General features: G+C 39.2%; 2 protein-coding genes across 2 annotated transcripts; one reads left to right on the top strand and one right to left on the bottom strand.

Moving 5' to 3' along the window:
* Positions 1-41,295: 41,295 nt before the first annotated feature.
* RpS3A (ribosomal protein S3A) lies at positions 41,296-79,892 on the bottom strand. Its single transcript, XM_067134823.2, has 6 exons — positions 79,746-79,892; positions 79,238-79,341; positions 62,893-63,089; positions 57,354-57,479; positions 55,436-55,597; positions 41,296-41,515 (listed from the first exon to the last, which is right to left on the bottom strand). The coding sequence occupies exons 1-6, from the start codon at positions 79,805-79,807 to the stop codon at positions 41,375-41,377; spliced, it is 792 nt and encodes a 263-aa protein (XP_066990924.1). The 5' UTR covers positions 79,808-79,892; the 3' UTR covers positions 41,296-41,374.
* A 190-nt stretch (positions 79,893-80,082) lies between these two features.
* On the top strand, positions 80,083-135,041 carry LOC136856740 (transmembrane protein 185B). Its single transcript, XM_067134822.2, has 6 exons — positions 80,083-80,246; positions 80,340-80,516; positions 105,168-105,375; positions 129,896-130,156; positions 132,855-132,978; positions 134,739-135,041. The coding sequence occupies exons 1-6, from the start codon at positions 80,209-80,211 to the stop codon at positions 134,981-134,983; spliced, it is 1,053 nt and encodes a 350-aa protein (XP_066990923.1). The 5' UTR covers positions 80,083-80,208; the 3' UTR covers positions 134,984-135,041.
* The last annotated feature ends 9,138 nt before the right edge of the window (positions 135,042-144,179 follow it).

Here is a 144,179-nt window from a genome sequence, read left to right as displayed (position 1 = left end):
TTGCATAGCGTTATTTTTATTGATTACAATATCGAAGAATTTTCTTCCGACAAAAATAGAGATCTCACAAATTAGTGGACAGCGAAACTGAAAAAGGGAAAAGAAAACCTGGAAATCGGGCACCTATTGATTCAAACGATAACTGAGAATTAATCCACACGATTCGTGGAAAATCTGACCTTCAACAAGCAGAATGCCGGGTTTACTCTTAATTAAGGTAATCCACCAGTCGAATACCCTTTCGGATACGGAAACACCCGCCGAATGGACCCTTAATCGAACCAAATTGACTATCAGTTGCTTTGGATAGGTTGCGAAATATTATTGGAAAGCATGGTGTTCACTACAAGTTAACAGCAGCATTCACAATTGAAACAAAATTCCACCATGTATTGTCCTTTCATGACACCCTTAAGTTATAAAATAATTCAGATTCTAAACGTGCATCACCCAAACAGCTGTTCAGAAGGAACCAACAACAACACAATCCGAGAGGATCTTACGTTACGTCGTTATGAAGAAACAAAACTGCGAAATGCAGGAAACACTTATTCATCGCGCATTTAGAAGAAATGCCAAACACTGAAGTTAATTAAAAAGTGGTAAATCACTTGAAAAAAGATTATTATAAAACCAACTTTCAGGTTATAAATGGTTACGTTACGCTTAATAAAATTATAAGTCCACATGGTAAAATAAACAAAACGTAGAATTCTTTCCCTTATAACAATGACTAACATCACAGATCCATCTATAGTAGTTTAGGGATATCTCGACACGCTAAGCAAAAACCTGTAATTTTGATCATGCTTTATTTTTAAAATATTTCAATTATTTCCCAGGTGATTTTGTACACAGTTAGTTTATGTTTTCTATTATTTATGGCAAAAAATAACGTTTCATAACATGTTAAATTATCAAATAAATAAAGGATGCAATAATGTCCACTTCTCCCGCACTTAGGGAGAACCTGACACTAGGTAGGACCTCCGAATAGTTACGCAACTATTGTACACAATGGGTACATATAAACTGCTCATCGTTTCCATTTTCCACACACATCTCGTGAAACCAATTCCTGCATTCCCCACTGCATTGGACCCATGCCTCATTACGGTTGTCGTCACATACTGCGCAGTAATTCACAGATCAAAGAAGACTGCTTGAGAAACTAGCTTCCCCGTTGCGCACGCCGAGTTCTCGTTGTTGTCCTTCTATTTGAAGGATTCTTTTCATTTTCGAGTTTCCTATTCTTTAAATTTTCCAGATAATCCTGCGAAGTCACCGTGGCGGATAAGGGGGGGGGGGAAGCAACACATCCCTATTCATACAGCTTATGCCTTATCAAGCACATCCGATCTTTGCAGTGCGTTGAGTGTCCGTCGATTATGAACCGAATCCGGCCCTGAGGTTTGTAACGGTTTAGGTGATCAAGGAATAATGATTCGGACATTTTAACAACTGATCCACTGGGCATTCCTTTTGAGTGTAACATTGCCTTACCCCTTTCATTATAACAAAGGGTGGGATAGCATATTCAATAGCATTACCACACACCATTACTGTTACCGCAGATCCCTTTTCTGCCGTGGTGCTGTGAAACACGTTTTACTTTCCTTTTTCACTGATAATCTTCCCTGCCTTAAATATGAGCTGAACACCAGTTTCATTGACATTCAAAATATTACCAGGCTCTTGAAAAACCCAGTCATATACAACCATTGCCTTTTGGATTTTAAATATGCTTCTTAACACCATTCCTCTGAGTGAACCTAAAAGCCAGTTCTCGTAAGTCGGTCACTGTTCGCCCAAACCCTTTAGAATCGAGATGATAAAGATGGTTGACTAACTGGTCCTCCATAGCTTTGTCAATTGTTGCTCCTTTTTCCAGTTTTCTATTGGTAGATATACCAGATGGTATTCTGGATCAGAGTGTATTCCTTGGAATACTGAAATACTTCGCAGCTGTTGCTAAAGCAGTTCCATTTTCTTTCAAGTCCTTAATAGCAGCAGCTATATCTTCTGCACTCCATCGTCCAAGCAGACCTTTGTACACATATTTCCGTGGCATCCTCCACCTACAACCATTTGGATGCAAAACTATTAATGCGAAACTTCTACTTTATCATCAGTCTCCAACCTTCGTAATTTGAGTTTAATTTAACACTACAAACATTATTATAAAAATATCGCATTACAAAAATATTATACATATCCTAATACACTACATTGTCATAAGTTATTACTCCTACTGAACTGTAGAATTAACGCACCATTAAACCATGTCCCCAAAAATGTATCCCGGTTTATAGATTCAGGGATATATCGACAGTGTCGAGATTTCCCAGCTTGTCGTGTCTGGATCTCCCCGAGTTTCATTGGCAGGCAAGAGTTCGCAACACTTACCAAGCTGAAGGTTTGGCGATTTGGAAATGGCATGACCGCTTCTCCGAAACTTGCTTAGTGCGCCTAACCTAAAACATTATCTTAAAATTATCGCATATCTACCTATTTCGTTACACAACCTACTCATCATATTATAGCAAGTTACTTTTAAATCACATATCACTTACTTACTCACCTTCAATTGTTCATATGCCTTGTATTTATAGTGATAATCTTCAGCTAACAAGGTGACCACGAGCACAAAACCATACGGCTCCAGTAAATGTAGTTGCAAGTTTGACCTGTGCAGTACTGTGGTTACCAGAGGCGTTAAGCTTAAAAGTGTCGAGTTCTCCCTCATGTCGGGTTCTCCCTAAGTTACCTTACTTATTGTTTGTCCCAACACACTACCTACAAAGTTATCAATTGACCACACTCAATTACGTATAAAAATGAAAGAACGACAAAAATTGAAAATAAACTATATTACCGGATGACGAATCGAACCCGCATTCGTAACTCAAGTCTCACCTATTACAAAGTGTCAACACGCACACTATCGAAGCAAAACGGACGTCAGAACGACAAAACAATTACGTCCGTAAAATAAAGTACTAAAGTTCATTGAACTCAAACACGCATAGCCAACTGCAGTAAATATTCAATCACCATTAACTCAGTACCCAATGTTGGACAACCCTCACATGCCATTAGTGGTTCCATAATCTTAGGTAAGCACCTTCCAGCTGGTAAAGGGCTGAGCGCAAGCTTGGCATCAATATTACTTAGCTAACACTCTTCGCATTGCATATACTACTGCAGACACTACCATCGCTCAAGTCACTTACCAAAAAACCTCTAATTTAAGACTTGAGTATATACAGCTAACATCCAAGACCTATCGTCGGCCTACTTAATGTCTGCACACCCTAACACTAACCTCTATGTACACGCACACCTTCCTAAACCTATCGTTGAGCGTGAACTAGGAAGTCTCATCATCAGTATACTCCTAGGATAACATGTGACGTCCTAAATCTATTGTCGAGCGGAAATTGGGTCGTATACGCTTCCTCTAGCATATCAGGCGAAATCGTAACTTCAAACACACTCTTAGATATTTCAGCTGTAAACCTTGTTGAAACTAATATCACACAATGAAACGAATCCTGCCACAGAATGAACGCAAGTCGGGAAATGCAACTAAGTCCCATCTTGTTACTAAAACATGAAATTGAAAATAAATAACGCGTGGTAAGCAATCCACAACTCAAACACGATCTCGGCATGCGCAATGCAGTTTGGAAAATAATACTGACTTCCAACACACGTCTAACATTGCGTGAACATCTCCAAAAACGGTAATCATCACCACCGCAAAAATCCACACTGTAATTTTAGGGTGAAGCCATCAAATCGCCTACCATCATTATTCCAAATATCCATATCCATGACTATCCAGTGAAGTGAAATTCAATGAATCTACACAGCCAAACTATCGCTCTAATAACGTCCAATATCTCATCCCACAATGTTTCCAATTTAATGATAAATTATCGTCTCGTAATTTTATGAATTTTTCTGAGGGGAAACTTGTCATTACAGTCAAATAACACCAACCGTGTATTCAGAATTCTCTTCTACCCTTGAGGTCATGTTATTATAATATTCATTATACTGACTTTACGTAACTAGTCACTTGGTCTTTAACTACCACGAGCTACAATCTTCACCAGAAATAGTTTTTCACTTGGGATCTTAAATTAAAATCTTAATACTCATCTCGAACCAATCTTCTCCTGGTCAGCTTGTTCCGGATTGTTAGCGGAATATACTACAGCCTGCCACATACAGCCTGTCTCAAAAATTCTTTGCCATCAACACATATATAGCCTGTCTCAAAAATTCATTCTCATCGCCTTCTCACGGCGGCATCGCGAAATACAGGCTTCCTTTGCCTTCAATATCTATACAACTCTTATCTCAATATATATAAATTCTTCGTCATCAATCCCTTTTCTTATATTTCAAGACTTTTCAACCCTCAATCTTCTCGTGACAAACAACTTTTATAAAAAATTTATAAAAAATTTTATGAATTTTTCTGAGGGGAAACTTGTCATTACAGTCAAATAACACCAACCGTGTATTCAGAATGCTCTTCTACCCTTGAGGTCATGTTATTATAATATTCATTATACTGACTTTACGTAACTAGTCACTTGGTCTTTAACTACCACGAGCTACAATCTTCACCAGAAATAGTTTTTCACTTGGGATCTTAACTTGAAATCTTAATACTCATCTCGAACCAATCTTCTCCTGGTCAGCTTGTTCCGGATTGTTAGCGGAATATACTACAGCCTGCCACATACAGCCTGTCTCAAAAATTCTTTGCCATCAACACATATATAGCCTGTCTCAAAAATTCATTCTCATCGCCTTCTCACGGCGGCATCGCGAAATACAGGATTCCTTTGCCTTCAATATCTATACAACTCTTATCTCAATATATATAAATTCTTCGTCATCAATCCCTTTTCTTATATTTCAAGACTTTTCAACCCTCAATCTTCTCGTGACAAACAACTTTTATAAAAAATTTATAAAAAATTTTATGAATTTTTCTGAGGGGAAACTTGTCATTACAGTCAAATAACACCAACCGTGTATTCAGAATGCTCTTCTACCCTTGAGGTCATGTTATTATAATATTCATTATACTGACTTTACGTAACTAGTCACTTGGTCTTTAACTACCACGAGCTACAATCTTCACCAGAAATTGTTTTTCACTTGGGATCTTAACTTGAAATCTTAATACTCATCTCGCACCAATCTTCTCCTGGTCAGCTTGTTCCGGATTGTTAGCGGAATATACTACAGCCTGCCACATACAGCATGTCTCAAAAATTCTTTGCCATCAACAAATATATAGCCTGTCTCAAAAACTCATTCTCATCGCCTTCTCACGGCGGCATCGCGAAATATAGGCTTCCTTTGCCTTCAATATCTATACAACTCTTATCTCAATATATATAAATTCTTCGTCATCAATCCCTTTTCTTATATTTCAAGACTTTTCAAACCTCAATCTTCTCGTGACAAACAACTTTTATAAAAAGTACCTTTATATTTTATTTTTACTACAACTTTCGGACCTCAAGAATACAACAACACACAATGATTTCCTATATCACCGACATACATGATGTAACGAAATTTTACTTCCCATGACTAAAACATAACTTTATCAAATTTCGCTGGATTTTGAGACACACGCAAACCTTATTGAACATAACTGTTAAATCCACTTTTAACATAGAAAAATTTTATCCCGCGGTAAACATTATTATCATTATTATTAATAATAATATTTTGACAAAAAATTCTGAATTCATACGATATTCGCAATTAAGACATTCATCGCGACTACATGATCGTTATCGCCTTCCGAATTTAACTCAATTCGAACAACTTCGGAAGAATATTAACACAACATTTAAACTTCGCATTTTATAGTTTCCTTGCGTGAATTTTACCGCACTGAAGAGTTTCACACGACAACCAGAAATGTAATACATTCGCCTGATCATTATTAAACATCAACCCGACACACGCCTTGAAAATTGGTTGGGACAAACAATATTCTAACTACAACATTGATACAAAGATATTTACAGACCTTTAATCGTAGACATCATCCTGGATTCTGGCTGCATCTAGCCAGCAGACTTTATGCCTAACCAGCCATGGTTATTTTTGACATCATCTTTTTATAGATATATAGCTTAAATTACACAACAATTTACACTCGGGGTCGATTGTCACCGCAAAAAACGCACTTTCAACACGTTTAACAGACGACGAGGACTTTTCTCAAATAGCAACGGCCACTGTGTTCGCAAGATTCTGCTTTCGTTCACCCTACTAAGGGCCAGGTGTTCCAAACAGATAAGAAACCAGACCTCGCAGCCAACTTCCAGACTTCTCTTTAACAAATATTAGACGCACACACTGAATACAGAGAGAAACTCAACTACTTATTTACCCAAATCTCTAAACTTTCAAAGTTTCCATCATTGGCAGCTCAGAAAATGTATATCATCTTCTACTTTATCATTATATTTGAACCACAGACACGAATATGAAACGAGTTACTTGGAGAACAAATCTCCGCCCTTTCCTGCTGACGAGTGACGTGAGCTTCGCCGTTCCGACAGCCAGATAGAATGTGTAAAATAGACGGAGGGAGATTTCTTTTATACCCTATGGGAGGACGCTACCCACGCCATGAAGCCTGGTTGTGCAATATACTAATTCCACATCAAATAGACCAATTTTCCTGAAATTTGTTCCATAACTTCGGACAGACTTACGATTCAGTACGGTGTTAATCTCATATTTTTCCCATACTCGCAACAGGCGAAATGAATTATTTCTGCCCGGGCGTTTCGCGGGTTTTTCGTCATCCATCGGCCTTGGCACGTGTCGCTGATCCGCGGTCCGGACGCAAATTCTTCTCTAGGCTTAACTGCGTTTATATTTACCCTGGGAGTTCTATCTTCACATATGGTTTATGAATAATTTAGATTCTTTATTTCTGGATTTACTATGTCGCCAAAATCTCTCGTTATGAAGAATTTCTTGAATTTGATAAATTGTTCAATATTCGAAGTCCACCGAAGTGTCCCGGTATTTCACGATCTTGCGGCTTGCTCGACACGGGAAGCTCGTTCCCATGAGACAGTCAGACTCTTGAAATAAAAACATGGCTGCTCTCAAAAGTAGTTTGTAGTTGAAATAAATATTGGGAAATAAAAATAATAATTTTCTCATCGTAGATTTATGGGTTCAATGCGTTTTTCAGAGCTAAGGTCTGACATCTAAAACAGATTTCAGTGTAAGCACAGCAATCAAATTTCCTTCTGTTTTCATTGTGTATCCTGTTCATAATCAGGAAAATGTCAAACGTAGGAAGCGTCCAGCTCCCAAAAATGATATATTGCCATCAAAATTTAGTAAAAGTCCCGATTCAGATAACGATGAACATACCATATCTTCTTCATACGTCAGCCACAAATGAAAAAGGAGTACAAGTTTCGTTTCTATATCAAGGAAAGTCTACGAGTATCTCTGTTCAATCTAAAAAATATACGGATGAGAAAATTAAATACCAGATTACAGAAAATAAATTGTAAATTGAGAAGTAGGATACGGGTAATGAAATCAGAAAAACGTTTTACGGTATCTGAACTTGACGAAAAGCAAACCAAATTGAAAGACATGCTAAAATTGGTCATTTAGGAGCTTTATTTCTGTTAGAACGAATTTAATTTTCTTGTTCTTTCTTCATCCGTTTACGCTCCAGGGTCGGTTTTTCCCTCGGACTCAACGAGGGATCCCACCTATACCGCTCAACAGTAGTGTCCTGGAGCACCAGACTTTGAGTTGGGAGATACAGTTGGGGAGGATGATCAGTACCTCGCCCAGGCAGCCTCACCTTCTATGCTGAACAGGGGCCTTGTGGACGAATGGGAAGATTGGAAAAGACAGGCAGTGAAGAGGGAAGGAAGCAGCCGTGGCCTTAATTTAGGTACTATCCTGGCATTTGCCTGGAGAAGTGGGAAACCACGGAAAACCACTTCGAGGATGGCTGAGGTGGGAATCGAACCAACCTCTACTCAGTTGACCTCCTGAGGCTGAGTGGACCCCGTTCCAGCCCACGTACCACTTTTCAAATTATAAGGCAGGGCCGGGAATCGAACCCGGACCTCCGGGGGTGACAGCTAATCACACTAACCACTACACCACAGAGGCGAACACAAATTTAATTTTACGGGAAGAAAAAAAAGAAATACGATGAAACGACGCTAAATATTTGCGTAACGGGCATAACATCGCTCACCAAACAGCGGCTTCAATACGAATGTCAAAATATCAGATGTGCGGAGGAAAAGATTGGATCGCTGATAATTGGTGAAAGGGCGATTAAACCCAAAGTTATTTATAACCGCAATCTCGATCCGCTTATCGGATACTCTGAGGCACAATTAAAGGAATCGGTAAGAAGTGACAAACTCGCTATCAGATTTCTCTGCTTCTTTCGTGAATTACTTACTTCATTTAAGCATATTTTAAGAAATACGTTGTAGAAAATAAGTCAGACAATTGCTCTTGGTCTATCTTTGATCTCATATCTGTTTGCTGCCTTCTGAAATTACTAGTTTTAATTAATTTGTATAGTTTTTCATATTCGAACGTGTTGCAAAGAGCGGGCAAGACAGATCAGTAAAGAGAACTCTAGCGGCACTTGCCGGAAGCATCTCGAGGACGAGTCTAGTTATTTCCCGGCCTTGTGTATCTCCTAGGCAACGGTGTGACACGGAGGATCTAGCTGATCTATGGTTTCGAGTTGGCCGAGTGCAGCAGCCTAGATTGGATGGCTGAGGAATCCTCGTGAACCGAAGAATGATAAGTTAAGTTTTCCTAAATTACAGTTCTTAATTAAATTGATGCAGAATAATGTTCAGAAATTATGGCCCAAGATAGGTAACTATAATATTAATATAATCAGTGAAGTGTACCTCAAAATCTAGCTCTCATGATTAAGATATATTAGGATCGATATACATCGACTGGAAGAATTGACAGTGTGTATTGGGGGGTGGGGGGGAGGTATTCCGACTTTCCGCGCATTTGGTGGCATACGAGTCAAGTCTAACGTGACGTCACTGGGAAGATACAGTGAGCTTTGAATTCGCCACTCGCTTTTAAGTCTTGGTTCTGTTAAGCTTGTGTGTGATAAATAGTGAGGTCTATGTTATAAAATCTAACTTACCGGTGTAAACACTTCGTTTCTCATTTAACAGGCGATTGGTTTCTTTAGTGTTATAAGTATTTAAGTTAAATGAGTAGAATTAGAACTAACTCTGCCGTTGCTCAGGACATAGTTTACCATCGATTCCCAAAGAATGGGGCACTTCAAAATACATGGGTAGCTCGGTGTAAGCGAATGGACAAGATAAATATTAATAATGCAAGGATATGTTCAGAACAATTTCTTCTGGATGATTATGAACGAAACTTGAAAAATGAACTACTGGGTCTCCTAGTATGGAACATATTGAAATCGTACGCTGTTCCTTCCTAGAAAATACCGAATTGGCATGGAAATAAAACCGAGGCTAGTGCCGTAAGTCACATTAACTTTCCTTAATCTCGGCTTTTATTTTGTTTTGTTTTTTTTAAATTTAAAATTACACTTCAGTCTTTAAATGCTTGTTATTAACAGTAACATGCTCAGAAACCAACAATACCGGTACCTTTTTTCTGTTTAGGTTATGACGGAGCGAGAACACCGCAGTGACACGAGATCAGTTAGGAAAAGGGCCGTAACGGCATAAGAACCTTATCTCCGAAGAAACTGAAACTAGACCAGTCAACCAACACAGAACCCACTCCTCATCCAGATATATTAATGAAAGACCAGGAAATTTCGGAGCTGAGGAAAAAATTAGTGATTCTGCGGAAGAAAAATACTCTCCTGGAGCAAAAAATTTTCATGATGATGAAATCACTTTGATAGATGGGACTACTGTGACACAGACTCTAATAGAAGATCTCCTAAGGCATCAGAAAAGTTACCTTTCAATCGTACACCATATATCAGAGGTTCACCTGAACGTTACTGGACGTCCTCGTCAAAATGTCAGAATGGCTGCACAGCTGTTTTCACGTCGCACTGCCCAAGCAATTAAATATATTCTACACAAACATAATGATGGGAATATTATTGAATTAATAAATGATGTATTCGATGTTTTGAAATCAAGGGTCCCTAACGACGAAAAAGTTCCCCTTAGAAGTGGTTATGGCCACAAACATCGAAGTCAAAAAAACACTTTAAAAATATTTTTTTGACATTTGCTCGAGTATGCGGCTAAGGAAAAGAAGCAGTCTTTTTCCGTTCCAGAAATGGTTTTTAAGACCCATAAACTCCCTTATTGGACTCTATAGAGATGGGAAAGGCATTGGGACAAAGTACATTTTTACTTCCAGCCCTGAAACAAGACTGTCTGGAAAATTATTTTTCTAGACTTCGGGGTCACGGTATATTTTATAACAATCCCACTCTTTTCGAATTGAAGAACAGAATGCGCCTCTTAATACTAACTGGGAACGCGAACGACATGACTCTATCTCGTGGAGTCTCTGTTGCTGAGGACAGAAGTCAACTTTCTACATTTTCTGACCCCCTGCCACCTGACGAAGGAACGGAAGAAGAATTCCAGAATTTCCTTTCCAGAGAACTTTGCGCCGAAGTGACTGACAACCGGTCCGATGTTTTGAGTTTTGATGGAAGTGATGAAAATTTGCTACTTGATACTGACCTGAGCAGTTTAACGATTCCCAGCGAAGATGTACCAGACAATGCTTTAAATACAATACTTGACAGGTTACGTCGCCTACAAGTGTAAAAGCATTGACAGTTCGTTGGGAACAAAAACGGATATATGTCGTCTTAATCCGAAACTATCCCCTGAACAAGACTAGATCAGTATTATTTCTAAAGGTGGCTTCACTTTTCCTTCCCCTGAGTGTTTGGCTACGACAATGGAGTTTGAAGTTAATTTTGCTTCCTTCCTCGGACACTGTATTTCAAGGTGGTACAAAGCAATGGAAATTTAAACATCGACTATACACTCGAAATTTCCCAAAGTAGATAGGAAAATCATTGTATTATGTGTAAGGACAAGGACTTTCATTCGCATCAGACATTTGAACAAAAAGGCCGAATGGGAAGCAATGAAGAAGAATGCAGTAAAGAAGAACCTACTCTGGGTTGTATCTCCTTAACAGCCATAGATTACATTTCCTGCCTTAACATAAAACATTAAGCTTTAGCCGATGACAATGTCGCTAACTTCACCTTTTGAAGGATATTTAAAATATACCGTGGCAAAAACAGCCCACTGAGCGCCGTGGCCTGCCAAGTCGTGGTAGCCTGCAGATAGTGGAAGGTGCGAAATCCACACCCGTCTTGTCTAATAAAGAAGAAAAATGTTAAAACAATTTTAAGAACTACTAATTCATTGTAATATGATTATTAACAAAACCCATGTCTAACTAATGCTTACGAGGCTGGAACATACATTATGCACTATAATTTGCCCTACGATAAATATTTTCTACTTTTCTCTTATTCATTAAACATTATCATGATTTAAACATATGTTCCAAGTCATAAAAGAAAACATTCCAATTTGAAAGCGCAAAAGAAACGATAAATATCACTTTGCAATCAACATTTAATGCAAGAGAATATAACAGACAGCAGATGTGTTCTTCCCGATGACGTCACAAGCCGCTGACCAATGGCAGCACACATGCCCGGAATGGCCTACCTGTTGAGTATTCTAAGTTCCTTGGTGTGTATTTACGATAATGTGATGCAATATATATCGTAATCTTTCTATTGATATCAGAAATCAGTAGAGTTTACTACTAAATAAAAAGATCATGTGATGAGAAGTGGATATCACAAATGAGTCGAGTAACCTAATGTAATGGTTAGGTAGATATATGCAACAAACATACGTTATATCTTGTCAATTCAGAAACGGAAAGGAGTATCATAGTATACTAGGAGGTTAGATATCGTCATGGGACAGTAATATGTGATCCAGTGAAGTGAAGATGATTTTAGTTCAATAAAATACGTCGTAGGAAATGAATTAAATGAAGAGATTATGATATTTAAGAGAAATGGCTACGATATGAAAGTAGGCATTTCTTTTAACTAAAGAAATGAGAAATCGTCGAAGGGAATTGATATGAAGAAAGCAAAGAAGAGATAGAATGAGTGTGAAATACATATATTTGACTGAATAGTGTACAGGAAGCATTGTCATGAAAAGAAATCTCATCGAGGGAGTAGATAAATATAACGTAGGTTGTCTAACCAAGACTGGTGAATATGAATTTAGATAATTCTTACTATAACCATATGTTGAAAATAAAGTTATTATGTTAGGAATTACCCTTAATAAACAGTTCATATATGCATGTCACCAGGTAATATGCAGATTACGATGTGGAAATGATCAATATTGATATCCATAGTTAAAAGTAAGCTGTCCAAGGAATCGTAAGAAGTGATCACATTTAAGAGGAGAATATTATTTCATTGGTAGTAGACACCTAGACTTAAATGAGAGCTGTAATTAATTAAGAACTGATATAATTAGAATTTAGTCATAGATATTGATTGCCTGAGCTTTTGAGATACGGTTGAAATAATTGAATGCAGTATGGTTAGACCAGTAGATGCCAGAATTGTATATGGCAGGGGAAACTAGAAAACTTAGCAAATCATTCAACTGTAACCAGAATAATTAACCGCACCAAAAGAACAATTTAGTGGTCAGAAATAATCTTTAAATGCTGGAAGATAGGAAATATATTCTAATTAAGAGGATTTCATCAGATGTCAGCATATTTGTGAACATGATTTGTAAGAAATGAATTCAGTTGTCAGAATAAAAAGTAGAAATACAAGGTTAGCTCATATCAAACAGCAGATGATCATGAGTGGAAAACAGAACTGTAAATAGAGATACTCGCATGTTATTTATTTGAATTTTACGAATTATGAAACGAAACATGAAGCTATTATTTTTCTCTTTCCTATACTTATTATTGTTTAATAAACCATTTAGTTAAGATGAATTATGTGTAATGTAATTATTTGTAGGTAGGAATGGGAGAAAAGTTTATTGATAAGTATAATGCGATTCTGATCTTTCCAAATCATTAAATCAGGTACATAGGGTGGAGACGTCCATCACAGGAAATATTAGATCACGATTTATAGAAGCTACTGCACCACGCTTCAGAATCCACGTTAAGCGAATAATTACTATAAAATATACCCTGAGATCATCTGAGTAATCGGAGAATTTTATTACTCCGTTATTGGATGCAGTAAGGGCGCAATAGGTACGTGTATTAAGGAGCATATTATATGAGTATGTTAATAATTTTACTGCATAATGAGTAATTCTTAAACGCATATTCTGATAATTTTTACATATATCCTGAATTTAAAGGCCTATTTGCCTGCCTATGTTAACAAAATTCAATGTCTGAACTTCCGGGCTGTAGATATAACTTATTTATCTGCAAAACTACAGATTTATGGCTAAATAATGTAACTGAAGTATGGGCCTTATGTTAATTATGGCTACATTTGATATCATAAAGAGCAGAACATTCTTTATACAGCCACTCAATAATTGTATTCGATTTATCCCTTTCGATTATCGGGAAAATAAGCAACACCGCAGGGGTCGAAAAGAACGAAGCACGATATACGAGAGTAAGACAAAAACTACATCTAACTCCATAGTCCCTCAAATAGTGTTAATTATATTTGCTTTACGTCCCACTAACTACTTTTACGGTTTTTGGTGACCCCAAGGTGTCGGAATTTAGTCGCGCAAGAGTTATTTTACGTGCCAGTAAATCCACCAACACGAGCCTGACGTATTTGAGTACCTTCAATATCACCGGAGTGAACCAGGATCGAACCTAACATACTCTCTCTTAAGGTAGACACACACCACAAAATAAATTAACAGAGGAAGAATAGAAATTATTCAGGGTCTCAGAGGAAAATTAGTAAGCATAAAAACCACATAAGCGCAAAACAAAGTGTTAATTGGCCTCCGATAATATTCCACGTCATCTAATACATCGATCTGGTACACATGAAGCCACAAATCTTAAACTATCCCAGCCGTGGTTTCTATGACCATAGTTTTGAGCCATGGCTTAAAATAAGTTCAAGAAACCTTGTTTAGGAAATAAACACTGTTTAAAGACTACCACTGCTGCAATTCCCATTTATAGAGTTAATTCCTAAAGACCAAGAACCCAGAAATGTAATTAAGTTCTTGGTTCTAGGTCTCACAAACTGCTTACGATTTTCGGAGATTATGAGACCCTGGATATTTTCCTGTAAGAGTTTCTCTGTGCCGGTAAATTAGCAGACTGGGACAGGTGTATTTGAACACCTTCAAATAACACTGCAATAAGCCAGGAGAACACTAATCAAGGAACAGAACGAAATGCTCTATAGTGAACAATGTTTCACTTCATCCAAATTGTAACATTGTTGAAACCTGGACAAACAATTTAGATCTAGACAGAACATAGTTTTGCAGCGTCAAACCGACAAGTAAACACAGAAAGTCACATTTTAATATCAATTTTCTTGTTCTGCATCAGTTTCTCCACATATAATTCCAGAACTACAACCAACGAACAAGTGGCGTATACTGAGGGTCACCAAAGCTATCGGTGAAGCCCAAACTTGAAACGCGAAAGATCGAAATCTAAATCACATTATAATGTAAGCATCTGACACATCATTCCATTTACAAAACTTAAAAGCAATGAGAAAAAATGTCTCTCGTATTTCCGAGTGCAAAACATCGGAGATTTATATCGCAGTCCAGGCACTGCGTCCCTCTTCCCTCGCCTCACCTCGCGCGACCCGTTGCTGAATATCCGAGAGATGCGGGGACCGAGGGGATAGGTGGACATGGCTTCGTTCCGTCAATTCACCACTGGCCCTCCCACTGTTAACGAGGGAGAGGGAACTCAGAGTTTTGAGCCCTTATTGAATTGCCCATATCATTGCTATACTATCATGCATTGAGAGTATAGTGAACATTCATTTTATTAAGTCTTGGCATATGTTTCACAATTCGACAGGATGTTTGGCACCGGTGGTCTATTGTCTCCTAGCTAAATTAAGGAAGAAGTGTTGCTACCTGACGTGCGCACGCCCTTCACGTGCATGCCTCAGAAGAAGGGAATGACAGAAGACGATGGAGTAGGTGACGGACTACATTTCGGAAGCCCGACACGAGGCTAGAATGTCATACGACATGAGTTTAAAATAAGCGTGGGTGACGCGATGATTTGAACCAATGGAAAGGTAGCAACATTTCAATATTAGCAAGACATTGGCTAATACGAGAGATGTGGCTTGAACGAGCGTAGGCCAACGACTATGGGGGCGAATTAATAAAAGTGACCAGCGCGTGGGTTAACTGTCGATTCTTGCGGGATTCTTCTAGGTGAGAAGTTGTCTGTTCGCACGGAAAGGAAGAAAAGAGAAAAGTGTATCCGCTTACCGCGTGGTCACAGAGAGAGAAAATATGGTATTTGAAAATTATGCCGTGTTCTAGGGCAACTTAAGATTAAACTCAAGTGATCAAACTTAGATACTTAAATATGTCAGTCTAATATAGCTCTGTATAAATTATCATAGGCATGGTGGCCTATAAAGACAACATCAGCACGTATAGATTGTTCCGTGGGCACTAATGGTTTCGGGCGGAGATGAATTTGTCGCAAATTTTAACGGTTAGAGACAGTGTAAACTTACGTGGGATGGACTACATTATGACTTAACATTTGCTTGTACATTTGGCTTCCTTATTCTAATTTCATAGCTGGCTGAGACCACTTTACTTTCAAGGGATACGAACACTGCAACATAGAACAATTTCCGGTCCAGTAGTAGGACTAAATGTTGTCTGTAGAGTTGCAAGATAACACTGGTGCAGCTTAGAGTGAGAGGGAAAGAAAACAAACAGTTCCCAAACAGTTTCTAATGTCAGATATACAGTGAGGTGTGTCGCGCTGATGAATAAAAACAGGTTTCTTGGTCATAGGTAACCACGCATGTGGTTTTCTTCGCCACGGATGGAGATGTAGGTGAGAGTTAATTTCTGAAGACATCATGGTGACAACGGATCGTCACTAAAAAGAATGGAAGACGGCTGGTCGACGACGCTCGCGGCAGAACCTTCAAAATAAGGTGAGTAACAGCTTTTTTATGAAATCATGAATGTGAGCACGTTTTAATGTAGACCAGGGGATAGGTTAGGTTTTGCTGCGTAAATTTATTAGACTTAGTGTATTTTGTTCTACCGGACTACGTCCTAAGTTTCAGTAAGATGTAGGACAGAGTTAACATTGATATGTAAATATTGTAAAGTACATGTTTGACTATATGCATGAAGTCACAGATTGCATTTTTATTATAATTGCATAGCTGAGTGGTTAAGCATTATGTATGAGAAAACTTTTTTTTTCTGTTTAATCGCTGTTTCGTACTTTCTTCTCTTGAAGTAGAGACGCAAGGAACGTCTTCGGTTAACTGTAACTTTAAAAGGGATTAAAATTCAATTCAATAAGGGATAGGTTTAGTTAGATGGCGCGTTTTCAAAGGGTATGTCTACATGCCGTCATATTTTCCAGGTAATTTGCATGAAGTATGAGAGTGCATGAATGCCGGTGGGGTTGTGACCCACGCCTCTGTTTAGTGTTATCTTTATGTTTGTTTGTGTGTAAATATATTAATTATTTTTGTGGCGTCAATTGCACGTTTTCATAAGTGTTGGAAATTTATTGGTGGGTTATTCGTTCTGCTATTGTAATCTCATTATCCAAGTTCAAATTATAGGAGTTCGGGTGTTTTTAAAATTGTATTATTATTATTATTATTATTATTATTATTATTATTATTATTATTATTATTATTATTATTATTAGTAGTAGTAGTAGTAGTAGTAGTAGTAGTAGTAGTAGTAGTAGTAGTAGTAGTAGTAGTAGCAGTAGTACAGCCTTTTCATCGAGTTGGAAGTGTATGTTATTTCAGTAACTTTCTGGCTTTCCGTTAACGAAGCATGTCAAGTTTGGATATATTTAAGTTTTCTACCGGTGTATCACAGCAGAGTTGGGCATTTTGTTTAAAGTGTAATGGGCGCGGGTGCGTTTGTGTTGATAACCAACGCTGCATGGTTTTAAAACTTGAAAGATAGGACGACGTCATCTGTTTTACACCTCGCATAGCTGATTATCGTGGGATTTTGATAGAAGGGACGCGTTTTCCACTTTTAAGGCCTGCATCTTGTTATTGTTGCGTAAATTGTCTCAGGTAGATTTGTGAGTAGCAAGTGATTAAGGGTTCGATCCCGTGTTGGATTTTGCTGCATTATTATTCTTGTTGGGATCCTGAGTCCATTTTTATGTTATTCCGCCGTATGATAGCCGAGGATGATTGTGTGTATCTACCGAGGACGGTTGATGAGGCGGCCAATCATTTATTGTGATCTTTGTTGCATGTCATCGCTGTATTTTGTTGCAGACTGGTTTGATATCGCGACGTGTATACTTTTGAGTGATCTCTTAAGTTATGGCAGCGCTGAGGATATATGTGTCAGACATTTCTTTTGTTTTAGAGACCGACGTGGAATGTTAGTTGAAGTGAAAGTCCACTCTGTTTTTATTTTTTATTTTGTGTCATGTAATTTATTCCAGCAACCATCCTTGAATTAACTCTAAGGTCCACTATGGTACTATTTATGCCATGCATTCTATGCCAGGAACCAACGTTGCATAGGTGTTGAATTGGTTTTTGAAGTGTAAATTAATTATTCTGATACCTTTCCATTGAGATTGCACGGGTGAGATCTTCTTGAATGTGGCATGGTTTTGATATGGAGAAGAAAAATATGACAACGTGTGATGCTCCTTTGATCAGTGTATATTTGTTGCTTTTATTGTGATTTATGGTATGTGAGCCGATCCACAGTTGAATTTGACATCTTGTTTGTTGCTCGTTCTCAAGTTGTAAATTGGTAGGATGTGTTACCACTCAGTGTATATTTTTGTGTACAACTTTACAGCTAGATTAGGTTATTTTCTCCCCGAAGCGCATTAGAACATGTATAACATTAGGGACCCCCACTGCGATGTTAAGTGCGCAAATAAGGGAATACTCATCTGAAGTGGAAAGAATTAACAAACCAGCCAGGCGCGTGGTGCGGGCACGCTCGCCAAATCACCTCTTAAGAAGTGTTTAAATTTACAACCAGTCTCTTGTGTAAAGTACGTGTGTCGGCGTACGATTGTTTATTTTTAAATGCATATTTCCTCAAGATGAACTCTATGCAAGATTGAGACAACCTTTGAATCATGTAAATTTTTGTCACACTTTGATTTGAGTGGCCTATTTCCATTTTTCTTGTTTATTTTAATAAATATGTGCCTCGACTTACATCATTTATAGCTATTAGTTGACCCCGTCTCGTCCATATTAGATATATGTTCTCCATCAAATCAATGGTGTAATTTTAAGTTATTTTCATAGTTTGAGTTGTTCGATCTGAGCACGTCTGGGAGCGGCTGACTAGTCTGGGGCAGATTACCTTGATGATAGAAAAAGGGGACAGGCTTCCGGAAGACTCCGAACAGACATGATTGACTCATGTATTGAGGTGTCACGTGTTTGCTGTTACAAGACATCTTACTGATTGTTTAAAGTTGAGAAAATTATTTTGTCTAAAGGATTACTGTTCTCAGAACAATTTTAGTTTATTTGAAGTTATGGTATATAACGTGACTGACCGTGTGGAGTTACTTTTGTATAAAGGCTGAATCGTATAAAACAGGTACTGAATAAACCATTCTCGCAACTGAAGTATGCAGACAAATTGCTGATAGTTTAAAATGGTAAGCCTACCTCACATCTTCCACGGAATCAACCTTCTCGTACTCTTTATTTCCCTGGCTTGGGTACTGAGTGTTTATGACGTCTTCGCAATTCATTTCATCCTTATTACGTCACCACTAAGCCGTTCCAGAAGATATGCATTATTATTTTTCTCGTTGTTACTATTAAATTAAATTTAAATTTTACAGCATTACCTGCGGTCGTACCCATCGTTCACTGGTTTATTATCTTCCTCGGTAGATCAGTTGTGGTGTCACGGGTTCTATTCCAATCAACCATGCCTTCCTCATCGAATATACTTCCTGAACTCATACTTCTGATTTACTTATACAGATAACAGAGTGCTGGTATTTCACTCCCGTCTACTTATACATCCTTGTAGGAAGATTATAGGAATAATATGGTTTTCATTTTATAGGTAGATCTACTAAAATGAAATGCGATCTTTTAGGGTTAGGCCTAGTGTTCTATTTTGTTGTTTGGAATCGAGCCCGTGATCATGGATCGGACACCACCACCGATCAACCGAGGAAACTAATAAACCGGTGAGCGGCGTGTACAACCGCAGATAATGCTGTAAAATTCTACATTTTAACTTAATAATAATACACTGACTGACAGAGCAAATGCAACACCAAGAAGGAGTGGTCAGAACTTTATGCCAATTGCAGGGTAGACTGACGTCACTGAGGTATGCTCATGATGAGAAATGCGCCGCTGTGCTGCGCACGTAGCGAACGATAAATGGGACACGGCGTTGGCGAATGGCCCACTTCGTACCGTGATTTCTCAGCCGACAGTCGTTGTAGAACGTGTTGTCGTGTGCCACAGGACACGTGTATAGCTAAGAATGCCAGGCCGCCGTTAACGGAGGCATTTCCAGCAGACAGACGACTTTACGAGGGGTATGGTGATCGGGCTGAGAAGGGCAGGTTGGTCGCTTCGTCAAATCGCAGCCGATACCCATAGGGATGTGTCCACGGTGCAGCGCCTGTGGCGAAGATGGTTGGCGGAGGGACATGTGGCACGTGCGAGGGGTCCAGGCGCAGCCCGAGTGACGTCAGCACGCGAGGATCGGCGCATCCGCCGCCAAGCGGTGGCAGCCCCGCACGCCACGTCAACCGCCATTCTTCAGCATGTGCAAGACACCCTGGCTGTTCCAATATCGACCAGAACAATTTCCCGTCGATTGGTTGAAGGAGGCCTGCACTCCCGGCGTCCGCTCCGAAGACTACCATTGACTCCACAGCATAGACGTGCACGCCTGGCATGGTGCCGGGCTAGAGCGACTTGGATGAGGGAATGGCGGAACGTCGTGTTCTCCGATGAGTCACGCTTCTGTTCTGTTCTGTCAGTGATAGTCACCGCAGACGAGTGTGGCGTCGGCGTGGAGAAAGGTCAAATCCGGCAGTAACTGTGGAGCGCCCTACCGCTAGACAACGCGGTATCATGGTTTGGGGCGCTATTGCGTATGATTCCAAGTCACCTCTAGTGCGTATTCAAGGCACGTTAAATGCCCACCGCTACGTGCAGCATGTGCTGCGGCCGGTGGCACTCCCGTACCTTCAGGGGCTGCCCAATGCTCTGTTTCAGCAGGATAATGCCCGCCCACACACTGCTCGCATCTCCCAACAGGCTCTACGAGGTGTACAGATGCTTCCGTGGCCAGCGTACTATCCGGATCTCTCACCAATCGAACACGTGTGGGATCTCATTGGACGCCGTTTGCAAACTCTGCCCCAGCCTCGTACGGACGACCAACTGTGGCAAATGGTTGACAGAGAATGGAGAACCATCCCTCAGGACACCATCCGCACTCTTATTGACTCTGTACCTCGACGTGTTTCTGCGTGCATCGCCGCTCGCGATGGTCCTACATCCTACTGAGTCGATGCCGTGCGCATTGTGTAACCTGCATATCGGTTTGAAATAAACATCAATTATTCGTCCGTGCCGTCTCTGTTTTTTTCCCCAACTTTCATCCCTTTCGAACCACTCCTTCTTGGTGTTGCATTTGCTCTGTCAGTCAGTGTAATAATAATAATAATAATAATAATAATAATAATAATAATAATAATAATAATAATAATGATGATGATGATGCGTAGCATCTGGAAAGACTTGCTGGCGACCCAATGAGGATGAAATGAATGGCGAAGACGTCATAAACATCAAATCCCTAAGTCAGGGGAATTAAGAGTACGAGGAGTTTGATCCCAAGAATTGAACCGGGGCTATCGGACCAAAGGACAGTATTCTATCCACTTAGCCACAAAGCCGGACTTTAATTTGCTAAACACTATGCTATAATTTCCACTGATTAGACGTTGAACATTAGCAGTGGCAGAGGTCTAGCAGTAGCTTGTGGAACAACCTTAACAACACAGCAGGCAACTCCGCCGGCTGAAAACGCTTAAGATTTGACGTTTGCCAAACCAACTGTCCAAAAAAAGGGGGGGGGGTTAACCTAAGTCTAGTGGTAGCCCACGCCTTGATCCTAGCATACGCCACTGTGCAACGAACAAGACTGGGAATATATACGATGAACAAATTGACAACTCAAACCAGTCGCGGCTCGTGCTGAATTATGTTGGTGGTTCTGCTCTGTGACGCCCAGTGTAATAGACAAATCTAAATTCGTATTGCATACGGGAAGTGCCACCTGAGCTCGTTGGCATCCGTTCTCCAACCTCGCAGGAACGTCTTGCTCCATGTCCTATCAGTTTTGAAGTTCCCGAAAATGTATACAAAAAAATACAGATTTAGGGTTAGTGTTCTCTTTTGTTGTTTGGAATCCAGCCCGTGATCATGGATTGGACACCACCACCGATCAACCGAGTAAACTAATAAACCACTGAACGTCATGTACAACCGCAGATAATGCTCAATTTGTAAGGCCCCAATTTTGAGGGACTTCGAGGATATATAGTAAAAAACTGACTTTTACAAGAAGCAAGAGTTAAAGGTTACAACATGAAGCCTTTCTTCCGCTTATCAAAAAATTATTGATCTGGTATCGACACACTCATATTTAGAGATTCCGAGACCTGCATACATCTTGGGAAGCCGGCTTCTTAATGGAGGGGGCACATCATCTGATGGTACTAAAGTTCCTGTTTTCATTTTCATGACCACCTAACTCCAAAGAATTTCCTACCATTACGGAGAAACATATTCATGACTATTTGTAGAATGTTCATTCATTTACTGATGCATTTAATTTTACGGCTTGTCACATCTTGCCAGCTGCATTGCGAAGAGTGAAAGACTATGTTTTAAAACCTTTGTCGAAAGGAGGTCAGTTTAAACCCTTGTAATAATTCTCACCCACAGCTAACCTAACCCCATAGCACCACAGCCCTGAAGGACCTTGGCCTATCAAGCGATCGCTGTTCAGTCCGAAGGCCTGTAGATTACGAGGTGTCGTGTGGTCAGTACGACGAATCCTCTTGGCTTTATAGACCGGGGCCACTATTTCACCGTCAGACAGTTCCTCAATTCTAATCACGTAGGCTGAGTGGACCTCGAACTAGCCCACAGATGGTTAAAGTCCCTGACCTGGTCGGGAATCGAACCCGGGGGCCTCCGGGTAACATGCAGGCATGCTACCCCTACACCACTGGGGCCGGCAATTCTCGGCCACAACGTTATCTAATAGCAAAGTGCCAACCCGGAGCAGTAACATTTCATTACAAATCATCAAGCCAGGTCTTTCACATCCAGCAAGACAAGATTGTCCCAAAGAAGGTGATAGTCCATGAGAGGAAAGAGTGTGATTACAGCCGCGCTTGGAGAGGAAAAGCTAAATAAAAACTCAATCTACTTATCTACAGTATATACACTGACTTAGCAAATGTCATGGGATAGTCACCTAATAGCGTGTGGGGCCTCCTCTGGCCCTGCGAACTGCAGTGAGACGCCGTGGAAGTGAGTCGACAAGTCCCTGGTAGTCCTCTGGATGCAGCTGACACCAAATCGTTTACAGACCGGCCGCCAATGCTGGTCTGTTCGTGGATACAGGATCCATGGCACGGAGCCTGCGTTCCAGGACATCCCAGATATGCTCGATAGGGTTCATATCGGGGCTCCTGGGTGGCCATGGCAGTCGTTGGACCTCCGCTGCATGTTTCTGGAACCATTTCTGGAGCGATGTGGCGGCGCGTTATCATCTTGAAACACCTCAGAACCGTCTGGGCGCTGGAAGGCCAAAAATGGGTGGAGATGGCCTCCGAGCAGCTCAACATACCGCATACAATTCAAAGTCTCTTCCAGAACAACTAGGGGGCCTATTCCATACCAGGAAAATGCACCCCAGACCATAACAGAGACACCAGCGGCCTGGACCACACCTTCGAGGCAGGCGGGATCCATCGTTTCATGTGGTCAGCGCCATACACGGTGCCTCCCATTGGCATGGTGCAGTTGAAATCGTGATTTGTCCGACCATATCACGTTACACCATTGTTCCAGTGTCCATCTCTGGTGACTGGCGACAAATGCGCGTCGTTGTGCCCGATGACGTTGGGTTAACAGTGGCACCCGTGTGCGGCGCCGGCTCCCATACCCCATAGGACCCATGTTCCTACGAATTGTCCACTGGGAGACGTGTCTAGCATGGCGTGTGTTGAACTGAGCTGTGATTTGCTGCACGGTTGCCCGTCTGTCACTATTGACAATCCGTCTCAGATGTCGCCGGTCACGGTCATCGAGGGTGGCTGGACGGCCGGTCGTTCGTCTGTTGTGGACGGTGACACCCGCATTCAACCATTCACGATACACCCTGGACACGGTTGATCGTGTGAAGCCGAACACCCGCACCACTTCCGAAATCGCACTTCCCATCCGTCGGGAGCCGACCACCATACCCCGTTCGAACGGTGTCAGCTCACGACGACGTTCCATGTTACACCTGTCACATGCATAGCCACCGCTCACAAGGTCTCCTATACAACTGCCGCTGGCACAGGGGGTGTGTGGTACGCAGACAACACACCTGCGCATCAGTGCTCCGCTCTCCCATGACATTTGCTCAGTTAGTGTATATAAAATTGGAAGTTGGTATATTTGAAATTAATAGACTCAAAAACTACTGGACTGATTTCGCTGACATTTTCACAGTTTGTTCCTATTACATCTGAGAGAGATTATGAAGTGGTTTGAACGAAATCTGATTGGTAGTTCGGGGGGAACATCGGCAATGGTTAAGCCACCGATTGCGATGCCACTTGCTAAACACATTGAGGTGCACGTAAAAAAGATGTCAGCATCAATTTTGGGTGCCGAAATTCATTAAGGCGTTAACTAAGGGACCTAAAAGTTGCGACATTTCAAGTTCTGCGCGATCAGCAATGAATACCTGCTGGCAATTGCTAAGCCGGCACACTGCCTGCCTGGAGACACACCTCTGCAGCTCCTCCCCACCCCCTCCAACTGGTTCGCCTGCGCTCCTTCCATTTCTCCCCACGCGTGCCGGCTGCTTAGCTGTTGAACGGGACAGGCTTCTTTCCGTACTATAATCCTTTAAATAACGTTCCATTTCACACATAATGATAATAAATAACCTAAACTAATATACCCATATGTCATTTAAATTTTATCTTTTCATTCCTGCTAATTCCGGTGAGTTGTCACATTCGTGGGTACAACCCCGATTTAAGCACCATCAGGCGTGGTCAAAAGTGGGATGGGGTACCGTATCCGGGCTATGCTTAAATTATTATTTACTTCTAAAACGCCTTAGAGCTGTGGGTAGTGTCCTTTAGAGTGGCCATGTATATGAAATTAATTAAAATAAATCACCCACCTTTAAACAACGTTATATATTTTTATTTAATGAAATTACGTGCCCGGGTAGCGGATCTCAATGAATATAATGAGATTCGGGGTTACATCGCGCATTCCTATCTACGAAATGTCACTGCAAAATTTGTCACAAATGGAACATAATAATTGCTTTTACTTAAATGAAGTGAAAAATCTGCGGTAAAATGAGAGATACCGTCGTTATTAGAGAAATATGAGTACATACTTAGAGCCTGTGTACAGGACACCTTTATGTCGTATTTCGCTGCTGGTGCCATCTTTTGTTACTTTCTTGAGATCCAGGGCTAGCACCGAGAAATGGAAGTGCTATGTCTGTGGACTCTCATTATCTTTGTCCATATTACTAGAGCGGCCAGTTGAAACAGCAAAATGGAGATCAATAGCTTTCACGATAAGAAAAATAGCATGATCCCTGGACCAATAAATACTTTTTTGTTCGAACGAAAATAGCATGATCCCTGGACCAATAAATCACTAGTCCACAGAATTCTTCTTATGTACATGGGCCATAGCTTTTTGTCGTCTATTAAATCTTGCATATCGCGATACAATTCAGGAAATGATGTCATTGACACCTGAAGCAATAAAACGAAAGCAAAGAACTTCAGTGAACACAGACATCACACACGAAAGTGTAAGACAAACAAAAGACATACGTGTGTTACTGTGACCGTAGCACCAAAAGTACTTGTAAATTAGTAAAGTAGGTATACATAATATTCACCAAATATAAAATATTTCTTAATTTACCGCAGATTTTAGACTTCAACTATGTAAGAGCATTTATTATGTTCCATTTGTGACAAATTTTAGTGACATATCGTAGATAGGAATGCGCGACGTAACCGCGATTCGGTATCTCGAGATATTAAAACCTGGTTACAGGTCCAGATCTTTTTATGTCGTCGTCGTCCCCCACCACCACCCACATTTTGTGTACGCTATCAGTTGTGTCATAGTCCGGGCGAGTTGGCCGTACGGTTAAGGGCGCGCAGCGGTGAGCTTGCATCAGGGAGATAGTGGGTTCGAACCCCACTGTCAGCAGCCCTGAAGATGGTTTTCCGTGGTTTCCTATTTTCACATGAGGCAAATGCTGGGGGCTGTATCTTAATTAAGGCCACGGCCGCTTTCTTCCCATTCCTAGGCCTTTCCTATCCCATCGTCGTCATAAGAACTACCGGAATCGGTGCGACGTAAAACAAATAGCAAAAAAAAGTTGTGTCATAAAGAAACGAAATCGCGAACAATTATAAACTCCAAGTTTGAAACTACTAATATTTTCCGTATTGCGTACTCCAGTATAAGGAATATAGGTAGAATGTTTTTATTTGTGCTTGTAATGAACGATGTATTTATGTTTTGCAGTGACAGACACAACACATTTCAATTGCAGCAGTGGTTGTCGAATATAAATCAATTTAATGCATAGGCAACTTTGATATGAGTATGATATGGAATGTTGTAAAGTTTGACGTAATAAGAAAAGCCTTGAAAAATAATTAAGATGCGCATTTATATACGCAAAGTGTAGCACCGGTTCTGTCCGACAGCTAAGTTGACGGGCAGGCGCGGGGAGAAAGGAAACGTGCGGTGGCGAGCCAGAAGGAGGGTTGGAGGGGAGGAGGTGCCGGTTAAGCATTGGCCAGCAGGTATTCATCCCTGTTCGCGCGGAACTTGAAATGTCGCAAATTTTTGGCCCCTTAGTTAACTCCCTAATGAATGTCGGCACCCAAAATTGATGCTGACATCTTTTTACGTGTACCTCAATGTGTTTTCCAAGTTTCATCGCGATCGGCGACTTAATAATAATAATGTTATTTGATTTACGTCCCACTAACTACTTTTTAAGGTATTCGGAGACGCCGAGGTGCCGGAATTTTGTCCCGCAGGAGTTCTTTTACGTGCCAGTAAATCTACCGACACGGGGCTGTTGTATTTGAGCACCTTCAAATACCACCGGACTGAGCCAGGATCGAACCTGCCAAGTTGGGGTTAGAAGGCCAGCGCCTTAACCGTCTGAGCCACTTAGCCCGGGATCGGCGACTTAACCATTGCCGATGTTCCCTTGTGAGTACATACCAAGCACAATCTTCATTCTTCTTAAAACCTCTATTTCAACACTGTTTCCACAATTAAAGTGTAAAACAGCATCCATGACACCCAGTTTGAGAGTGGGCAGCTCCACATAAGTAGCTTTTCTACACCTCTTCCATACCGTAGCGTTGAATGACTCATTGGTATTTTGAGTCAAACCATGAAGTCATTTCGATAACATTTTTGGATCACAGCCTTTCATACACAGGCTTCGTTTCATGTAGGACTTCTAGTGGTATTCCTGCTTTATGCTTATAATTGTCAAGTAGATTGCCAGCTTTGGCTCGTTGGTATGAACACCAACTGTCTGTTCCTATAGGGTACCTGTGATGGGAAGGCCTGTCCTTATGGACAGTCAAATGATACAATGTTGCCCATATAGCATTTGTCATATCTTTTATGGAACTGCAGTTGGAGTGCAACGCAATTCCAAAATAATTCTAACACTTGTCTATCAGTGCCCCAGTTAATTTGCTTCTACCACCCACCTTTATGTAATGTTGTACAATTTTTCTAAGAGCTGTTCCTAAACGCTTTTGGTAGTGTCCCAGATATTCCAGTTTGATTTCTTTACCATTGTATGGATTGCAGTCACACACTGCTTTGTAACTTTTGGAAACCACATCCCCATAGAAATCTACCTCATGCTATAAACAAGGCGTCTGTTTACCTCGGGAACGTCTTCCTGCCTTTTTGAAGAGCAAATTATCTTGCTTTCATAACCACACAATTCACATACCAAACCAAGAACTACAGCCCGTCCAAATCTTTGATTTTCGAAATTCTTAACCTTCAAGGAAGAGCACTGAAAGCAGCTAGGGAATGCTACAATATTTATTAAATTCTGAAGACAATCTGTGTCAATAATTATGTTAAAATTATCACCTGGTAAGTCACAATAAGATGAAACACTACTATCACCTGTAGGTCTCATCTTCGATTGTGATGCAGAACTTTGTTCAGTACTTACGACATTTACATTGTTTTCTTTTTGACTGGGTTTTGTATACCGGTTACCACGAAAACCACGTTGTTTCTTTTTAACGTTTCGATATTTAGAGCCCATGACAACGAATATACATCCAAAACACGCAATTAAGGAAACCATTACCACAGAGTATTACTGCCGAATACAAAGAAATACGCACGTGGAGCCACATGTGGAGAGCTATTCTGCAACAACGAGCACCAAAGTTGAATTGAAACATCTAAAGGAACCATGAAATTCTCCGTGCAGCAATGCCACGCCCACCTCAGACCGAGACACGGGTGCACTACTCCCTTTAAATCAATTTTCTGAGCATATTTATTTACGAAAACATGTAAGAACTATAAATTTTCTTAAAGTAGAAGAATTTAGCTTTCATCAGGAAACAAAAATGAAACTTCCGTCCAAATACTGTACGTCATTTCAAACGTATATGAATGCCTTAAGACGGAGAAAGATGTGCTTTGTTACATATACAACCACCATTACACATTAGTTGAACGTGTAATCAAAAATGCCCTAGTTTGCTATACAATATTCTTTCGACAGGGGTGATGGACAACGCTCTCGAGAGCGGTTCTCGTGTGCTGCGAGCTGTGCGACGTCCCAGTAACTACGAGTGTAAGCTTGACAGTGTATCATCAGTCCTCATATGGAAACGTATGTGACGATAAATTTTGTCAAAAGCCTAGGAAAGCGCTGCATGTTGAAGTATGTGCTCCTTAATATCATTAACGAAAGTGAAAACAGAATGTCAAAATCTTAAACTATTCACAAGTTATTTCAGGCGGACTTCTTGGCTGAATAACCCATATAATCTATCTATATATATATATATATAATAAGAGTTTTTTCCGTAAATTGCTCAGAATTTGAAAATAATGGTATTTCTATACCAGTCATGTCCACGGCAACAAGGACATGCACTTTTTACTTTTCCGTAATTTCTGTATGTATATATGTACACGCATCACGAGCAAACGGCTTAAGAGAATTTAATGACAATCGTTATGTAGAGTCATGGAATGAACCACTACAATCTAGGCTACAAACCATTTTATTCACGCTCAGTGAAATGGTAGTTTAGGGGAAGGCCTAAAATATGATTCTCAAATATTTATATTATTAGTGGTCCTATCGATAAATACTGCATAACTAAAGTTATATAGAATTAAATTTCCGACCACTTATGTCTTATATATTTTTACCGTACTGGCTATGATAACAGAGATATTCATAAATTTGTGCTGTTGTTGCCATGTTCATATAAACGCCGAGCCACAATAAAGTGGGTTAATAGAATTTAATGAACGGTATATAGAGTCGGGGAATAAGAAACTACAGTGAAAGCTATAAACAATTTTATTCACCCTGAATGAAATTGTAGTTTAGGGGAAGGCGCCTAAAATTTAATTTTTAAATATCTATGTTATTGGTCCTATCGAAAATTACCACATAAAAGTTATAGAGAATAAAATATCCGATCATTTATGTTTTATTCAGTTTTACCGTACCACCTATGATTTGAGTGGTATTTCAGAGTCGGAAGAAAACTAAATGTGAAGGTCTACAATATCGAAAGCGCTTAACATTGATCAATAATAACATTACATTGACCATTGTTGTGATGTTCTTTGTCTCTTATGCTGCCACTCAACTCCGATAGTTGGGATTACTGCTGTGTACCGAGTATAACAATCTGACTGAATATTGGCGGAAAATAGCTGGGGAGTTGGACAACTTTCTTCTTTAGCATGCCATTCCTCTGGTCCATACACTTTCTGATACTGCTGGTACGTAACACACTGGTTCATCATAGTATTCCAGCTATTCGATCTTACTCTGACGCGCTGTTTTGAATGAACAGTGTGCAAACTAAGGCAAAGGCTCACTTAGTAGTAGTAGTAGTAGCAGTAACAGCAGTAGTATGCTAGTGGTTTTACGTCGCATCGACACAGATAGGTCTCATGGCGACGATGGGATAGGAAAGGCCAGGAGTTGGAAGGAAGCGGGCGTGGCCTTAATTTGCCTGGTGTGAAAATGGAAAACCACCGAAAACCATCCTCAGGGCGGCTGACAGTGGGATTCGAACCCACTATCTCTCAGATGCAAGCTCACAGCCGCGTGCCTCTAACCGCACGGCCAACTCGCCCGGTAGCAGTAGTATGACCTGGTCTAGAATTACAATTAGGGCTATTCCAAATTGTAGCACCACAATTCACTAAATCACTCAAAATTCAACCCTGAAAAGACCCGTTTCTTAAGAAAAGCATCAACCTCTTCACTTTTATTAAAATCTACATTAATTTGATTCCAAATTAGGAGTGAAGTGTGGGATTTCTCCTCTGGCTTGGAGGAAAAATTTACCTCCAAATCAGATAGAATTTCCCGCCGCCAATTCATTACGAATTGAGATTTTCCGACTCATCGGGTACTCCTAGGAAACAGATTAGTAAACGGGCATAGTCTTTGCCCCGGGACTCTCCACTATTCGACACCACCCCCACCGAAAAAAGACGAAGAGTGTTCACGGATCACGGGTATCTGCGGCTTGGTCCTTCCAGGTCTGGAACTTTGGACTGTTAGATCGGCAGCGTAATGCTGTTCGTTAAAAGTACGAAAATGTGTGGTTTATCATTTGATCGAGTATTTCATATGAAAGCATTGCTTTTATTCACGCCATTCGTACTGACGTCGTTGTAATGACGTATGTTCATTTCAGTTTGGAAAAACACTTAAGACAGTCTTTCTTAGGATGTAAAAACCAGGTGGAAAGAGTGTGCCTGGAGTTGTAATGAAAACTCCCCAACCTGATTGTGACTGATGGTAGGCAAGTGGGCCTACCATTACATATGAGAAAAGACGTTTGGTGACTTCCCCGTCGCGTTTCTAGGGTAACGTTAAGAGCTATGCTAGTTAATACAATCTTGCTCACGTGTACACTAACTAACCTAAATTCTCTATACAGTGTAAAAGTCCGTACCTAAGCACGGCTACATCAGCTAGTTGGTTGAAAAAAAAATGAAATGGCGTATGGCTTTTAGTGCCAGGAGTGTCCGAGGACAAGTTCGGCTCGCCAGGTGCAGGTCTTTTGATTTGACTCCCGTGCCAGCGAAATTAACCAACGATGGTTAAAATTCCCGACCCTATCGGGAATCGAACCCGGGACCCCTCTGACCAAAGGCCAGCACGCTAACCATTTAGCCATGGAGACGGACAGCTAGTTGGTTAATAACAGTAGATAGGATGTACACCTACCTGGATACCTCGCAATTGTTGTCGACAGGGTAGCTTCTTGTGATGCAGACCGGGCCGGAAGTGTTCTGCGACGATCCCTCTTCTTTGATATTATGTGTCTTTTAAGTGCCGGGTCATCCCAGAAGTATTTCTGCCGACGTAGTTTACTTCTTTTGAACAAACACAGCAGGCTGTGCTATGTGGCATCTCTACACACACACACAAAAAATTACTATTTGCTTTACGTCGCACCGACACAGATCTTATGGCGACGAAGGGACAGAAAAAATCTGACAGTGGGAAGGAAGCGGCCGTGGCCTTAATTAATGATGATGATGCTTGTTGTTCAAAGGGGCCTAACATCACGGTCATCAGCCCCTAATGGTACGAAATGAGACGATATGTTATAACAGTCTAAAAATCCATAATTCTCCACTGACCAGAATTCGAAAACGTGAGGACGAAGAAAGAATGGATGGATATCAAGTTAAAACAACAGTGGATCCGACCCGCAATGCCCCACATTCCCAGAAACTAGCGTTAAACAACCGTATTACTGACCAAGGGACTGCTTCTAAAGCTCAATACTGAATCGATGATGCTTGTAGTCGAAACGGGTCCAAAATCCAGGTAATCGGCCCCTCATAATGGCACTTATCGCTAGGAAAGTAGAACCATGCTATTTGTCATGTTGCGGTACTAATCAAAAGTAGGGTAGTCTCGCGGTATTCCACACATTATGGTACTAATCACGGGTAATGTAATGCGCACATGTAACACAGAACTATGGTGTTTTGCACATTGCAGTGCTATTTACGGGCAACGCAAACCTATGGCGTGCCTCACATAAGTGGACTAACCACAGGACTCGCACTATCCCTCTCATAGTGGGTACTAAGCATAGGCAAGGCAGACCCATGGTGTCGCTCATATAGGGGTTCGAAACACAAAAAACCGGGCGAGTTGGCCGTGCGCGTAGAGGCGCACGGCTGTGAGCTTGCATCCGGGAGATAGTAGGTTCGAATCCCACTATCGGCAGCCCTGAAAATGGTTTTCCGTGGTTTCCCATTTTCACACCAGGCAAATGCTGGGGTTGTACCTTAATTAAGGCCACGGCCGCTTCCTTCCAACTCCCAGGCCTTTCCTATCCCATCGTCGCCATAAGACCTATCTGTGTCGGTGCGACGTAAAGCCCCTAGCAAAAAAAAGAAACACAAAAAAAAAGCAAAGCAAAGTCACCTCCGTATAGGCCACGAAGGCCCTTGGAGGAGTGGAAGGTAAAGGCTTCCACCATTGTTAACCTCGGCACGTGATGGGGTAGAGTGGTTAGCTCTACGCCCGGCCGCCTTTGCCCCCAGGAATTAGCCTGGTACTCATTTTTGGTATAGGCTGAGTGAACCTCAGGGCCATATGCACCTCTGGAAGTGGAGATCTCATTTCTTAATTTTTACGACTTCCTGACGGAGATTCGAAACACGGGTACTGTAAAATGCATCCTGAGCCACACACTGTCGCTACTAATCACAAACCTATTTTGTACCTAACATAGCGGTACTACGCGCAATTAAAAGCGACCCATGGTGCTCCCTGCCTGATGGTACTAATTACAAGTAGTCTCATGGTTCTAATTTGATCCCTTGGTCGCTCCTTACTACAGGCTGGGGATACCGTGGGTGTATTCTTCGTCTGCGTCCCCCACCCACAGGGGATTGTGTGTTTGGTCCGCGAGAGGTATTTTATTTCCCTCAAGTCCGCCGGCAAGCCGGTTAGGACACCTCCATCCGCCACCTGGGTGTATCACCTCCCCACCCTGCAACGCCAGCGCAGTAGGTTCGTGGGGCTTTAAGGTACAGCCCCAGCATTTGCTCGGTATGAAACTGGGAAACCACAGAAAAAATCTTCCGGGTTGCCGACGGTGGGGTTCGAACCCCTCTCCCAGATGCAAGCTCACAGCTGCGCAGCCAACTCGCCCGGTCTCTCTTCAAAATAACCGACATCCACGACTTACGTGTCGCGTACAACTAGACACAATTGCACATTGCACCACGATATACCAAACTACCTAATTATAACGCGAATAACAGTGTAATTACAGTACTTCCTTCGTCATCAAAATATCCATAAACACGAGCAGTGGTCATATGACATTGAATGTAGGGTCTGATAACGAGGTACACCTACCTCGAAAGAATTGGAGCAAACTCAAGCAATTTAGATTACACATTCCACTCATGCGTAATGACGGTTGCATATGCAGCAAGGCGCATCTTGCCTCGTCTCGAGTTTGAATAATGCACGCCTCTAGTATCCAGGTAGGGGTACCTACAGTAGCCGTCAGTTTCTGTACTTAGGCTATTCATTCTTGTACATACCAATGCATAACAATGCCAGAATGCCTATCCTTTGTAATTGTGTTATACGGCGTCAAAATAGACCTCGGCAGAAATGAACGCCTTATCGCTTGTTGACACACATTTTACGGAATGGAGAAGGCGCCTTGTTTGCTATACGCATATTCGGCACAAACAGCATTCAGCTCCGACTACCTGTTGGCTTACGACACGCTGCTCGCCACACAATGCGGGGACAACGCTCTCGAGATCTCTCGCGAGAAATAGCACCTGCGTTAGTCTCGAGAAATTTTGAGACCACGTCTCAGACTGCTTACACATTCCACTCGTGCGTATGCCTCGTCTCGAGTTCGAATAATGCACGCCCCTAGTATCCAGGTACCTGTACCTGCAGTAGCCGTTACGTTCTGTACAAAAACCACTCGTTCGTGTACCTACCAGTGCATACAATGCCGAAATGCTGTTATATTGCGTCAAAATAGACCTCTGTAGAAATGAACGCCCTAGTCGCTTGTTGACACGTATTTACGAAATTGAGAAGGCCCGTGGTTGGCTATTCGCATACTCGGCACAAACAACGGTCAGCTCCGACTGACTGTGGGCCTACAACACGCTGCTCGCCGCACAATGCGGGGACAACGCTCTCGAAATTTTCCGCGAGAAATAGTACCTGCGCTAGTCTCGAGACCTCGTCTCAGACTGCCCATCACTACTTCTTACTACCATTCATTATGAGAATCACAACTGGGTGGTGTGTGGCGATTTGAAAGTGTTGGGTATGCTTCTAGGACAACAGACCGGATATACCAAGTTTCCTTGTTTCAGCTGTGAATGGGACAGTTGTGCTCGTGACAAACATTGGGAGCAAAAGCAGTGGATCCGAAGGTTGGAATTGGTTCCAGGGGACAAAAATATAAAATGTGACCCTCTAGTGGGAAGAGACAGAATACTCTTGTCACCTCTGCACCTCAAACTGGGCATAATGAAGCAGTTTGTCGAAGCATTACCTAAGTGTGGCAACTGTTTCAAATATCTATGTAACAAGTTCTCCAACCTGTCATGTGATAGGCTGAAGGAGTGTTCAACGGTCCCGATATTCGGAAAGTAATGCTAGATGAAGGTTACCTTAATGAATGCTGTGGAGCGAGAAGCCTGTATTGCCTTGAAGTGTGTGGTTAAAAATTTCCTGGTAAACAATCGCAGCCCAGAGTATGTCGACATATTGGAGAATATGCTGACGAAGTTGAAAATGCTGGGATGCTCAATAAGTTTGAAGTTACACTTTTTACACTCTCACCTTGACTTTTTTCCTCCAAACCTGGGTGATGTGAGGAACAGGGTGAAAGGTTCCATCAGGATATAAAGGACATGGAACGACGATACCAGAGAACTTGGGTGATTACTGCTGGATGCCTCACCGTGAGCACACAGAAATGTCCCATAAGAGCAAAAGCAGGAGCCACACCATGACAACTAAACACGGAATGAATTACGTTAGTGCACGTTTTTACCACATTCTCTGTATGCATATTTCAATATGTTGTTGGTTTAAACTTTTATTCTAGTTCAGCACGATTCACGTGCCACATATATATATACTTCAATATGATATCACTATTAACAACGTACACGTTTTGTGCCAAAACTGTGGGTGATACAATATTCTCAGTGTCATTTTTAAATTCAGGAGGCAGAAATACATAAAGTACACCTACTTTTGTGAAAAAGTTTTTTCCGCTGTTGCATAGTGTAATTGGTTAATTTTGCTGACACGGGGACTGGGTGTATGTGTCGTCTGCATCATTTCATCCTCATCACGATGCTCAGGTCGCATACGGGCGTCAAATCAAAAGATCTGCATCCGGCGAGCCGAATTTGTCCTCGGACACTGAAAGCCACACACCATTATTACCACCATTCCACAACACTTCTTTAGATTCGCAAAAATTTTGTCTGCGTATCGCTGCACTTCCTTCCGCCATATTGAATCCGTTACTCGCTCATAGAAAGTTTATTAATTTTAATTACCATCTTTGTCAAATTCATCAATTCAATTACCTCTCCACTTTTGATTCGATCTACCCGCATCTATTCTTTCTCAGCTTGTTACTGTCCATACACGACTCTTACCAATTCCTAAATGAATATTCGAAGTAAGCAAATTTCTTTTCTTCCCTGCTTATTATATGTATTCCATACTTTTGCATTAATTACAGTCAAATGGAGTGAAGTGGGACAGTTTGAACTTGGTGCCGTTTTCCTGTGCTGCAGTCTATAAGTTAGGTTTGAAATATATTTAGATGCTCAACTGTTTGCTCAGACTGCGAAGGGAGGTTATGTGCATAGCCACAAGCGTGTTTGTATTGTAATCCTGTGTATATCAGAGTTCAAGAAGCTTTACAAGTGAGAGTGTTATTATATGTAAAGTGATTTGCTACAAAAATTAAATAGCCTCACTTCAACAGTTTTTCTTACACTTTTTTTTGTTCAGGCCCTGAAATTCACAGGGCGAAGTGGGACATGGTGCGAGTGTACAACAAAGTTTTTGGGAATAGTCAACTCTTCAAATACCATGAAAAGGACACGAATAGTGCTTTAAAAGAATGTAAAAGTACAGGTAAAATGTTGCAGGTTGCAGAAAAATCTGACGTACCAAAAACGATTTTACACAACAGATTGAAAGAAAATTTTGTGACGAAGCCTGGTGGTCAGTCTTGAATGGCGAAGATGAACACAGAATTATTGGTGGGATTTTACTTTGTGCTAACTGGAGATTTCCATCACAGACACATGACATCAGTGATACAGTGCAGGAACATTTAAACAGGCAAGGCCGTGTTGTGAAAAAATTCAAAGAAAACAGGCCCAGAATTGACTGGATCAGTAACCTCCTCCGTCACCACACAGCACTTACCCAATGTCTGTGCAAGAATGTGAAAAGGGCTCGAGCTGGTGTCACAAAACACACACTTCAAGCTTATTTCAATAATCTTAGCAAGACTTTGGAGCGCATATCACTTTCAAACACCATCAATTACGATTAAACCAACTTTATGGATGATCCTGGGGTATGCAAAGTTGTCGACATGTGGAAAGGATCATCGATCCCAGTAAGCAGTCCACAAGTGTAATGTTTGCTGCTTCTGCAAACGGTAATTTACTCCCGCCTTTTGTTGAATACAAGGCACTTGGTCCCAGTTCAGTGTCTGGTGTCTATCCTAGGTGGAAGGAAGGAGTATTTGGATCAGAGTATGGTATGAACAAGTTTGGTTGGTTTGATATGCAACTGTTTGGAGAATAGTTCATGAAGATAGCAATGCTTTATATGCGTAGATTACAAGGAAAGAAGGCTTTGATTAGAGATAATCTTCCAAGTCATGTTTCAGATCATGTGATCAGGGCATGCAGTGAGAATGATATTGAGTTTGTCCTCCTACCACCAAACTCTACTCACCTCATTCAGCCTCTTCATGTCTCTGTTTCGACCATTGAAGGAAGTTTAGAGGAAAGTGCTAATAGACTGTAAAAAAAACATTATGGATGTGTACCCCAAAGTGGAATTCCCTAATTTGCTGATGAGGTGTGTTGAAGCTGGAGCTAACATGGAGGCCAACATTCTCTCTGGCTTCAAAGCATGTAGGATTGTTCCACTAGATCCAGAAAAAGTTCTTTTAAAGATTCCAACTGAATGTCACGGATAAAAAAAAATGTGACAAGACGTGAATGGATGTTCTATCTGAAAAATGTGCTGTTGCCAGAACAAGTAGCCCAGCCAGAAGTAGGCGCAGGAACCATTTGGTGCCTCCTGGTACAAGCATCTCCGCAGAAGACATGCAGCCGAAGCAGTGTACAACCTCGGTCTCATTGACAAATCAAAGAAAGGATAAGAAGAAATCAAAATCTCGTAGAAAGTTTGCTTCCAATTTGCCAGAAGTGCCTCAAATCAATGAAAACTGGTATCCGGAATTGTTTTTCCAGGGGTCAAATCGTTGATAAGACCAGAAAGAGATTTTATAATTGTGAAATTTGTCACACAGGAAGATAGAAGTTTTCTGTGTGTGAAGTAGTGAGTGATGAATCTTCAAAGGATTTTACAACAGTAAATTTTTAAAGGAAAAAGGATGGCAAGAAAATCGTTCATTCCACTTTCCTAATGTTGTGGACCAGGGTGATGTCGCGTATGGAAATACGGAAATACAGTGGAACGTCGATTATCCGTTCCCGGAATATGCGTTCAAATTACGTGGTCCCGAGAGCATTGTAATTAAATCACGTTGTAAAAGTCCCGCATTATCCGTTCCTCGAAGAAACGATTTTCCGGATCAACCGTCCAGAAATTCCAGTCCCATCAACGCTAAATCCTCGATCAATCGTTTTTTAATAAACTGTATCTCACAAAAGGACGGCTATGGCATATTTATGGATCTTGGCGTTAACGCCCCGTCACTGCGATAATTAAAGCAAGTACTGTACCGGTACTGGAAAAGCGATCGGCGGTGAACTTGCATAAGGGACCATCTTAGCATCGCATTCGGGTGGTATTGTTTAGAAAATCTCGGAAAATCATAAAGCAGAGAATGGCAACAACAATTGCAAGGACACGGCGCATTTCGACAGCTCTGCTTGAAGACGGAACGAGTTTCGTCAAATGTTCGCACTTATAAAACGTCCATATTATGTCCAGGGTTAGATGTTTATATTTTTACTTTTTTCGATTGTACTGCCGAAGAGGTTTTTGGCACTTTGCTCAGGGCACTGCAGAGTAACTGGGCTTTCAGGCAGGAATCGAAACTGCTTCTTAACACAAATTCAGTATTTTTGATATTATCGTTCATGATTGTGTTAGCGAGACCAAAACACATGTTGCACCTAAATGTAATTTAAAAAAAAGAAAGCCATGGGAGGTCTTGGAATTGCCTATTACTGTTTAGGTCCTAATGTAAGATTGGGAATTTTACGTTTTCGTGTTAAAATACCAAAAACCGCAGTCGTTTTATCTGCGCACGTTACATTTTAAATGGTTGGTATAATTTCAAACTCTTACTGACATGTGCAGCCAGCGCGCTTTCCAGATCACGAATAACCGTAATTTCTGAAGTTTTGATATTTCTTTTATCTTTTCAATTTGATTGGATTTGTGACGCGCAGAACTGAATATAATGCATATAATGCATTCGAGAACTTTTCAGAAACGATACTTACATTCGAAACCATGTTTTCGAGTTTAACATAACCTTTAAAAGTCGACGTAGGCCTAATTTGCGCGGAACGAGATTTCCAGAAACTGACTACGAACAGTATACCGGAGACCAAATTACAATGAAAGATTAAGAAATGAACTGATTTCGCATTCATCTTGGGTGCTTTCGTATCTAATGTGCTTTATTTTATTAGACGAGAGAATTAAAAACTACTTGTGGTCGATTGTCGTTGGGCTTGGCGTTATTAGATTTTTCGAAGAGTTTGGCTAGCCTAATCAAAGCCGCTGAACTGAAAGAAGTTTTCACGGGAAACTGACGAAGATTCCCCTGTAAAACTGAATATAAAGTATCGAGATTTTGAACTCGCGTACCGGTAATTAATGCGGTTTCGTGGTCTAACATGTCCGCCTCACATCCAGAGGCACGGGTTCGACTGCGACCAGGTCAGACAATTTTACCTGGATATAAGTCTGGTTCCAGATCCACTCAGCCTACGTGATTACCTTTAATTGTTGAGCTATCTAATGGTGAGTAGGCGGCTCCGATCTACAGAGCCAGGAATATCGGCCGAGAGGATTCGTCGCACTGACCATGCGCACCTCGTAATCTGGAGTCCTTCGGGCTGAGCAGCGGTCGCTTGGCAGGCAAAGTCCCACTGGGGCTGTAGTTTGGTTTGGTTTAGGAGTTTTGTAAGATTATAATTATACATATTTCATTTTTGTGATGTTTAGCCAAATTGTTGATGGTTTTCATTCATTCCCGGATTTTCCGTTTTCCCGTATTGTACGTTTTATTTTCAGGGTCCCATGAAAAACGGAGAATCGAGGTTTCACTGTATTGTGGTATGCCTGATGAAATATACAGAAAGGATGGGTCGATACACCTTTCCAACTGTACATGATTATGCAGATGTGTCAAAAGTGTGGTAGAGAGTTCATATAGAGTAGCCTTATGAACAGAAAAATGGTGCCATACATTTTATGTTTGTTTTAAATTATTTTGTAGGTACCCCATTGGACAGTTGAAGAATTTTTTAAACAATACATTGTTTTATTCTTTCATATTACCTCATGATTACACAGTGAGGAAAGATGGGTAGGCCTAATGTGTATTTTACTTTGAATAAAATGAAAATGTATTGATATCATCATCAACCTCTTCACTGAAATCATTGCACATGCATTTCAGTGCCCCAGTTTACCCCAGATGAATATGAAATGGGACAAGATTATTTCCTTGAAGACAATTTCCTAATGTAATATATCCATAATCACCGGACTTCATTCAACTGCAATCCATTACCTTCATTTTGGATTTATTTCCATCTTGTACTCACCAAGACTGTCCATACTATTTAGTAATTTCTCCAGATACTCGGCACTCAAATTGAATAAAAGTATCATCAGTAAATCTCAATTTAGATTTCCTGTAAAAACCAACCCCCATGGCACTACAGCCCTTGGCCTACCAAGCGAGCACTGCTCAGCCCAAAGGCCTGCAGATTACGAGGTGTCGTGTGGTCAGCACGATGAATATTCTCGGCTTTCTAGACCAGGGCCACCATCTCGCTGTCAGATAGCTCCTCAATTCTAATCATGTAGACTGAGTGGACCTTGAACCAGCCCTCAGGTCCAGGTAAAAATCCCTGACCTGGCCGGGAATCGAACCGGGGGCCTCCGGGTAAGAGCCAGGCACGCTACCCCTACACCACGGGGCCGGCTTAATTTCCTTTACTTTTCCAAATTTCTATTTGATTTCCTTCATCACCTGTTCTAAGTAAAGACTGAAAAGGAAAGGGGACAAACTGGAGCCTTGTAACTATTTCTTGATTGCTGCTGCTATTTCATAGCCTGCGATTCTTTTTGTACAACTGTACACAAAGCATCTTCCTCAGCATCTAATCCCAATCACCTTCAGAATCATAATTTACTATTTTCATAATTTCCCAGTTTAAGTAGCTTTAACTTTGTTTTGGGCACTCCCACCTCTTGAGATAGAATAAAGATGTACATCACAACTTGCAAGTGTTGATCACGTGGAAGCACCTTTAGAATATCAAATAGTGTGGTCCAATCAACATTATCGAATGCCTTTTATAGATCCACAAATGCCACGTACATAGGCTTGTCTTTCTTAATTCAATCCTATGAGATCAGACAAGTTTTCAAGCTCAAGAGAAACATATGTGCAAAACTTTAAACAACCTTATTTTCAACTTGCATGCCTCTTTTCTTTAAATGAAAAATGAAAGTATGTAATAAAAACAAAAAAATGCCTTGATCTTACTCCGGTCAGTGTGCCCACCACATATCCCAAGTGCTATCTACACACCTATCTAGCCACCTATCCATGCACCACACCCGGTGCACATAGCCTTATGGAATTACACCTTACAGATCTTTGGTCTTAATTTGTTAATGACAAAAAAAAAAAAAAAAAAAGAAGAAGTAAAAAATAATATTCATAGGTAAGACGTGGCAAGGAATTAACCAGGTTAAAATATATACACACAAACACAAGTCAAAGGATACTGGGAACTAAAACAAGAAGAGAGTAAAGCATTTGCTAGAAGGCAAATATGAACTTAAAATACAAGAATACAATTCACAACAATGAGAAAAATTCAAAAAAGAACAAGCAGAGATTGATTCACCATCCCTGCAATGGAATTTTATTGCATATTCAAACGTATCTTACAATCTCACACAGATTCTTGCACAGGGGGTTCATAACCTTCAGGTCGATCAACTTTTGCACCAGGTTCGTCGGTGCCACCTTTGCCATCACCATGTAGCTCCAACAATTTGGAGAGCTCAAAGCGAGGCTTCTTCAATACTTTCACCTAAAAATAGAAAAAATTCATCTGACTTACACTGACATGAAAACTACGAAGGAACTCACAGAAGAAACAAAAGGGGGAAAATGAAAGGTCACTTGACATCTACTGAATAAGCGTCAATTTTACAAGGTATAAATCTAGCCGACGAACGGCAAGTAGCTTCATAAGCAAAGCAAGCAAGCCTGTAGTTTTATGTGACTTTGTAACATTGTAATCGTAGCCATGGGATCTCAAATAGGGCGAGACCTCTTATGTTAAGAATCCCACATACATTAGTCAGGATTCAAACTGGGTCCACGTCAGCGAGTATTGGGGTAGAAAAGATTTTTATTTAAAAAATCGAAGAGGTCCGATATAGCGAGTACTGCATATAACGAGAACCCCGTTATAACGACAGTTCTATTCTGTCCTTTCATAATTCCTATATTAAAGTGGGTATTTTCCTTCGGTTACGATAGCCCTATGACAGATGCATCCATTATTACGAACGATTAAGCGCGCACGATTTTTTCCATTACCGATATTTACGCACCCCAGCGCTTATGTTGCATACGATCAATCACCTTCAGTCCAGTCTCCTCACCATGTCCAATAGTGAGCTGTCTAGTCGATATTCGAATGCAATTTTGGAGTCTATTAGTAATACCCGTCAACGGCTGTTCCGTAAAGAAAATTCGTAAGGAAAGAGAACACATTTTCATAATAAATGCATAAATAATGTGTCCGATAACAATTGTTACTTGTTAAAAAATGAAGACTGAATAAATGATGGCTAAATTTTAACGCTAAATACTGCGATTAAGTAAGAATGTGATGCATCTCATGATATGGCAGAGCGCATTATTGATTTCAGAGGTTCGATTATATTTTCTTGTGTCTGGTTAAATATCAGTAAGGCTATTTCCACATAAATTTATACCGAGAAGGTTATCACTTATCTACTGATGCTTGGTATATGTTTTTATGGTGTGCGTGTGTGTGTGTGTATATATACCGTTAAACTGAAGCGTTTTCTCACTATGTGCACTTGCGAACTCTCGCATCAGCATTTGAAGGCGATGTCTGAGACGATTAGTGATACCCGTGAAGTGCTGTTCCAAAAAGAAAATTGGTAATGAAGGAGAACAAGTTTTCACACATGCCAACTTTACAAAACCAAAAATCAGGAGATTCTGATACAAAAACCAGGAGAAACAATTGGTCAAAACTGCTTATTCTACATGTCTTGTGCAATACAGGAGTACTATGGTATGTATTATAACGCTCATCTCAAAACCCGAATGTTGCTAAACGAGCATACCCGCCAACGTTTAAAAACCAAAAATAAGAAGATTTTTTAATTCTTGGATTTCATCACATATATTCCACCACGGTCTACGTGAAAAAAGGTCAGGATAAAAGGCATACTTATCTACAGTTACAATGCGAATTGACCATTAAATTTAAAATCTTAAAAGTAAGAAAACATAAAAATGGTTACAAGAAAATGTACCTAATCACTCTCATTTATGACACTTACATACGAATAATATTTGTCACACCGACACACGCAACAAAATGCATAATACTGTATTTTCTCCCGTTATTAACGCACTTTTTTGAAGAAAAATGCAGGCGAAAACTTTAGATGCGATTCAAGGAATTTGGATATTAACAAATTATTTACAATTCATTTACATTTAAAAGATACATCAAATATAATCCAAACACAATTGGTTCCCCCATTTGCAGTTGTCGTCATGTGGCATACAATTCCGGCGTGAGATTGTTTCTGAAAAGTCAAATAGGGTACATCAGATGAGTTAGACACGTGGGTTTGAAGTACCGACACTGGAAAATGTGCTACCCATTCATTACGGGCGGACAATACGACCTGAATGACATACCAGCAAAAAATGTCCAACACGAGAAGGGCCGAGCATTGAAGAAGGGACCCTGTTACATTACCCCAAACCGTTCGTATACAATCTTGTACGAGTGACGTGTCCATCCACCCTTTTTCTTGAATACGAACGTGGATCACTCGCGGAAATTTTGCTTTAGGCATTGGTTTTAGTTTTAGAACAATGTAAGGTGCAAGCTTTCTGCCATCAGCTGTTACAGCAAGCATTGCAGAACATTGTTGTTTTTTTGCTTCCGGTAGCGCATGCGATAACACTGTATGTTCCTTTCTTATCGATTGTTCGACTTTGTGGTATATGGAAACTGATTGGCGTCTGACCTGCGGTTCCTATAAGGGAGATAAAATATTCCTTCATTTTACGCTTCTCAATCACAAAGCGTTGAAAATGGTTGAAATCATTCATCACTTTTTGGCATAATGTTGTTCTTCGTCGAAGAGAAAGTCCATTCCTCTTCATAAAATTAATTCAGCCTCGGCTAACCTTCAAATACGAGACAATGATTCCACGTGCAGCAGCTATTTCTCATTCTTTAAAATGCAGCATTTTGTGAGAAACGGCTTATCCAACATTGCGTAACAAAATCATATAGTTAAGCAGATAATCCTGTACTTGCGGAAACTTGCCGCTTTTTGGTCCGCGAAATACTTTGCGAGACTTGTTGGCCGCTTGAAGTGCACTTTTGTTACCGCGGTAGCGCAAGTTTCATTTGGACACTGAAACTTGCTGCCCGCTGCTCTATTCCCGTATGTTTCGGCGTAACTGATCACTGCAAGTTCGTATTATGCGTATTAATCGAGTACTGTGGACTGACAAACAATTTTGAGATCACATAATGTCCCGTACGCGAAACACACGTAAAACTAGTGCAGTGGAATTTCTAGCCGGCTAATACAGCACGTTGCCCTGTGTTTGGAATGCCCGTTTTCGCAATAGGAAGCCTGCTACCTGAGTAGTTGGCATCTTTATTTCGAAACGCATCTGGAGCTGAGTGATGGATCTTCGAAGTTGTGGGTGCGTCAAATTCCACTTTGGACCCAAAAATATTGGGATGTGTAAATTATGCAAGGGCGTCGATTACGGTACGCGAGAAAATACGGTAGTTTCCTTTAATAGCCGGTAAAATGTACTTGGAGATAACGTTTGTCATATTTTTTGGCCATAACAAGAAAAGAAAATACCAGAAACTGTCATAGAAATGCAAGGAAAAACACGTGGCCCACAACTTCGACGAAACTACGCACAGAAATGATGTTAACAGCGCGCGAACAACACAATAACAAACTCATTCTTTCGTCCCAATTAACTGAGTCGTTAGCGCGCGCTAGCCTCTTGCTTGCAGGACGATTGCCGGCCCAAATCCCCAGCAGTATAAAGCGCACACCACACGCTGCTGTGGTGAGCGGGAAACAATACACGAAGGTGACGGACGAAACACTCACAAAATAAAGCATCAAATACGCTTGAAAATTAGGTTTTGTAAATTACACAAGCACATAGAATTTATCCTTTATTCTAGGGGAAGAGTATTGGCCGTTCTAGAGGTTATATTAGTCAAAAACCGGAAGTAAAAATAAATCGGAAAATCGCAAGACGAGTTAAAAACCGGAAAGTTTCCAGGTAAATCGGAAGAGTTGGCAGGTATGTACGAGGCCACAGGGCTAAATACAGTAGAACCTCTATAATTCGAAATCGGTTAATTCAAAATCCCGCCTAATTCGAAGAAGCTCTCGGTCCCGGAAACATGAGATACAGTTTTACATGTTACTCAAATTCGAAATACGGATAATTCGTAATTCGAAGTACAATGTCGGCCCCATTACCGAAATTCAGACTTTTAATTCGAAACTGCCTTTACATTTTAAAACAATAGCCTGTTGCAGAGTAATTTCAACTCTAAATTTATCCGTGTCATAAAAGAACGCATGTTCCAGAACTTGGAGGGGTAGATTTCCGCACTTACACTCACTTCGGTGGGTCTACAGCAGGGGGGCTCATTCCCAATTACCGCGTTTTGCTTCCAGCGTAGCATCGCCTCATGCTGACGTATCTTGATTTATCAGATTAACTGCTGACGTGACGTGGAGGTCTCCTATCAGCAGCTGTTGCGGTAAACGATACGGAACTCGCTTTCAGTATAGGTCTATTTTGCGGTACGGTACGCAGTCTTGTAAAATTTTCTGTATTGTGTTGATTGTTGTGTTACGATGAGTAAGGTTTCTAAATATAAAGTTAATTGTGCTATGGCACAATCTTCTAATTAGGGATCGAAAACAACTGGTGTCTTGTACCACAGATTTCCAAAACATGAGTTTAGGCGAGTGTGGGTCTTGCACTGTAAGCGAAGTGACAAATTTAATCCTGATAATGCCAAGGTATGTTCCATACATTTTCGTCAAGAGGATTATGAACGAGATTTGAGAAATGAACTACTGGGATTACCACAGAGAAAAATCTTGCGGGCAGATGCTGTTCCGTCTGTCAATTGCAAATTGGCATGGCGATAAAGCTTCGTGTTCAACCACTTAGCACCATTCCCAGCCAAACAGCAGAGCAGGTAGGCCTATCTGTCTACTAATTTTCATACAATATTTAATAAATCGTAATAAATTTGACCAGCTACGTGGAAGTATGAATAAACTGATTCTGTCATACTATGGTACTGTATACTCGCTAGGGTAGCTAACCTTCGTTTTAAAGGCTTGGGTTCAATTCCAGGTACTGGAACAATTTTTTGAATCTTTTTACTTTGTTCTGTTGTTTGCCAGCAGAACGTTTTATGTGAGAACACCGAGTTACGACAGTATATTAACTTACAACTCTTCACATACTTTGAACGTTAAGTAGTTAGGCTTATTTTACTTAACGATCGTAGTTTCGATTTTATATATGTTTAAAACGTGATCGCTCATAAAGGTTTATCTTCATTTTACAGATTTCCAGTGATAGAGATTTGCATCATGAAGTTAGGAGCGTGAAGAAGCGGGCGCGGCCAACATTAGAGACTTTGTCACCAAAGAAAAGGAAAGTTGACCAGGCAACTAGCACTGAATCGCTTCAAAATGAGGAGATCTTAAAACCCCGTAAGCGGGTGGAGATTCTGGAAAAGGAAAACGCGATTTTAAGACGAAGGGAGGCTGCTCTGAAGAAGCTCAAGGGACCTAGGTATCTAGTCTCAAAAAGACGACAACAACCGTCTCCGCCGAATGTAAAGAAGAGTGTACACAGAGAGGAAGTAGTTAAGATTCTGTCAAAATGTTTTACGCCAGGTCAGATACGATGTCTCTTAGGAGGCAATAAACGAATGAAATGGTCCTCGGAGGACATAGCAAATGCTTTGTCTTTGAGATGGCTTTCCAGAAAAGCATAAGATTAATTGAGGAACCGGAACATTCCTTTACCATGTCGGTCAACCTTACAAAAATGGATTCGGTGCTTTAAATGTAGACCCGGAATTTTAACAGAGGTGCGATATCTACTGAAAGCCAGAGCAGTAAATTACAAGGAGTCTGAAAAGATCGCGGTTTTGACATTTGATGAAATGAATATAGACGGACGCATTTCATACGATTCATCTGATGACCGCATACTAGGGCCTTACAGCAACATCCAGGTAGTGATGGTTCGAGGGCTCTTTGCTTTATGATTTTGACGTGACAATGACGTCAAGAGTTGTTAAGAAACCTAATTTGTAAACTTGAGGCATGTGACATTCATATTGTCGCAGTAACTTGTGACATGGGGGGCAAAAATGCCAAAACATGGAAGGAATTAAACGTACACAAGGTCAAGAGCTTTGTTACCAATCCAGTGGACAATAAAAGGAAGGTGTGGGTGATGTACCCCACCTCTTGAAATTATTGAGAAACCACTTTTTAGATGAAGGTTTGACGTTAGCTGATGGTTCAGAATTTCAGAAGACAATAGAACACCTATTACAAACTCAAACAGGGGATCTATCAACTACACATCATATTAATGAGGCTCATCTGAGTGTAACAGGCAGATCTCGTCAAAATGTGACAATGGCTGCGCCGTTATTTTCCAGGCGCACAGCTCTGGCAGTGCGGTATACTTTAATCAAGATTGCACGTTATAAATTTCATATTAGAGCCTGTATTGTCAAAGTATCAACTTGTGAAAGTTTAGATTTTGTAATTCCACCTTTACAATACTGTAATTGTCTTTATTACAAAGACTACATTAAGTTACACTCGTGAAACATGTTTTGTCCCCTTATAGGACATCTTCAGTCACAAATACAAATACATAACATTAAAAATAAGGCAAGGACACATTAAAATAAGTAAATGCAAAGTCTTTGTATACTGTGACGCGGTGTGATAGCGTCTTGTCAATCTTCAATGTTAAAATGGTGCGGTGTGGACATGATATGAAGCATGAAGTCCAATTAAAATCAAATGTAAAAAACTGTTGTTCAAAACAACTTGTCTATTATAAAACTCCGTAAGTGGCTATGCAAATAAAATTATGTGCATATTGTACATAAAACAGTGTTCTGGTGATGCCACATTGTAATAGATTACTTGATTAGGAGGTGGAGTTATACTGATGCAAGTTGAACCTGATTGTGTGTTGACAATAGGGGCCTAAAAAGAAAAAGATGTCCTATAAGAGGACAAAACATGTTTCACGTCACCTCACGCCCCTCCCCTTACGTCAAACTCCCCTCACAGTCAGTCATCAACGACCTTCGAGCACGTCACTCAGTTAGCCTTAGCACTTGAGGTGGAGTGGTCGATGTAGGACGGGCAAAGAGGTGAGTGACGGGATGGGCAGTTAGATCATATTTTAACGGCATTTCATTCTTCAGTTCATATTTTCTTTTTCTTTTTAGGCCCCTATTGTCAACACACAATCAGGTTCAACTTGCATCAGTATAACTCCACCTCCTAATCAAGAAATCTATTACAATGTGGCATCACCAGAACACTGTTTTATGTACAATATGCACATAATTTTATTTGCATAGCCACTTACGGAGTTTTATAATAGACAAGTTGTTTTGAACAACAGTTTTTTACATATGATTTTAATTGGACTTGATGCTTCATATCATGTTCACACCGCACCATTTTAACATTGAAGATTGACAAGACGCTATCACGCCGCGTCACAGTATACAAAGACTTTGCATTTACTTATTTTAATGTGTCCTTGCCTTATTTTTAATGTTATGTATTTGTATTTGTGACTGAAGATGTCCTATAAGAGGACGAAACATGTTTCACGAGTGTAATTTAATGTAGTCTTTGTAATAAAGACAATTACAGTATTGTAAAGGTGGAATTATAAAATCTAAACTTTCACAAGTGGATACTTTAATCAAGGACGCTGAAAGCAACTTCATCGAGCTAGTCAATGACACCTTCGACGCGTTGAACTCCAGGGCGCCTAAAGATGAAAAGACTCCCCTTAGGAGTGGATACGGCTTAAACTTAAGGAGTCAGGAAAATACTCTGAAGCGCTTTCTAGAGGTGATTACACAAGTGAGATTTGGTAAACAGAAAACTTTACTTCCGTTTCAGAAGGGGTTCATAATATCTATAAATTCTTTTAGGGCTTTTTGAAGACATGAAACATGCAAATATGTCATATTTTACCTGCCAGATTAAACCAAGACTGTTTGGAGAACTTTTTTCACGTGTCCACGGCCTAGGAGTTTTTTACATAAATCCGTCCCCTTTTGAAGTTCGTAACAGAATTCGACTTCTATTACTCACAGGGAGTAATGAAATCCCTCTCTCCTGTAGTGTGTCAGTGGAAGCTGAAAATAATTCATCGCCGAGTGATACGGGTATTTTTCATTCTGATGCTGATAATGAGGAAGATTTCTTGAGCTTCGTAAACAATGAACTATGTATAGATGTTTTTCAGGGGCCATTAACAACTGTACCCGTAGATGAACAGGAAGAAACATTGGAGTTAAGAATGGAAGACTTGAGCCAGGACTTCGAAACTGAAGACGTAATCCAGGATGCAATTAAATACCTTGCAGGCTACTTGGCATTCAAATGACACTCTGTTGATGACAGCTTGGGTGATAAAGGTGAAATGTTTGCCTTGCCACAGGAAGTGCCTCACGACTGGTTATCAATCATTTCAAAAGGAGGCCTTACCCCTCCAACCGAAGAATGGTATCATAAAGTTACGCAGAGGTACACTTTGGCAGTTTTCACAGTATTTATATTTCTAAATGTGAAAGAGTAATGCAGACTTTGACTTCTATAACTAAATCAAAATTTCCAGAACTTCACGAGAATATTGTATCACTGTATGTCAGAAGTAGGACTTTTATTAGAATACGTCACCTCAAAAAAAAAACCATCATATAGATGCTATGAAGAAGTATTCAGCGAAAAAGAGTCGACTGTGGGCAGCTTCAGCTTCTTCAACAACTTCCTAAGTCATCAAGACGTGAGTTTTAAATACAATTAAACCTATAACTATTCCAGTGTTTCTATGTATCTATTGTTCTTACAGCCGGCTTTTTAGATGTAATTACTCAGAGTTTCTTCTATTTTTCTAACAACAGTATTGTATCACTGATTGCAGGTGGTATGTAAAGTACGACTTTATTATAATAATGCCAACCTTTTGATTATTTATAAGAAATTGAACTTATTTCACCTAATTATCGAGGTTTATGCTGCATGCAGGCACACGCTTCTAGCCCTCCCGGCTACGTCAACCAATGAGAGCACTGTGAATGGGAATGGCCTACCCAATATACTCCATCTACCTTGGGTCTATAGCGCGCTTCATGATTGCTAAGTTGAAATCTGAATTCTTTTGTATTCAACCTTTTAAGGAACGCCGTAATATCACGCAACAGGCAGTGTGCGGAAAAACAGAATCCACGAACACTGGCGATGCCGACAGTTGACAAAAAAGCGTGGCTCACATAATCAATTCGTAGGCACCGAACAATATTGTCATTGCCGATGAAACTGCATTGCTTTATTTTGATGCAAGCACAAAATGGTCTTATGGTTTTAAAGAAGAAAGTGCCAGCCGGGCAAACGTACAGGGGTGGGGGGTCATTGTATTGTGTTGCAATGCACATGAAAGCGAGAAACTTTAAACCCTCGTCATAGGAAAGTTCGATAAGCCACAATCTTTTAAGGGTGTCGGGCAAATTCCATGCCAGAACAAAGCATCTAAAAATGCAAACAGTACAGAAATCCAAAAAATAATGCATTTGCACAGGGGAACCAGCATAAAACATAGTATTTAACAGAGTAATTACAAATCAAAATTTATCCGCGTAATGATAGAACGAGTCTTCTGGAACATGTTGTGGTAGCTTCCTGTACTTTCACTTCGGTGTGCCTACAGTGTGCTTCATATTTGCCGAGTTCGAGTGAAATCGTAATCGAAGCGTTTTAAGGAATGGCACAATATCATGTAACAGGCGGTGAGCGAAGCAGAATCCATGAACACTGGCGATGCAGACAGTTGGCAAAAACGCATGGCTCGTATAATTAATTCGTACGCACTCAATATTGTCAACACCAATGCACTGGTTTTTTAAAATGACGGGCCCAAACGGACTAATGATTTTAAAGGAGAGAATCGCCAGCCGGGGAATTGTACAAGGGTGGGAGTCATTGTACTATTGCAATGTAGACGGAACAAAGAGACTTCCTCATAGTAAGTCATCTGAATGATATTAATATCTAAGAAATTTAAAACCACAGTAAGTACAAAGTCTGGAACTTATTTGTCAGGTAGGACATTATCTGATAAATTCTGAAAAGTTTAGAAGGTCCCTGATATGTATCAACTGCATCGTTGAAATGCATACAATCACTAACCGATTCAAATCTATCCATTGAAATAACAGACCCAAAAATTGGCAGAGACAAGTGTTTTTAGAAAAATAGCTTCACAGCCAGGCTTCTGCTCATACTCATAAGTATAAAAAGAGCAATCACAACACGTATACAGTGAAACCTCGTTAGCACGTTCCTCATCAACACGTTTTCCCGCTTAGTACGTCGTAAATTTGATGTCCCGATGCCCATCATATTAAATCTATAAAAAAATCCCCTCACTTAATATGTCACAATTTTTCGCCTTTAGCGCTTAGTACAAACATGCATTCTCCAGACCTGAAAACATTCGTCATCCCTTGTGTACGGAATGTGATTTCCAACAGAGATAAGAGCCCTGGCCACGAGTTGGTCTGAGAAAGTTATGCGATAAGAGGAAATGGCCTTGAATTCTTGAACACCAAGTATATAATACCAATATAATGGTCCGTTATTGGACATTACAAATTTTCCAGCTAACTCATTCTTGGTTGCCTGCGTTTCGCCCTCGTGTGCTCAGTTGGGCTCATCAGTTGGTACTTCAATGAGCCAAAGGGAAAAGAATATTGTATTTGTTTTTTCAAGTTTTTCACATCTTTCAACAGTCTCTTGTTACTTTAACAGGCTCCAGAAGAGAATTTATATTTGTTCACTCGACTTTCTTTTTACACTTTTTTGTGTTCTCCACATCTCCTGAAACACTACACACACACAAAACGTAAAATGTACTAATGTGTAAAGTGATACCATCTCCCTGTTGGATAGCTTTTAATGGGATATTTGATAGTACGTATTCCCGCTCAACACGATTTTTTCGTAGTCTCCAACAAAAACGTACTAATGAGGTTACACTGTATCTTCCTTCGTGACTGGTTTCCAATTCCGCATTCCGAAATGAAGTGGTAAGAATAATCCCATAGATCTGATTGTTTGCTCAGCATATATGTGTTTCCTGGACTATTAGTTACACTAAATCATCCATAAATATAATCTTCAAAATCTTCACACCATCACATTCGCCAACTGCTTCATTCTGAGGTCCTGGGTTCCTTATAAACTGTTCTATTTAACTAACGTAATTAGACAGGTTTCCCATTGAAATGTATTAGCCGTAATGTGCACACTGCCATTCTGTGCACTATCTCCCGTATCTGATTCTGAACCAAACACTCGGCATTTAACGGTCATCCTCATCACTCAAATCACCATCTGCATCCAACAAAGTTTCATCAGAATAAGTCAACTGTTCTCTTAAAACATCCTCTATTTCCATGCTCGATAACCTGCACTTGCTTGTAGAAGCCATATCCACTCATGATCGACGGAATGAGAGACGGCAGGAGATCAGGAAAAAATCTCAAAACAGCTCTGAATAGACAAAATTTATGATTATGGTGAGTCTGGTTCTTCCCTGAGAGGTAATGAAGGAATAATGCAAGAAGTGTGCATGGCAGTTACCAGACAAAAAGTGCTTACCTTGGTGGCAGAGATAAACATTCCTTGAAATATCAGTGACAAAAAACAATCAAAATACAGATCTAATTTGATAGCTCAACCCTTCCGCTACAAGGAGAAATAAGTCAACCTTAACCAAGAGTTTCACGTCTTTATCCAGAACCAGTCTATTCCCGCCCGAGCGATAAAAGTGTTTATCTGGAATTTTTAATGACACTTTTGCGACTGTGCGTTTCCTCTTAGGGTTGAAATATTAGCCGATAGATGCCAGGAGCGTATAGACAGGGCATTTGTTTAGGTTAAGCACAGGGTTTTAGAATTTTTAAAAAAAAAATTGTTCCAAAAGCGTGGTTTCCATGGTGGCGTACTTCATATAAGTTTGTTGACATTGTGAACATTCCTATTTTGCCTTTTCTAGACGCCGTGGAAATATATTCAAAACGAAAGTGAAATTGAGTCACAATTATTAAATAGTGATGATGAATAACCAGAAATTAGTGATGAGTGGGGAAGCGAGGAAAGTGAAATCGTTGCAAGTGAGTGTGAAAATAACCTAAGTGACAGAGCCAACACAGGCGATGAAGTAGATCTTACCGGTACTAGTTAGATTGTTACTGTAAATGTTTATTAGTGAATTTGGCAGTTCAATATTTATAGGAGCCATAGTGAATTATGAAGTAGGGTAGAGAGTGAGTTACAGCTCAGTTGTTTAGCGATCTTAATCGAGACTACTTTGTGCCGTGCCATTTTTGCACTAAAACCAGCAGTTACGGATTTATCTTTTCAGAATCATACAGATATGTACAAAACGACCTCCTGAAATCAGGCATGAATGACTTAATAAACCTCATAGTATTTACATATTTGCATTTTCATGTGTGTTAAGAATAAAAACTACTTTTATAAAAAATAATTATGCTCACAAGTGAAAAATTATCCGCTGGCAACGGTTAAAATACAAACACCTTTGACCGTAACCGCTAGATCGCAGTACAGTACACGTGTACACCGTGCGAACAGTACTCAGCACTCCACACTGTCTGGTTGATACGTTTTGGCCCCATTCCATTCAACAACACACATTCTTTAACACAATGCAGACCGGTCCCGAGAAAACTCGTGTTTGCCTAGCCGAGCGTTGCGGACCGGTCCCGAGTTATCTCGTGTTAGCAGCAGACCCAGTGGACTGAACTTTAGTGCTATCTTTTGAGATATACAGCAACTATTTGTAGGTCAAGGGTGATATAACTCTGTTATGTATGGTTCTACACAATCGAGAGTCGCATTTCTTTTCGAGTATTCTTCATATCATAGATTGTCTTTGCATTTCTTGACAACACGTTTACAAAGTTCGAAGAGCTATGCAAAATGTCACCGCCCAGGGATCGCAAGTGTTTGCACAAAGATGAAATTATTTGCGAATTATGTGCTGATACAGGCTCTGAATATATAAGTGAAGCTGAATATTTAGAGTTCGATGATGAAATATCTTCTAACGGAAAAGTTTTCAAGTGATGACGAGGATAAAGTCTTATCTTCAAGGTGTGAAACTCGCATAGCACAGAATGAGTCTGATAATTGTGTTACGGGTGTAAATATTCTAAATATTGTAAATAATGTAGTGTTTTCTGACAACTGGGTTATGGACAACAGTGAACCTAGCTAGGGTAGACGACTTTGAAGGTGCTCCTGGTATAAAGGTATGGGCTAATGAATCTGGAAACATAGGACAAGTAGCAGGACTTATGTTTGGCGAGGAATTTTTTCAGTATGTAGCTGAATAGACAAACTTATACCATGAGCAGAATTCACATTCTCATAACGTATCCCCTAAAACACTAAAGTGGACTAATTTCACTAGCAGGGAAATTAAAAAAATATTGATCTGTGTATATTGATAGGGCAGGTGAAGAAATCATGTCTGAAGGATTACTGGCCAACCGATCCCCTAATAAAAAAAAAACCACCATATTTCCGAAAATTATGAGCCGAAATAGATTTCAAGAAATACCCTGCATTTCAACAACTATTCAGGAAGGCCACTAGAAAAATACACAGCAGTCCTTCAAAAGCTAGTGAAGTTCTGACAGTTTATTTGAACGCATGCACTCCAGCTTAGAGGTAGTTAGAAAGTGGCCGGAAACAGGGCTGTGCATGGGGTGAAGGGCACCCGATCCGCAATGTGTTAACATCACACCGCATGAGAATGCACACCTCCCTTTGAGACAAAAGGGTACTTATGATGTAACACAGGATTCACACACTCATCAGCAAATTTAGGTGTAATGTTTTTAACATGACATTCTTTTTTAGGAGACAATTTTAAAAATTCTTAGGAAGTCTCAAATATTTCAATGTGCACTGATTTTAATAAGACAAGAGAGTTTATTTTAAGGATCCTCATGAAAGGTCAAATATTTTAAAAGTACGTTTTTAATTTTATAAAATAATTATTTACCATTAATTGTCGGCTGATGATGGCTTGAAACAAGCCAGAACATGTACTGACCAAGAGTAACTCATCACAAGTAAAGCAAGCATGATGAGGTTGACCTTAAATAAGGTTTTTGTAATCGAAGGATATTACACAGATTAATATAGGAATTTCTGAGGAATTTTTAAAAAAAATTAATACAATAGGGCTCTCGCTATATACTGCATTCACAATAGCGGAATTCTACTGTAAATACAAGTGTCTCCATGCAGTACCGACAAACTATCAACCACGTTACCTTGCGAATGTAGACATCATGAAGTGGGTAAATGCCCTGACATGCCTTCTCAATATCCTTTGCAATGGAATCTGGTAACAACTTGTTAACTACTTCTTTCAAGTCGCTGGCTGTCACCTCTCGAGTTATGTTATCGACCATCTTCTTGCGTATCGCTCGCACCTGTAGAAAATGAAAAACAGAGACAATTTAACATGTTATTCATAATACAAAATCTAATAAAATCCTAATTATTAAGCCCATATTGGTCTTTTAAACAGGGCTCTTTTTGAGAAAAATAAATTTAGAAACCTTCAAAAAAAACCATACAGAAGAACCTTGATAATTCAAAATCCTGCCTAATTCGAAGAAACTCTAATACGGTACATGAGGTACGGTTTTGCATGTTATTTAAATTAGTTCATTCAAAATACAAACAATTCATAATTTGAAGAACAATGTTGATCCCATTACTGAAATTCAAAATTGTCTGTGCTTAAAATAATATTTTAGTGCATAATTTAAATTCAAAACTTATCCAACCCATGACAGACGCCTTGCAGAATGTGCAGATATAGCTTACCGCACTTTCCCTTCAGTGTGTGTACAACGTGCTTCAGACTTACTAGGTTCCAGTGAAATTGTCGTTTTGTATTCTTGCAGTTACTCATTTTAGTGTACATTTATGTACTTGTAGTCATGTTTTATTAATACTGTATTTTAGTTTAGGGTACACATGTCTGTTTTTGTGTTGAGAGATGGTTAAGCATCAGTATTCAAGATACTGAGCGGGAAGATAAAAATTACACAGGTCAACAAAGGATTAAGAAAAAACTGCAATAGCTACAGAATTTGGAATTCCTGTGCCCAACCTTCCAACATTTGTTTAAAAATTCCTGAAAGCACAGAAGCTCAAGAAATGCAAGGTGCAAATACCGCAAAGTGAAGGCTCATTCCAGGAGTTAAACATGCCAATTTGGAAGGGGAATAGATGAGTGTTTTCGGCATGTTCGAGCGAACAGTATCCCCAATGATGGCGAAGTTATTAAGGGGAACACAAATGAACTGGCGCTGTATTCAAACTGGTGGCTTAAGTGTCTCAAGAAACACCACAATATCACGTGGCAGGCAATATGCGAAGGGGAATCATGAACACTGGCGATTCAGACGGTTGATGAAAAAATGTGACTCATAAATTCATACGCAATGATCAATACTTTGAAGCCGATGAAAATGTATGGCTTTGTAATGCTGGAGTCCATACAGACTTATAGTTGTAAGTGCCAATGGGGGGAAACGGTCCCTGTTCTGTGTTGTGATGAGAGAAGTGAGACACTTCCTCTTTTCATCATAGGAAATTTCGATAAGACACAATGTTGAAGAACAGGTACAGTCCCTGCCTTGACGAAGGGCAAACGTTTTGAGAGGAGTAGCTTGCTTTGAGCGCACAATAGCTTGCCAGAAGAGAAAAATACTTTTCTTGTTAAATACATGCACTATACACAAAAGTATTTCATTTTCGAAACATGCGTGTCTTGTTTTTCTGCCGGCCAATACTATGAGCTACTAGTAGCCCCCAGAACAAGTTATCATTTCATCTCTGAGACATGCCTACTGAAAGAAACTGGTCGTTTACTTTTTCTGTTCTTCGAATTACGTGTTTTTGAATTAACAGATTTCGAATTATCAAGGTTCTACTGTAATGAGGTTTTATCATAATTCACATCTCGGGGGGAAACCTATGGATTTTCAAGAAAATTTAAAAAATAACTACTGTATATCTCGCAACCATTAACACATTACACACAAGAATCTCAAATGCCACCCAAACAAACAGCACTTACTACCCACAACTAGTGATGAAGGAAGTAGAGCAAGTTTCAAATCTTCAGATTACAATTAAATTCCTCCCTAACTTTCAGAGGTACAGAGTACATACCTGCGTGTGTTGAGCATAACACGTTTTACGCTGTGACATTGCATCCTTGTTCGTGAACCCGATGCAGAACACTCGCAGAAGATAGCCATCTGTTGTTTTCACATCTACATTGGCTTCTATTAGAGTCTGAAAAGAAAAGCAGAAGAAAATAAACCCTCTTACTGATTAGACATGACAAGAAGGGCACAAATATACTTCTCCACATAGCTCACAAAGAGCCATACTTCCTAATGAAATAACCTTTTGCTGCTTTCCAGCAAGTGTAATTAATCTGTAAGGATGTTCAAAGCAAGTAATTTTCTGTGAATGGAACACACCAAATTTAAATAAAACCTGAAAAACACAGACCAGATTCATTTCAAAAACATCACTCGCTTTGGACAGGAAGGTGTCGCTCAGCCACTAAATGTATATTAATTTTTTTTCCAGAAAACTTTACAATTTCTATAAATTTACACCGTATTTCACCTCCTTTTTTCCCGCCTTTATAACCACAAAAAGGAGGTCCAATATGTGATAAGTCTCCCATTTTGCCCAGTTGATTTCTGGGTAAAAAGAACTATAAATTGTATATGTATTCTACCCTTTAACAAATTTTGTGATTAATCTGAATCTTACTGGCTATTTTCGTACAAAGGCAGCATTTTTATGCGGGCGGATAAAATATAAACCGGAACTATTTTTTAAATTTATTGCAACAAAAAAAAATAGATACAGTGAAACCTCGATTTTCCGTTTTTCGAGGGCCCATGAAAATAAAACGTACAACACGGGAAAACGGAAAATCCGGGAATGATTGAAAACCATCAACAATTTGGCTAAACATCACAAAAAATGAAATATGTATAATTATAATCTAACAAAAACTCCTAAACCAAACCAAACTACAGCCCCAATGGGCCTTTGCCTGCTAAGCGACCGCTGCTCAGCCCAAAGGCCTGCAGATTACGAGGTGACACATGGTCAGTGCGACGAATCTCTCGGCCGATATTCCTGCCTCTTTAGATCGGGGTCGCCGTGTCACCATTAGATAGCTCCACAATCACGTAGGCTGAGTGGACCTGGAATCAGACTTATATCCAGGTAAAATTGCCTGACCTGGTCGCAATCGAACCCGGGCCCTCTGGTGAGAGGCAGGCATGTTAGACCGCAAAACCGCATTAATTATCGGTACGAGAGTTCAAAATCTCTATACTTTATATTTAATTTTACAGGGAAATCTTCACCAGTTTCCCGTTAAAAATTCTTTCAGTTCAGCAACTTTGATTAGGCTAGCCAAACTCTTCGAAAAACCTAATAACCCCAAGCCAAATGACAATCGACCACAAGTAGTTTTTAATTCTCTCATCTATTAAAATAAAGCACATTAGATACAAAAGCACCCAACATGATGGCAAAATCCCTTCATTTCTTAATCTTTAATTTGGTCTCCGGTATACTGTTCGTACAGGTAGTCAGTTTCTGGAAATCTCGTACTGCGTAAATTAGGTCTACATCGACTTTTAAAGGTTATGTTTAACTCAAAAACATGGTTTCAAACGCAAGTATTGATTCTAAAAAGTTCTCGAAATGCATTACATTCAATTCTGCCTGTCACAAATCCAATCAAATTGGAAAGATAAAAAATATTAAAACTTCAGAAATTACGGTTATTCGTGACCTTGAGGCCATCTCGAAAGCGCGCTCGCTGCACATGACAGTACGAGTTGGAAATGATACCAACCATTTAAATGTAACGTCCACAAATAAAACGACTGCGGTTTTTGAACACGAAAACGTAAAATTCCCATCTTACATTAGGACCTAAACAGTAATAGGCAATCCCAAGACCTCCCATGGCTTTCTTTTTTAATGTAAGGCGCAACATCTGTTCTGGTCTCGCTAACATAATCATGTACGATAATAACAAAAATACTGAATTTGTGTTAAGGAGCAGTTTCGATTCCTGCCTGAAAGCCCAATTACTCTACAGTGCCCTGAGCAAAGTGGCGAAAACCTGTTCAGCAGTACGAACGAAAAAAATGAAAAACTATAAACATCTAACCCTGGACATAATATGGACGTTTTATAAGTGCGAACATTTGATGAAACTCATTCCGTCTTCAAGCAGAGCTGTCGAAGTGCGCCGTGTCTCTAAAAAATACCACCCGAACGCGATGCTAATTTTCTTATTGTATGGTTCAGGCACTATTAACATAGTTTCTGTGCCTAATTTTGTTGGAGTTGTATGCCACGTGTTATTTCTAGTGGTTCCGTGCTTTTCTCCGTGTCAAAGTCGTATGTTAATGTATCTTCTTCTTCTTCAAGTGCCATATCCGGTTGCCCAGACGTCGGCGATTACTCTGGAGAAAGTTTTCCCGTCTTCTGCCAGTCGGAAGAGTCTCTCAGTTGCCTCAATACCGGTCCAATGCCGGATGTTGTGTAACCATGTTATCTCTGGTCTGCCAACTCGCCGTTTGCCGTCTATTTTACCCTGGAGAATGAGTTTTATGAGGCCATATTTGTTTCCTCTTAATATGTGGCCTAGATAAGCTATTTTGCGGAACGTTTATAGTTATTAATTCTTGCTTCGTCCTAGCTCTCCGTAGGACTTCATCGTTTATCATATCTGTCCAGGGTATTCTAAGCATTCTTCTGTGCAAGTCGTTTGATACTTGTGGCTTTTAAGGTCCATGTTTCTGCTCCATATAACAGTACTGACCAGATGTAGCACTTCATTAATCTCTGTCTGAGCTTCAGATTCAGAACAGAACAAAGAGCTAATCCTGCGAAATGCAGCTCTAGTGTTCTCAATTCTGCATCTGACTTCCTTATCTGGATCCATACTGTCTGTTATTATGCTGCCAAGGTACTTGAACTGATGGACTTGTTCTATTTTACGGTTGTTTAATGACAGGGTGACATTTGCATTACTATTTCTGCTATATACCATTAACTTAGTTCTTGCTACATTTATATTGAGACCCTATTGTAAACCTTTGACATGGATTCTGTTCAGGAGTTCTTGAAGGCCTTCTATAGTGTTGCACAGAATCAGTGTCATCTGCATATCTAATATTATTGAGCATAACACCATTTACTTTCACACCCAGTTCAACATCATGCAACGCTTCTTTAAAAATGTCAGAATAGATATTAAAAAGGAGCGGCGAGAGTATACAACCTTGGCGTATCCCCTTCTGATTTTCACATCTGATGTTTTGGTTTGGTTGATTTTGACTGTTTCTTGTTGGCCCCAGTAGAGATTCTGTATGATGCGTATGTCCTTTCCATCAAGATGTTTTCGTTGGAGAATCTCTATAACTTTTCATGTTTCACTCTATCAAAAGCTTTCTCATAGTCAGAGAAACATGCACATACATCTTTGTGTAGTTGGCGGCATTTCTGGAGCAGGACACTGACTCTGAATAAGGCTTCTCGTATGCCAAAGGCATTTCTGAAACCCATTTGGTTGTCATCCAAATCTATTTCGCACTTCGTTCTAATGCGTGCGTGTATTATACGTAAGAATGCTTTTAGCATATGACTCATCAGACTTATGAGATGGTAGTCACTGCATTTCTTTGGATGAGACTTTTTAGGTATTGCGATGAATGTCGATTGCAACCAGTCCTCTGGGAATACTCCAGTATCAAAAACTGTATTGAAAAGTTTAGCAATTTGGTCAACATTCTCTTCAGTTATTAGTTTTAGAACCTCAGCTGGTATCCGGTCTGGACCTACTGCTTTACCATTAGGTGATATTGTGAGGGAATGTAATACTACTACTTTCGTTTTTTTTTGGACCTTTTGCATTCTGTAAGTATACAATTTCACCCATGTCATCATTGAAAAATTCGTTTATGTATTCTGTCCAGGTCTGTATGATTTTTTGTTCATCTAGGATGGGTTTGCTGGTGTCATCGAGTCATTGGCATCTGTTTTCTGTACAGCCCAACTATCTCTTACTTTCTTGTATAACTTGAAACTATAATGGTCTTTATTTAGTATGTATGTGACATACCAATCTGTTTTGTATGTAGTAGTTTTGCATGTTTCAGTGCATTTTTTGTTTATTCTTATATCATAATTTGAATGAGTTGAATGTATTTCAGGAAGTTATGTCGGTGACAGTTTTTTTCCCTTCACGTTATGGCCAGAAAACAAAACGTCTCCAAGTGTTCAGAGATACATATAAAATTAACCTTCCGTTCATTTTACAGTCTAAATTATACGAATCGCCTTGGGAGATAAATTTCATTTCGAGTTACTGAAATTTCTAGCTCAATATATATAGAGAATATAGAATAGAATACTGTTTTTGAGCATGTATAGCACATAATTGAATCGTATGTATCTACGGACTTTTACTGAATACATTATGTTTAACGGTACTTAAAAATATACAAAGAAACTATTTTGCGGCATCACTTTAATTATAACACTTACTATAGTAACTTTTTAGAAAACAGGATACAGTACATACAGTAGTGAAACAAGAAACACAGCTCCGTTAACACATTTGGAAAAAAATCAGTTATCTCTTCTGTTTGTTGCGGTTAACCTTTCCTCCTATCACCTCGAAACTTCTCGTCAATACCACACAGCCGAGTTTTGTAAATGGAGATTGTCACCCGCGACTTCTGGGCTTGCTTTCGTACGTGACCGGTAATTAATTGACACCCGGGAAATGGCGAGGCTTTGTTGATCACCAGAAGTTTGAGTTTTCGGTTACCATCATATTAGTTTCCAGCTTCACTGTAACCCTTTCTTTACTTGTTAATTGTTCCTCACAAACCACAAATGCCGTATTGCATAGTTAATGTTGAAACCCATTCTTTCGTCCCGATTAACTGAGTCGCTAGTGCTCGCTAGCCTCTCTTGCTTGTAGGACGATTACCATCCCGAATCCCCAGCCGTAAAGCACACATGCTGCTGTAGCGATCAGGAAACACGGTACACGAAGGCGACACACGATACTCGCGAAATAAAGCAACAAATAAAAACACTTGAAAATGAGGTTGGGTAAATAACACAAGCACGTAAGAATTTATACTTCATCCTAGGGGAAGAGTATTGACTGTACTGGAGGCTATATTGATCAAAAATAAGAAGAATTAAAAATAAATCGGAAAACGAGTTAAAAAACAAAGTTTTTCTCGACTTTTACAAAAATTGGATATAACGACACTCCATTATAGCGAATAAATTTTTCGTTAAGAATTCACACTATAACTGACTTCTACTGTAGGATGATTCATGTGAGCTATACAAAGCCTTCTGCCAGATTTGAGAATTCAAATTACAACAAGAATTATTTTACAGGGCTACATACATTCCTAAAAAAGCGAAAAGGTTTGATAATTGGGGATCATTCCTAAAAAAAATGCTATACACTATCCAGAACAGCCCAACTGGTCTAATTCGTTCCTGAATGACAAACTATACCAACAACCAACAATAACTGTTAACAAATTAGTATAGAAAATCTTCATATAACGGTGAATAACTGCATTTGATAATGGTTACTACTACCACCACAAATGCTCAATCATCTTACCTGCCACTTCTTGACCATACTCCTCAACTTGTCTGTAGTCAAGTCCATGCCATGGAAATTCGTAAGCACATTTCGGCTCTGGACATCTTCAGCAATAAGCCTGAATTTACGGAACGAACGTTCTCCATCATTGTCACTCTGAAGATCTGCCAACGATACTTCAAAGACTCTGTATTTGAGGCCCTCGGAAGCAATTTCTGCAATGAAGGTAAATTTGTAACACAATCTGTATATATAAAATCATCTTTCTGTCTGCACTTTCTGAATATTAACCTGATACATAGATAAATAATGACCAATGTCAGGATCAGTTCAATAGTGACTGTTACAGTATCACAGTAAAGAAAGATGGGTGGATTTTCATGAAACTCTTATTTGAATTAAGGATAAAGATGAGTAGGACCTTAGCTGTATGCTGCTAAAAAGAATTCACCAGGAGGGGGGTTTTAGAAGGAGCCAGAAACATGAAACTCTTCCAGGGTTGGTTTTACAGGAAAATTACTCTTGAAGAAAATAATTTGAAGTATCAATAAACTCTTTTGCCCTATAGCTCTTTTTTCAGTAAAAAATGAAAGAAATATTAGTGATGGTCATGTAAAAATCTAGAAGTCGATAAATAACTACAGATCATTCAGGCCATGTCTGAAATGCTTTGTACATGCATCTATATTTTGATACTTTGCTATTATACTGGAATTTCGAGACTCGAGGGTTGGGTGTTCCCTATAGGAATCAACATCTATATCATCTGATATCATCAATTTTTGGTAATGAGACAAAGTCTCTCAAAGTGCATTGACACTGCCGGTGGCTCCAAGTAGCCTACACAGTGGCCTCGACGGTTTGCAGTAGCCATGCGTCTTGGTGGGTGTGCTATGTACCAAATGATGAGTGGGGTGGTTTCCGTTCCTTCATACCTGATGTTTTGGAGTCAAAGTAGGTTCGAACAAATAGCGGATACCATGTCATGCAATAGGTTTGATAAACTAAGAACATTCATCCATATTGTTGACAGCAGTAACAGTGTCCCACGAGATGATCCAGCGTTTGATAAACTATTTAAAATACGCCCATTTATGGATTCTGTTAGGAAGAACTCTTCTAAAATTTCCTTAGAAGAACATTCGTCCATTGATGAAATGAAATGATAGTGCCATTTAAAGGGCAAAGAGGGCTCAAACAATATGGGTTAAAAATAAACCCCACAGGTGGAGAATCAAACTCTGTCATCAGTTCTATTGGTATTTTGAAGTCTATGTAGGGAAAGGTACTGTGTCAGAAACAAACCTCGACATTAGTGGTGACATTGTCTTGCAACTAGTTGAAAAAGTACCCAAAAAATGTTAATTACGAAGGGTTTTTTTGATAACTGGATCACTTCTGATGCCTTGCTGATTGTTTTCAAAGAGATTGGTATTCTCTCGGCAGGGACAGTCAGGCCTAACCGATTGCCCAATTGTGCTTTCAAGTCAGACATAAAATCAGCAGTACAGGGAACTTATGACTATAGGTGGGCCGGCACAAGGTTGCACTTGACAGTTGTAAGTCATGTTGGCACCACTACAGAAATGAAATGAAGAACGTCACCCGTCAGTCAGAATCACCAATCCACTACTTTTTATGTCAGAAACAGTTACGCATTTTATTCATGTTAATTCGTATTTAATTCCGTATAGTGTTTATAATCTTTTATTTGCTTACACAAATATGAGCATTTAAAAATATTAAAACTTTTAAGCGAGCTACAAAATAAATGCGAACTATTTTCAGTTGATTGTTGTTGGCAATATAGGTAGTATAGTAGTGCCATCTATAAGTAGCTTGACTACTGTATTGAAGTGTTGCCGTTTTGTCTGTCGCTGCTAGCACGTGGTCAGGTGTTATTCGCGCGTTTATTAAAGTTTTGTTTTCATTGTGAGATAATCGTGAAATTTTATTTTAACGAATGCAGTGCGATGTCTCGGAAATGACAACATAGTCATGAAGCGCGAAGTGATTATCCTTTGTGCCGCGGAGTGTCACTTAATGGTCAGGCATTGGAATTAGTGTGGAGAACTCGTGAGTTTTACGAGAGGGAGTGGAAATTCATAAGCTTGCATAGCCATCTCTCTGTTCCTGCAGATTATGTTGTGGAACGCATATATCAAACATTAGGGCTTTCAAAGCGTACTGTCATTGTTATGGACAATGCACCTTACTACTCCGTAATAATGGACAAGACCCCTTCTTCGAGCGCCCGTAAAGAACTGTAAGTGGAATGGCTGCAGTAAAGAAATATCCCAGGGCATATGTGTATGATTAAATTAGTCGACACCGGACGAGTTGGCCGTACGGTTAGGGGCGTGCAGCTGTGAGCTCGCATCTGGGAGATAGTGGGTTCGAAATTCACTGTCGGCAGCTCTGAAGATGGTTTTCTGTGGTTTCCCATTTTCACATCAGACAAATGCTGGGTGTGTACCTTAAGGCAACGGTCGCTTCCTTCCCATTCCTAGGCCTTTCCTGTCCCACCATCGCCATAAAACCTATCTGTGTCGGTGCGATGAAAAGCAAAAAAAAAAAGTCGACGGGGTAGCAAAGGAACAAGGGCACGAGGTTATTAGGCTGCCGCCGTACCACTGTCACTTCAACCTCATTGAGTCGGTACGGTATGGGGTGAAGTAAAACATTACGTACGCACTTATAACAAGTCCTTCACAGTTACTGAAGTGGAAGGACTGTTCCGGGAGAGTATTGCTCGAATGGATGCGGCTTTGTGCAGGAAGAAATTTAGCCATGTCGCAGCGTTCGTTAACTCGGCAATGGCAATACATGGTATCATCAGCGACTCTCACGAGTTGATGATCTGCCTAGACGAAGATAATGACAACGAAGGCGACGGTAGTGATGGCAGTGATCTGGAGGGTATCGAGCCTCTACCTTTGTGAATCAGGTATGAAAATAAGGTTTTTTAATTTTCGTAAATTTTATAGATTTTACTTTATTTCACTTGAAACATTTTATTATTCTAACATTTATTGGTGTATTTAAAGTGAGAACCTTGTCGACCGATTTCTTCCGTATTTCTAACATCGCGATAATAAGAACTTCGTAGTATATTTATCTCGTATAATTTTGTGTGATGAATAATCGGTGAACTGAAAGTTCAATTTTTGTCGGCCAATTTCATTTGTATTGTGTATCATCACGATGACATTAAAAACATTTCTTCCATGTTTTTAAAAACCCATGTGTCGTGCAATCAGCTGTTGTTACGGCGGCAACACCGCTTCGTGCGCCATTGCAGTGTGACCAATATTGTGCGCAGCTGTCATGTGCAACCTTACGCCGGCCCACCTATACAGGAATGAAATCGCAGGGAAAGTGACAGATGTCAAGTGGTATGACAAATTTGTACATTTAGCATATTCCTATCTTGCGGCAGAGCCAGTTGAGCCAGTGAAACGGAGGTGTTTGGAAGACAAAAAGTACATTGAAGTGGAGAGGCCTCATATTAACAACATTCTTTGAAGCTTCTCACTAATCATATCCATGTACTTCTAATTTCCTCGTCCTGGCGATTTTCTACCTTTATTCGTTTACAGACAGATTCCACTTCTCTATCCTAGGCCTTGAGATACTTAGTTCACTACTTATCAGATAGCAGTCTGGATCATCAAAAAATCCTCAGAAAACCCATACATTCCTAACAGATTTCCTGAATTCCAAGTTGGTGTATTATTAACCTGGTACCCCTACCCTCCATGTGTAGTGGTGAATAGCCTTATGCTTGAAGAACGTATTCGTAACTGCTAAACCCATACTAGCACAGGAAGTCCAACAAACGCTTCCCATTCCTATTAGCTTCCATATCTTCCCCGTTAATGCCTGGTTTTATAAAGTTTGTTTTGTTGTGCCATGTGTTTCCAATTGGAGTCTTGTTGGCTTTCTCTTAAAGTGCTTTATTCACTGAATTGCTATACTTGTATTGCATCGTGCATACAGATTTCTCCTTGTCGTTGAATAGTTATTTCCCCCTCAGTTGTGAGGTTCCGTTTAATAGTGTATGGCACTGTCTTATGAATTATCCAAGTGCATTATTTGAATAAATGAGCTGTGATGGATACATTTCAGAAATATAATTTTTTCCACAGCATATGAAACGTTTCACTATAAATCAAGGTGATCGCATACATTAATGGGGTCTTAGCATATTTTGGGAAGTAGGAAGGGTTGGCACGTCTGAATTATGAGTTGGTTGCGGTTAATTCGAAATTACGTTAAGTCGGATGTTAGGGTACCAACGCCTTTGAATTAATGAGGTTTTACTGTAAAGACTTTTGGGGTCCGGTACACAAGCCGTCTATCTCCAATTCAGGTCTCAGAAATTTGTGAACTTAAGGGCGAATTCCACCATGTCCAAAGAAGGAATTTAGATGTGAAAATTATAAATTTTTGCAATTTGTAAGTACAGTAATTATTAAATGTAAATATTTTCCAAGCGCTACAACTCTTTTGCTTTGGTAAGCAAGTTCATGACGTCCTAGTTCACAGTCAGTACATATCGTTTCGATACAGCTTGAGCGCCCAATCATTATGGAGCAATTTACGAACGTGGATACATGTTTAGGAATAAGAAAAGTACGTCGTACAAACTATATGAAACGATACGTGAAGCAGCAATGAGTAGAGATCCTTTATGCTTGCCAGTCACCTACTAACCCATCCAAAAAAATCACACAGAAAAATTTAAACGGAGGCTACATTACAGTGCAAGTTCAAACAGTAGCAAGAATAGGAAGTGCATTCAAATGGTACTCAAAGAAGGTTATTTTGGTATCCATTGCACGTACGGCCGGCATCATCTACGAAGCCAGCCGGCATTAATTTGAAAGCATTCGCAAGGTTAATTTCATCGCACCCTGACACACAATAAAACACCTAAATCAATGCACATAAATCCACCTTGAATGTATATATCATTATTCCTTAATTAAGATAATTACACAATAACGTACAATTTGCAAATCCGAGCCGTTAATTAAATAAACATCAAAACTTGAGATGACAGTAATGGCACCATTATCATGACCACGTAGTAATGGCTGCAAGTAACCGCCCCTTCATCTTCGACCTACACATGCACGCAAGCAAGTACCAACCTAAGGAATGCAACCACTTGGCAATTCCCTTCAACCCCTAACAGCATTACTTACCTGTATACTGACGAAGAAAGTTAATCATTGGATAACCTTTTCCCAAATATTTTTACATAAAAATTTCAGTGTGTATACGCCATGGTTATGCTTTTTTTCTATAATCCATTGTATGCCACGGATATGTACAACAAAAACTGGTTAGGACGTTTTTGTGGAGACCGAAAAAGTAACAAAGAGGGAACATGCTAAAAGATGAAAAACAATATCGCTGTTAAATTTACGGTTAGGATTTAACATAAAAATAATTACGATGAAAAAAAAAAAAAGAAACAAGTGTTTACAATATTATAATTAAGGAAATAAATAAAGAGATAATACATTTTAAGAACACAAATATAGTAAAACTTCAAAGAAAACCGTTCTTAGAAACGCAAACTATACATCGTCGCTTCCAATTATGTTTAAAGTTGTCACAGGAAAGTCCAACATCTGGGCGATATGAACATATTCCACATGTGGTTTCGCATACACTTGCTTGCCTTGCGAACGGTTAGAATATGACCTGGACAAGACTATTGGTCTGGAGTGGACGTCAGGATAGAACCTGTGCAAGACCTGTGATGTAGGGACAAGCAAAGGGAGTCTGGGGGTGATATAGCCACGAATATTAAATAAGTCAGTGTTGTCCAAAATAATAAATGGAGAGAAAAATATGAATTCTCATCGTTCATGCCAAATAATTTCATTATTTACAGCATACATGCCAGAGGTGAACACAAAGCCATGTCATGTTTGACTCGCATGTACTGGATCTCGGAGAGTTACAATAATTGAAAATCTTCCACCTTTTTGATACTTTTTATTTGCGTTTTAGCAAATTTTTATTTGTAAACAGTACATGTTTCGTTCTCACTTGGGAACATCTTCAGCTGCTGTTAAGCTTAGGTGAATCACTAAGTTTTTGAACACGTTATTTGCAAGTACATTGATTCTCTTAAAGACTACTAGAATACAAATTAAATTAAAATGATGTTAAAACAAATTTTTTAGACATAAATATAACACGGAAAAAGGAAGAGTTTGTCTTCAAGATACACAGAAAACCCACTTTTACTCCCATTACTTGCCTGCTGCCATTTCTTGATGGATACAGTACTTTTGTATCCATCTCTCAGCACAGGCCAGAGTAAAGTGTAGCTTCCACCGACATCCCAGTCTCATCCATGGCTGTGACAATATGGAAGCTGCTGGGGAATGGGTGGTGCTGAGTAATGACATTCAGAGCACGACTAGTGCATCTGAGTGTTATGAAAGGTGTTGCTCTTAGGGTCAGTCGTGCTGCAATAGCACTTTCTGACCCAGTGAGGAAAGCAATGGCAAACTACCGCACTCCTCGTCTTGCCCAGTACGCCTCATTTTGGTGCTGCCATTGGTTTTTGGGGTTTCCTTATAACCGCATAATAATAATAAAATAATAAGCAAAATAATCTGTAAATTCAAACAGAAATTACAAACTAATCTAACACCCGAAATAAAAAAGAAAGACAAATACGCCAAGTTCACGTTCAATAACCCCAACTTATATACAGTACCCAATTTGTTTAGAAAATATAAGATCGCGTATTCAACCAGCAATAATACAAAGCAAAAATTCATTAATTACAATAGTGGTACTTCCCTAGAGAAAAACAAACATTCTGAATCAGGAGTTTACAAATTGAAGTGCCATTAATGTGAAAAAACTCATGTCAGACAAACAGGGCGCAGTTTTACTGTAAGATACCTAGAGCATGTCAATGCTGAAAGACATAATAAAAATTCTGCTATGGCCAGCACATGAGTTCAACCGCACATCAGTTCACAACCATAGAGCAGGATTTAACTAATATTCCGTAAAATAAACAAAGGAGCTCTTCTAAATACATTAGAAAATCTATATATTTAGAACCAAAAAAAAAATCATGAACATAACCTGAATGAAACAATTGACAATAGAAACCCTATATGTGAAGGGATATTATCAACTCTTTAAACTTTAGGCAAAAGAAACAATACAGACAGTAAAAGGATAAATAAGACCGAGCCTCGGCCATTTTGTACATCCCCTCTCCCCACCCCTTCTAAAGCCGAAGCCGTGACAGTAAGCGACACGCCTCCTTCCCTCTCCGCAGCCTTGCCTCCCCGAAAGGAGGAGCAAACAACGGAACACACACACCATTACTCTACTAGACGTAAAGCAGCATCAAACTTCCCCCTCTAGGGTCACAGTAGAATTGGAGTCTAACAACACCATTTTATACATAAGTTATAATGCAAAGACACATGTTTTCATTACAAAAACAAATTCCTATTTCCTCATTTCATTTCAGAAATTGAGACGAAGCTCCCTTCACAAAAATTGACCAGCAATCAGCTTCAAAGTTCCGCATTAGGCTCAATCTAGGGCACTTTAAGCAAGCTCATAATAAATGACAGTTTACCTGGTAGGAGTGAAAGAAAAAACATTCAACAACAATTTGAACAGTGTCATGAAGCCAATCATTTTTAAAACCTTTTAACCGGAAGACAGACATTTTTAATGTAACATGGGGAAACTTTTAACAACTATTCCAATGAATAGATATAGTTTTTAAGCTGACCAACTATGTAATCATCCAGTCTCATTTCATTAGCCCATTAAACCCACATTGTTTTAACATCATTTTAATTTAATTTGTATTCTAGTAGTCTTTAAGAGAATCAACGTACTTGCAAATAACGTGTTCAAAAACTTAGCGATTCACCTAAGCTTAACAACAGCTGAAGATGTTCCCAAGTGAGAACGAAACATGAACCGTTTACAAATAAAAATTTGCTAAAAAGCAAATAAAAAGTATCAAAAAGGTGGAAGATTTTCAATTATTGTAACTCTCTGTGATTAGATTTTGATACGGAAAATGAAGCTGATTACTTGCAATGTACTGGATCTCGCACTTCTTTTCGCCAGTTATTGTATTGGAACAAACGTGGCAGCATTTCTGAGTTGACCTTGTGTATGCAATAAAATCCATCACACATCCAGTCTCAAATCGCAGATAAATGTCTGTTATGGTACACAAACCGACCATTACCATTTCACTTGAAGGTGTCGTCAAATGCTATTAGATGTATTCATTAGGGTACAAGAAAGGAGTAGTAGAGGTGCGAAATTGCTGGTTCGCTTTTTAGTATTGCCTGACGTAAACGACATTGAAGAGTACACTATGTGACCAGGAGAGCACATGGGCGACCACGTTTACTTGGCGATGGGGGTGATGTGATACGGTGTTAGGGAGAGATAGGGAATTAGTATCCGAAAACTAAGCCTGAATTTTTGCAACTGCGCATGTGCGACTAATTTAATTATTTAACATTGCACTGTGGACAAAAAAATGATCGTGACGTCATAAGCACGTCACACCACCCTCTGTTCTTCTATGGACAGCACACGTGATACACCTGCGAGAATGTGACGTAAGCTGGGCCACCAACATATTCTTGCGGAAGGACGGGGGCGTAATACTCATGGTCCTTATGAGCTTGGGTTCATCTAAATATATACAGTCGAAACTGATTAAGACGTCCCTCTCGAGCTCGTTTCCCTGGTTATTATGCCATTATTCCCAAGTCCCAGGACGGGTCCTATTAAATACATGCTAAAGAAACCTGGGTAGCACATTTATGTCACTCTTTAATACGTCCGTAACTCCCAACACAAGAAATTTAAATTAGTGTTTCCGGCCGCGTTACGCGCACGACGGGTCAGTGACAACTGGCCTGGGTAAGTATTTGGTAGAGAACTTAATTTCACGGCGCCGGAGAATGTTTGCGTGTCGGTCTACAGCTGCAGGGAGAGTCAGTCCCAAGCCAGTCTTGTTCTCTTTGCGTCTGACATGTTGGTGCTTAATTTTACGTTTGTGAGACCTCTTTCAGACGGTGCGGGTTCGAGCCGCTTCTGTGCTTAGCCACCTAGGCCTGAATTAAGAATGGATTGTTCAAAATATGCGGTTTCTGGGCCGATGACCTTAGATGTTAGCCCCCTTTAAACAACAAGCATCGTCAAATCATGCAGAGACGGAGAGTAACAGCGCATGGGAGAAATGTTTGAGCAAGCAGTCCGTGGCGAGTTGTGTCCCACGCCCATAGTTACTTGTTATTGTACATAAGTTTTTATGCATGTCATCATACACAGCGAATCAACCGTGCTCGCAACATGGATACGGTGATCTGTATCAGAACCCGGTAGTGTACCTATAAGAAAGTAGAAATGGGTTTAGATGATAAAAGTAGGCCCGCTCTCACCTATTTGTCATATTTATTTCTCATTTTCAATTTAAAAGTTTTTCGTGTGCTTTTCCTGTGTGATTTACAGCATTTATGGAACCCGAAATAGACATTAAGAACTTAATAAATTTAATGTCGGAAATATCAGTGGTCTCTTGTTTGGGAATGTGATATTTAGACTCTTTATTGAGAGAATAACCTCAAAATTGTACCCATCTCCTTCTCTAACGAAATGTGAAGGATACAGAGATGCCAACTTTCAAGAAAGGCAATTCTTAGTGATATTTAGACTCTTTATTGAGAGAATAACCTCAAAATTGTACCCATCTCCTTCTCTAACGAAATGTGAAGGACACAGAGATGCCAACTTTCAAGAAAGGAAATTCTTAATGCAGCCGCTGAGGCACCAGGAGGGGCGGTCGTAGACTTTTTCCGAGATCTTACTAACTTACTTATCATTGAAAGCTTGTAGTTCCTGTTTAGTAAACGTACACTGGTGACATGCTTTTTCTTTTGATATCATGTGCATCCTCTGCACTAACAGAGCACTTAGTTCGGAGTTCATATTAGCGCGGAATTCAGTCTCGCTCTTCTTCATCATGCGCATCTGAAAAATCGCGGCTAAACACACTACAAAACACGCGTGAATTATATTTTGAGGAACACAGTAAACAGGGCCATTCCTTCGAGTATTCCTCCCTAAATTTTTGAACTATTTTTGGTTTATTACTAGCGTCACTAGTCACAGTAATGTAATCACACGTATTTTCCTGCACAAGTAATCGCTTCATTATTTCAAATCTTTCGCATTTCGGAACAAACGATTACCATATATCCTATAAGAGCAATATATCTAAATTTGGCAACCAAAATCTGAATAAATACTTCAACAGTCACGCACACAGTATTCACAATTAAACGGAGTTTGACACCACTTTGCAGCCAAAACGACGACAAAAGAACTCTCATACTTGCATGGAAGTCTGATCATGTGACGAACAAAGACAACAACAACGCAAGATATTCCAGTTCACAAGCGCCTATATTTCTGGTGCTGAAAGAATACACTGCGTTCGGCGCATGAAAACTCGAAATATTCTTAATCGAGGGACAGGAAAGGGGTATAAATGATTACTGAGAAATCTTTTTGAACACTTTTCAACAAAAAAATCATAATTTGTGGTCCGTGATTCATAAAGGCGTAATTACGATGGGTAATTCATAATTATTACGATTGAATCGTAATAGTTGGCAGGAGCGTTTTACTCCTGCACCACGTAAAAGAGGCCTGAGTGACTCATCATCTAGGTATTCTGCATATGGCAGATCTTGTCATGGGATGAACCTCTTCCACTGTTGCCTGTCCTGCGCCAAGTTTTTCATGTCCGAATATTTATTTCCTTGGATATTGTTCAACATTTTGTATTTTTTCCTTCCCCTTCCTCGTTTGTCTTTCCCCATTCCTTCTTTCAGTAAACAGTCCCTCCTCAAACAATGTCCGATCCAGTTCATGTTCTCCTAACGACTTGCAACATACTTCGTTCTTCTCCAACTGTTCGTAATACCTCCTCATTCCTTACCCGGTCTTCCCATTTCACTCGTTCTATTCTCCTCCATACCCACATCTCTAGTGCCTCCAATCTTCTCTCATCTCCCTTTCTCAATGTCCAAGTTTCTGCGTCATACAGCGCTATGCTCTAAATATAACACATAACTAGTCTTTTCCTCAAATCTTTGTTTAGTGGTCCACAAAGTAATTTTAATTTTTTCTTAAAGCCTTCTGTTGCTATGGCAATTCTTTTCTTAATTTCTGTCGTGCAATACATATCATCTCTGATCATACTTCCCAAATACCTGAAGTCGCTGACTTGCTCTATTTCTTCTCCCCCTATACTAATACAACTTCTACCTTTTCCTCCAATTATCATTATTTGGTCTTCTTATTAATTTTCATTCCATATTCTTTGAGTTTCATGTTGAGTTTATCTAACGTTTCACATCTGCTTTCTCCCATCACAACCAATCATCTGTAAATCTTATACATTCTACTCTACCTCCAATACAAACTCCACTTTTTTCATATTCATTAAAACTTTCATGGATTATTTTTTCGAGATAGATGTTGAACAGGAACAGTGTTGGTGATAAAGAGCAGCCCTGTCTTACACCTCTTTCTAATTCAATTTCTTCACTCAACTCATCTCCTATCCTCACTCTTGCTCTCTGGTTTCAATACAAATTCTTTATTAGCCTTCTATCCCCCAATCAACTCCATGTATCTTCAGCATTGTCATCAATTTGTCCCATCTGACAGTCAAAAACCTTCAAGATTAAATACAGCATAAACCTTCCTGTTTTTCTCAATGTACCTCTCTCCTATCACCCTCAGAAGTCCAATGGCATCTGATGTTCTAACTCCTCTCCTGAAACCAAACTATTCTTCACCTATACAGTTATTCAGCTTTCCATATATCTTTCTGTTGAGTGTCCGCAGTAAGACTTTGGCTGCATGTGAAATTAGACTCAATGTCAGTCCTTCGGCCATTTTCCTGTCATGAATATTTGATTACATAATCCAATCAACTCCTTTCTTCCATCGATATTTAACTCTTTTAACAGTTTTAACAGTTCAACAGGAATCTTATCTATTCCCATTGCTTTTATATTTTCATCTCGTTCAGTGATGTTTCCCCTTTATCAGGTGCCTCAAGCATCACAGCATCACCCCATGTTACTCACAGCTGGCAGCCATTATGAATACAGAGCATGCTATTGCAGCCAGTATTGCCATCGATTTTCTTGGATCCATCTTCACGTCATAAAAATGATGCGAACTAAACAGCAGTGGAATGAACTCTAACAAACCTTAGTTAAAAATAAGAGTTTTGTCTGTACATTGCTCAGAATTTGAAAATAATGCTATTTCTGTATCGGTTATGCCCACAGTAACCAGGAAATGAACTTTTTACTTTTCCGTAATTTCTGTCTATGTATTATGTACACGCATCACTAGAAAACGGCCAAAAAGAATTTAATGAAAATCGGTATACAAAGTCGGGGAATAAGTCGCTACAATCTAGGCTGTAAATACTTTTATTCACGCTGATAGAAATGGTAGTTTAGGGGAAGGCCTAAAATTTCATTTTCAAATATTTATGTTCTTAGTAGTCCTATCTTCATAAAAATTGGTACGCAAAGTCGAGGAATACGTCGCTACAATCTAGCATATGAATAATTTTATTCGCACAGAGTGAAATGGTAGTTTAGGGGAAGGCCTAAAGTAATTCTCAAATATTTATATTATTAGTTGTCGTATCGATAAATACTACATAACCAATGCTATAGAGAATTAAATTTCCGACCATTAATGTCATACATTTTTACCGTACCGGCTAGGATAACACAGATATTCATGAATTTGTATTTTTATTGGTAAGTCCATATCAACGCCGAGCCACGAGAAAATGGGTTAATAGAATTTATTGAAAATCGGTATATAGAGTCAGGCGAAAGGAAACTACAGTCTAAGCTGTAAACAACTTTATTCATCCTGGATGAAATTGTAGTTTAGGGGAAGGAGCCTAAAATGTAATTTATAAGTGCAGTACCAATGTTATTGGTCCCATCGAAAAGTACTATCTAAAAAAGTTATAGAGAATACAATTTCCGATCATTTATCTCTTATTCAGTTTTACTGTACCGACTATGATAAGAGTGGTATTTCAGAGTCGGAAGGAAACCAAATGGAAGGCCAATAATACCGAACAATGACATTACATCGACCATTGTTTATTGTGATGCTCTTCGTCTCTTATGCTGCCTCTCAACTCCAATACTGCTGCGTATCGAGTATAACAGCCTGACTGAATATTGGCGGGAAACAGCCAGGGAGTTAGAAAACTTTCTTCTTTAGCATGCCATTCCTCTGGTTCATACATTTTCTTATACAGTTGGTAGGTAACAAGCTGGTTCAGCTATTCGATCCCTAGTCTGACGCGCTGTTTTGAATAAGCAATGTGCATACTTAAGGCAGAGCCTCACTTAGTAGTAGTATGGCCTGGTCTAGAAAAACAATTTAGGCCTTTTCTAAATTATAGCACCACAATATTCACTAAATAACTCAAGACTCAACTCTGAAAACAGCGGTTTCTTAAGAAAAGCTTCTTTCTCTTCACTTCAAGTCAGATAGATTTTTCCGCCGCCAGTGTAGTGAACCGATATTTTCCGTCTCATCGGGTACTCCTAGGAAACAGAATAGTAATTGGGGATAGTTTTTGCCCTGGGAGCCTCCACTATTTTCCCTCTCCCCACCGAAGAGTGTTCACGGATCACAGCTGGCTGCGGTTTGGTCATTCCAGAAAAATTTATAAGTGTAACATAGGGAAAATCACTTTTTCACGTATGAAAACGCTTCGCCAAGTACGCAACGCAAATTTCCGCCTGTTATGTAGTATGTTCGTGATTTTATCGTGTTAGCCAATACCGGCAATACGGCTGCCATGTTTTTTTTATATTACGGTCTGAGGATTGGAGTCAGTCTTGGCACTAGTAGCGCTGAGAGGGAGCGCCGAGAGGAATGACAATACTGCCAACTGTTGCTTGGGGTTTTACAACTACCATATGGCCTTTTTTCTTGTCGTGCGGACAGTATGTGCTGCAGCGATAGAAAAGAGCCTCTCGAACTGTTCTCATGACAGATTGGCCTCGAGGTGCGAAAATACCTTAAACCTAATAAATGACCATTTCGAGCGCCGTGACCCTTATAAACTTCCCTGGCCGCTTCATAATGCTTTTCTTCGGCAATGGTTGGTAACAAATTCTCAGCCTCATCCTAGGTGTCAGTGACGTCATCCTTACGCGAACCAATCACCGTTATAAGCAATGGAGTATGATGTCTAAAAAAGTATTTTTGGTTATAAAAGTAAATGTACTACTAGGGGCGGTCAGAATGGTCCGTGGCAAACATACTGAACGCATCTCCCTTCCACGATCATTTTAAGGTAAGCTTGGAAGCATTTAAATTAACATTCTATGTAACAACCCTTGAGTATCGGTTACTATATTTTTACCTTAATTCACTTACCCTCCACCAAAAGACAGCCCTCAAACTAAGTCGAAACTGCAAAAGTTCAGAACAGCTTACATCTTCCAGCGCCACGCATTCAGGCGATTGCACTGTCATTTGTTTCTCTCTTGCTCGCTTCTCGCAAAGGACTTGAACGTGCGGTGGAAAGAGCTGCCAACTGTTCACATAAAGAACTAGTCCTAGCGCAGCGGCACTGCGCTATTTTTATTTACGAATCTCGTTAACACAGTGGCACCATTTTTATTTACGAATCTCGTTACAGTAGGTTAGTGACCAAGCCATTGGTCTGGATTAGTTAGACCATTAGTCATTGGCAAAGCCATCGGTCTCGATCAAACAAAGGGGGTCTAGGTGCGTAAACCCCCAGGTTAGAAGCCGCAAAGCGGCCCTAGGCCTCTAGTATCCCGCGTGACACGTCCATTGGTCTGGATTGGTTAGACCATTGGTCAGTGGCAAAGCCATTGGTCTGGATCAAGGAAGGGGGGTCTGGGGGCGTAAGCCCCCAGGTTAGAAGCCACAAAGTGGCTCTAGGCCTCTAGTATCCCACGTGGCACCTCCATTGGTCTGGATTGGTTAGGGTAGGTCAGTGACAAAGCCATTGGTCTGGTAACACGAGGGTGCAAGAGTTTTTTAAAGCTGCGCATGCTGTACCCTCCCGTACATTAAGGTGAATTAAATAGAATTCTTTCTTTACAGATTGCATTCACCTGTGTAATTGTGCAGTTGTGTATTTCTTGTGCGCGGTTTGGTAACAGAATTCACTTACTTTATTGCTAGGAGTGACGTCATACCCCATAGTGTCTCACCCAAATGGAAATTCTGGTACGTACTTAGGAGATGGGACTATGGTGGACAGGTTGACACCCATAAAGAAACAACAAAGCAGGATACGCCCAAAGCAAAGCCCAAAATTGCAACAGGGCTCCTTTAAATTAAAACGCAATCTGCTTCGTTTGGCTTTAGGAGCTGAAGAGTTCCGAGAGTGTAAATTTAAATTTCACTCAGAAAAAAGTACCAGTATCAATCGCGCACCAGCAGGATGCACAACCAATACGTTTCAGTAGCATCCAACCCACTTCCACAATTTTTTTGCTATTGCTTTACGTCGCACCGACACATAGGTCTTATTCACAATTAAGTATTTATTTTCCACCTAGTCGATACAATGATTGCTTAAGGCAATTTTTAATGGTCAAAAGTGGTACGTTTCGTATATTATCAACATCTTCAGCCACATAACACTGTTTAGATGAAAAATATATAAAATTGACAAAGTAATGCTTTAGAGGAAGTGTCCTTAAAATTAACATAAGATTGACAAGATTAAAACAAACAAATAACTCAAGAGAAAATATATAATTATTTCTACAATAGAAAGCAGTCGTCAAGGAAACACTTGTACAATATTCCATAGAGAAATTGTCCTAATAAATATTCTTTTCTTAATAATTCATGAAAAAAGATCAGTTTATAAATTAAAAATTATACAATTTATAAGTAATTATCGAAATGATACGGACCATGAAGCTGATTTTATGTAAACATAGGTCTTATGGCGACCATGGGAGAGGAAATGCCTAGGAATGGGAAGGAAGCGGCCGTGGCCTTAAGGTACGGCCCCAGCATTTGCCTGGTGTGAAAATGGGAAACCACGGAAAACCATCTTCAGGGCTGCAGACAGTGGGATTCAAACCCACTATCTCCCGAATGCGAGCTCACAGCTGCGCGCTCCTAACCCAACTCATCCGGTACTTCCACAAAATAATATGATGAGGTACACGGAGAAAATGAAAATTAAAGATATAGACAAACTGTAACTTACTAGTTCCCTGTGTCCTGTTCACGAGCGTCTTCCCGATCTGCCGGGTTTGAAACATGGATGGTGCTTTGACATCGTACCAATCCTTCCTTGTGAAAGGATCAACTCTAAAACAGAAGAACAAATAGTAAATACTATTTACAACAAAGATTCCCCAGAATACAAAAAAGTTCTGTAAAGCTTGTGTTCCATTACAGGGAAACCACTACTTTTTAACGTTCCTGAACATATTGCAACTAAATTACAGAATACACATCACACTGCATAACTAAACCATAAAAGCAGACATATATATAACTCGGTATAACACAGCACCATAATGATCTATGTGCTAAACATAATTATATAGAAGACACTATACAACCACAAATCCTACACCATCTCCATGTGACACAGTGTCTGTTCTACCTAATGATATCATAAACATCTCATCAATTTTAATAAATCTCGATAATAAGAAAAACTCTACTCATAATATAGAAGTCATTTTTCATGGAACAATCCTACTTACATCTTCTTCTTGACACCTTTTTTCCCACCTTTCGACAGACCCTTATTTTTACCTACAGCCATATTTGCCAAAACGTATACAAGGAACAAGGAATCTTTACAGCAAAGAGGAAGTGACGAATAACTCTTGCTACAGGAAGCACTCAGAATATTAATAACGATCCATGGAATAAAAGATAGCGAATAATGTTGCCAACCTTGTCCGAGTATCATTGACAGCTGAACAGCTGATATCTGTGTGTACCATAACAACACTCACGCTATCTGTAAATTTACATTCGAAAATGAGAATTAGTGAGTTCTTCGTTGTGATCACTTTGGTTGTGATTCAGCTGACATGTAAAAAATCAAAACAAAGTGCTTTTTGTTTATATTGCCTTCCCGAATTGTCGGAAACCTGAATTTTCTGTGTTAATCATGCGATAACATTCAGTGTTCATAATAAAATTATACAGTCTGTGAATATGAATTTGCAAACATTATTTCAGGATTTTAATCCGAGGTACGGTATGTGTTTTCATTGTTTGTGAAGATAGTAATAGCATGTCTCAGACGAACACAGATGTTATTTTAGACTATTTTTCTTTGTTTCCAGCAAATTCCTAGTTCATGTATGTTTAATGATCTTCACGGCATTGTTCGCTTTGCGGTTGGATGGTACTGTACATTGGAGCTTTTGGACAGTATTTATTCCAATATGGTTTTGGAAGTTTATGGTGATTACTGGAGCAACTGTTGGAAGTTATGTATGGTGGAGATATCCTCATTTTAGGTTAGTATGTTATTTTTGGCAACTTTTTCGAAGGACATAATTCCATATTTATCTTAACATAAGTTCTCTTAGTTTGCATAGGTTATAGGCATATGGTCATTTTCTTTTTACAAAACTCCCTATCCTTTTAGTTTCTTTTCCTTTGTTACTATACCTTGCAGTATGTATTGTCTCCCACAAAGGGACTTAATACATTTGATAAATTTCATTGTCTCCAAAAAGAGATTGATTATGGCATTTTGGTTGACATTTCACCAAGACGAAAAGTCGTCTTAGTTTTAATTACAGTGTTGATGGGGTGATAGTACCTAATGCGGATTATTGTAACTACTTCGATGATATATAAGGAAAGATCTTCATTGGGGTGGTGGTGGTGATTATTGTTTTAAGAGGAAGTACAAGTAGGCAACCATCCTCTATATAACAGTAATCAGAGAGAAAAAATGGATTGGATCCGGCACTTCAAAAAATGAAGGTATTGGCCAAAGAAAGGAAAGGGCCACAAAGGGGGTGAAAATAAAAGACTCCCTAGGCCTCGAGTGCTCAAATGCCGTTGGGGTTGGAAAAGAGCAAAAGTTGACCAAGGGAGGACCGATAGGATAGATTAAAGTGAGGAGCCTGGCACAAGTAAGTGGAAGCAATGCCAGGACTCAGCTAAGGACGCCATAATCACCAACCCATGCTCCAAAATTCAGTAAGAATTAGTGTCCACAGAGCTTCCCTCACAACTAGAGGGTTTTTTTTTTTTACATTGTTGAAATTGATCACCCATCAAAGACTAATTTTGAAGTTTATAAAACTACTGGTATAAAATAATAATAATAATAATGACGTGTGGCCTCCGGAGAGGCCTGGTGCAGGTCTTGTGAGTTGACACCGTGTAAGCGACCTGCGTGTCTGTGAGAATGGGGCCCTACCTATGATGAATTGTAGTGATGAAAATGGCACAAACGGCCAGCCCCCAAGTCATAGGAATTAACGAATGAAAGTTAAAATCCCCGACCCGGCCGGGAATCAAACGTGGGACCCATTGGACCAAAGGCCAGCACATGAACCATTTAGCCATAGAGCCAGACATTCTACCAGTAATGTTAACCGACTTTAAAACCTAAGTTATTTAATACCCAACTAAAAAGTCTCCTAGTTTTATGTCAATCATTGAATCTACATCATACTCGTACATTGTTGCTTCTTATAGAAAAAGTAAAATAAATCAGAGGTAACTAGGAACAATGATTTTATTTATTTATTTATTTTTCATATGGCTTTTAGTGCAGGGAGTGTGATGACATGTTTGCCTCACCTGGTGCTGGTCTTTTAATGTGACGCCCATGGGAAACCGGCATGCCTGGATGTGGGAATGATGACAGTGAGGTAGGGAGGGGGTGAACCTGGTATCACCACATAGCCTACTCCTGTCAAATAACACCAAAGGGTCTGCTCAAGTTTTATCTTCTCCATCCAATGGATGAATCACTGTCAACATCATCATATTCCCTCCATATGAACACTGCAAGGTGATGTGGAATTGAATCCAGGTTTTTGGCATGAAATTTAATGATTAGAAAGTATATTTCACCACCTCTCTTACCCTGCCAGCCAACATTCTGTGGTGGTGAAATAGTTTTCCACCAACACCACCATCACCACCATCATCATCATCATTATCATCATCATCAATGTCCCAATGTGGTTAACAAGCCTCCTCCACTTCTTTCTGTCCTTCCACTTTTCCTGCTCCATTACTTCCACCACATCCAGTCCAGCTACTCTAATGTACTTCCAAATTTGGTCAATCCACCTTCTTCTCGGTCTTCCAACTAGCGAGTTCCACCAACGGGAGTCGAATTAGCTAACAATGGTGTCAGGTTATATAGACTTGATATTGTAACAGTCATGGCCACCACTGTGAGTGAAACAATCAATCAATCAATACTGATCTGCATTTAGGGCAGTCGCCCAGGTGGCAGATTCCCTATTTGTTGTTTTCCTAGCCTTTTCCTAAATGATTTCAAAGAAATTGGAAATTTATTGAACATCTCTCTTGGTAAGTTATTCCAATCCCTAACTCCCCTTCCTATAAATGAATATTTGCCCCAGTTTGTCCTCTTGAATTCCAACTTTATCTTCATATTGTGATCTTTCCTACCTTTGTAAACGCCATTCAAACTTATTCGCCTACTAATGTCATTCCACGCCATCTCTCCGCTGACAGCCCGGAACATACCACTTACATGTTATAAACCTCATTTTAGGTCCGTATTGAAAATGTTTTAACAGTTCAACAATAATAAAGGTGTTTTAATTTATTCCACCTATTCAATACTTATATTGAATATAAGTATTGAATAGGTGGAATAAATTAAAACACCTTTATTATTGTTGAACTGTTACATACCACTTAGTCGAGCAGCTCTTCTTCTTTCTCTCAATTCTTCCCAACCCAAACATTGCAACATTTTTGTAACGCTACTCTTTTGTCGGAAATCGCCCAAAACAAATCGAGCTGCTTTTCTTTGGATTTTTTCCAGTTCTTGAATCAGGTAATCCTGGTGAGGGTCCCATACACTGGAACCATACTCTAGTTGGGGTCTTACCAGAGACTTATATGCCCTCTCCTTTACATCCTTACTACAACCCCTAAACACCCTCATAACCATGTGCAGAGATCTGTACCCTTTATTTACAATCCCATTTATGTGATTACCCCAATGAAGATCTTTCCTTATATTAACACCTAGATACTTACAATGATCCCCAAAAGGAACTTTAACCCCATCAACGCAGTAATTAAAACTGAGAGGACTTTTCCTACTTGTGAAACTCACAACCTGACTTTTAACCCCGTTTATCAACATACCATTGCCTGCTGTCCATCTCACAACATTTTCGAGGATGAGGACATAAAGGATATAGAGTAGATTAGAAAATTATTATATTCAGTGATTTACATACATTTTGTTTCTTGGGCTAAAATTCTACTGAAAGATTCTGGATATGTGCAGAATATCTTCTTCTGTTATTGGAGCCATGGGCTATGTCAGTTGTTTAATTGAAAAATAGACAGAGCTTACAACACAGTAGGTAACTGATTCCAAGGAATGGCAACACTTCATGGTTTGGTTTTAGTAGTAACAGCTCAGAACGTGATCAGTCTGAGGCACACATTCACTAAGAAGAGGAAAAATTTCAATCCAAATGAATACAGCATAAGTTACCAGGATTCAGTTCTCTTGCAAAGAAAATGTTTTGACCTAGAAAACTGCCATGAAGTGTGCTTGTGCTGATGTTGCTGTTGCTGATTGTTGTTTTAAAAAAGAATCTACTGTAGGTCATTGGCCCATTATGTGCTTGTAATGAAATGGCTTATGGCTTGTAGTGCAGGGAGTGTCCGAGGACATGTTCGGGTCGCAGTTGCAGGTCTTTTGATTTTACGCCGGTAGGCGACCTGCAGTCGTGATGAGGATGCAAGACGATACATAGGCCTACACTAGCCTTGCGTCTTGGGTGGTGTGCCAAGTCCCAACTGACGAGCCTAACTTAGCACACGAGGGCGAAACGCAGGCAACCAAGAATGAGTTAGCTGGAAAATTTATAATGTCCAATAACGGACCATTATATTGGTATTATAAATTTACTCAGGACAAATATTTTAGGTTCCCTATGGGAATCAACATCTACATCATTTGATGGCCAAGCAGGCATCTATTTTTGGAAATTGAGACATAGCTCTCACAGTGCATTGGCACTGCTGGTGGCTTCAAATAGCCTATGCAGTGGCCTCCACGGTACTTCCTGTCGGTACCGCTAGATGTCGCTGCAATCAAGTCCAAGAAGAGCAAGTAATTCAAGTCTCAACCAGCAGGTGGAAGAAGTAGAAGAAGAAATACATAACGTTGAATTTTCAAATTCAAATTCAAACCAGGTGGCAACAATGAGTAATTCACCACCACCGTTATTGCCTAACGGCTCAGAAAAAATGGAATCGGAAACTACGAAAATGGCACGTCGCAGGGAAAATACTTCATCGCCCTCACCAACATCAGAACGGAAAAGACGGTGCAACTTAAATTCATCATTCGACTCAGAGACGCTGACATCAGGGTCAACCTACACTTCGCCGAGCTCAGTGGTACAAAACTTGACCCCACTGGGCTCTCCAGGCTCCGGCATCCGACCACTAAGAGTGGAAATAGAAGAAGAAGCCAACATCATAGCGCCTTTCCATATGCCTCAGAGATCGCCGCAGCGAACCCTGGACTTCATACCAACCAACGTAAGGAGCTACGCCCAAGCGGCTAAGAACCCTGCGCTGGCACCTTCCATCAGGCAAAGAAGTGTTGTGACCACGGTGCCCCTGCCACCACCAAACTTCTACGTCGTAAAACTAATGCATATCGACCTAGACAAGGCCAACACACGAGCCTTATACGAGATCATCACAAGGTTCACCCCTAACCATGCCAGCTATGAAATGGAAATACAGAGAACACGGGACGGCTATTTCGATATTAAAACATCGAAGCCATTTTATCACCATCTAACTACAGCCATTGGAGTGCATCAATTCGGAAAGCACGCGAGGGCAGCTAACATCACTCAACAGGCTCCAACCAGGCGAGCGCCTCCCTCTCGCCCCTCACCTATCCTATCAGTGGTGGCCTACCAAGTGGAACGGGACTGGACGGAGGATGAGATCGCCGCCCAGCTGCAGCAAGAGGGTCATCAGATCTATAAAGTCATCAGGATCCGAAACAACCAAGGCCCAACTTCCCTGATCCGGATACTATCCAGGGACATCAACACGCTGGATGGCCTACTGCGGGACGGCGCCGTCATCTACCGTCGCAGGCATCGAGTGGAGCCCTCAAGATCCTCACCGCCCCAGAAGATCAGGTGTGATCGTTGCCAGAGGTACGACCACGCACCAGGCACCCCTTGCGTGCACCCCGAGGTATGTGCTATTTGTGGACAGGAGCATCCCACTCAAAATTGTAGTAATAAGTCATCTCCGAAATGTGTGAATTGTAACCTCCCCCACCCAACTTTCTCCTACAAGTGTAAAGCTCGCCCAGCTCCAGACCCAACCCAACCAGAATCAGTAGTTCCAGTTATCTCCCAAGATCTCCCCACCCCCGCTCCCTCATCCAACCTCCCCACCCCCAGTACTGAGAACATCATACGATTCATAAGTATGGTGTTACAGAACGTCCTTCCCTTTAACCGCCCCCATATCCTATCCCAAGTCCAGCTAGCAGCGCGACTGGTGTTTAACACTCGCGTGGATATAGTGTACTCCGGGAATAAGATGCACTATGCATTTTTTCCCTTGAACACTGTCCCAATAATTAATTAATGGTCAAATTATACTATACTGATATCGGCTCTCTAAACACCAGCCGTGCTGTACTGGACAACTCCCTCTCGCTGTACGACCCGGATATTTTCATCTTAAATGAAACATTTCTAACTCCAAAACAAAGCCCACACTTTAAGATATTCCATCTCCACAGACCAGGACAAGCTCGTGGAGGAGTAGCCATAGGAATCAGGAAACATATAACAACTAAATCTTTCTCTTATAATTTTGCGAATAACTTTTCAGAATACCTAATAATAGAAACATATCTTCCAAACAATACCACTATAGCAATAGTAACAATGTACCTTACACCCAGATCACCTCCACCAGTAGATTTCATTAAATACATAGACTCAACTTTTCATAATTACATATTTATAGCCGACATTAATATTAATTCTTATAATGTAACACAATCTAATGACTTTAATACAGTAATTTCGCAAATCCAGGGAGTACAGATTCCCTTCCCCTTCCACACCCGTCCTATTTCCAACTCCACCCCCCGACATGCTCATCTTATCGCCCTCACTCTCCACTAACCCAGTAATAGAAAAAGGACTATGTATAGATTCTGACCACGCACCAGCGATAATCACCATCCCAAACATATCCTACACATTACGTAACCAATATTCCCGCCCTCCTCCCACCAGACGTTATTTTCAAACCGACTGGCAACAATACCGCCAAACAATAACAGAACTGCTCCAGCACTCCCCCCACCTACCTCAATCCCAAACCTACAGGCACTAATCAGCCTAGTAGAGCAAGTAATAATAACAGCTGACCAAAGACACATTCCGAGACATTCCTATCATCCTACCAAACCCCCAATCCCCCCCAAAGCACTATCATTACTAAAACTAGCCCACGAACTGTACAACTCCTACTTACGTACTCGCGACAATACGACTTTACGAGAGCACAGAAGAACACTAAGACATGCACGTTCGTACATCAAAGCAATAAAACAAAAACTATGGACTACTGCATGTTCAGAATTATCTGATATGCACGACTCTAACAAATTCTGGACTACATTTCGAAGACTAACTAAAACACATAAATCACGACCCACCTATCCTATACACGTCGCTCCTAACCCTCCTACTACAGATAAAGAAAAAGCAGACGTTTTTGCCGACCATTACTCTCAAGTCTTCTCTCCCCCACAAATACCACAATACAGACATCCAGAAGAACCTACAATAATACAGCATAATAACCCAGATCTCACTCATCTCAAACCCTCCTTCAATCACTTTCGAGAAGTAGACTATAACCATCCACTTAACGCTCCAATCACACCCCAAGAAATACAAAACTTTCTACGTTACAAACGTAACACCGCTCCCGGCCCAGATAACATCTCCTATCACCACATAAAAGAAGCCCCACTCATCCTAATTAACATACTCTGCTCGATCTATAACACTATGTTATATACCGGTGTTTTTCCTGAACACTGGGGTAAATCTATCATATTATTATTCCCGAAACCTAACAAGCTTCCGTCTGACATTCACTCCTATAGACCAATATCACTCCTCACAGTACTCAGTAAAATATTTGAAGGAATATTATATAAAAGAATGTCGAGATACCTACATTCTCTCAACCTCCTTCCAACCTCCCAAGCTGGCTTCCGACCACATTTTTCCACCCAAGACCACCTTTTCCACATCACATCCTCCGTAAACACCTATATTAAAACCAGTAAACCAGCCGCCCTAATATGCCTTGATGTTAACAAAGCTTTCGACTCTGTCTGGCACGAAGGACTTATATTCAAAATTAGCCACCTCCCTCTCCCCACCACCATCATAAGACTAATATTTAATTATCTCAAAACTAGGAAAGCCGTAATTAACATAAACGGAACCCACTCGTATACCTTCCCCATAACCTCAGGTCTTGCTCAAGGCTCCCCACTCTCTCCTTTCCTTTATATACTATACACATACAACGTACTGCACCCATCACCACCATTACGACTCTACCAATATGCTGATGACCTTGCAATCCTAGCCTTCAGCCCTACCTTCACATCCCTCAACAACAGGCTACAGAAATACTTAAACACCCTCGAAACCTGGCTAAACCACTGGCACATCTCCATCAACCCCACCAAAACCCAATTCATAGTTTTCCGAAATAAATCCCGTCTCTGCCCTGCACGCCACAAAGTCCACATAACAATGTACAATACACCCTTTGTTGAAACTAACAGACTAACGTACCTAGGAATTAAATTTCAAAATAACCTGCAATGGAACCATCACCTAGATGACATCCACAGGAAAGCTTTAAGCCGTTTTCGAGCACTCAGATCCCTAACAGGTTTCACTTGGGGACTTAAACCCACCCAGATAATTTACGTTTATAAGACTTTCATCCGACCATTAATAACCTACGCCTCCCTGACATGGATTACTGCCCACCCAACTGAATACGTTAAACTTAATCGACTCGACCGTCACGCCATACGTATAGCTCACTACCTACAGACACACCCTCTGCCAATTTCACCCCCTACTATACCTTCCCAGAAATAACATCATACCTACATAAACTACGCCTCCAATATTTGACAAGAGGCACACTCCATAACAACCCTATAATTAAAGAAGCCCTACCACTGTCACCTCTAGCCACCGCAATTCTAAACGACAACCGCACTCCAGAAAATTCTCATATTTTCCCACCTCCCATCACCTAACTTCCACCACCTTCCCACTGTCACCGCCACAAAGTCTCAACAATAGCATATCATAATTGAAAGGATGCTCCTGACCACGGTGACACATCACCAGAATAGTGTACCGGCCAACTCAGGCACCAAAAGTGCTGTCACAGATAACAAGTGAAAGTGAAGTGAAGTGAAATCTCTGGTAATCCCAAAGATAGTGAAAAATTTCAGTGAATTTACCGTATGAGTGTTCAAATTGTATACGTGAAAATGAATAATATCACAATCACCAATATTATTACTAAAAGATTATTACTATTATTATTGCTTTTCAAAATATTATTATTATTATTATTATTATTATTATTATTATCATATTATGGCTATTAATCAAAATTATCACTACTTCCCTGGACAGCAATAATAATATCTAAACGGACAACATAAACATTTGGTTAACATAATTATCATTATCATTATTAAATTACTGTCATTATTATTACTATTTATTTACTAAATATTTTATTTCCATCCTATGCAAAGATATGAATTCAAAATATAAACCGCCACAAGACGAGACCAAACCATCAATGAACACATACTTACTACTACCGCATTGTTGACAACACTGACTGACCCACTAACACAGTGACCACTACGACTATGAATGACATTCCAAACAAACATGTGACTAGTAGTACTACCACAGATGTTTATAAACAAACAAATAACACCAAGACAAGACAGACCGTACCCCGCAAAAGACGTACTAAATAGTATAAACCACTGTATAAATAAATATTAAATATGTAACTTCTGAAATACAAAGTGTATCGTATCACCAAATACATATGTTACAAATAAAAAGCAAAATGGACCTAAAAACTATAGCCAATCAAGAGGCTCCACGAAACAAGAAATTTACCTTTAAAAATTGTGTAAAATATATAACTTGTGCTAAATATATAATTATTGTAAATTGATACATATGTAGTGAATACGATCAGCAAGAAGGACTTAAAGACTCTAACCAAAGAAGAAGCTCAATGAAACAATTACCAAATGTAAATATATGTAAATATATGTAAATATAAATGTACAAAGAAGGAATTCAATAAACGGGATCTAGCGGGGGAAGACTATGGGGGGGTGTGGTGCGGGTCCTCTCCGTGGGATGGTTCCCCTTGGTGGTCCGGCGACGTCTGCGCCAAATCAACAATATAAATGACGTATGCACAACACATACAATCACGTTTAAAGCCATAATATCAAAAATCAACAATCAAAGGCCAAAGAGCTACTAGTTTAGCTGACGGCCCGCCTGTCAAAGGACAGGAATGAAATAACCTCAGCAGCAGCAGCAACCTCCACGGTATGCACTAGCCTTGCGTCTTGGGTGGTGTGCCAAGTCCCAACTGACGAGCCTAACTTAGCACACGAGGGCGAAACGCAGGCAACCAAGAATGAGTTAGCTGGAAAATTTATAATGTCCAATAACGGACCATTATATTGGTATTATTAACTATCTCCCTTACGACTGTCGCATTTTTGATCTTCTGAAGAAAACTCTAAAGAATAAGCATTTCACCATCAATCAACTGGTTCCTGATAATGTAGAAGACTGATTCAACCAGTATCCTTCCAGGTGCCTGAATGTGACTAGTAGTACTACCACAGATGTTTATAAACAAACAAATAACACCAAGACAAGACAGACCGTACCCCGCAAAAGACGTACTAAATAGTATAAACCACTGTATAAATAAATATTAAATATGTAACTTCTGAAATACAAAGTGTATCGTATCACCAAATACATATGTTGGAGGGTGATTACCTGTTCTAGGTGATTTTCGACAAAAGAGTAGCGTTTCAAGTATGTGGCAAAGTTTGGGCTGGGAAAACTTGCGAGAAAGGAGACGAGCTGCACGACTAAGCAACATGTCCCGAGCTGCCAGTGGAGAGATGGCATGGAATGTCATTAGTAGACAAATAAGTTTGAGTGGTGTTCCTAAAAGTAGGAAAGACCACAATATGAAGATCAAGTTGGAATTCAAGAGAACGAATTGGGGCAAATATTTGTTTATAGGAAGAGGAGTTAGGGATTGGAATAATTTACCAGGGGGGATGTTCAATTATTTTCCAAATTCTTTGCAATTATTTAAGGAAAGACTAGATAAGCAATCGATCGATCAATCCAATTAAGTTAGCACTTTGATAAGATTGCTGTCAGGTTGCATTATTTTAAAAATATGCTATTTGTTACAGGAATGCTTTCTTGGTTAATAGTTTGAATTGTTGTTAGTCTCATAGGGTCGCGTAGCTGAGAGCTTTCATTCGGGAGATAAAAGGTTCGAACCCCACTGTCGGCAGCCCTGAAGATGGTTATCTGTGGTTTCCCATTTTCTCACCAGGCAAATGCTGGGGCTGTACCTTAATTAAGGCCACAACCGCTTCCTTCCCACTCGTAGCCCCTTCCTGCCTCATCGTCGCCATAAGACCTATTTGTGTCGGTGCGATGTAAAGCAAATAACAAAAAAAAGTCTCTTTCTAGGATTTTGGGGATAATCATATACGTGTGTATTACAGCCAACATACAACTTTCTTTCATAAGTAAATTGGTGTTAGTTTAGACTTTATTCCAAATTATTAGTATGTTAATAACCTATCTCCTTGCTGTTGACTCCGCTCAGATACTTTTATGTGGTGAGTTCAGAAAAACAATTGTCAGTTATTTATTATAGAACTTTGTACCCACCATTAACAAGACAATCCTTTAACATGTACGTGATTACATTTTTAATGTCATGATGTCGACTGCTCACTTCCTGGCTCTGGCCCTTCGTAGTCCCTGATGAGACACCAGTTTGGTTTGATATGCCACATAATTACACAACTGATGAGAAGGGGACAAAATAAGTTACCGTCAAAACATCAGCGTGTGAAAAACAGCGCATAACTGTAATGCTGGCAATCACAGCAGATGGCTGCAACCTTCCCCCCTTCTTAATCTTCAAGCACCAAACAAGGCCCAAGACCCCTAAAAATGAAAAAACTGTTTTCTAATGACATTATTGTTCGAAAGCAAGACAAGGGATGGATAACTGAAACTTTAATGCTTGACTGGCTCCAAAACATATGGGAACTCCATCCTGGTGGGCTTTTACAATTATTGCTTTGTCTTGATGTATTTCGTGTTATCTCATTGATGACATAAGAAAGGAGATCCACAGCCTAGCCAGTGACCTTGTTATTATTACTTCTGTGTTACAACCCCTCAACGTTAGTATAAATAAACCTTTCAAAGGTTACGTTCGGGAACAGTACGAAAAATGATTTTATCATTAAGACTTCCACGGCCCGTGTAACTATTCATGAAGTATATCTGGGCTTATGCCATGTAATTAATTATAAACACATTCTACGCGTTTCAAAAGGAACCTTCCCTTTCTTCATCAGGAGACAACAGAGAAATGAAACGATGCATTAAAGGTTGCTAGGAGAAAGCAACAAGGAACTTAAAATGATGCCGTAAGATGTAAAAGGGACGCCATTTTATCCCCATGCTAGAGACAACGAATGGCAACAGTAAAGTTTCATTCTCTAATGGTTCTGATAATAGGTAGCCATGATTCACTGAGGTTGTAGCCTGTATCGTGGTTGAAATTATCTGGGTGTTTATGTATTTCATCTGCCTGTTGATGGTGTAATGTCTCTCATTAATGGCAATTTTACTGAAGAGATTGCAAGGCTTTTCTATCACTGCATGACCTCCTCCTACTTTCTGTGGAATGGAAAACATTATGATCAGACAGATGGTGTGGCCATGAGAAGTCCTCTCTCTCCTGTTGTGGCTGATTTCTTCACGGAAAACTTTGAAGAGAAAGCTTTGTTGGCACCTTGCAAACTGAAGATCTTGTGGCGATGTGTGGATGATACATTCGTCATATGGACAGAAAGTGAAGACAATCTTGGTCACTTTCTGGATCACCTTAATCTCCAGCACCCTTCCATTTATTTCACCATGGAAATGGAATCTGACAGCAAAATACCATTTTTAGATGTTCTCATCACCAAGAAAGAAGATGGATCTTTAAGACACAGCGTTTATCGTAAGCCTACACACACCAATAGATATCTCCATGCAGATTCCCACCATCACCCTGCCCAGAAACATGGTATTCTTACAACTCTGACTACCAGGGCCAGGAGGATTTGTGAAGTGTCAGCTCTACAAGGGGAAATGAACACCTTGAAAACTACTTTTGAGAGCAGCGGTTACAACAGAGCTTTGATCTCAACGGTTCTGAAATCGACGCATAATTGGACGTCTGTTAAGGAAAAAGATGTAAAAGGAACTGCTTACCTACCTTACATACATAACACGACGGATCATATTGCTCAAATCTTATGTAGGTACCATGTATGAACTGTTTTTGGAACATCAGTTAAGATTAGGCAACTCCTGCGACCAACTAAAGATAGTTTGCCTAAATTGCAACAACCTGGTATCTACGATTTCCCTGTACTTGTGGCAAGGTTTATATTGGGCAGACTTCGAGAACAGTATGTACTCGCATCAGAGAACATACCAGATGTATCAGACTCAACCAACCTGATAAATCAGCTGTTGTTGATCATGCCTTAACACCTGGTCATGATGTCTTGTTCCAAGAAGTGGACGTTCTTGCCCGTATAAAGCAATATCGCCCAAGAATTATCAGGGAGGCGGTTGAAATACGTTAACACCCAGATAATTTCAACCGCGATACAGGCTACAACTTAAGTGAATCGTGGCTACCTATTATCAGAAACATTAGAGAATGATGCTTTACTGTTGCCATTCGTTGTCTCTAGCATGGGGCTAAAATGGTGTCCCTTTTACATCTTAGGGCAGCATTTTAAGTTCCTTGTTGTTTTCTCCTAGCAACCTCTAATGCATCGTTTCATTTCCCTGTTGTCTCCTGATGATGAAAGGCAAGGTTCCTTTTGAAATGCATAGTGTGTGCTTATAATTAATTACAGGGCAGAAGTCCAAAATATACTTCATGAATAAAAGTGATTTTGCTAATCAAACCGTGAACTGACTCCGACAGGAAAAATTAAGTATGCTGCACCCCACATTATTGCACACTAGGTTTTGGCTGCCTGGAAAAGCATTGAAGCACCAATGATCATAAAATCATTCAAGAAATGCTACATTTCAAATTCTCTGGTCAACAGTGAAGATGATGTCCTCTGGAACGACCCTGAGGATGATGGGGAAAGAGGAAATGAATCTGTTTCTGATTTAGACTCCTCCGAGGATACCAGTAATGATGACATTAGTGAATAATGATGAGTAACGCCTGTAATTTATGGTATGTTTGTTTGCATGTCATGTAGGTAATCAACTTAGGCATTCTTTTTTAATAATGACTATGTCACTTAACAATGAGCCACTTAAAAATTGATGTTGTTTTTATAGTTCATGTATTACTCGCACACTTTTTAGTGATAGATGGACACCCTAGTGCTGAATCGGTCGACCTCGGTTGTCTTCGAGATTCATATTGGCAACCTTTGAAACACAAACTATGAATCGCTTATGCATCGCTGTGCGACATCTGGCATACATTTTATGTACTAGTACTGTTGTTTTTTACACAGCAAAGCCCAACTATAGAATTCATGCTAGGAACAAGATTCACATCGAGAAACGTTATATTATAATGTGTATGTGTGACACAGTTATTGGCTTAAGATAAAAAAAAGGTTTAGAAAATTCATATCAATCGATCATATTATCGATTCAATTCAGATTTAATTTCCATTCAGTTGGCAGTATTACCGGAACCGGGTGCTCCCTCCTTACTCCTCACCCCTGTACAAAAATCTATCACTAAAACGTGTGTGAGTAATATACATCTATTGTTGTGTAAAATAAATTTACTCTACCAGTTATGCTCCAACAAACTCATTTTTTTTTAATGGTTTTAATTTTTAAGTTTAGGGTACACATTACGTTTGTGTAAATGCGGTATATAGATTAGGTCAAAAATTACCCGAAGTTGCTTTATGAATGTCTACATTAAGGACTACTGTATTGGCCTCATTTTGTAAAACAATTTTTTTCTCTATTCCTTCTCTCCATGAATCAAGTGCCAACAGCCATGGAGCTTGGAACTGGAAAATTTTAATCGTACTGTGTTCTGCTATTCTATGGTTCTTTTCTTGCCATCATCCTGTAATAGCAGCAAAATATAGTACCTGCTATGGGGGTGCACTTGGATTTCTTCTTTTGCTAGTGGATTAATGTCGCACTAACACGTCAAAGGTTTTCAGCGACGCAGATTTCTAGATGTGATTTGCTCTCTGTCACTTGCATTTTCTTCTGCTTTTTATGTCATGATAACAGCCCTTCCATAAATCACATTGCTAGATGCTCTCCTTTCATCACTATATGTGACCCACTGCGCAGATAGGGACCCAACATCGGCAATGGGAAGTTTACAGCAGAACTGAACATAAATGTCTGTAGTGTAAAAATTACATTTCTATGTTTTGACTTTTGCGCTATCTATGTTTCTTCTTAACAAACTAAGTTATGCAGCAGGTTGAGTCCTTACAAAATATGAAAATTTTGTACAACTGGTAAGAAAATTAGTGAATGTGTAAGTTAATTACATTTTTATCAAAATACAGTCTCCCTGGTAGCAACAGTTGGTAATGAATATCTCCTCAAGTATTGGACCTAGAAGCATGAACTCTTTTTCAAAATGCTCAGTATCTTATGTCAACTTTTTTTTTTTTTTTTTTTTTTTTCCTAGGGGCTTTACGTCGCACCGACACAGATAGGTCTTATGGCGACGATGGGATAGGAAAGGCCTAGGAGTTGGAAGGAAGCGGCCGTGGCCTTAATTAAGGTACAGCCCCAGCATTTGCCTGGTGTGAAAATGGGAAACCACGGAAAACCATTTTCAGGGCTGCCGATAGTGGGATTTGAACCTACTATCTCCCGGATGCAAGCTCACAGCCGCGCGCCTCTGCGCTCACGGCCAACTCGCCCGGTATGTCAACTTTAGAACCATGCTCTTGCTGGGGCTGTACCTTACATAAGGCCACGGCCGCTTCCTTCCAACTCCTAGGCCTTTCCTATCCCATCATCGCCGTAAGACCTATCTGTGTTGGTGCGACGTAAAGCCACTAGCAAAGAAAAAAAAGAACCATACTCTGAGTTGTTGAAATTTTGATCAGTTGATGTGAATGTGGTATTGGGAATAGAAGATGCACTGGATTTTTATGGGATCCCAGGCTTCCCATTTTTCTTTATTCTGCTATTATTCCATAATGTGGAACTGACAATCAATAGTGCATGTCATGATTTAGGTTCATGATATGACTTGCAGATGACATGGTTATCAGGACCCCAAAGAAGAAAGAAGTGCAGGAAAGAGTCACTATGTTGGAGAAATGGGCAGGAGATAACCAGCCCACAGTAAACTAATGGAAGGCAGTCTAGATGACGTTCAGGAAAGGGGAGTAAAAGGCATCGAGGGATAACATAACACTATATAATAAAGAGCACCCTTGAAATATTAGGCAGGTACAAGTCCTAGTCAGTTGCCCCTTAAACAATGGCAGCATCCTTGAGCATTCTTGTCCAAGAGAGGACAGCTGCTGCCATAGGAGTCATATGTGAGGCACCTTCAAAAGTAAGTTACACATGATAATGGGAGGTCAGTTAACTTTATGGAGTTACGCAGTACAATGCAAACGAACACAGTTACACCATACCATTATTTTAAAAAATAGTCAGTCGGTCATAGAGAGATTTGCCAGTCGGTCTTCATGAATCAAGAGCTAACAAACTTGGAACTGGAAACTTTGAATCATACTGTGTTCTGCTATTTTATGGTTCTTTTCTTGCCATTTTCCTGTAATAGCAGCAAAATATAGTACCTGCAATGGGGGTGACTGGAACGTTCTACCAATAATTCAGTTCCCTAATGATAGAAATCCACTCCTTGGTCATGGAATCATTGGAGAACTGCTGTTTGAACTTGTTCATCATTGGCAAATCTTGTTTCTCCCAGATGTTCTTTCAGCTTGCTGAGCACATGGAAATCACATGTTGCGTGATCTGGACTGTAAGCCAGATTCTGCTGTACTTCCCATCTAAAAATTGTGTTGTGTGCTCCTTATGTAGTGTTGCATTGTCGTGAATGAGAACAATGCCTCTGCATAACTTTCCCTGCCTCTTGTTCTTTACGGTCATGCCTTGTGACCTTAATGTTTTGTCCATTAGAGTCGGCATTAATGGTTGCATCCTGTTGCATAAACTCTGTGTAAACATTTCCTTTAAAGTCAAAGAAAACTGTGACCATGAACTTCACTGTTGGTGGCACAACTTCACCAGCACCAACGAGGATGTGCGTCCATTCCATAGACAATCCTTTTGTTTCCCATGTGAAACCCATGTCTCATTGCCCATAATCATGTGGTTTAGAAACTCATTGCTTTCCCCAGAACAACTCTGGAGGAAATCCATAGAAGCCATAAACCTGCTGCTTTGTGTTCAGGTGTCATTGATTGTAGTATCTATCGTGTGCACAATTTCCAGTAATCCAATTGGTGTTAGATGATGGTATGTACACCAACTATTGAGATGCCCATCTCCTGAGCTGTGTCTGTAATATGCACTCTGCTACTGCTTTGAACCACTGTATCAATTTGCAGGACATTATCTTCTTTAGTTGATGTTGATGACCTTCCTGTCCAATCAGTATCATCCAGGTCTGTGCAGCCTTGTTCGGATTGTTGGCACCATTTCACAGTGGCTAAACGGACATTACATTTGGTCCATACATCGCCACAATTTCACGGTGAATCTCAGTGCAATTGCAACATTTTACCCACAAAAAGCATACCGTACTGTTCCACTTCAACTTTGGAGTATGCTTCCTCTTGACAGACCCTTTCACTTGCATAATACAATGTACCTCTTACCAGCACTACAGCACTTCTGCTGCAGGCAGTCATGTACATGTACTCTATTTGGACAATGCACCAAGCTTGTTGCGCATTGCTTTGTGGTTCAGGCAATAGGTTTAACTTATAGTTTATAGCCCATGGTTTTCCATGGTTTCCCATTTTCACACCAGGCAAATGCTGGGGCTGTACCTTAATTAAGGGCACGTTCACTTCCTTTCCACTCCTAGCTCTTTCCTATCCTGCCATAAGACCTATCTGTGTCCATGCGACATAAAACAAATTGTAAAAAGAATATATATTTTGATGTCCCTCATACAATATTTTAAAAATAATGCAACTATCAATTGAAACACTGATCTTGTTATTTAACACCACAATAGTGCTGCTAGCAATATATGGGATAAGCCTTATTTAGCAAAAGCTAACAAGAAGCAACCTCAACAGACTGGAAACAGTTAAGGACTTTACCTTGTTGTACCAGGAATTAATCAAGAGAGAGAAATGAAAAGAAGAGAGAGAGAGAAGGACCTTGAGTTTTACAGTTCCTGTACTAGCCTGGACAAAAAACGGGACCAGCGAGTGTCAAGAGCAAAGAAAAGTCATAACATTGCTAGTCATCCATGGGTTCCAACACAAGATGTTTGAAAATAAGAAATTTCACTAACCAGGAAAAAGAGAGAGAGAGTGTGTGTGTGGGTGGGTGCCCATACTCTGCACAAAAGAATGCAGTTCATATCACATACATTATGACTCCCTACTTAATAAGGTACCACTCGGTGAGATATCAATTCACCGAGGAGGCAAAAGTTATTCTGGGTTATCTCATACCATTAGCATGACAGCAGGTCTTCCAGTTGGTGTACACTGCAGAGCAGTGGTGATGTAGCATGAACCTGCTTCTTCAAGTCAAACCGAAAATGTTCAATTGGGTTCATATCTGGGTTATTTGAGGGTGCAGCATTAAAGTAAATTCACTGTTATGTTTCTTGAACAAGTTATTCACAATCCTCGCAGAGTGGCATGGTGCATTGTTCTCTTGGAATCAGCCGTCACAAGCAGGGAACACTGTTGACATGAACGGATGAACTTGGTTCCCAATAACATCCAGATACCAGACAGCTGTCAGAGATTGGTGTACCAGAATAATAGACTCCAGAATGTCCCACAAAAACATTTTTCAGACCATCACGCCTCCTTCACCGGCCTGTTTCCTTCCTACACTGCAATCAGTTCCTTTAACCTCCTATGGCAATCAGTAGGGACCTGAAAAATTAGCATCTATTTGTTTCAAAATTAGCATCTATTTTTTTCCAAAATTAGCATCTATTTACAAAGTTAAAATAATCGCATGGTATTATTAATTTTAACAATTCCAATTTTATGAAGTGCAATTATTGTCCTTGGTTCACACACAATACAAATTCATTGTTCAAACGAAAGCATTGTCAGTATTTCGGCGTTGCTTTTTTTCAAATTGCACCGTCTGTCTGTAACCACTGTGTTGTAATGAGACAACACGCGCTTGCTATCTACATTGTTCGTTGGAGTCCACAACAACTCAAGACAGTATTTAGCAAATATGCTGAACTCTGTCTGAACTGCAGTTAATGCAAGCATGACATCACATTTTTCACTTTCTTTCATCTGGGTTTGAATTGCATGTTTCTGAGAACAGTAACCAAACCAGATATCGTTTTGTGAGAGATCCGTTACTCCAAACAATTTCTCAAGCTCATCCAATTTATCAGTGTTATTCAAAATTATATTTTTTGGACACAAAGCTTGAGAAACTGACACAAAATGCTTATGGTTGGGGTCTTTAGCTTTCAATGTAGCTAACTTGCACTGTGAAGAATGAGCAGTTTTGACAAATGTGTATCTACATGCAGCCTGCTGTAGAGGAGTGAGTTTAACCAAAGCATCATTAGTTGCCACAGAAAAATTCCCCTCACAAATTAAGGTAAAACTGACGTCAAGGTTATAAAGTTTGGGGTAAAGGAGATGAGAGGTAGGATACAGAGACCCTCATGTTCAGTAAGGAGGTCAACCAATCCATCTGCATGCTCTGTGACAAAAACCATGTGGGAGTGAAGCCTATTCACTTCTTGGTCACTCAGATCAGTCAGGTACTTAATACCACAGTTGTTGATGTCTTTCATGTCAGACATCTTGAAAAATGTAACATCAGTATAGTAAGCACTCAAATAGAAGACAGCCTGAAACAAGCCATTCCATCGGGTTATGGCAGGAGCAGGAAAAAGCTTTGTTTCCTTTGAAGCACCATACTTTGATGTTAAGAATTGTAAATAATTATATTTTCAATGAATATTGAATTTTCACGACCACATTGTAATCGAAAGCGACTTTCAACCTATTAGGTCGTGTTAAGTACATTTAGTACGTGATGAAGAGATGTTAAATACAGAACAAAAATGGCCAACCAGACACCAGTGGGATCACGTACTAAATGTACTTAACACGACCTAATAGGTTGAAAGTCGCTTTCGATTTCAATTATATTTTCGCTTTCTTGTGTTCAAAAATGCAGACTTTACCATCGCAACCACATGATTTAAATCTGTCAACACTGCGACCCAACTATTGCCAACCAAGCTGATCTTTTGTGTCCAGCACTGTACATCCCCTATGACCACACTTAATGTTTCACAACACCGGGGGTCATGTACGGGGCATTGTCACTAACAAACACTTTAACTGCATCATATGGTACACTATAACTGCGCAGAGCTTCTAAAACAGCACGAGAGTAGTTTGTAGCATTTCCTGCATCAAGATAGTTCACAGAAACAACGTGCAGCTCTCTTTTCGATCCGGCTGAGACTTAGAATATGATGATAAAAACACAACGGCCCATTCTATCTGTAGTTTCATCATGGAGTATGTTGATATTCTTCCCAACTAGAGCCTCTGCTGTTATTTTCTGGTGGTCAGATGCAACTTCCAGAAAGGAAGAAAGACCTCAAATTATAACAAAATAATTTAAAAGTACTGGATCAATTGGGTACGGATAAGATAGTTCGATATGGAAATCGCACTCAAATTCGGTATCCTTCAATTTTGCGCATGGTTTCGATGTCGTAATACCTAAACCTTACCCGATCAATGAAATCAAAACTTACCTTGTAAATATACTTCATGTAGAGTTCTCACACATGGCAGCTCTTCATTTGAAAACTCAGTAATCCAGGCTCTTAGCTCTTTGCTTTCCAGCTCTTCCAGAGGTATATTTGCTTTGGCAAATACTTCAACTGTGCATTTCGAGAAGTTATCTCTGGAAATTTATCGTCGTTTACAACTATCTAACTGTGTAAGCACAGAAGATTGCTTTCTTTGAGATGTACTAGCAGCAGCGGTTGAACTTTCGTTATCCCGTCGCTTACCCACGTGTTTTTCAGATTTAACATGTTTCACAATGCTATCTTTTTTTTCCCACCCAACTCGGCAATTACAATAGTTGTAAAACACTGTCGCTGAATCTATGGCATATAAACCATCCTTTGCATATTGCTGAGTCCTTTCATGCGCAGGTTTTGTCGTGCGCCCCATAACCTAAACGATCGCTCGACTTTCTACTCGTTATTTCCGTGACACTCGATTTACATTTCGATAATAATCGATACAGATCTTATTCCCCTTGTAAATATTGATTCACTTCAGCAAGCAGCAATCGATCGGCTACTTTTCTTCAACAATCGGAATGGTCGAAAGATTTATGCATCATATTTTGAGTATTTCTGCCGATTTTTCCTTAATATGTTGTTTTCGCTAGTAAAATAGCACATTTTCACAGAATTCGCACCAAAATCGCATATTCATACTAATTTCGCATTTTGGGTCACAATTCGTATTTTGTCGCACTTCTATTTATGCCAAAAAATTATTTTTTTCCACATTGGAATTACCCTAGGCTTGAATTCAGTACAAGATTCAAAAATTCGCATTTATCGCAAATGCGATTTTTTTCAGGTCCCTAGTAATCAGTGTATGATGTGATGAACCATGAATAGATCAGCACTGTGCTTCTAAAAGTTATTCTGGGTTATCTCATACCATTAGCATGACAGCAGGTCGTCCAGTTGGTGTACACTGCAGGGCAGTGGTGATGTAGCATGAACCTGCTTCTTCAAGTCAAACCAGAAATGTTCAATTGGGTTCGTATCTGGATTATTTGAGGATGCAGCATTCAAGTAAATTCACTTTCATGTTTCTTGAACAAGTTCTTCACAATCCTCATTTCCTCTTTGGAAACTTGCTCCGTTGTACATTTGCGTATTAGATCGGTGACTTCTTCATAATTTTTGGATATATCAACGGGCAGCGCTATTCCCTAAAATTATATAGGGTCTCATAATCTGCAATTGAACTCTTCAAGAATTTGCTCAGTACTATATTTGGATACGTATTTGATTATGAACTTCTTCCCATACAATGCTCTCTAACGCTTATGTCTTACTAACATTCATGATTGACACACTGTATCCTTAAAATTGCACAGTGCCTTATAAATTGCCGCTGATAAATACGTGTGTTATAGTGCTTCATATACTGCATGTGACAGTATCATCTAAACTTCATATTTTTACCTGTGCATCTTTCAACGCACAGTACTCCCTAAGTTTTTAGTGCTTCACTGTAAGCAATCTACAGTATTCTTTATACTTAGCAGTTTATTTATCTGTGCATTGTTTTACTCCTATTTGTGATCGGCTGATGATGACCAAAAATACTGGTCGAAACCGGTACCAGTTTTAATTAAATAGGAATGTAAACTTACATTTCTTATTTTAATAGTATTGAAAGGTTGAACCATTTTATACTTTCTTTTAACTTATTAGTGAACTCGCTTCAATACAGAACAATATGAAATTCTTATCTCTTAATCTTTATGGCTTTGTTGTTGCTCTAAAGAATAGGTAACATCCTTGGCTGGCTTCTGGCATCAATCAATATTACCAGCTAATGAAAAACCTTGTCTTCAGGAGAATGGTGGAAAGTTTAGTTTTGGGTGCTATGACATCTACCAGTACCTCTGAATAAGATGGTCTGTTGGGGCAATACAGGTTATATTTCACAAGTGGTCATCATCAGAGTTCCTAAAATAATCAAAACAGTACTATATTTGGATACGTATTTGATTATGAACTTCTTCCCATACAATGCTCTCTAACGCTTATGTCTTACTAACATTCATGATTGACACACTGTATCCTTAAAATTGCACAGTGCCTTATAAATTGCAGTTGATAAATACGTGTGTTATAGTGCTTCATATACTGCATGTGACAGTATCATCTAAACTTTCGGGAGCAAATCTTGTGGTGGAAACCATGAACTGTAAGCCTGGTCACGACTTGCCTCATTTCACAGAGAAGTTGCGTCCATGGACCATGAGCAGCAAATGAAGAACACATCTCTGCATTGATCACAAAAGTTTGTTTTATCTTAAACATAACAGGACTTCTTCAGGACAATCTGTCTTAAGGAATGCTTATTGAATCTCCACACTGTATAAATATGATCATCCTGAATGGATTAGTTCAACAAGGGATTCCGCTTTTGATCTAGATAACCCATATCCTGTATTAACGGCCATTTTATTCAGAAGTAGATGTTTTTTGCAGCACCCAAAATTAAACTTCCCACCATTCTCCTGAAGACAAGGTTTTCCATCAGTGGTAATATTTTGTATATGTGAACTACAAGTTGTATGGAACTTTCAGCAGTATCAACAACATTGTGCTTTCCCGATTTCAAAGTGGGATAGGTTCCTCGTGAGTCATTATTATAATAAAGAATTTATTGCGGCCGAATGGCCATAATGATACATATATGTCATATTCCTTTTAGAATTTGACCTATATAATAATACAGCATTTTTCCTAGTATTGGACAGTCATGTCACTCCTTGCTATATTCTACTATTGACCTGGTTCAGTTTGGGCATGTGTTTATGTGGTAAGTTCCGTATACGCAATTTTCATCTGGGTCATGAAACACTTTTCGGGAGCAAATCTTGTGGTGGAAACCATGAACTGTAAGCCTGGTCACGACTTGCCTCATTTCACAGAGAAGTTGCGTCCATCTTCTGTCCAGCATCACATTTGTTGTGTAGGATTCCATCGGTATATCCCACTTCTTATTCTGTAGATCTAGGAGCAGCTTGTTGTAACTTTCCGCAGTCAGTAGTAGTAGAGTTATCTGTAGATCCTCTATTAGGAACGTTTCTCTTGCAAGCTCATATACCATTCTGGATTTGGTTGTCTTCAATACACCAAGGGCTCTTTTGAGAAATTTGGATTTTGTCTTTTCTATCTCTTTCAGTTGCCTGTAGTTAAGAAATTCCCATATTAGCTCGAGTCCATTTGTCAGAATGGGTAGTATCTTCGTTTGAAAAAGTGCCATTGCTGTTTCAAGTGAAATTAGTTTTATTTGTCCGATGTCGTTTATAGCTTTTATTGCAGCGGCTGTTTTTGATCTTATGTGTAGTCTAAAGCTTCTTCCTGTAACCTGTAGGGTAATGCCTAGGTATTTGAAATTGCTGACTATTTTCAGTTCCTTGCCGTTGCAGGTCACTTGTTCAGAAACTGCTGGCCTTCCACCATTTCAAAAAATTATCATTACCGACTTGTCATCATTGATTTTAACTTTTTTTTTTTTTTTTTTTTTTTTAGCATGAGAAATTCATATTTAAAAAGTTGCAGTCCTACATGTTTGACAAGTCTCCACCAGGACTGGACAAATGAGAAAAAATCTAGGAGCGAGGCATCAAGAATAAAATTCCTTTCTTACCTATATAGTATTAACCAGGCCTCTTATTCACTCTTTGTAACATGTCTCTATGAGCCTATCCCTATGTTTGAAAATACCAGTGCTTTGCTGATTTTGTCAGTTCAAAACCATCTAGCCTGGACCATTCATATTGATTATCATTTGGTGATTCATGTTATATGTTTGCAGTGAACCTAGTTTTTAGTGCCGGGCTGAGTGGCTCAGACGGTTAAGGCGCTGGCCTTCTGACCCCAACTTAGCAGGTTCGATCCTGGCTCAGTCCGGTGGTATTTGAAGGTGCTCAAATACGTCAGCCTCGTGTCGGTAGATTTACTGGCACGTAAAAGAACTCCTGTGGGACTAAATTCCGGCACCTCGGCGTCTCCGAAAACCGTAAAAGAGTAGTTAGTGGGACGTAAAACAAATAACATTATTATTATTATTATTATTATTATTATTATTATTATTATTATTATTATTATTAGTTTTTAGTAGATTCTTAGTGCAAATGTGCAACAATGCTGATGTGTTTCCTGAGAAAACAAAATCATTCATAAATTTTAGTCACGTACATAATTATCTTTATTCGTCATCATTGTGACCAGGCTCCTGGGATATGTTCAGTCCTGGTCTACTCCAATTTCACATTGCAAGGCACAAATAACTTTTGTTTTATTTATTGTCAAGTAGATTATTAAAATTATTTATAACATACTTTTTTGAGCCTGAAGCGTAATAAAAGAAATTGACTGCTTTTTGTTTTGATTTTCATTGCCAGAATTTATGATGTAATCTGAAAATAGTAGGGTGCAGTATATTATTCTTATGTTTCCAGGTTGGAGGGTGAGGCCTACGTTCACTATAAAGCTATGCTCATCAGCTTAGCTCTCCATCTTATCCTCCTCATGTTCGAGCTGCTCGTCTGTGACAAACTGGAGTCTGGCAGACATCTGTGGATTCTTGTGTTCATTCCCCTCATCTTTATTTCCATAGTTTCTATAGCTGTGTGTATCTGGGCAGTGAAACATGACCGATCCTTTGAGGTATGTACATGGTATAGATACCCAGAGGAGGAAAAGAGGTTTAGTAGTGCTGTATGTACTGGTATTGAACATAGGCCCTACATATATGCAGTAATACCTTTTACAGAAGATAATAATAGGTTTCAAGACTATTTTGAGACATAGGAAAGGTATGAATTGCAAAAGGGCAGCTGACAGTCTCTAGGAAACATTGAATTGTCTATTAAACTGTATTCTAGTACATTTAGGATTGCTTTCTCTTGGAAAATAACGAATCTAAGAAAGATGTCAGTTCATAACTCACTAGGTGTGCTATAAGATCTAAGACCATGAAGTTAATATTTCCTCATATGAATATCATGTACACATCGTGTGTGACAAGGAAGGATCGCGGCAGTTGTTTTGGAGAACGTAACAAAACTATTTTTCTTTTGTTAATCATCAGAAACATAGGCTCCTTCTGAAGACTTACCTGCTATGGCATAACAGTGTTGAAAGGAGAGGGAGGAATACGTGCAGTGCAGTGGTCACAACTCACTAAACAGGTTTGTGTTGTCCACTGGAGTAAATCACATAATCTGTGTGGTGTGGATGTGTGTTTACAGAGCAAATTTGTACATTACAGTCACCCTCAACAATGAGACAGGTGTTAATTGTGAAACTGTTGGTGGATTTGGTACTTTGGAAGATGCACCTACAGGTAAAGGGTATGTTATTTGTGAACAAATAGAGAAATAGTTGTCAGAAGAAGAAAAAGTTGTAATAGCAGAAGCAAGTACACCTGTATTCAATGAGGAGGCATCAGATGGAGAAAGTGATGGTGCCACGATGATGAGTACAAAACAATGTCACCAGTGACAGATGATCAGGAAAGCAGCAGTTTATCTTATCAGCCATCGCCTTCAATAAAAACAAAAGTGAAGTTACCGGAAGGACAAGGATATCTGGCTGATGCATACAAGATATGAACAAAACAACCAAGGGAAAAATGGAAATTTTGATCTTCCCCATCTATGTCATCGTGGATTAGCAATTGATATGGCACATTACCTGAAACCTACAACAGTCGTGGCACCAAAAGGAAGAATAAAGAGTAACATTATGTTACAAAACGTAAAAGCACACTCAAACAGTGATGCTCATCCGACCCAAACAGCCTGTAGGACATGATAAACCATGTAGTGCATGACCATTTTATAGCAAAGAGACAGGGAAATGCCAAAGTACATACCATATATTGCCATATATTACCATAGATCAATATATGGGTGGGTCAGCTGGAAGAGATCAAATCTCCTTGAGGTCCTTGTCTTTCTTTTGGCCAATAGTTTTATTTTGTTGAAGTGTGGGTCCCCTTTAATTCTCTCTATCTGATTAGTGTTCATAGAGAATGATTGCCTAGTTGTACATCCTCTTAAAACAATAATCACCACCACCACCACCTCTTAAGTAAATTATTAAAGGTATTTTATCTGCTTCTTCTGTATTCCTTTCTCACTAACAATTGCTTTCATTGCATTATCATTAGATTTATTTTATATCTTTTTATTCTAAATTGTACCTAGATTATTGAATTTGTACTGTATGATATTCTTTGTTAGTCTGGCATCCTCAAACATCTCCAGAAACAATATACAATAGTGATGATGATGATAATAATAATAATAATAATAATAATAATAATGATAATAATAATAATAATAATAATAATAATAATAATAATAATAATAATAATAATAATAATAATAATCCATATATACTACAAAAAACAAAGGTGAAAAATGTACATCCCTTTCAATATCTTGAACCAAGAACTTGTACTGCCATCAATTCTCAGTGCAGCCTCCACCATTGAACAAACCCTCCTTTCAAAAATGCTAGTGAACATCTTCCCTGGTATATACTGATCAATGAAATACAGTGAAAACTGTGTAAGCCAGAAGGTTGCAACACCCTGGATATTTTTCGGTTTGTAAATGTATGGAAAATGGTGGACAAGACTAAAACATGTCTTGAAAGTGTTCTAAAATGCTTAGTGAAAATTGCTGAAGAAGGTGGTTATCTGAAGAAGGAAGCTAAAGAAACCATGCATAGAGCCGTAAGTGACATTAGAAATCTTTTTACAGAACTGCAGTTCACCCTAGATAATAAATGTCAGTGGAATAAGAATCAACAGAATGAGGTTGGAATAGACAAATCAGCGAATACAGAGGAAGAAGACAGTCGACCTATGGGACAGGTGGCGACATGTACCGGCCCAGCGCAGGAAGTTAATGAAACCCAGCTACTATCAGCGTCTATCGGACAGCAATGTAATCATGACATTCAGACGACATCTCTCAACCAAACACACGAAGTATGTGTAGATAACGAGATGGAAGACATGATTACACAAAATTTAACACAGAAGTTACAAACTATGATGGAAAGTCTCTCGAATAATATAAGACATATGATCAAAGAAGAAATTATAACCATAACTAAGCCAAACTCTGTGGCAGACCAACAAATTGTCTTAGAATCTGTACTCCAAGAAAATCCAAGGAATAACAATGACCTGTGGTCAGTTATCATTGCCAAACCCTCCACGTCGAAACACTGAGATAACAGTAAGATAATGATGACCAAAAGAATCATGGGCACAAGAAAGTCCAGATATGGAAATGATAAATCCCAAACAGATAAACTACAAGCCGCAAATCGTAGAGCTTGTTCATATATAGGGAAATTGCACCAAAATACAACTGAAGAAGTAGTTAAAAAGCACATCTCCAGCTTACATATAGCCAACATATTAGAATATGAAGAACTCCAAATTAAAGGCACACTTAAAGCCTTTAAAGTGGTTATCCCACTGCAGACTAACCAAAAGTCAACATAGCAGAAGTGTGGCCAGGGGGTTTCATTGTACGATGCTATCGTATAGTTCCCAAGGAGCAGGAACAAGACTCCCAGCTTAATCTGCTTCTGTGGAAGGACTGAAAAGCACTCTAGCTCTATCTAACAATGATCTTTTGCACATACAGGACGTATTAGTCTTTGTAGAAACTCTAGCAACTAAAGCCTTCAAAATAAACGGTTTGTTGTCACAACATATACCAGCGACGCAAGGACCAAGAGAACGGCCAAAACAAGGAATCTCCTGCCTTTTCAAACCAAAAATGGGAAAAGTTCTAAGCACACATCAGGATCAAGAAACACTAGTGATAAATTTCGAGAACCTTTATATAATAGCCATATACCTTGAACCATTAACACCAATAGAAGACATAATAACAACTATTATGATCACCTTATGACATGCGACACCAGGACGAAACATTATTATAGCCAGAGATCTGAACTGCAGATTACATGTTCCAAATCATAGAACAAATGAACTGTTAGATATGATGTAGGCGAAGGATTCATCCTGGTCAACCAGGCGGACGAACGAACATACTTCACACACTCAGGATGTAGTACTATTGATTTAATATTCTATAAAGAACCTAATATTACATTGAATAATTATATAGTATGTTATTCAGCAGATGAGCACTCTAGCTCCTAAAGAAGCATTGCCCAGTTGTGGCCAATTTTTCCATTCCAAATGCAATGAACAGAATTAAAACCACAGAAATCAAAGTCTCGCGACAACTAAGAAACTGCGTATTAAGCCAGAAGAATGAAGAATGGAAAGAATTCGATAATCACATAGAGAAAAATGACATTGATTCAGCTGCCATGACAGTGGAAAAAGTTATTCAGTCTGCTATGATGTACAATCAAACGAGAAGAGCTTGTAAATGGTTTGATGCAGAATGTTATGAAAAGAGACAGATTACCCTTTTCGCATTACATACAGCCAAATCCAGCCATAGTTTAGAGGATATAAAAGACTACAGTCAAATCAGAAAAGAATATAAAAATCTACTAAAGATAAAAAAAAAGGACTGCATGTAAAAGGAAGCAACATATATGGTGGAAGAAGCCAGAAAGTACCCGTACGTGGCATTGAGGCCACAGAAATCTCAGAGCAATAGCAAAATAGACATAACAGTTTGGGAAGAACATTTCAACAACACTCTCAACATTGATAAAACCATCACCGCATATGAACTGATCAATGTGAAGACATGCCTAGCTGAAACTGAACCCGTCATGACAGAAGAGGTATATGAGACAATACCATCTCTAAAAGATGAGAAGGCACCAGGTACCGATGGCATACGTAATAAACATATCAAATGCTCAGTTAGCCTATTACTTCAAACAGTCACAGATATGTTAAACCTATGCCTCAAATAGGGCAATATACCAGAAATATGGAGGATCTCGACAATTAAGATACTATTAAAGTTAAAAACTTTTTATTACCACCTATTCAATACAAAATAATGCACTCAATTATTTATAAAATATTCATGAGGTACATTGGTTAATAGGACATGTTTCATTCGTCTTTGCGAACATCATCAGCTATAAATACACAAAGCTTAAGGTCAGGGCCCTGAGTTTATTTAAATGGTTAAAAATGTTGTTATATTAAAAGAATGGTGAAGTTGTAATAAAAGTGGTTGTATAGTATTAAAATTAGACTGTAACATATTATACAGATTAGCATCAAAGATTTTTCATAAAGTACAATGAATATTAATAATCTGAAGAGTAAAAACAATCATAAAGGTTGTTAAAATAGAAATGATGTAATAGTAGACATTAAAAAGAACTTCAATGTTTGAAGCGTGGATTAATTGTAGAGTTGTTAGGTATAAACTTGTAGTATGAAATCTGATAAGAAAGAAAAAAGGGGGGAAGAGTGAAGTAATGTTTTACGAACATAAAAAGGGAGTGGAAATTGTAAAAAGGAGAAAGCTTACCCGTTAGGCCGGTGAAAATATTTGCTAGCGATGACAGCGTGAATAGGACAAGGCAGGCCACTTGTTATTGCCTCTAGTGAATTGTGTTGAATTGAGACAGATAATATTGTAGGCACTAAAATACGTCCATATGTGACGTGTGGATAATGTTGAAAGCATGAACTTGAAAATTATTTTTAAATCTGAAAAGAAGGCAGAAAAGGGGAATTGAGGCCATGTTATGACGAAAATTAAAAGGGAGAGAAAATTGAAAAGGAACTTACCTGCTGTAATAGAAAGGGAGTGTCCGCTAGCGTTAACTGTGTGAGGCAAACTGGAAGCGGCTTTGTTATTGCTTCTCGTGTTGTAAGTGTGTATACGTAGAGGAGGGGAAGTAGCTAATTCCTTAGACGCGCCAGATGTACGTGGAGGGGTTGTCGCATGGGAGGGTGGTGGAGTAGTAACTGTTGTTACCGAGGAAATGCTCTTAGCGGTTGGATAATTAAAAATGTTCATAAAGTTGTTGTTATTTATATTTAAAAAAGAGAGTAATTCTGGGATTTTCTCAATTAATGGGCTTTTGATTTCTGAAATTTCGTTCGATTTCCATTGAAATGTTGGTCCAAGGATATGTAAATGTTCTCGAACTCTGTCATTAGTTTGCTTTTACTGACGTATTTTAGGATTTGAAGATCTTTTTCAATCGTCGTAAAACTGTGGCCGATTTCTTCCATGTGAATACTCATGGCGGAATATTTTTTGTGTTTTGAGGCGTTGTAATGTTCAAGATACCTAGTCAAAAAACTGCGTCCAGTCTGTCCGATATAAGAAAAATCACAATGAGTACATTTAAGTCTATAGACACCAGAGTTTGAGAATTTAGTGTGATTACTGTTAACTATATTTGAATTGAGAAAATTATTACGGTTCGTGTATCGGGTTTTATGGGCGATGTTGATATCGTATTTCTTTAGGGGGTCGGTGATTTGAAATAGGCCTGGGTTTGTGTAGGTGAAGGCAGCATATTTCGATTTTTTAGGTTTGTTCAGAATCAACTTAGTCGCACTTTTTAATTTTACCTTATTGATGATTTTGTTAATCATCAAAGGGTTATAGCCGTTAATTCTGGCCAAATCTTTGATGTAATTTAATTCTTTTTTACGATTTACGGTTGTGAGCGGGATTTTTAATGCTCTATAAATGAGACTGAAAAATGCAGCCTGTTTATGGGATTGCGGGTGTAAAGAGTCGTTTCTTATAGTGACGGGGGCGCAAGAAGGCTTTCTATATATTTGGAAATTAAACTTGTTATTCTCTCTTGAGATGTTTAAGTCCAAGAATTTTAAGGAACCGTTTATTTCGTCTTCCTTAGTGAATTTGACATCGTTGTCAAGTTCATTAAGGAAAGTTAAAATATTGTGACTATCATTTTTTTGAGTATCAATAATAGCAAAAGTGTCATCAACATATCTTAGCCATAATTGGAGGTCGTTGATGATGTTCGCAAAGACGAATGAAACGTGTCCTATTAATCAATGTACCTCATGAATATTTTATAAATAATTGAGTGCATTATTTTGTATTGAATAGGTGGTAATAAAAAGTTTTTAACTTTAATACATTATCTTCAATACGGTTTAATTATGAGATTTATCACATGTAATTAAGATACTATTTAAGGGGAAAGGCAATCAATTGGATCCCAACTCCTACTGGGGAATTGCCCTGGAAAAATGCATATTGAAGATATTCACAAGCATTATCACAAAGCAAATTTCTAAAGAAGTAGAATACAAAATTCCGGAAGAACAAATCGGTTTCCAAAAAGGCAGGAGCACTCTCCACGCCATTAACAATTTAATTGATGATACAGAAGATGCATTGAGGCCTCCTTAAGGAAAATTCCGTGTACAGTGAAACCTCGATTCTCCGTTTTTCGAGGGACCATGAAAATAAAACGTACAATACGGGAAAACGGAAAATCCGGGAATGAATGAAAACCATCAACAATTTGGCAAAACATCACAAAAATGAAATATGTATAATTATAATCTTACAAAACTCCTAAACCAAACCAAACTACAGCCCCAGTGGGACTTTGCCTGCCAAGCGACCGCTGCTCAGCCCGAAGGACTCCAGATTACGAGGTGCGCATGGTCAGTGCGACGAATCCTCTCGGCCGATATTCCTGGCTCTGTAGATCGGGGCCGCCATCTCACCATTAGATAGCTCAACAATTAAAGGTAATCACGTAGGCTGAGTGGATCTGGAACCAGACTTATATCCAGGTAAAATTGTCTGACCTGGTCGCAATCGAACCCGGGCCTCTGGATGTGAGGCGGTTTTACAGGGGAATCTTCGTCAGTTTCCCGTGAAAACTTCTTTCAGTTCAGCGACTTTAATTAGGCTAGCCAAACTCTTCGAAAAATCTAATAACGCCAAGCCCAACGACAATCGACCACAGGTAGTTTTTAATTCTCTCGTCTAATAAAATAAAGCACATTAGATACGAAAGCACCCAAAATGAATGCGAAATCAGTTCATTTCTTAATCTTTCATTGTAATTTGGTCTCCGGTATACTGTTCGTAGTCAGTTTCTGGAAATCTCGTACCGCGCAAATAGGGATGTATCACGCAAAACTTGTCCGCTAGGCAGCGTAATGATGATACCCGGTATGCGCTTTCCGCTGCTCGATTGTTTTACATGAGGCTTATATGGAGTATTCCTACATTTGCGATCATCGAAACGAAACTTTTGCTTTAAATGCACTAAAATAGAGTTACCATATTCTGCTAATGTTTTCTACAAGACGGGAAATGGTATAGGTGCAATGGCGATTGCCGATTTGGAAGCAGAATTAAAGAAAAGGGGCGAAAAAGTATCCGGAAAAATGCAAGAGTTGATTGAAAGGTACCAGTAAGAAATAAATGCAGCAACTCCTTCTTTTAGCGTTTTTTTAGATTGAATTTTTAAAGTACAAATAACATTTTGAAAACATTCCTAATACGGTATATTTTCTTTTCTTTGCCGGTTAGAGGCGTACATAAGGCACGACATTGGTGTAACAGCAGTGCCTGGGGCTACATCCAGTACGACTGAACTTCATTTCCGTGTAGCGCACGAGTTTCAGGATCTTGTTTCGGACCATAAGACAAATACCGGTATAAAAATTTCAAATTTGGAATTAATGAGTTATTTCCTGTTCAGGAAGTCTGAAATTGATGGTGCTCCAGTGTCAAATTATAGGTCACTGTGTGATTCAGGGTACCGTACCGCACACGGTGTTATGGCCGTTTTCCTTCTTCTATATCTTCTTGCTCTCGGAGTTATTTCCAAGGTACCGGTGCCACACCATGAAAATATCGAAGGTACAGCGTTCTCCTTAAGTCTTCGTCTTTCGCCTAAAATTATTGAAATAGGTCATATTGACTTTTAAGAATGTACTACCTTATTATAAAATTATTTCTCAATTAGTACTAATTAGCTTACTTACCAGTTTCAGTAATGACATAATCTTCAACTGTAAAATGTTTCGAGCAGACTTTGATATTAGGAGTCGTATTTTTATTTCGTAGGTCTTGCCTACGAACTGCATGCTACCACTTTTTACGGAAAGCATCTTGCTTAGGAAATTGATGGTATGAATACGGTCGACCTTGATTTTGGGACATTGGGACACAGCAGTTGTCAGGCATCACAATTTTCTCGTCGTCTTTGTTGTCGTAACGATATATTAAATCTTTAACTTTAGCATTTAACTAGGTAACTTCCATTTAAAACACATACAAACAAATGACGATCGACAAGCGCATACCGGGTACTACACGTGAGACATCTATCGGTAGTGTTTCAGTACATCCCTATTAGGTCTACGTCGACTTTTAAAGGTTATGTTAAACTCGAAAACATGGTTTCGAATGTAAGTATCGATTCTTAAAAGTTCTCGAATGCATTATATGCATTATATTCAGTTCTGCGCGTCACAAATCCAATCAAATTGAAAAGATAAAAGAAATATCAAAACTTCAGAAATTACGGTTATTCATGATCTGGAAAGCGCGCTGGCTGCACATGTCAGTACGAGTTTGAAATTATACCAACCATTTAAAATGTAACGTGCGCAGATAAAACGACTGCGGTTTTTGGTATTTTAACACGAAAACGTAAAATTCCCAGTCTTACATTAGGACCTAAACAGTAATAGGCAATTCCAAGACCTCCCATGGCTTTCTTTTTTTTAAATTACATTTAGGTGCAACATGTGTTTTGGTCTCGCTAACACAATCATGAACGATAATATCAAAAATACTGAATTTGTGTTAAGAAGCAGTTTCGATTCCTGCCTGAAACCCCAGTTACTCTGCAGTGCCCTGAGCAAAGTGCCAAAAACCTCTTCGGCAGTACGATCGAAAAAAGTAAAAATATAAACATCTAACCCTGGACATAATATGGACGTTTTATAAGTGCGAACATTTGACGAAACTCGTTCCGTCTTCAAGCAGAGCTGTCGAAATGCGCCGTGTCTCCTTGCAATTGTTGTTGCCATTCTCTGCTTTATGATTTTCCGAGATTTTCTAAACAATACCACCCGAATGCGATGCTAAGATGGTCCCTTATGCAAGTTCACCGCCGATCGCTTTTCCAGTACCGGTACAGTACTTGCTTTAATTATCGCAGTGACGGGGCGTTAACGCCAAGATCCATAAATATGCCATAACCGTCCTTTTGTGAGATACAGTTTATTAAAAAACGATTGATCGAGGATTTAGCGTTGATGGGACTGGAATTTCTGGACGGTTGATCCGGGAAATCGTTTCTTCGAGGAACGGATAATGCGGGACTTTTACAACGTGATTTAATTACAATGCTCGCGGGACCACGTAATTTGAACGCATATTCCGGGAAAGCGTATTTTCCGGGAACGAATAATCGAGGTTCCACTGTAATCTTTGTAGATTATACCAAAACTTTTATACACTAAACAGACATACACTAATCTCAAAGCTGGAATCAATAACAGGAGAAGATAAGCTCACTGCACTGATCCATAACAGTCAATTTAATTCAGATCACAGATGGCATAACCACATTGAAAACAATATCTCAGACCAACAGTGTCCTAGAGGGGAACCCATTAAGGCCCCTACTCTTTAATCTCGCCACATACGATGTTGTACAGATATTAGACAAGAGACGGAAGATATAAAAATCTACACATATGCGGACGCCATGGTCATTGGATCGAACTCCACCCACAACCTGCAAAGAGTCACAGATCGAACTCCACCCACAACCTGCAAAGAGTCACAAACCAACTTGAGAAGTAGGCACAGGAAAACACAATGGAAATTAACACCGAAAAAACTGTACAGATGACATTCCGCAACAGAGGTCGAGAAACTGTGGAGTACAGGATATATCTAGGACTGAAACCTCTTGTGACAGTCAGCAGCTTCAAATACCTGGGAGTGACTCTGCAAACCACCGCCCGATCTTTCAGAATACACATGAAATCCCATGCAGCATCTGCCACAAAAGCAATTTTTGACATCAAAGAAATATCCAGATGAAATGAAATGGCGTATGGCTTTTAGTGCCGGGAGTGTCCGAGAACATGTTCGGCTCGCCATGTGCAGGTCTTTCGATCTGACTCCACTTAGGAGACTTGCGCGTCATGATGAGGATGAAAATGATGATGAAGACGACAAATACACCCAGTCCCCGGGCTAGAGAAGTTAACCAATGATGGTTAAAATTCCCGACCCTGCCGGGAATCGAACCCGGGATCCCTGTGACCAAAGGCCAGCACGCTAACCATTTAGCCATGGAGCCAGACAATATCAAGATTATCATTAAGAACCGCTATGGCCTTATTCCACGCAAAAATAGTTCCCATCACAACCTACGGAATAGATATTATTTGGGATAAGTCTAAAAGATCTAACGACTTTGGAAGCAGTTAAATCAAGATTCTTGAAAGCCGCTCTAGATGTTTCGAAACACACAAAGTCTAGACTAGTATATGAACTCGCGAGAGAATCGTCCTATATAGAAGAACTGCGTGTGAGACTCCCATCTACCGACAGCTCAAATAAACTGCTCCTTGAAAGAAAAAAGAAACAAAGAGAAATTTGGCTGGGCTTTTATACTACAGAAGCTATGTTAAATAGATCCTGGGCCAACACAAATCAAGATCTCCGACACTTGGTGACCTGAATAGCTGTGCATGAGTACCACCACAAAGTATGCAAGAACAAGCATTTTCATGATCCCAGGAATAACTGTGTATGTGAGTTATGCGATCAACCTTGTGATCATTACCACATGACCCCTTATAAAAAATGAGTAATACCCCTGGTAGACTTTTATGCTTAATTAAAATGTGTACAATCAAAATGCGGGGTATAAAATGTATTGCCAAAATTTATGTAACTTACATACACAATTTGTGTGCATTCCTTAAAAAATAAATGTTTCTGGGTTGGACAGGTTCAAATGAACACAAACATAAATTCAACTGCAGTACTACGTGATATCACTATCAATCACTAGTGGCAGATTACTAATCTGTTGTTTTCATAGCCTTTTCTTAAATGATTGCAAAGAAATTGGAAATTTATTGAACATCTCCCTTGGTAAGTTATTCCAATCCCTAACTCCCCTTCCTATAAACAAATATTTGCCCCAACTTTATCTTCATATTGTGATCTTTCCTACTTTTAAATACACCACTCAAACTTATTCGTCTACTGATGTCATTCCACGCCATCTCGCCACTGACGGCTCGGAACATACCACTTATAATACCAATATATATGATCCGTTATTGGACATTATAAATTTTCCAGCTAACTCATTGCATGTTGCCAGCGTTTTGCCCCAGTGTGCTAAGTTGGGCTTATCAGTTGGTAAATAGCACACCCACCAAGATGCATGGCTAGTGCATACCATGGAGGCCACTGCGTAGGCTACTTGGAGCCACCGGCAGTGCCAATTCACTATGAGAGACTTTGTCTCATTACCAAAAATTGATGCTTCTCTGGCCATTTACTCATTCAGGACAAATATTTCAGGTTCCCTATGGGAATCAACATCTATATCATCTGATGGCCAGGCAGGCATCAATTTTTGGTAATGAGACAAAGTCTCTCATAGGGCATTGGCACTGCCAGTGGCTCCAAGTAGCCTACACAGTGGCCTCCACGGTATGCACTAGCCATGTGCCTTGAAGGGTGTGCTATTTACCAACTGATAAGCCTAACTTAGCACATTAGGGCAAAACGCTGGCAACCAGGAATGAGTTAGCTGGAAAATTTATAATGTCCAATAACGGACCATTTATATTGGTATTATAAATTTACTCATTCTCAATGGGAATCAACATCTATATCAACGTACCACTTAGCCGAGTGGCTCGTCTCCTTTCTCCCAAGTCTTCCCAACCTAAACTTTGCAACATTTTTGTAACGCTACTCTTTTGTTGGAAATCACCCAGAACAAATCGAGCTGCTTTTCTTTGGATTTTGTCTAGTTCTTGAATCAAGTAATCATGGTGAGAGTCCCATACACCGGAACCCTACTCTATTTGGGGTCTTTTCAGAGGCTTATATGCCCTGTCCTTTACATCCTTACTACAACCCCTAAATACCCTCATAACCATGTCCAGAGATCTGTACCCTTTGTTTACAATCATATTTATGTGATTACCCCAATGAAGATATTTCCTTTTATTAACACCTAGGTACTTACAAAGATCCCCAAAGGGAACTTTCACCCCATCAATGCAGTAATTAAAACTGAGAGGACTTATCTATTTGTGCCTTCTGTCAAACCAGTTAGGGTTTAGGAAAGGTTATTCCACTGAAGCTCAACTTGTAGGATTCCAGCATGATATAGCAGTTATCCTTTTTATGTACTGTATATAAGCAAATAAAGGATACAAACTAACATTTTAAAATACTGTATTACACAGCTACAATACCATGTAAATTAGTTTTTAAAAAAGGTTTCTTTTCCTTCATTGGTGACAACTGTGTGCTACACATAGCTTATTCTTAGATCCCATTCTCTCTTTGCATTGTTATTAGTTGGTAATTAATGTATGCATGACGATTGTTTTAGGTTAAAAGTGTATTCATTTTGAACTGTGTCTGTTTTGAGCTTTCTTCTTGCAATCTGTAATACCTATGTCTTCAGTGGATACGATTCCCAGGAAGTATAGTGCGATTGTAGCATTATTTAATAATACTTCCATTACAAAGAGTGGTGTTGGTGTAAGCATTATAAATAGAATTATTCAGCAGCACAAACAGACTGGCTCAATTCACTGAAGAAAAAGTGAAACTGTGCCAGGAAGGGAAAAATTATACCAACTGATGAACGTTTTCTCCTCAGAAGAAGCTAATCAAAGCCCCAGGTTCACTGCTGTGGACTTAGCTCCCGAATTGAGGGTAAAGGGGAGTGAATCTTGATGATCTTAATGTTCATCACGTACTTCTGCCAGCTGGAAGGGAAGCCCACAATCCTGTAAAGAAGCACCTTCTAACAGGAGAAAGTACAGGAAACACCTTTTGTGGGTACATAATCATCAGGATTGGACATGCAACACTTTCAAAAACGTTCTTTTATCTGATGAGAGTCACTCTGAACCGCAGGGCAATGTAGCTGCTGTAGAAGGGAAATGGCACTGTGCTTGCCCCAGCAAATGTAATAGGAGGGTGTGGCATGTAACAGCGAGGATTTCAGACCTTGTACAGGCTGTATGAATAACAGTTGATCACAGGATGGTTAAGACACGAGACCTCAGCGCACTTGATCACAGCCAGATTGTCAGAACCGGACACGTAGGTCACTCCATCTGTGAAGCCATGCAGGCACTGGCCTTTCTAAGGGCCACTGTATCAAGAGTGTACTGTGAGTATGGGGATTCGGACAAAACCACCGCTGTCAGGGTCAACTGTCATGGTGTCGCCGTCGGCTAGCTCGGATTGTTCAAAGAGCCGATAGACAGGTTACAGTGCAATTGATCACTCATCAGTTCAGTGCTGGACAATGACGATGTGTGAGCGGTCATACCATTCAAAACTATCTCCTCGTCATGGGGTACAGAAGCAAGCATCCCACGAGGTACCTCTGCTCAACACCCATCACAAGACACAACTGACATAGGAACACCGCCATTGGATGCTCAAAACATGGAAAAATAAGTCGCCTGGACAGATGAGTGGAGCTACCAGTTGGTATACACCAGTGGCCAGGTACGAGTGTGTCATCAACTATGAGGTAATGGATCCCTCTTGCCTGCAGGGTACAGTTCAGACTAGTGGTGGTGGTGGTGGTGGTGGTGGTGGTGGTGGTGGTATCCTTGTATGGGGACTTCATGTGGGATGAACATCTGACAGCATTCCTCACTGGCGAACGTTACAGGAACCTGCTGGCATAACACGCTTCCCTCTTTGTTTGCCTCCAGCTTTCTGCAGGTGACTTGTACCTATAGCAAGACACTGTTCTAGCCTTTTCCTCAGTGAGCACTCCACTCCAGGATTTCAGCACCATCCTGTTCCCTTACTTGTACAGCTTGCAGGTATCTACTAGTGTTTAATTCTACCATTATAGGGATCTTCAGTGAGTTATGATTTGGTTATTCAGTTGCAACTGGAAAATTAGCCTTGTGTTCAACAGTCTTGTCTGTAATTGTGCCACAGACCTCACAGTACTTTCTCCCTTTTGGATGTCAGAGATGATCATTGAGGTGCCTAAAGCAAGATCAAAACACAGTAGGGAACATCCATGTCTTCTTTAGTTCATAGCCAACCTGTAATTGCTGCTTGTTGTTTGTTTCTCCAATTTGTATTATTTCTCTCTGCACCACTGAGGTTGAATCTAATTCACCTTCTGTCTTCATAATATATACTAGCTGATGTACCCGTGCTTCGCTACGGGATTCTCAGAAAGTCTGACTTCGTGGCTTTCCTAACTGAAGTCAACATAGGTCATTACAAAAACGTCAGTAGGAATGTAATGATTGAAAGCAATGTTATCATATAAAATACTCTATCAATGAAAAAACTCACATTTTCTCATTTTTAACAAATAGTACTATGGTGCCGGTCTAACAGTCTAAAGTTCCAGAACCGAAGTTACAAAGCCGCAGACAGCCGTGACCACTCCTCTGCCATTATTCCGTTAAATATGTACATGCTCATTCCAATCAGTGCCTCAGAGTGGGGATTGAATAACTCGAAGGCTATGATGAAGCAGTGTGTTACGTACCAGTAGTATCAGAAAATTTAGGAACCAGAGGAATGGCATGCTATTCTCCAGCTACTTCCTGCCAATATTCAGAGAGACTGTTACACTCGGTATGATCGGGCAAGTTGGCTGTGTGGTTAGGGGTGCGCAGCCGTGAGCTTGCATCCGGGAGATAGTGGATTCAAACCCCACTGTCAGTAGCCCTGAAGATGTTATTGCGTTGTTTCCCATTTTCACACCAGGCAAATACCTTAATTAAGGCCAAGGCCGCTTCCTTTACACTCTTAGCCCTCTCCTATCCCATCGTCACCATAAGGCCTAACTGTGTCGGTGTGACGTAAGGCAAATTAAAAATAAACTTCGTATGAGCAGTAATCCTATCTATCGGAGATGAATAGCAACAGAAGACACAAAGATCATCACAACAAACAATGGTCAAATTAATGTTATTATTGATAAATTTTATGAGCTTTCTATATTGTAGGCCTTGACATTTAGTTTTCTTTCGACTCTCTGATATTAGGGCGTCTTATAAAACTATTTATAGCATAGACTGTAGTTCCTTATTCTCCGACTTTACATACCGATTTTCATAAAATCCTGTTTACCCATTTTCTCGTGACTCGGCGTTGATATGGACTTAGTAACAACAATTCAAATTCATGAATATCTCTGTGATCATAGCCGCTATGGTAACAATCTATAAGACATAACTGATCAGAAATGAAATGGCGTTTGGCTTTTAGTGCCGGGAGTGTCCGAGGACATGTTCGGCTCGCCAGGTGCAGGTCTTTTGATTTGACACCCGTAGGTGACCTGCGCATCGTGATGAGGATGAAATGATGATGAAGACGACACAGGCACACAGCCCCCGTGCCAGTGAAATTAACCCTTTCACTCCCACTGGGACATATATATCCCGCAAGGTCATCAAGCAATACTATTGGGATTTAATTCAATTATAATAGCACAGGACCGTGTCCCAATGGTTATCTATACATTTGTTAGCTTTAGCATTGCCATAAATTTCCAACAGATGGCACTTGTTCTAAGTTTTATTCATTGAACGGGAGATTGTCAATATGGGTCACTGTTTTCACGCCAGTTCTCAGAGGTTGCATTATTGTGTTCATTGTGTAACACACGCAGGTACTTAGAGCGATAATAAATACCACTTTCTTGCATCTTACATATTATAATATCGGGTTAGTGCAAAGTTATAACTACTTTCTTTACAATGGGACACATATAACCCGTTGGTAGTTTTCATTGGGACATATAGTCCCAGTGGTATTTTATAACCTAGTTTACAAAGTAGCTTTTGTTTATTGTAACTAAGATGACTTCAAAAAGACGGCATTGGGAGGATGTCTTTTCGAATGACGACCAACTGGCAGAGTTTTTAGAGACCAGTACAGAAGATTCAGCATCAAATTTGGACTTTGGCTGTGATGATGATGATGTGGATGTAAATTACGTGCCTATGGACAATGATTCGGTAGGTTTGGATGGTGATACAGCCACAGAAGCAGACGAAAACGACAATGGCAAGGAAAGTTAGACAGGAGCCAATGTCAGTATTTAGCTAATGCTTCTGGAACGCTTGTTGCAAAATGGCAGGATTCTAGAGAAGTGGTGGTACTTAACAACTGCCATATGGCAAAGAAAGTCAAAGTGCTAAAAAAGAAGGAAGATGGAAGTAAGACGTTCCCTGCCCAGAATCAACATCATGCTACAATGAAATTATGGCAGGTGTAAATCTCTCAGATCAGAAATTTGGAACATACGATAGAGAATCTCAAAAGTGATGGAGAAAGGTTTTCTTCAAGGTTCTCACGATGGCCGTTGTCAGTTCTTGGATTTTGTACCAAGAAACCAACCATAAAAAGATTCCGTTGCTGGAGTATATTATTCCCCTTGCAGAACAAATGATGGCTGTTTCCAAAGCAAATGCAACACTAAAAAGGAAGAGGACATCTGGGCGACCTACCTCGGCATCAAAACTGATGTTGAATGTCTTAGATCAGTTGCCGGTGGAAGGCAACACCAGAAGGCGACGTGTGAGGTGCTCAAAGTTGAAGAAAGAAACAGAACCAAAACTCTCTGTACAATGTGTAAGCTCCCTCTGTGCAAGAACTACTTTGCACCTTATCACACTTGATCTGTTGCACCTAATCTAACCTACATGTGAAGTGTTCTAAACCTAATAATTTGATCTTATACATCATCGTTTTAAGTATGGCTATTTAGTATTCTGTGTGCTATATTTTTATTTCATATTCTCATAAATAATGGTATTTGAATAAAGGTTGGCATCTTCCAAAATATACCACTGGGACATATAAATCCCACACAGAAATACCAGTGGGATACATGTCCCACCCCTCTCAGAGGCACAACGTATCAGATATGAATTAGATATTGAAATTGCATACTAATTAGAAGTTCGTTGATCGTCGCCATAAGACCTATCTGAGTCGGTGCGACGTAAAGCCCATAGCAAAAAAAAAAATGTAGTTCGTTGACCAGTAAATGCAAAGAAATAACCTAATTTATGAAAAAATAAAATTGGTAGTGAAAGGGTTAACCAATGCTGGTTAAAATTCCTGACCCTGTCAGGAATCGAACCCGGGGCCCCTGTGACCAAAGGCCATGGAGCCGGACAAATGATCAGAAATTTAATACTATATGACTTTAGTTATGTAGTATTTATCGATACGACCACTTATAACATAATTATTTGGGAATTAACTGTTAGGCCTTCCCCTAAACTACCATTTCACTCAGAGTGAATAAAATTATTTATGATCTAAATTATAGCGACTTATTCCCCGACTTTGCATACCGATTTTCATTAAGATAGGACCACTAATAACATAAATATTTGAGAATTCTATTTTAGGCCTTCCCCTAAACTATCATTTTTCTCAGAGTGAATATAATTATTTATGGCCTAGATTGTAGCGACTTATTCCCCAACTTCTTTTACCGATTCTCGTTAAGCTACAACCATTAGTAACATAAATATTTGAGAATTATATTTTAGGCCTTCCCCTAAACTACCGATTCACTCACCGTGAATAAAATGATTTATAGCCTAGATTATAGCGACTTATTTCCTGACTTTTCATACTGATTTTCATTAAGATATGACCAATAATAGCATAAATATTTGATAATTAAATTTTAGACCTTCCCCTAAACTACCATTTCAGTCAGCGTGAATAAAATTATTTACGGCCTAGATTGTAGCGACTTATTCCCCGACTTTGCATACTGATTTTCATTAAATTCTCTTCAGCCGTTTTCTCGTGATGCGTGTACTGTACATACAGACAGACAGAAATTACAGAAAAGTAAAAAGTGCATTTCGTTATTACTCTGGACACGACTGATACAGAAATACCATCCTTTTTAAATTCTGAGCAATGTACAGATGAAACTCTTATTTTATATATATATTGTACAGTATTTCTATAAATAATCAAAAGTGTTTAAAAAAAAAAGACTTCAGGCATTTATCTTTGGCATATACTGGCAGTGACTTTCGGGAAGTTCCCTGTTGGGTGGGGGTGGTAGAATACATCCACAGTATCCCCTGCTTGTCTTAGCTGGTATTGCACTACCAAAGAAATTTCTCAAAGATCTATTGTAAAATATTTTATCACAGTTCAGCAAAAATGGATGAAGGACAGTTGTGTGCATGTGTGGCAACTGTTAGTTTTTACTTGTATTGTTAATGACAAGAACTCTCATTAAATGTACCAGTTTGTTTTAAATTAAACCATCACAGGAGAGTACACCGCAAGCTCTACATCTGTCTGCTTGTTCATACAAGTTTTAAACCCACATAGTTGTATGTTATTTCACATGGCTTATCAGAAAACTAAAAGAAGTTGCTTACAATAATAACAATGAAATGAATGGAAGAAATATAATTTATAATGTAAACATCATATTCAATTTCAGTTTTTCAGCCAAATACTGGCTATGTAATCCATTCCATTTCCTTTTCACATCCAAAAGTGTGCATCATTCCTGTATAGTATTTGTCACCTACGCTATGTTTAAATACACTTACTGTCTTAAATTTCTATTTTTATATTCCTGGTGTCTTGCGTTGTACATTTCATACCCAGAAATAAGCAGTTTTGTTGTAGTAACGTTCCAGCTGAACTTATGATCACCATTTTGGATTTAACAAGTCAAATCTTTTGCAAACTTTAGCACAATGTCCATACCTTATAACAAAGAAATTTTACAAAAAGGATATTTTGTAATATTCCCCACCATCTGTCATATATTTTATAAAAGTTATATTACAAAAGATCTTTGACAAACTTCTTTGATAGTGTAATACCAGCCTTAAGAGGCAAAAGGTGAAATTCCAAGGGACTCACAGCTTGTTCAATTCTTGTTCATGTCTGATTCCGACCTTTGCCTGTTTTCAACTGATTAGTGTTAGGAGAGATTGGTTGTCCAGTTCTACTTTCTCTCAAAACAGTATCACTGCTTTGCAACAGACTATCCCCCTTTTTTCTTTTTTTTTTTTTTTTTTTTTTTTTTTTTTTTTTTTTTTTTTTTTTTCGTATTGAAAGTCTGTTAAAAGGAAAACAATAAAACTTTGATTTCCACCTACTGAATACATTAAAAGCAATTATAAAATTAGGTTCTCATCCTTATTTTAATGCTTAATTGCTAAAACATAGGACATGTTTCGTTCATATTTTGAACATCTTCAGCTATAAATATTTTTACAAGGTTAAATTGATAACATTGTTCTAGAACTTACATTTATGGTTTGCCATTAACAAACTTATCCATACTAAACTTTAAAAACCTCTTAAATATAAAGCATTTATATATTACGTTGTCTTATTGAAAATAATATGACTATTATTGAGTTTGAAACTTTAAAACCTTATCCTAATATTTAAAATACAATACCTTTAGTTAGTCTCTGTATAAATACATTTACAATCTGTTAAAATGCTGAATGTCTTAAAATGATTTGTTATATGCACATTAAAACATTTTGTTACAACTGGACGTCAACTTTTTTACATGTTGTACCATATGGAATTGAAATCTTAATACACTCTCAAAACAGCTGAGGTTAGGCGTGAATGATATTCTTTTTGTCCATAAAATTGATAATGACAATGCCCATACCTTATAACAAAAAAATTTTACAAAAAGGACATTTTATAATATGCTCCTCCATTACACTGTCATATATTTTATAAAAGTTATATTACAAAAGTTGTGCAGTGAAGTAAATTTGTACAAAGAGTAGTGGCAGGGCTGGCTTGTTAATGACAAGTGACAAGTTGGCTTTATTTGTGCATTCATTGTTTGCATGAGAAGCTTACATTTTTAATAATGTTTGTTTTACAGAAGTGGGGGAGATTTTAAAAATTAATTACGATCAGCAGAAGACAGGAAATAAAAATGTCAACATACTGTGGGATGAATTTAAAGCAGTCATTGAGGAATGTGAAAAAAAAAAATGGTTTGTACCTTTAAAGGTGGTAAGGAATGGTAAAGACCCGCTATATTATAACAGAGAAGTAAAGAAACTAAGAAGGAGGGGCACGTTAGAAAGAAATAGAGTAAGAAATGGTTATGGAAGTAAGGAGAAATTAAAGGAACTTACTAGAAAATTGAATCTATCGAAGAAGACAGCTAAAGATAACATGGTGGCAAGCATACAGTAATTGGAAGTCATACAAATTAAGGTGCAAAATGGAAGGTTATGTATAGGTACTTTAAGGCAGAAACAGGTTCCAATAATGATATTCCAGTAATCATTAATGAACCAGGGAAGTGTGTATGCAATGATCTACAGAAGGCAGAAGCGTTCAGTCAGCAGTATGTAAAGATTGCTGTTTACAAGGATAATGTCCAGATAGAGGAATTGACAAATACTAATGATGTATTGAAATTTACTTACGATAACAGTCATTTACAATACAATACAAAAGTTGAAAACTAGAAAAGCAGCTGGAATTAGTAAGATATATGGGGATATACTAAAGACAATGGGTTGGAATATAGTACCATATCTGAAGTGCTTATTTGATTACTGTTTGCATGAAGGAACTATACAAAATGAATGGAGAGTTAATATATTAGCCCGTGTGTATAAAGGAAAGGGTGATAAACATAAAGTCGAAAATTACAGGCCAGTCAGTTTGGCATGTGTTCCATGTAAGCTTTGGGAAAGCATTCTTTCTGATTATATTAGACATGTTTGTGAACTTAATAATTGGTTTGATAGAAGGCAGTTTGGGTTTAGGAATTGTTATTCCACTGAAGCTCAACTTGTAGGATTCCAGCAAGATATAGCAGATATCCTAGATTCAGGAGGCCAAATGGACTGTATCATGATTCTCCTATCTAAGGCATTTGATAGGGTAGATCATGGGAGACCACTGGCAAAAATGAGTGCAATTGGACTAGGCAGAAGAGTGATAATGGGCGGCTTTATTTCTAGAAAATAGAACTCACTGGATTAGAGTAGATGGAGCATTATCTGATCCTGTAATCATTAAGAGGGGAATTCGTTAAGGCAGTATTATTGGACCTTTATATTTTCATATAGGCTATATATAAATGATATATATGTAAAGAACTGGAAGGCTTTGTGCGGATGGTGTTATACTGTAGAGAGTAATAAATAAGTTACAAGATTGTGAGCAACTGCAAAATGACCTCGATAATGTTGTGAGAAGGACAGCAGGCAGTGCTATGATGGTAAACGGGTTTAAAAGTCAGGTTATGAGTTTCACTAATAGGAAAAGCTCTCAGTTTTAATTACTGCGTAGATGGGGTGAAAGTTATTTATGAGGATCACTGTAAGTACCTAGGTGTTAATATAAGGAAAGATCTTCATTGAGGTAATCACATAAATGGAATTGTAAATAAGGGTTCAGATCTCTCCACATAGTTATGAGAGTGTTTAGGGGTTGTAGTAAGGATGTAAAGGAGAGGGCATATAAGCCTCTGGTAAGACCCCGACTAGAGTATCGTTCCAGTGTATGGGATCCTCTCATCAGAATTACTTCATTTGAGAACTGGGAAAAATCCAAAGAAAAACAGCTTGATTTGTTCTGGGTGATTTCTGACAAAATAGTAGCATTACGAAAATGTTGCAAAATTTGGGCTGGAAAACTTTGGAAGAAAGGAGACGAGCTACTGGACTAAGTGGTACGTGTTTCGAGCTGTCAGTGGATAGATGGTGTGGAATGATATTAGCAGACAAATAAGTTTGAGTGGTGTTTTTAAAAGTAGGAAAGATCACAATAAAGCTAGAATTCAGGAGAACAAATTGTGGCAAATATTAATTTATAAGAAGAAGAGTTAGGGATTGGAATAATTTACCAAGGGAGATATTCAATAAATTTCCCAATTCTGTGCAATCATTTAAGAAAAGACTAGCTAAACAACAGGTAGGTAATCAGCCACCTTGCTGACTGACTTAAATGCAGATCAGTGGTGATTGATTGATTGATTGATTGATTGATTGATTGATTGATTGATTGATTGATTGATTGATTGATTGATTGATTGATTGATTGATTGATTGATTGAAACTATGACAACATTTCATTGAAAATTTCCCACATACTTAGCCACTAGTAACGGACTTAACCATGCAGTGGCCACCCTAAACCTGAACATCATTGCACAGGCATTCATCCAGTCTCCCAAAAATTAACAAGAGGTACTTTTAAAGAACTACAACTTTCTGGCAGAAGTCTAAGGTGAACATTAAAAATGTTACATTTGAAGCCTTATAAGCCTACATCATCAGCGCCCATATAACAGTTTGTAGGGGGGAGGGGGCAGACCTGGGGTACGTAGTATTTTTAATATTTTGAAAGATAAATGGCAACTTGTATTCTGTGCTAGAATAACCCACAGTGTTCCCTGCCTGTTGGTGGGGAACGGTACTATCGCTTCTACGTAATACTGACTTTTAAATCATTTTCTTGAAAGGAAAACACCTGACTAGACTAGATTTTTGCCTTTCCCTGAGAGCTAAAAAGGGGAGGGGGGGCGCCCGCCTTGCCTCCGGATATGGGCGCCCTTGGCCTACATTGCTACACGCCCTAAACAAGGATGATCCTAATCAAAGATGTTAATTCTGTGAGTGGTATGTGATCCAAAGTGAAAGTGATCCTAACTTTTACAAAACAATTTTGTATTCTGATGAAGCATGTTCAGTGGAAGAGTTAACAAACATAATTTTGTGTATTGGGCTTCTGAAAACCCCCAGTTTGTAATTGGGGATGAAATAAATGTTTTTTGTTAGTGATTTAACATTGTACTAACACATCGATGATTTTTGGTGACTTAAGGATGGAAAAGGGCTGGGATTGGAAAGGAAGTGGCCGTGGCCTTAATTAAGGTACAGTCCCAGTATTTGCCTAGTATGAAAATGGGAAACCAAAGAAAATCATCTTCAGGGCTGCTGCCATTGGGGTTCAAATTCTCCATCTCCTGAATGCAACCACACAGCTGTGCGACCCTAACCGCATGGCCAAGTTGGCTCTGTCAAATTAAATGTTCTTGAAATAATGTTAAGGCGAGTATATGCAATAAAAGAGTGATAGGTCCTTATTTTTCTCAGTGGGATCGTGAGTGCAAATAGGTAGCCTACTTTTGAATGTTAAAAGAGGTTTTGATAGAATTAGACAGTAGACCTGTATTTGAAGCAGTACAAAACAATCTTAATGGGCAGCAAAATGGTGTTCCACTGCACTGTGGATTAAACATCTGTGAATCTTTTAATGACAATTTTGAAGTGTGTGTAGGAAGGTGGGGTAAAATCGATGGGCCACTAAGATCACTAGACATCATGCCATGTGACTTTTCAGTGTGGGGTATATTGAAGGTCAAAGTTTCCTCTACAAAGCCACTAAACCTCCAGTGTTTAGGGATTTTATAAACAAGAATGTGAAAACATGTTTGGTAATAATGGGGACTTGGGTGACAAGATATTTTTAGATAACAGTGGAGGCCACTTAGAACTATTTCTAGCCGGGCTGAGTGGCTAAGACGGTTGAGACACTGGCCTTCTGGCCCCAACTTGGCAGGTTCGTCCTGGCTCAGTTTGGTGGTATTTTAAGGTACTCAGATACGTCAGCCTCATCTCGGTAGACATGGCACGTAACAGAACTCCTGCGGGACTAAATTCCGGCACCTCAGCGTCTCCGAAAACCGAAAAGTAGCTAGTGGGACGTAAAGCAAATAACATTATTATTAACTATTTCTATAGGACAACTTGTGCATAAGTTTTTAAACATTATTCATGTCTTAACTATGCTATGCATCTTTCATTAACTGACTTACGCTGCACCCTGTATTTCAATCTCTATTGATATGCACAACTGTAGACAACACAAAGAAATTGTGTAATGATATATTTTGGGATTTGTTTCAGTTGGAGTTGTTCTGCTCTGTGAACATCCTGCAGTTCATCTTTTTAGCCTTGAGGTTGGACGGCTTCATTTCATGGAGCTGGGAAGTTGTGTTCGTTCCATTGTGGATCCTTATGTGTCTTTCCCTGGTTGGAGTTCTTTACACTATAATCTTTGCTGGAATTTTGTTGCGAGCTCCTGAAGTAAATCCTCAGCAGAGAAGAACATCATTCAACTCAGCCTTAGGATACACTTTCCTTGTCATACCAATACTCATATTCCAGGTAACCTATATTAACTTGTTACACACAATTTGAAATAGTTTACTGCATAAGTTTTTCAGACATTTGTCATGTGTTAACACAAGCTTTTCAAAGGTTCTTTGATTGTTTTTCTTTTAAATGAAATGTACATTTTTATTCTCTTTCCCAATTACCTGGGGTCAGCACTTTGTAAAGATTTTTTTTTTTTTTTGCTAGGGGCTTTACGTCGCACCGACACAGATAGGTCTTATGGCGACGATGGGATAGGAAAGGCCTGGGAGTTGGAAGGAAGCGGCCGTGGCCTTAATTAAGGTACAGCCCCAGCATTTGCCTGGTGTGAAAATGGGAAACCACGGAAAACCATCTTCAGGGCTGCCGACAGTGGGATTCGAACCCCCTATCTCCCTGTGAGCTTGCATCCGGGAGATAGGGGGTTCGAATCCCACTGTCGGCAGCCCTGAAGATGGTTTTCCGTGGTTTCCCATTTTCACACCAGGCAAATGCTGGGGCTGTACCTTAATTAAGGCCACGGCCGCTTCCTTCCAACTCCTAGGCCATTCCTATCCCATCGTCGCCATAAGACCTATCTGTGTCGGTGCGACGTAAAGCCCCTAGCAAAAAAAAAAAAAAAAAAAAAAAAAAAATTAAGGTACAGCCCCAGCATTTGCCTGGTGTGAAAATGGGAAACCACGGAAAACCATCTTCAGGGCTGCCGATAGTGGGATTCGAACCTACTATCTCCCGGATGCAAGCTCACAGCCGCGCGCCTCTACGCGCACGGCCAACTCGCCCGGTTTTGTAAAGATTAAGCCCAGTTTTATGACTAGATGCCTTTTCTGATGACAACTGTATGTGGAGGGATGTATTCACTATTGTATGTTTCTGTGGTGGTTTTTTTTTTTTTTTTTTTGCTTTACGTCGCACCGACACTGATAGGTCTTATGGCGACGATGGGACAGGAAAGGGCTAGGAGTGGGAAGAAAGCGGCCGTGGCTTTAATTAAGGTACAGCCCCAGCCAGCATTTGCCTGGTGTGAAAATGGGAAACCACAGAAAACCATTTTCAGGGCTGCCCACAGTGGGGTTCAAACCTACTATCTCCCGAATACTGGATACTGGCCGCACTTAAGCGACTGCAGCTATCAAGCTCGGTAGTGTGATATGTTGTATGTAAACGAAGATGTATATTGAAACAAACATAAACACTCAGCCTCTGAGCTAAAAGAATTAACCAGGTGCAGCTAAAAACCCTAACCTGGCCAGGTATTGAAACAGGGTCCATCTGAACTGAACACCACTAGGCCAAGGAGCTGGGCAAATGTATTCTGTATATACACGAATAGTCTCTTCTTTTTATTTAATGTGGTGAAAAACTGTTGGAATATCAGTATTATTTGCTTCAAAGTTGATACATTGCTCCTGACATACAGAAATCTGGAAGTCTGTATATTTCTACCCACTCTGTTGGTAAATCTGTTCCCACCAGCCGTCACAAGCAAGAAGCATGCCACATACATATTTTGTCATTTGTATGGTGTCAGTTTAATTAGATAGGGGTTCACTGCATTTCAGTAGTATATTAATTTTTAAATTACTTGCTTTTATTTCATCAGACTGTTTCTGGAAAAGCTCAGCTTACTTTTTCTACTCTCAGTATACACTACTGACAGTCCAAAACAAAATCCGTAGCATATTCTTTCGTAGCTCTAAAATCAGAAAAATCAATTTTGATTCTCTTAATCCCACTCTGTTCATATGACCAGAGTTTAAATTCCTAGCTCAGGCTAGATAATTACCTAAGAATAAGATCTAGAACTGCATTGATTCATGTCCATGAAAGGGTACAAGTGAGGGTGGTGGTGATTATTGTTTTAAGAGGAAGTACAACTAGGCAACCCTCCTCTATAAGCAAGACCTTACCTGATCATTGAAATAGTAACTCTGATCTTCAAAAAGCTAACAGCTGTTAGAATCTCTATATTTATTATTCTGGAATTGCTGAAATTATACTTCCCCATTCTATTTTAATATTGGTGCCTATGATTCAGCTGATCTGGGCCAATAATTTCTCTTTCTGCTCACTTCATCCTTGTGCCCTATAATAGCACAACAGTGGAACCGTTCCTTGCATTTCCATTAATAATGTATTTATCACTCTCAGAAACTATACATAGTACAACCTCTTCTTTTGTTTAGTGGGAGTTTGAATTATTAAAATCTGTTTTGTACACATAACCCATTATCAGTTAATAATTATCCTTTCTTCTCCTTTTCTCTCACCCATTCACCTGTTTCTTGTGATTACATTCCATTATTTTTGTTTTATTTCTGTTGCTTTCATAACATACACTCTTTATCGTGACGTCTGCCCTATTCACCCAGAAACTACTTTAAAATGTTGCCGGCCTGAGTGGCTCAGATGGTTGAGGTACTGGTCTTCTGACCCCAACTTGGCAGGTTCAATCCTAGCTCAGTCCAATGGTATTTGAAGGCGCTCAGATATGTCGGCCTCATGTTGGTAGATTTACTGGCATGTAAAAGAACTCCTACGGGACTAAATTCCGGCACCTTGCCATCTCCAAAAACCCTTGAAAGTAGTTAGTGGGATGTAAAAACAATTATTATTATTATTATTATTATTATTATTATTATTATTATTATTATTATTATTATTATTAAATAGAACAGTTGATTTTTAACACGTTTTTGTGTTGTTCCAGGTCTTGTTAGCTAACAAACTAGATGAAGACATTTCCTTGAGCTATATTGGTGTGGTTTCACCTTTGTTTCTCTCGTATAGTACGCTCATCCTCATGTCATTTGGGGCTAAAGGAGGAAATAGATGTAAGTATTTTTTAATATATAATGGAAAAATATTCACCACACTTGAAATAAGTCAAAGACCTTGTTAATAGCAGAAATGTAGTATTTCTCAAATGTATTAGGTGGGTATTTTCCATTGATAAGTATAGTAATGGTCCAAACTCTATTCCAGGGTGGTGGTGGTTGGGGTGGTTATTGTTTTAAGAGGAAGTACAAGTAGGCACCATCCTCTATTAACACTAATTAAAAGCGGGAAAAAATGGAAGGGGTCCAAAACTTCAAAAATTGGCCAATGAAAGACAAATGCCATGAAGGGCGTGAAAATGAAAGACTCCCTAGGCCTTGACTTCTAATCCTGTTGGTAAAGAACAAGAATTGACCAGGGAAGGTCAGATAGGATAGTTGAAAGTGAGAAGCCTCGCACAAGTAATTGGAATCAATGCCAGGACTCAGCTAAGGGCCAACACACGCTCCTAAATTAAGAGCCCTTTCTCTTTAGTCGCCTCTTACAATAGGCAGGGGATACCATGGGTGTTTTTCTACCACAGGGGCTTCTCTATTCCAGGGATGTTCTATAAGTATATGTACTGTGTGTCATTGGAGGAAAGGGCAGTATTCTGGTTACTGTGAACAAAAACACTGATATGAACATGGGGTCAATGCCAAACAGTTGTCATATGGTATCATCATGTCAAACCTGAGTCAAAATGGCAAACTGTCCAGTTGAAGCATACAGGGTCATCGCCACTCAAAGAATCCAAGGCCATCTGCACATGTGCAGGAAAGGTTATACTCAGCTTTTTTGACCAGAAGGGCCCCCTTCTTGTGGGCTTCCTGCAGCATGGGACAACGCTGAATGCACAGTGATACTCACAAATCTTGACCACCCTTTGCAAAGCGATCAGATTGAAACGACCAGGACAGCCGACCCACAGGATTATTCTGCTCCACAACAATGCAAGGCACTGTGCAGCAAACGCAGTCAAGGAGATCTTGCAAACATTCAAATATAAGGTCCTCGGTCACCCTCCATACAGTCCAGACCTGTCTCCCTGTGATTTTGCCATTTTTGATGAGCATCAATAAGGCTCTGAGAGGCAAACGATTCACCTTGGACGACGACTTCAAGCAGTATGTATGGAACTTGTTTACATCGACAGCCCTGGGAACTTTATGAGACGGCCGTTCACCATCTTGCGTTGCAGTGGAACAAGTACCTCAAAAATGATGGACAGTGCTGTACTTTTGAAATAACGGTACAGGTTTTCATTTTATAACCTCTGGCTCATTTCGTTTTTAATGGCCCTCGTATTTCATTTGAGAGAATTAAAAAATATCAAATATATCAAATTCTTTCACCATTTTACACACATATCCAGAAGGGATAAAATTAAATATTTTAGGCCCACTAGAAATTTATAGACATGAATGAATAGATCCTCAACACATGCTCAATGATATTGACAATCAATATTTAAAAACTAAATTAAAACTTTTGCAGCAAGCAACAACAGTATATTTCAGAGATGAGAGAGAGAGAGAGAGAGACATACCCAGTATGTAGTTGACTTAGTGTAGATGTTTTAAATTAATAATACATAGAGCCCTTACTGTTAAATGGAATAGTTTAATATTCATTGGAAACAATTGTGCATGAAGTAGAGCAACAATTGAATACCATCATTTCACCACCTGATGATGGAGCCTAGACTCTGAAACACACTGACACGGCCTACGTAAAACATGGTTATGTTTAAAATAATATTGTATTTTATTTTCAGGGTGGTTTGGTATCCGGAAGGATTTTTGCCACTTCCTATTAAGTTTATGCCCTTTCCTCCAAGAGTATGCCAACATAGCCTACAGTCTGCAGGGCGAAGATGGTTCTCGAGGCCGCAGCCAAAGCCAGCAAGGTGCAGGTGATCTAGGATCATCTACTGCAGACGTCAAACCTGAGAAGAGAGTCAAGAAGACTGAGTTATTAAAACCAGTAGTGCCAGTTATATCTATTGACATGCCAGACTAAAACTTGGATATGAGGGCACTATTGTACACTGAAACAAACCAATGAAGGTGTTCTTGTCAAAATAAAGAGTAAAGGTCCTCTGCAGTTCACGTGATGAGAAATGGAAATATTTCTATCATGTTTCCACCTTTCACTGTCCATTAATCGTACTTTATCTCTGAAAATTTATGGCTTGTTTTGTATAATTTATGGAAAAAATATTCTTCTGGAATGTTTCACTTCTTTTGTTATGTGAACTGCAGATTACTCTGAATATGGCTTTAATATGTACATGCTGTTCATGTCACTAGGTATGGCTGTCTGGGCTTACTATGTGAAATATCACTGAAAGCTTATGTTCAAGTATGTGTCTCAAGTTTGTGAATCTTAAGATTACAAGGAATTTATCTATATAGCATTTCAAAAAGCTGGAAATAAATTTAAATATACATTACTACTTTCATTAGTAAATGTATATCACATTGTTATACTAATCAAATGAAGTTGTTAAACGTTGAAAAAGTAAATATTTTTAATTATGTAAATATCTGTTTTACGATGTATGCTGTCCAGTGAATCTTAAGATAATGTTGAATATTGTATCGTAGCTGTAGTTGAGTGACTGTTGGATGCTAACATGTTACAGAAGTGAATTGAAGGCGGTATATTTATTTGAGACAGTTTTGTCTTTCTGTTTGCAATTGCATAAATATTGGTCATTTAAAAATTTGTAGACAGAAAGCTCTAGCTTTTCTATTTAGTAGTGCTTACTGTATATTAATTTGATGTTCCTTATGCGGTGTTGGTGCTGATTGTCAAAAGAAAACAATATGTACTCAAAATATTATTCAGGGAATGTACAGTAGATTAGAATGTTTTATGTGGCTTCTTACTGCAAAAATTTTGAGGCCTCGATCCATTGCCATTAACTGAAATATCTCTTGCCCAGCCTGGTATTTTAAGCCCTGTTTCTGAACTAGTCATGTTTGACAAACTGTCTCAGATTTGCTTTGTAGGATGACATTATCATAATTCTAGACCTGTGTACTTGCTTTACTGGCATGTTGGATTGCACTGTATGTGATTTCTTTCTACATAAGGATCTCTTTATTTGAAAGGTATGTGTAATCAAGGCTTCTCTGGCAAGGCAGAAGAGGGGAACACATTATTACACAGAATTACTAAGAATTTGTTTGCTGCAATAATATTGCCTAATATCTAATAGATTTCTTTCTTCTCAGATTGAATTAATGAATTTACTCACATTATTCACACACAATTTAAGACAGATGTGGCTATGCAAATTCAGTACAAAAGGCTGACCACAGTGCACCCACTATTGTAGAGAGTATATAAGATATTCATCAGTTTGTATGATATCGAGGATTCAGGTACAGTTAAACAAAAACATATCTGTTGCTAGTGAAAAATGCTAGACACTTGTTCAAAGCTGGTTTTGGTATCTCCATGATGTTGAGCATGCAGTCAGAGGAAGGAGAAGGAAGCTATTGGGGTTGACAAGCTGCGATATTGTTATCATGTCATTGAAATAAGGAAAGCAGTTATTGATCTCATATTCTTATTCTTGACACAAAACCTATAATACTGTTTCCTTATAATGATATGGAAATAAAAATGAGTGAGTTTGATAGAACAGTAATTAAATGCATAATTATGAGGCAAAGAAACCAAGGGGGCCATGTCATGATCTTTAGGTCACAGAAACGCATGTTTTGAATAAATAAATGTAACACTTCAATATGACAACATCGAAGGTCTTTTTAGACATTTGGTGACAATTTCTTTCATTATCATAGGGCATTAAAATCATGATATTTTGAAAAACACAGATATGTAAGGTCTTACACGCATCCTTTCTAGTGACTGAGAAATTCACCTTATTTCACACACACCATCAGGGACTCACAACGGGTGAAAAATTAAAGGCAATTCTAGACTCTATGCTGAGTCAGGCATTGCTTCCACTTATTTGTACTAGGCTCTTCCTTTCCCACCTCCCTTGGTTAACTCAACTACAGAAAGTAATTTCAATGATGGCTGACAGTATAATTCAAAGTTGCCTGTCTTGCAGATCCACAGATAGTGTAGGCCTGTATTTAGGGTATGTGACACCCCTGTGCATTTAAAAATTTGTAGACAGAAAGCTCTAGCTCTAGCTTTTCCGTCCCTTCAATTTTCAGTGTCACTGTTTATTTATAGACTATAAATAATAAGTTATGGAATTAGTTAATATGTACATTTTAAATTGTTTTGGAAGATATCTAAACCAAATACACATTACATAACAAACATAGAAATTAGAAATTTTGAATCCGTTCTGAACACAAAATACATACACAGTAAGCAAGCAGAAAACAATGACTACAGTTTAATGGGTACTATAAAAACATTACTGAAAAAATATAGACACTCTACATTTTAATACTGGATTTGTGAAACTTACACAACTTAGAGAAATGACTTTCTTTTCACCTTTTCAGCTGCAAGTGCATTAACCCCTCAGCGTCGCAGCCATTTAAATAGCTTCCTACCCCGCGGCTGGATGAGATTTCAACTACGCACGACTGAAATACATCGATTCACTTAAAGCGTTACTACAAGTATAAGAATAGCCCGATTTTCACGAAATTTGGAATTCCTTATGACAGAACTATGTATATGCAGATAATTACATAATTGTTTCACATTTCCTTAGTAATTTAGTTCCGTATGGTTGAGTTCGAAGCACTCTTTGAGACAGGGACTCAAGTCACACTCCTGGAAGCAGTACACTGACGTCTTCTTTTCGCCATGTTTTGAACACAGGATACAATGTCTCTGAGGTTTGGATTTCCAGCTCTTGGGTGCTAATTTCCTGATAAAATATCTTTCCTGCAACCTTGGAACTATATTATCTGATGCACGCCGGCCTTGAATATTTCGTTCCCCTCCCTCCCGAGCGTATTATGTAAACAAACCTTTCACCAGCTGAACCTGATAAGGTAATTGCTCAATATTTGCCTCTGTGGCCTGTGTAAGTATTATTAGAGAATTTAGCAATCAGAATTCACCGTTGAAAACTTCTCTTTGACCTGTATATTTATCTATAGTCTCCTACACGAAATTTGCAAGTACTGCTTCCTCCTCATCATCACTCTCATCATTTACCACTGCTACATCACATATTTCATTATCACTGCTACTTATACTGTCACTACTACTTCCGACTAAACTTTCATTTGAATTATACATTTTTTCAAGCACGTTACTGTCAGTCATACCACGGCTAAGCGTGGCGCGTCACACGGACTGATGAAACTGCAGCGAAGCCGAAAGCAGCAGGACGAAACTGAATGAGGGGAATAGCATTTATGACGAAACAAACCAACTCGATACATATTTCAGACGAAAGTTCGAGACATCGTATTTCAAGCGAGATATATACCATGAACAACTTGTTCTCGTATCGTATGACAGAAAGCAGCACTAACTGATGCCTACACAGAGCGCTCGTGGAGAGTTACGAAAATATTACAAGCTGAGAAATAAAGACAAATATAATAAATAAACCGCACTCCCAATGTACAAATAGAGAAAAGAACATCACACAAAAAGACAAACTTCTCAGATCATCATTTCTTTATTTTACTCTGTGGGAAAAAGTGAAGCAAACAGACTTTTAAAAAAGCAAGAGATTAGTGCTCAGACTTATTTGACAAATAATTATCCTTGCAAAAACAACTACATTATAACGATTTTTCAATTCTTATTTACAACGCTGATAAACCCGAAAATGGCTTCTTGGAAACAAAACAATTTGCATATCAGTAACTCCAAAACACTTCGCGCTATAGCCGTAAATGTGAAACCATGTATGGGTCTATACCACGTATAGAGGTCGGCGGCTACGGAAGAAAAGAGGGTCTATACCACATATAGAGGTCGGCGCTGAGGGGTTAATCACTTCCTCAAAATTGAGACTCACTATGATATTTGATTCTTTGGTGAGCATTCCAAGATTGACCAGTTCATCTAGACTCTGTGACATCTGTAGATGATTTTTAACTAGTTTTAAAACTAAGAATGATCTTTCAGCACAGTTTGTTGCTGGAGTATAGCTATAAGTTTTTTTTTGAAGCCAACATCCTGCAGAGAAATAAAAGAGAGGATAACTTATCACCTTTTTAAATTCTTTTAATTATGAATAAGAGTTAGCGTTTAAAATGGATACACTCTTCGCCAAAGTTGCTCTCTATGTCAGATTCATAACAATCTGATCCTATTTATTCTTCAAAAAATTCTGGTTCTACTTCTGACTCAGATGATTCAACAAAAAATCTCTTACGGTTAATTTGGTGGTTTGGTCTTGAAATGTCAGTAGCAGAAGCAAATGGTCAGAGTAAGTTTCTTTTCAGTTAAATCCTTGTAAGCCACAAAAGAGAGTTCAGTTAAAAACATCAACAACAGTGGACATGTCCACATCTTGAGCTTCCAGCTTTTTCATTACCTTGCTGCAGAGTATAATCCCATAAAATAAAAAATATATAAATCAAACCAAACCCCATGGCACTACAGCCCTTGAAGGGCCTTGGCTTACCATGCGACCGCTGCTCAGCCCGAAGGCCTGCAGATTATGAGGTGTCATGTGATCAGCATGACGAATCCTCTTGGCCATTATTCTTGGCTTTCTAGACCGGGGCCGTTATCTCACCGTCAGATAGCTCCTCAATTCTAATCACGTAAGCTGAGTGGACCTCGAACCAGCCCTCAGGTCCAGGTAAAAATCCCTGACCTGGCCAGGAATCGAACCCGGGGCCTCCGGGTAAGAGGCAGGCACGCTACCCCTACACCACGGGGCCAGCGCACAATCCCATACTGATGTCATAAATGTTACCTCAGTACTGTTTAACTTTCTAAGAAGACCTACAGTTTCACATCTGACTTTATCCTTTTCATTTTTTAATATTGTTTTTAATACAGAAAATATTGCTTTCCAATCAGCATTGCAAGCATTTTCATGTGCACCTATCAAGTTCCTGACAGTGATTTCAATGTCATGCTTTCAGAATAAAAAAGAAATGTTTCCTAAATGTTCCATCTTTCTCTAGAATCTGCTAAGCAATTATATAAATTCTGTAATAAATCAAAAAACGTTTTGCAGTTGTACAGCATTTCACTGCAAGTGTTCCAACTAAATTTAGTGAGTGAGCTGAACATGGAATGAACAAAATAAAAGTATTCCTTTCCTTGAGTCTTGTTTGTAAGCCTGAGTATATTCCCGACATGCTGGCTGCATTGTCATATGACTGACGTCTACAATTGTTAAGTTTCAGACCCTGCAGCTCTAGAGAATACAAAATTGCTTCAGAAAGCTTTCTCCAGTATGGCTTGTATTTTTATAAAACATAGAAATTTTTCAACTGAGATGCTATCTTTAATTATATATCTAATGATTATACATAACCGGTCATTATGGAATAAATCTGACGTATAATCTACTATGATAGAAAAATACAAGAAATAATTTCATTAGCAGCTTTTTCACTCTGATTTCCCCATAAGACGTACTGATTCTTCACAAGTTGCTAGTGACAAGTGTGAAGGACATCCTTTTCCAGGGTTACCAAACCGTGCAGTATGCTTAGACAGAAAAGGATCATGCTTCACAATTAGTTCCAAACACATAATGCAATTTCTATTTTTCACAGAGCCAAACACCTCTTCGTCTCCATGAAAAGCCATATCGTAGAAGCTAGTTTCTTAACCACAGAAACAACTCCTTTTTTGCACATTTCTCCTATATGTAACTTCACATTCATGCTGACTGAGTAATTGTTTGTCCATTTTGTTCACCTCATCTCCTTTGTTTTCAGTTTTAACATGCAGTCTCGGTGAGTGTTACAATATTTTCTTGTTCACCTATTTGCATGCCTGCATGGCTCAAATCATTAAAACCAAATGTTGCAATCTAAGATCCATAGCCGAATAATTTGCAAGGGGCACAAAATAATGATCTTTGGCTGGGAGAATAAACAAGATATTCACTGTAACAATTTCTTCATTCACTAAAACCCTTTGGAATGGTTTGTGTTCTCTCAGAATATTACCGCGAGGACTGAAAAAAAAAGTCAGCATCTTTATTTTGATTTATCCCATTTTAAAACAAATAATCCTGAGTCTGGTCTGTGTTTTCCCAATAAAATAGGTTGTTACTAAGGACACAAATAGCTGAATCCACTGTTTTAGAGAGTGTAGAAGTTATGGGTATTATGCATTTTTCCAAATTGTTATTATTGCTTTCACCTGAAGTTTTTGGTATACAGACTTCTCTTCTGCTTTTACCATCAAAATACGAGTCTAATTGAGGTATCTTCTCCAAAATTTTACTCTCTCTCTCTCTGTCTGTCTTTTTCCTTTGGCTTTCTTTCGATACGCAGCACAACTTAACCTAATTCGTCCCTCCATATTCAGAAAAATAAATTACTCACACTAGTTACACAGTGTTATACTGTTAAGTTGTTATTAAAATATTCTACAAAAAATACACGACACTTGATTGAAACTGACTGAAATACACTTTATTTTAATTGTCAAAACAACACACAACCCTGCAGATACAAATTAATGTTACAAGCTATTTATTGTTTTGTTTGTTTTATTCTGTATCTCACAGCATTGCCAATTTTAATGCTTGAAGTTTAACTACCTTGCACTCGCAGGATGCACTATTTTATACATTGTTCAGATTGTTTTGAACAAAAATTTGTATAATTTATGTGATCAAAAACTAAAATCCTTCAGATGAGTGCTGCAACATACAAGTCAAGTATGAAAAATAGAGTGTCGAACAAAAATTAATAATTTTTTCTTTCGCATGCTTAAATACACGCCTGGATAGTGGCATCCGTGGCCAGTTCTTACATGCACAGAGCTATCCTGGTCGATATTTTGAAATAATTTTAAGCTGAAAAATTAAAATAATGCAAGAGTCTGGATCGGATAATCATGTCGCGAGATGTAGACACTGTTTTGAATATGGTACTAGAAGCAAATAATCAAACTCAAAAAAATCTAACTTGCGATGTGCTTCAATTCAGAGATTTTGAGTTGTATTCTCTTTCCAACAAATTGTGAAGAGGCACTAGAAGGAAGAATTTGCATTTCTGATTGTAGCTCATAAGCCAGTCCTGTGGTTTAGGGGTAGCAAGCCTACCTCTTACTTGGAGGTTCTGGGATCGATTCTCATCCAGATCAGGGATTTTTACCTGGATCTGATGGCTGGTTCAAGGTCCATTCAGCCTACATGAGAACCATTGAGGAGCTGTCTGATGGTGAGATAGCGTCCCCGGTGTAGAAACCCAAGAATAGTATCCGAGAGGATTTGTCGCACCTACCACATGGCCTCCAGGCTGAGCAACCATCGTTTGGTAGGCCAAGGCCTATCAGAGCTGTAGTTCATCGTTACATTCTGAATTTCTAAAAGTGAGCCTATTAAAACATATTTGTCAGTTATGTAGTTAGTAATGATTAGCAGTGGGTTGCTTATTTTCCATAATATCTGTCGTAAGTATAATTTTCTGTATTTTAAATTTTATAGAATATCAACGAAAAAGTATTGATTTTTTGTAGCTGTAGACTCACTGTGACCAGTGTATAACTCTTAAATTTCCAACACTTTTTCATAACTTTTACAATATTTATGACCACTATGTGCTGACTTTTGAAATGGTACAGATGAATTTTGACTTTATTAACAAAAGAAAACACTTCTGTTACTAGCATTTAATACTACTTAATTTCAAGAGACTTATTGCAGTGCTTTCACTTGTGCGTAAAATAATCTCTCTTCATAAGCCTTGTTGCATAATGAATTAGGGTTCAGATTTAATAATAATGTTATTTGCTATACATCCCACTAACTACTTTTATGGTTTTTGGAGATGCCGTAATTTAGTCCCACAGGATTTTTTAACTTGGCACTAAGTCTACCAATGTGAGGCTGACATATTTGAGCACCTTCAAATACCACCAGGCTGAGCCAGGATTGAACCTGCCAATTTGGGGTCAAAAGGCCAGCACCTCAACCGTCTGAGCCACTCAGCCCAGCAGGGTTCAGATATGTATGACTTAAAATCTCTGGAATTATGTATACACTTGTACCCTAAAAAAAACCCACCAAAATATGACATAAAGACTAGGAAAGAAATTAAATACTGTCCAAAATTTTCGTAGAAGACTTGTGGCTGACTAGCCAAATTCCTGGCATTCTTTTGTCCTTTCTATTTTGACAATTTACTGCACGCAAAACCCATAACATTTAAACTTCATTTAACCACAAAAATTTCTAGGGGAAAAATCCAAAATCTTTTTATCAATAAAATTCTAGGGTAATGTATGTATTTCGCCAAATGTTGATATATTTATCCGTTTTAGGTCAACCAAAGATCAAATCAGTAGTTTTTAGCTTTTGTGTCTGTTTGTTCCACCATCCCGGGTAAACGGCTGAATAGATTTCAACCAAACTCCATATTTACAGTCTACTCATCCAGGATTAGGTTTTGACATGCATATCATTTAAAAATCGCTGAATAGACTGGAGTTTTATAGGAGGACTAGACGACTTTTTATCAGTTTTCTCTTACACTATTAATTATATGTTGACCAAATTTCATATTTAGAGTCTACTCATTCAGGGGCATGTTCCGATATGCATATCTTTTAAAAATCACTTAACACACTGGGTACAGTATTTATACGAAGACTAGAAGAGATTTTTTCAATTTTCTTTTATACTATTGATTATATCTCGACCAAACTTTTTATTTAGAGTCTACTCATTGAGGAACAGAATTTTATATGCATATCATTTAAAAATCACCAAACAGAAGGAAGGCCAGGAGACGTTTTTTTCAATTTTTTCTTGCATTATTGATTATATTTTGACTAAACTTCATATTGAGAGTCTACGTATCCGATGCAAGTTTCGATATGCATATTATTTAAAAATCACTGAATAGACTGGGGGTTTATTGGAAGACAAGAAGAGGTTTCTTTTCAGTTTCCTCTTATAGTTCATTATATGTAAAATCTGTGGACTATATATGAAACGCTCCTTCACTTTAAGTAATTTTTGTTATGTACATAATATTGCTTACTCTTCAAATGACTGAGAAAAATACTATTTTCTATGGGTTTCATGCTCTGCAGCCAGTGACGG

The sequence above is a fragment of the Anabrus simplex genome, chromosome 1 (assembly GCF_040414725.1).
Source record: "Anabrus simplex isolate iqAnaSimp1 chromosome 1, ASM4041472v1, whole genome shotgun sequence".
NCBI lineage: Eukaryota > Metazoa > Arthropoda > Insecta > Orthoptera > Tettigoniidae > Anabrus > Anabrus simplex.
The sequence above is the reverse complement of the archived record's forward strand: the minus strand, read 5'-3'. Positions and strand labels throughout refer to the sequence as shown.

What these genes read in the sequence shown, in the direction of transcription:
- RpS3A (XM_067134823.2), bottom strand. Translation starts at nt 79,807, where the DNA reads ATGGCTGTAGGTAAAAATAAGGGTCTGTCGAAAGGTGGGAAAAAAGGT. An exon ending in GAACAGGACACAGGGAACTA is followed by an intron (nt 63,090 to 79,237) that starts GTAAGTTACAGT and finishes CCTTCATTGCAG; the next exon opens with AAATTGCTTCCGAGGGCCTC. An exon ending in GTTATGCTCAACACACGCAG is followed by an intron (nt 55,598 to 57,353) that starts GTATGTACTCTG and finishes CATTTTCTACAG; the next exon opens with GTGCGAGCGATACGCAAGAA.
- LOC136856740 (XM_067134822.2), top strand. Translation starts at nt 80,209, where the DNA reads ATGAATTTGCAAACATTATTTCAGGATTTTAATCCGAG. An exon ending in TTTCAGGATTTTAATCCGAG is followed by an intron (nt 80,247 to 80,339) that starts GTACGGTATGTG and finishes CTTTGTTTCCAG; the next exon opens with CAAATTCCTAGTTCATGTAT. An exon ending in AACATGACCGATCCTTTGAG is followed by an intron (nt 105,376 to 129,895) that starts GTATGTACATGG and finishes GATTTGTTTCAG; the next exon opens with TTGGAGTTGTTCTGCTCTGT.